Here is a 144,179-nt window from a genome sequence, read left to right as displayed (position 1 = left end):
ATCCATGTGGTATCGGTGGGCCCTCTGCTTCTTCCTCAGTTTCATTTATTGATTTCTGATTTCTTCGCCGATACAAATCGGGCACGCTTTGTTATAAATTTCACAATTCTCAATTCACATGCATGCACTCGCAATATTCTGGTGGAGAAAAGCAAAATAAAGGAAAATACTTTACTTGTTTACAAGATTGCCTGTAAGTCATAGCTAAACCATGGATGACCACAAGATTGGAATCGTAGGCCAGTGGTTAATGCTTTAATGGGTCCACAGTTAGAGAGTTCCCCTACGACCATGGAGAGGATAGCTCCTAACATGCGCTGGGTGGTTAGGACAGCGGAGAGGGCTTGGTTGGAATTTGGCAAGTTTCTATAAGTACCAGACGGAAGCTTGGAAAGTGAGAGTTCATAAAGCAGAGAGAGAGAGAGAGAGAGAGTATTCTATGAATGTACCGGTGAAGTTGCAGGATTTGGAGTTCCGTGTCGGGGGCCGGGGGAGTAGTTGATTTATAGAGGGTTTTGAAGAGGTTTTTCTAAGGTTGGAGGGGGAGACAATTCTTTTCTGCTGCGTTGAAGAGTTCTAGTGATATCATTCTCCATAAGACAGAGATCAGAGAGGGGGAAGATCTTTGGATTTCTTTCTGTCTTATACTAGTAAACAACCAGCAGCCACTCTAGCAGTGCACGAATCTTCAAGAGTTATAATGGGTATGTGACATTTATTCTTCTCGTTTCACGTACTCTCTTTTAATTTGCGATTTTGGTGATGTATTTTCATGAGCCTGTAGTCTGATTCTGGTTTCGGCTAATTGCCTTCGTTTTATCTATCGTGACATATTTTATTCTCAATTCATCTGTCTATTTATGCACAATATTGGGCTTCTGTAGTTTTCTCGTTTCCCTACTTTTCGATTTCAGGTAAAAGGATTGTTCATTTATGTGGTCTCTCTGCATTTAATTCATAGTTTTTTTTGCTGACGAGCCTGTCTGTTTTCTGGTTTGTGTGTTTTTAATTACCGGTTCTCTTCACGGTCTTGAATAGTTCTCTTCCTCTTTTTCACTTTTATTGTCCCCTTCTTTGCTGGGTCTCGAGTCTTGGAAACTGATTGGTTCCGGGAACTGTTCTTCTATGGTGGTTAGGCTCCTTTTGTCGTGTCTTGATTGGCGTTCTTGGTACCGTGCGTTCTATCTTGTATACTTTTCTACTGGTTTTTGAGTTTTTCTATATTGTTTCTGATTGGCGAGTTTTTTGCTTCCAACAAGTCTTTCTATTCGTGGCTGTAGAACTAGAACATTCAACATTTTGTTTCGACTGGTTTGCTTTCTATTCCTTCCTTTTTTTCATTTTATTACAAAATAAAATATATGAATTGGTTACTCATTTGGTGGGAATTCCAGCTCGTTGCTTCTGATTGGTGGTTTTGGGTCATGTGTTTCTATGACTTTTTCTATGTTTTTATTTATCAATTATGACTTTTTTTTCCTTTTTTTTTTCTCTTTTGCTTTTTAATAATTAATAATTAATAATGGGGGGTCTTTTTCATTTTCTCTTATTCATTGGTTCGTTTGCATCTTGGGTTCTGTCTGATTTCCTCAAATTTCTTTCGTTCAGGGGCCGATATGAACTCTTCGTGGGATATGGATGATGAATATGAGAAATTTGTTCGAAGGATGAATCCACCCAGGTAAGTGATTCTAGAAAGCCGCTTCTAACGAACTAAAATAATCCCGGCATTTGCTCATAATTGTTTTCTTTTTCTGTTTCTCCGTTGCAGAGTTGTAATTGATAACGAAACATGCAAAAACGCAACAGTTATACGGGTATGACTTGTTTTCCTTCATTCTTATGGATTTGGCAGGTAACACTTTCCCTGGCTTTTTTTTCTTTTGTTCCTGATAATTTGGTGTTTTCTTGGGTTTCATGATGAAGGTGGACAGTGCGAACAAACATGGAATACTTCTGGAGGTTGTGCAGGTGCTCACAGATCTGAACCTTATTATTACTAAAGCTTATATATCTTCTGATGGAGGATGGTTCATGGATGGTAAGCTTTCTTCTGGTACCACATGCACGTTTTTCCTCTTTTTTTTTTCTTGATTCCTTTCTGTTATTGTTGAAAATAACCTGGTGGAGCTGTCACCAGTTTTTAATGTTACTGATCGAGAAGGGAACAAGCTTAAAGATGAAGGGATTCTGGAATATATTCGTAAAGTGAGTCGTTTTGGCTAATAAGTTTACTTTATCTGTGCTTTATCAAACATACCGATCTAATCTTAGCCTTTCTCTTCAGTCTCTTGGGGCAGATTCCTCCTTTGTACCCACGTTGGGAAGAAATGTGGGGGTTGAGCAATCAACCAACCACACATCAATTGAGTTAACTGGCACCGACAGACCTGGACTGCTGTCTGAAGTGTGTGCTGTTCTCACTGGCCTGAAATGCAATGTAGTAAATGCAGAGGTTTGGACCCACAATACGCGGGCTGCAGCTGTGATGCATGTAACTGATGAGGAGACTGGTTCTGCAATTACTGACCCGGAGAGCCTGTCTAAGATTAAGGCATTGCTCTGTAATGTACTGAAGGGTAACAATAAAACCAGGGGGGCCAAGACTGCAGTTTCTCTTGGGGTGACCCACACTGAGAGAAGGCTTCACCAGATGATGTTTGCCGATCGGGATTATGAACGGTTAGATGATCATGCCTTTGATGAGAAGCAAAGGCCTAATGTCACTGTTGTCAATTGGTATGACAAGGATTATTCAGTTGTCACAATTCGGTGCAAGGATAGGCCAAAGCTTCTCTTTGACACAGTCTGCACCTTGACTGATATGCAATATGTGGTTTTCCATGCAAATGTTGATGCAGAACAACCAGAAGCTTATCAGGTATCTGATACTCTCATAGGGTCATGGTTTTGCCCATATATAGTTACATATCAAGCTGCAAATAGTGTTTGGATGTGCAATGTATTGGAATTTTACAAACATCTAATAATTTATAGTTAGCCTGAAAACATTATCTCTGTTTTCCTTTTCAGGAATTCTATATCAGGCATATTGATGGGTCCCCTGTAAATTCAGAAGCAGAGAGACAAAGAGTAATCCAATGTCTTGAAGCAGCCATTGAAAGAAGAGTATCTGAGGTTAGAGATATTATTTGTTATTATTGTTTGATTTTTTTAGCTGTTTAATCCAAATATATTGGCCAACCAAAACTTGAGGCCTAAACTAGATAAGAATCTGTTCATATTTTTCTGTATTGAAAATATACCATATATCAAAAGCTAGGGTGCCGAGTGCCCAGGCATCTACATTACTGACATACTTGTATAAAATTATACTGGATAAGAAATGGACGAAATATCCAACCGTATGATTAGAAACTCATAAATCCCATCCATTTTAGTTTTGCTCTAGAGAATTTGTAAATATTGTTACCTCAAAGATAGATTTTTATGAACTGCACTGTATTATAGATCACAGATGACAGAACTGGAGTTGATTGTATTTTCGTAGATATCTCTGGCAATAGAGTTTTGGGAAATTAGGGTCTCATTTCCTTATTTTCAATTCCTATATTATGGATCCACCCTCCTAGTGGCTTTATGGGCGTCTTGGATGCTTTTCTGCTTTCATTGGTCTGATTAGGTGGACAAGTATAAGGGAGTGGATGAAAAGATTTTGGCATTTGGATGAAATGATAAGCTAGTATCAGACATTGATTTACATATTAGTTACATATAATGAGTAATTAACCTACGTAAGATTGTCCTTGCTATGAAGGATAGAAACTGAGATTACCTCACAATCAACTGAAAAAGAAAACCATCTAGAGGCAATGTATCAAATTCGTGAGAATGCCAAAATACTTGGAGTTATAGCCCTTTCTATGAAGAAAAAGGCTACAGCTGACGGTTATGCAATGCAGCTACACCTTGGTTTTCAAAATGTCTTTTAGGTAAATGTCCCATGGTTGTTTTCTCTGAATTTTCTTCTCACAGGGATTGAAGCTGGAGCTCTGCACAACTGACAGAGTTGGATTGCTATCAGATGTCACTCGAATCTTCCGAGAGAATGGCTTGGCAGTCACAAGGGCAGAAGTGACAACCAGAGCAGGGAAGGCCATCAATACCTTCTATGTTCGTGATGCAGCAGGAAATCCCGTTGATGCCAAGACAATTGATTCAATCAGACAAGTGATTGGCCAGACAATTCTCCAAGTGAGAGGCTGCTCCGAGAACACGAAATCTTCTTCGCAGGAATCCCCGACCAGGTTCCTCTTTGGTGGTCTCTTCAAGTCCAGGTCTCTCTGCAATTTTGGTCTTGTTAGATCCTATTCTTGAGTTCCAGACTTCCAGTCTTGAGGTTCCCAAGGCTTGCACTCGGGTTTCCTAGTTATAACTTGTAACCATGTACATACATCCCTGCTTCACTGGAAACTCTTCCATGGATTGCTGTTCCCCTGTTATGGAACATGCCATTGGAAGATAGAGATGCAGAAGTCAAGTTTTTGCCAAATAGGGAAAAGAAGAAATACAGTGACATAGTGGAGCACCTGTAAATTCGTTCTACTCAATTCCCATGTTCTGCCCATTTGTTAAGGAGGGAGGGATTCAACCCCCATTTAACCAGGAGAGCATAAGAATTAAAACTAGAACAAAGAAGGAAATGTATAGGAAATACTCAGATATAAATTGAAGAATGATCTCAATGACTAGTGTGTACGAATGTAAAATTTTCCTCCCAACATATGGGTGCAACCTTTGTAAATAATATAGATCCATTTTTTTTTACTATTATTATTGCATTTGCTTGGATCATATTAATATCTTCTGAAGCTTCTACTTAACAATCCTTGGTGGCAGTGACAACTGTCTCTGAGTGTCATGGAGTAAGATGTCTCCTGCCTCCACCCACAGCTGTACTTACTACCACAACCACACTAATTAATAATTGACTATCATTGTCATAATCCAAAATGGTAGTGAGAGGCAGAGAGCAATGGAAGGAGAGGCCATCACAACTTAGGTTGCTCAGATCTTCAACCTGAGTCAGATTATCATAATCATTTAAGCTTCATCCCCACTATATGGGGTCGGCAGTTGACTACAGGAAACCTGCTTCGTGATATCAATTGTTGAATTATGAGCACTTAAATTATTTCTTACTACTTGGACCAAAGGTTGCAAGGTATCAATGTGTTTCAACCAATACATATCGATCTTTGAATGCATGGATATGTCAAATATTAAGAGTTTGGGTAAAGCCCTATTTTCAATCAGTAATCCTCTCCAAGTTTTCTCTCTTTCAAAAGCCTGAAACTTCAAAAGTATAAATAAAAATATCGCCCCCTTTAAATTTGTTGAGTATCAGAAGTATTGACGATACCTAATTTAAACCTTGCTTCAACCGGTCAACCCCATGCCCTTTTAGGTCTGCTTCTAGCCCCTTCAATTCTAGTTGTAATTGTAACTCAAGCTGACTCAGAACCTAACCTAGTATAAATCTAAGCCCAACTTGAATAAGGAATCTTCGACCGTAAGGCTACAAGCTAAGCTGAGAACTAGAAGTTGACCCCTACTGTCATCCGTTGATGGGCGGTTCAATTGCTCCACCGACGACGATAATTTTCTCCCCTTTCCGCCCTTCTTTCCGCAAGGCTTTTAACATCAGTCGTCAGATGGGAGACGGATCCAATAAATAAATAAATAAAAGGATGCGTGTTTGATTGATGCACTTGGGCTTCCCTAACTCAAACTGTTTATGAGCTATGGATGCTTTGATCACGGATGCAGGACAAAGTTGGGAGTTAATGAGTGGGAGCTGAAAAGCTGAAATATATATAATGAGAATTTGAATTCCTCTTTGCCTCCTCTAGTTCCTTTATTTGCATTGGTCCAAACTGGGAAGATCTCTCTAGATTTGGGAGACAGCAAGGGAGTCTCTTGCTCTATCCCTGGGAAAGGCTAGCTAGTTACATCTTGTTGACGTGAAAGAAGGCTTCCGTTGCCCGTTGAAAACCAAAACCAACAAAAAAAAAAAAAAAAACACAGCAAAAATACGAACTTCAAAGCTGGAGACAAAGCAAAGTGCATGCCTTTCAAACATGTCCTTGTTATCTTATCCAGAGGCCAGAGCTAATGAATGGGGTCGGTGAGGTTACCCATCTGATTGATACCATCGTTTTTGGTTGGCGTGTATTTGAGATTGGATTGGTGGGGTTTCACCACATGTATGTCTTTTACTCTCTCTACACATGGACATGGCACCACCACAATCACAATCACAAAGATGTTAAGTTTTGTTAATTAGTCATTAATCAGTTTGGACACCTTCGCCCAGCTATGGGCACAAAACAAAGACATGGGAAGAAACTATATTGAAAAAACCAAGTGGCCTTACATTACTCATAATAAGGCATAAGTTATTTACAAAGTTCATGTATGTAATTGGCTTATTTTACTGAAACTTGTTAAGCTGAAGAAGGGTCCTATCTAATCCACCATAAAGTTTGAGGTAGGAGGAGCAATTTCTGCTTATTATCAAAATATAATGTCATTTCATGACTCCTCAGCAAAATGAACAATTTTAATTTAACAACCCCAAATGATCTACAATCATGGATGGGTAGGTGGTATTTGTAGTTTACCAAAACAAAAAAGATAAAAAGTCCAACAATGACGCAATTATGAGATGGTCATTTGGCACCCCTCCAAATAAGCTAGAGACAAAAATGTATTAAACCCGTGGAACTGCAGAGACTCTTTAAGGCATGCATGGCCAGTGGGCCCCCTGCACCACCCCTAAGGCCCTCATTCCCTTCTAAATGTGTTTGTATGCCAAAAATAAACAAATAAGAGAGGTTCACCTTATTCTATGTGCATTTAGGAATTTCTCCAAATAACCGAACTTATTTCTGCCACATGGAGGGATCTTATGACATCTAGGGGATCCATTGGACTACAGTCCAAAACCTCTAGTCATACTGTCTTCTCTCTCTGCCAACCACAATGTTTCAATATAGTGTTTTGCTACTGAAGCTTCAGCAATAAATCTATATGCTTGGACAGAAAGGATTTTGGGATTCTTTTTGAACTCCAAACTAATTAAGCATTTGTAAGTTTGTTTGGTACTTAGAATACAAATAAATTTGCATTGATGCAAAACTATGGTAATATAAATGATTTGAGTGTAAATTTTGAATTATTTTTGTTCCAAAATTTTGTTTATTTTGTTTCACTGCAATACAAATGAAGTAAATTAAGACATGAAAATAGAATAAAGTAAAACCCAAAACAAAATTAAATAAGAATTTGCATTTTTTCTTTTACAGTTCCATATAATTGTGCTAGTGCAAATAAAATTGTACTTCAACCAAAGGCTGTACTAGCAGACCCAAACACTTAAGATCATGCATTTAAAACATCTTTATACCTATATTTTTTCCATTCATGGAGAGATGCATCAAATACACAGCTGTAGGTGTTGTGAGGACGGTGTGAATACAAATTTTGTGAGGACTGAATCCAAATTTATTCCTGGAGGGATCTTATGGTCAATCCAGATTGTCCATTAGATGAGATCCACTGAATTGGCCATGCATACAATCCTTCAACAAAACACCCTTGCTTGCATTACTGTCAGAGGGACATTACCTAATGACTATTTTGACCGTCCGGGTCTTGGAAGACAGAGGATCACTTGGGAATACCGGCGTGCGGGCCGAGGTAAATAACCAATCACGAGTGAACAAGCCAATGTTCTATACACATGAAACCAGTGGGCCAGAGATTTTACCATTCTACCAAGTTATAGTGGCCTTTGCTCCACCTTACATTGACGTTTTCCCCGGTCAATATCAACAGTTCAGAGTTATAGTTCTTTAATACATTTGTTTTGCCACTCCAATCTCCTACCCACGAACTGTTCCCACATCCATTCCCACCTAAACACCACTGGCTTGTATTGGAAACATTTTTCCATGAATGACAGTGAGATACTTTCAATGTACACCTGTAATGTCCTGATGTCAGAATATTTATACGTAGGGGATCCGAGCTCTTGTTTTGTACATCTGGCAAAGTATTTTGACTGTTGATAGAAATTGTATCCATGAATAGAAGGTGTAGACTGTAGAGAGAAACTATGGCTTATGGGGCTCCTTTAGACTTTGAACTGCAGTAATATATATCCACCATGAAGATATGCTAAAAGGCTGAGTTCAGAAGACAGATGGAAAATGTACTATTAAATGTGATACCCCTTTGGAGGATAATATTGTAAAATAAAGTGAGTATATTAATTAATGAGGTGATATTTAATGTAATCAATAAATGTATTAATAAATTGGATGGGCAAGATTGTCAACAAAATTAAAATTATTTTTTTTTCTCTCTTAGATAATTAGGTAAATATGGTGTAGAGTAAGCTGATACAGGAGAGAGTTTGAACTTTGAACTTCAGAGCTGTCCCTGAGTATATGGAGTGCGGGAAACGTGCTCAGAAATGATGGCATATCAACGTTACAGCTTCGCTTGGACCAGTCAACAGTCAACATCGTGAGATTGAAATTCTAAGCCCTATTTTATTTAGAACCTAGTTTTCTTTAATCCCCCAAGTACTGCCGTCCAATCTCATGTCAGTGTTTTGTTTTTTATGCTGGCTGATAGAGTTTGAAGTTCAAAATATCATGATAGTTTGATAGAGGGTGTATTGTACTGGTATTTGAAGGTATAGGCATGTGACATGGGTGGAAAGGTCCATAATTTGATCCATTATTGATCTAAAAATAATTTATGTCAAAAATGGTTTTTTTTAAGTAAAAAATAAAAATAATTTATTTTATATATTCTAAATTATTTTAATTGGTAAGAGAGAACTATAAGATCAATGATCTATTGATGTATCGACAATTTGATATGTCTTGTAATGAATTTTCAGTAGATTTGGAAGTTCTAACACTGTTTGATGTATTGTTACACAATGAGGTATCCCTTTCCATCTCCCTAACACACTCCAAACCCTACTGGTAGGGTGATTTGAGCTTAGGTCTCTGCTACAACAAGTTAGATACCCTAACTTTAGATTTAGGATCCATTTGGTTAATAGTTGGAATCGGAATCAAAGATGGAATTGAAATCCCTTGAAATTGGAATCAGAATGGTTTATTCATATAGACTATTTGGTTCAGATAGGAATGAGAATGGAAATGGGAATCAAGAGGAATGAGATTTCATTCCTAAGGGAGGGGCAGGGAATGGCCATTCCCTCAAATGGGGGAATGCCATTCCAGCAGGAATGGGATTTCGATTCTGCCCAGCCAAACGGTTGGAATCAAAATAGCCCATTCTGATTTCGATTCCAGACCCCTATTCCTGCGAACCAAACGGGGCCTTAATGTTATGACATATGTATGGATTTAGAGTGTCCTTAATGTATCCAAATGCATTCATATCTTTCTACCATATCCATGCATAACCGGCAAAATAACCAATATCACATCTATATCTAATCTACCCAATATGATATAGAATACTGATATTTTGAACCTTAGGCCGTGTTTGGTTGCAGCGCAATTTTATTTGCACTAGTACAAAGGCATGGAAGTGCAAATGAAAAAAATACAAATTCTCGTTTAATTATATTTTGGGTTTTACTTTATTATACTTCATGTCTTAATTTACTTTATTTGTAGTGCAATCAAACAAAACAAAACAAATTAAAATTTGAAACAAAAATAGATCAAAATTTACATTCAAATCATTTGCATTGTCATTGTTTTGCATCAGTGCAAAGGTCTCACTAACCACACAACCTGGTAAAAGATGTAACCTTTTCAAACTCGGATTCAATGTTAATAAAAAATCCAAGGTTGCAAGTGGCAACCTTGTGTTTTGCAACATCTCATCATACTTGTATATTTTCTTTTATGGAGAAATATCTTCAATGCACAGGTGCATGTAGTCATGAATACAGTATAAGCACCGCTTTATTAGCATTCAAGGTTCAAAATTTGGTTATGATACACCTCAAAGTCTCTCCTTCATTCACAAAACACAAAACCACTCCCCCTGCAGACTGCAACAGTCAGAAAACGAGAGCTGTGACAGGTGAGTTCATATGAAGCCAATATGCAATAACTGTTACTAAACTGAAGCATCGTTTTTCTGTAGGATCTGAATATGGAGGGCTACATGTGCCTCCGAATTTTCTTTGCCCTAAAAAAATTACAATGGTGCCTCCCCCTCTCACATGGGGCATCAACATTGCTTCCCACGATAGCTTCCCCTCACATGCATCACTGACCAGCAGACTTTCATTAAAGGCCAAAATCTGGATTGGAGATTGGACTAAAGCCTATATGCGGGTTCAATTATTCTGGGTCGGGTTGAAAGATGCCCGACACTACATTGCGTTGACCTTCAACCCCTAATGCACTCCAGACTCCAGTGTTGGCTTGGGCCTGGATTGATAAGTCCAACAAACACGTATCCAAACCCAAACCCAAATTGGGTAGTATACTAGAATCACCCAATCCAATTCTCTAGTCATGCACATGTACACAGTGTAACAGTATGGAATATAATTCTTTTCATCTCCTTCACGGAACTTACATAATAAAAGGGAGTCATGAGCCCATGAACAACATCAAAAGGAACGGCAAAGCATGGAGGAGCCTCAAACTGAATTTCCTGGTTTCCATATTTTTGTCCCCAAGGATGAATTTCTATCAAGAAAGCTTCTCAGTCGGCTACAGAGGAAGGCTCCCACCCCTCTGCCGTTGAAGCCTGCCACCCCACTTGAATGCATGGATAGAGCAAAAGCTTTGGGATGGAACTTGGATTGTTCATCATCTTCGTCTTCGTCGTCCTCTGGCTTCTATCATGATAAGACTCCCATTCCTTTGCTTTCGCCTCTTGTGTTGCCTTCATTGCCTGAACCTTCTGCCATTCAAAACGGTTCTACCGCTTCTCAGAGCTCTGCCACTGCGGTTATCAACTGCCAAAGAGTTCAGTAATTGCTCTTTAGAAATAGGGTATCGGAGTGTATTTGTACATTTGTTGCCATACAACAACAGTCAAGGGTATATAGCTGAAGATCCATGCCATCAGTTGCATGGTTTTTTGCTCTGTAGATCTGCATGAATGAATTTCAATGAGATTAGTGAAATACATTGTTTTGGTTTACATGGTCTTGTTTAGTTTTGTATTCTAAACAATGTATCAAGCATCTGGTTTAGCTCACGCCCAGGTTCTCTACCTGTTTGTAGTCAGGATAAACCAACTAAAATTTAAAAGTTAAAATGCTAGAATGAAAAACCTCTCTAAGATAGATCATAGAACAACAACAATTATCTCTTGGGGGGATTTTTTAGACAGTGATTTCTTGGTTGGTTAATTTGAAATGTCCAAACAAAATCAAATACTCTGTTCTGTTGCCATGTTCTAATTGCGGGTGTTCAGAATTTTGGCTAAAATCTTTCAAGAGATAATAGGATATTTCAAACTTATAAGAGATTGAAATTTGATGCAGTTAGAAGGTATTGAGAGATTTTGGAAACAGAATATGAAAGTAATAACTGGATAAGCTTTTGGTTTTGGACTTTGGGATGTGAAAAACAAAAAAATGAGCCAAGAAGGGTCTATTTGGAAGGGGCTGAAGCTTTTCCTTCAGCTGCTTTCCATAATTTTCAGCAAAGATTGCTTATAAGCTGTCCAAATGGGGCTCACCTCACAAGGATCGTTTATAAGCTGCTGCATAATCTAAGGGATGACAGTTTTCCCCCATCCCTACTGAATATCTGATTTCTCCATCAAAACTCAATGGGATCGGAGAGATTGCCTTGGTGGAGGTGGGGACATGGATGGGGATAAATAAGAATCCCTGATTATATATATACTTTAAGTAAATATGTTTTCAACATAAACTTTTGATTAAAAAAATTTAGGGATTTGGGTCCCCAATGAAAAACCCATTTTTGTCGAGAACTGAAGATAGAGGCCAGGTAAAGTTTTGCAAAAATCAAGCCTAAGAACGGGGAGTTGTTTCAAAGTTGGGGTCGAGAATAGAGAGTAGGTTCCCGTCCCATTGCCATACCCATATGAAATCTTCTTAAATTAGGATTTTGTGCTTTTGAGCTTTAAAAGCAAAATCCTTAAGCTACTCCAACATAAAAGAATTTAATGGAAGATTAGTCATGTCGGAGCTATTGACTTGAAAATGCCGACCTATCTTTTTCAAGAGATGTTATATACAGCATTTTTCACGCCTTCACTTGTATTTCCTCTATATTTTTCTTTCATGTGTATTTGTCTACCCTCCATGTCGGTAAGTGGTCAATCTTAGGTAGAAGCATAACTTTCTTTATGTTTAATATGACTTAGTTTTGTAGCATTTTTTTTATTTTTTGCTTAACAAGTGTTATAACATCCAAAGATGCGAGTGAAAAGCGAAAACAGAAAACCCCCACTGGCCACGGGCTAGATTCTAGGCGGCACGATTGGCTTGACGAGGCACGCACCAAAACCTGATCGAGAGACCTTCACAAGCTTTCAAACCATCATTTCTGATGAAAATCAGGTCCGAGTGAAAGGTCTATCTGTGGCTATAATCTGGTTGACAAGCTGTGAAAAGTCTAACTCAACTCTGCTTTAGAAACAAACGGGATTCAGCAGAAAAAAAAAAAAAAAAAGAAGAGTCACATCCAACCCATCTACAAGTACCATCAAAATCAAATGCTATAAAACCAGTCTTTGGTTTATGGAAGAATCCAACAAAAAGATTGAGATGATATTCTTTTTTTTTTTTTTTGGCTTTTTAGTTGAAGAGCTTTTCAATCTCTGATGCAAGCTCAGACATTTCTCAAAATAAAACTTGTTCCTATTCTTCCAAATTTCTGATAGACATGCAGCAATGTTAGCAATAAAAGTCCAAATGGTCCCATAGGCAAATTTGTTTCATATTTAGCATTTGGGATTTGGGGCTTACCAAAATCTGCTTGAGTAAATCGATGAGATTGGCAGATAATTCTCAATTTACTCTTCTGTTATTCTGTAGGTCCTCATGATTTGGCATTTTCACTATTTAGCCAAAAATCCAAATGGGGTAATGAGATTTTGGCCTACTGGAGTCGGGTTGTCAATTCGAAGAATTTCAATTCTATTATGCTTAGGATTGGGCTCGAATCCATTTAAAATTTGATAAATGCTCAATCTAATCTGACCGAAATTACAATCCCAACCCTATATATATGGCTGTAACTTAGGACATGTTGGATTTGAAATAAGAGTGACCATGGGCCGGGTTTAGTGTCACTTTGGTCCTTGAACTTTAAAATGCGATAATTCAGCATTAGAACTTTTTAAGTGTGTCAATCTAATATCATTAATTAGCGATCAGTTCTGTGTATCATATGATGACATGTGCAAATTAAAATTTTTAAAAATATCAAAATTAACCTTTAGAATATTGTTCATCATCTTTTTCCTCAAGAATTAAGATTGACTAAAGAAATGATGAATAACCCCAAACCCATTAGGGTTTAAATACTTGTCACATTTGTTAGTTAGGGATTTGAGGGGAGTTGTTTGGTTTTTGTAGAGCTGAATCATTACCATTCCCTTGCAAAATTGTATCAAAAAACTTATACCTCTATTTCATCTTATTGAGGAAAAAGATGATGAACAATGATTTAGTTTTGAGAAGGGCATTTGGGTGATTGATAAAGAAAATTAGATGACACACAAAGGGCACTTATGTCTTTTTACATGTCATTTAATATTTAGTCAATAGCAGGTACTGGGTTGGCACATTTTGAAAGTTTGAGTATTGAGTTGTAGCGTTTTAAAGTTCAGGGACCAAAGTGGTATTAGGCCCAAAGTACATGATTAGTAATTGTCCAAAAAAAAAAAAGAATTAACTGATTGAAATCAGATCCAAGCTATTCCTATTCCATCTAATGAGACGGAAAATGAATTGTTATTAGAATAAAGAGAATTTTTTCCATTAAATCACCTTATGACTTACTTAAAAAAGAAAATGACGATTTTCAAAATATTAACTTGCATTTGGAGATCATTGTCAAACAAAAAACAAAAAAGAAAAAAAAAATCTTGCATTTGGAGATATGGAAGCTCCTCCAATGCCCACCCAAAGAATAGCTATTCATTTTCCTTTTATTGAAGGAAAGCGCTTGAGGAGAATGAGATTAAAAGGTTGGGTATAAATGTTTTTTGTGGCCAAGAAGGTTAATTTTTATTAAGGCTGTGTTTGGTTGCGGTGCAATTTTATTTGCACTAATACAAATGTATAAGAGTGTAAATGAAAAGAATGCAAATTTTGGTTTGATTTTGTTTTGGGTTTTACTTTTTTCTGCTTCAAGTCTTATTTTACTTCATTTTTTTTACTGAAATCAAACAAAATACAGTAAAATTTGAAACAAAAATAAATCAGAAATTGGAGCCAAATCATTTGCACTATTATAATTTTGCATCAGTGCAAATAAATTTGCATTGCAACCAAACGCAGCCTAAGGCTCAGTTTGCAAGGAGTACAAATACAATTATGTATAGAGTGCAAAATCTTGTATTTGGTATTTATTTTGTATGCATTTGTACTATACACAAAGCTCAGTTTGGAAAGAGTACAAATACAAACTTAGCCTCAATTTGATAAGAATACAAATACAAATATGTATAGTACAAATATAGATTTAGAAATACAAAACACAAGGGCTTTGCATGTATATATTTATATTTGCATTCTTTCCAAGGCTCAATTTGGGAGGACTACAAATACAAATATGTACAGTACTCAGTGTAGGAGGAATATAGACTTAGTTTGGAAGGAGTACAAATAAGAATATGTAGAGTGCAAAACCTTATATTTTGTATTATTTTGTATGTATTTGTACTGTATATATTTGTGCTTGTACTCTTTCCAAACTAAGCCATAAATACAAATATATACAATGCAATGCAATTTTGCACTGTACATATATGTATTTGTACTTTCCCAAACTGAACCTTTGGAAGGACTACAAATACACATACGTACAGTGTAAAACCTTGAATTTTGTATGTATTTATGTTGTACATATTTGTAATTGTACTTTTTCCAAATTTAGCCTAAGTGTCAAATTCCAAGAAAATGTGATTAAGACTCGAGATCTACTACCCACAAACTGTTCCCACTCCAGATCCACCCAATTTCCCATGAGAGGTGATGAATCGATTTTTATTGATGTATCGATTTTTTGGCTAAGTACCTCGTCATTTGGTCTGCTTCCAAGTGGCCGATGACAGGCCAAAGTGAACTTTGGCTGCCGAGCTGAGTCGAGCTGGGCAGGCTAGGTGGTGAGCTGCCTATGAGGTGCCGGGCTGACCAGGTGTCGAGCTGCCTATGAGGTGCAAGGCTGACTAGGTGTCGAGTTGCCTGTGAGGTGCTAGGCTAACCAGGTGCCGAGCTACCTATGAGGTGCCGAGTTGCCTAAGTGCCGAGCTGCCTGTGAGGTGCCGGGCTGACCAGAGAGCCAAGCTGCTTGGTGGCGAGTTGAATTGATGAGCTTCGTTGCTCTTTAGAGACCTGCAAGGAACCAAATGTCAGAGGACCCGGGGTGGCTAACCCGGCGAGGTCGCTCCGATGCTTAAGTCGGTACTCTCATAATAGACTGCAAGCTAAAAATCACAAAGTCTGAGAGCTAGAACTTGCTTACTTGCTTACTTGCTTGTTGGCTTGCCATTGGGGTTGGTGCCTTTATATAGACATTGTTTGGCGTGGGCTTCACGCACCATATCCGAGATTTCTGCGATGTCGTCTAAGTGGTTTGAGATTCCTAGAGGTAACCGCCATGCACGTTGACCACCCTCCGAATCGTTCGGCACGTGGGCCAACTTCCAAGGATCGTGGGAGTATTAGGATATACATGCCGAATTTGTCGGTGAGCATGTCTCCCAGGCCACCAGGTCACGCCTATGCCAAGCTGCCAGCTCGTGCCTGTGCCAGGCTGCCAGCTCGCGCCAGGGCCAAGCCGCCAGGTTACACCTGTGCCAGACCGCCAGGTGGGACACCATCAACTTGGCTAAGACAAGTGGTTGCCAAAGTGATTCCGGGTGTCACCTAGTTGTTCTGAGGTGCCATGTGTCACAATGTCATTGGAGGGCAGAATCCACCCTCATCAAGAGGTATCTAGTGAAGAGAAGAGAAACAAAATTTGAGAGAGAGAAAAAAACACAGTGAGCGAGAGACACAAAAAAGAAACATTAGAAAGGGATGGCCTAGCCAGATATAATAGAAGGCAACCGATACCCATTCTAAAGAATGAAAGCAGTCTCGGGGTGAAGGGAGCGAGACAATTTAGCCAAGAATCGAAAATCATTACAGAGTTGGTGCCTTGGGGATCATCACTTCGAAGACTCCGAGGACCACCAAAGCAAATAGAACAAGCCTTGCAAAAGGAGAGGAGCATAACAAAAAGATGAGTAGCAGATTCAACTTAAAAGACAATTGAAAATTGAGATGATATCTCCATGGCTTAACTCGGTACTACTCATCGTAAGGAGAAAACCTGTAAATTAAAAAAAAAGTCTCCAAAGGAATAATTTAAAAATGCAGCTTCCATTTTTTTTTTTTTTTTGTCAAGGAGAGAAGATACTGACCTAGAAAGCTATTAATTAATTCTAAAGGAATAATTTAAAAAAATATATATTTTTTTTGTTCTGTAGTGTGGATGAGAAATTGGTAGGTGTGGACTAGTCCACACTACACCCTGTGGCAGGAACCAATCCATACCACACCATAGTCTACAATTGTTCTGAATTGCGAACAGATTGTGTAAATTGGACCAATTCACACCCACAATGGCATTTTGTAGGCACGGTGTGGACCAGTCCACACTATACTTTTTGATTCCATATATCTCATATATAGTTTATGGATGATTTACACAGTTAATCATAAACATATAATTTTTGCATTTTATATGACAAATATATTAAAAAAAGGCATCAATAAATTAATATTAATTTAAATAAAATAATTAAAAAAAATATATATATATATATATTTAAACTAAAAAACAAACGATCGATTGTTCATATTTTTTAAACAAAACCAAATAACATGAAGTGAATAATAGACTCCAAACATAAAATGAGCTCCATAATATTCACACAATAGAGAAGGATCTAGCATCTTTCAACAGCTAAGAGGGAAAGCACAATACCAAGGGTTTAAAGAACCAAATTAGAAAGAAATTGAAGGGAAGGATATTAAATTTCAGAGAGAGAGTATACATTGACATCTATAGACTATACCGAGGAGGAAGAAAGATCCTCAACATCATAATAGATAGAGGAAAATGCACAAGAAGAAGAGGGTAAGAATAAGATCTATATTTTCCAACAAAAAATGCAAAAAGAGAAAAAAAAAATCCTAACCAAGAAATTAAGATTGCCGTATCACAAGATCAGGCTTGAGAGAAAACTCGAGTTTTCTACATTAGAGCACAACAAGAAGACACAAGGGTTTTCGGATACATATCTACCATGTGAGAGAGAGAGAGATGATGGTGCACGATTTGGAAGTTCCTAGTTGGAGGGCAGTTTGGACGTCAATCTGCTCTATTGGCCGGTCGAACTGCAAGAAAGGGATGTTCAAAGGACTCGGGTGGCTTACTCGGCGTGGGCGCTCTAATGCTTAAGTTAGTATTCTGTAGTGTGAGCTGAAAGTTTGTAGACTAGTAAGCTAGTGAGCAAATAGTCACACGTACCTTATGTCATTGAGGTAGATGCCTTTATATAGGCGAGTTGTTGTGGTCCTCACGAAACACTTCCGAGATCTCTGGCCCGAATCTAGTTGTTAGGAGTCCATTCCACACCAGGAGGTGGACTTCATGCTAGATGATAAAGCTTATCGTGTCTGTCTGATCCATGTGGGATGAGGACGTGCGGCATGATCCCAAAGAACTCAGAGACAGTTGGCTTTCTTCTAGAAGTCACGTGTCACTTCGATAGGGCGGACCATCACAAGCCACTCGGACCTCGGTCCTGGCTGAGGTACCCGAGGTGACATAGCCTACTAAGGTGGCAGGAAGTGCCTTGTTAATGTCCAGTCAGCAAGTCGCGTCCACGTGTCCGCTCATTCAGAGGTTGGGCCAAATCACCCCTCATCATGAGAGAAAGAAACTTACACTGAGTTTTTTCAAATCAAGCATTGATAGGTGGACCGGTGGAGGAGAGCTGTGGTGGAGGAGAGATTCGGCAGTGGAGAGCCTCGGCGGTGGAGAGCTTCGATGGGCGGTAGAGACCTCCAACAGTAAAATGTGAAGCATAATCAACAAGATTTTAAGGAGAATGTGAAGCAAGGGATCAAAGTAAACTGTGGGCAGACCCTAACCATGAGAATTTACCATTGCCACTAAATTGGGGTGTGGACAGACCAGTCCATGATATAATATGGACCGGTCCTGTCCAAAGCCAGCCGAACAAGGAATTCATCCCATGGACTGGACCAAAGCTAATCCATCCATGAAATAAACATGAAACCGAACACCGCCCAAATCTCTTTAGCTTCCAATTTTTTATTCAAAAGAGTAGGAGGGCCTGTTGGATCTCTAAAAGTGCCCAACTGAAATTAAGTTCTAGACATTTAAGATTAAAATTTGATTTATCATGGACCTTTACTACTCCGATATCTTTAACCAGAACATGAAGAGATTTCGCCAAAGCCTTCCAAATTGAAGCTGCAATTTGAGTGATCAGTGGCCAAACTAATTCCTTGCTACTGTTGGACATTCTTTGCTTATTCATTGGAATCGCTTTCATCAGACTTCTCCTTTTTTTTATTATATTATCGCTGATGAAACATATAAAATGCAATTGCCAATGGCTGATTTTGCTACACTTTTCTTCTATATAATTCCTTTAGGTGTGTGACAACAGAGTAAAGATATTTCACATAGGCGCAAAGGGACACGTGTCAATAGACTAAATGAAAGTGTAGGAGATCCAAATTTCCATGGTTTTTTAAAACGAATCGGTGACTGAACCGGTCAGGGGTCCGGTTACCGGTTTGAATGGTCCGATCGTTCGACTCGAATAGTCGGCCCGTTCTAACAAAAAAATAAAAAAAATTTAAAAATTGGAAAATAGTCAAAATCGTTCGAACGGTTAACCAGCCGTTTCAGCAGTTTGCTGACCAAAATTAACGGTTTTAGAGAAAAACAGGTGACCGGCTCCCAAATTTTCTGGTCCGACCATCCAGACCGGTCCAGTTTTGCAAACAGTGGAAATCTCCTCTTTCACCACCACTACCTCATCCTCCTTAGTTATCTTTACTTTCACCTTCAAATTCTCAAATCTAAACAACGCATGGGGTTGGATTGGTAAATTTGGGTTTAAAAATACTCTGACAATTTGGCCGGCTCGGGTCAACTTTTGGGTTGAATGGGCAAAGGATAGAGACCTTAACGGTTTGACCCATGGATTAGATGAGTCAATAGTTGAACCACCGACATCAGTTGGTCATTGATCAAGTCACCATATTTTTACAAAAAATAGAAAAAACGTGTTTAACCATCTGATTTAAATGGTTAATTCATCTAAGCCAACAAATGTTGGTTTGAAAATAGGTGACCCATGACCTGACCCAATCCAAATTCTTTCGGATCGATTAGCCCACCTCCTTAGTTCAGGTCCTAGATAGGGGACTCTAAATCCTTTTTTTCGGGTCATGATTAGGTTTGTGGGTCTAGTTGGGGTATAGGTCAAAGTCCATGTTTTAGAATGAATGGACGTTTTTACAAATACTAAAAGGGGTTCGATGAGATTTAAGATGAATGGACGTTTTTTTTTGAAGCCAAGATAAGTGCAATTCATTACGAAGTGCTTAATGAGCTATCAGAATAGATACATACTTCTTGGACCTTGGTTCGTAGTACTTGACACCGTACATTTTACACATAGCGGGTTTCATTTTAAGGAGAGGAGGAATGCATCTTGACCGTGAATTGATGCTAAATTCACATGTAGGATGTGGTTTATAGGGGAGGAGAGGACTAGTTGTAAGGGGCTGGAATTCAGAATTCTGCATCGTGTGTTTCTATACTTTTCCCTTCATTTATGGCGGGTCTGATGTACGGGGTAAGATGAGAGAATAAAACATGAAAAATACGGAAAATTTTGTTTGAAGTTTCTCGAAATTAGTTTAAAATGGGTTTTTCATGTTTTTTCGGTGCTCCATTTTTTAGTGGCCAAATCTCCTATAAAACAATTGAGAATAGACCAAATATCAGTCTTTTTGGCTTACAGTCAAAAAACCGCAAAAGACACGTCAAACGAGCTGATCGTTATCTGTATCTGTCTGTCTCATGGGAGTCAGGAGAAATTCTCAGGAGTCGGACTTGTGAGTTGTGACCTTAATTTTTGGTTTAGAGTGGGAGTTCTTAACATTTTGAATGTGTATAGCTCTGCATTGAAAATTAGAAATCTGCATTGGGCCTCTCGGGTCTCCCTACAAATAACAAATCTGCATTGTGCCTGTTCGTATTTCTATTTTTCGTGATTTCGTCCTTTGACTTTCCGAGGAGTGAGATACCGACCAGCAGAGCCTGGCAAAGCAAACGCTTTTCCGAACCGGTAAGCCCCCCTTTCGAAACTCTTGTTGACGTTTCGATTGCCAAACTGCTTAAATACTATTCTTTTGGACCCAAATTCTCGAAATCTCACGCGTTGTTTCCTGTACATTTCATTGTGATCTGGAAAGTTTTCTTCTTTTCGGATTTCTTTTCTTTCTCTGCAAAGCCGTAGTTGTATGGAGGCCTTTTGACCGTTGTCTTGTTTTGGATTACTAGGTGTTGGGGAGGTGCTTAGGTTGGGAAACCTCGGATGATTGATCTATAAAAGAATTTTTTACTTGTTTTCTTTGTTGGGTTTGTGTTTAGAATTTTTTTTCCTTCTCTTTGTAACAGAGAAGCATGAACTAGGCATTTTTGTTATTTCTGCTCCCAGCTTTGTTCTTTGTTGATTCGCTGATGATGTTACATGGTGGTCGAATTTCCAATGGTTAATACTTAATACTCTTTTGTTTTTCCTTGTTTGTGTTTCTGGGGGTAGGTGGACTTAACATAAGCATGTAATTTTTTTTTTTGGGGTAAAATCATAAGCATGAGGAGCACTTCTAGGAAACACTGCATGAGAATGATTCATACAGATAGGGAATTGCAACTAATCTCTAAGTATAAAAACTTTGATATAGGGGAATCTACAGGAACATTCAAAAAGGACATGAGAAATGTCCTTTTCTTCTCTTGGGGAATCTAGAGTTGAATCCTAACCGGTTAATGGAAATATCTTTAATCAGAGGAGAGATGGTTACAGCATCATGATTTTCATCCTCTTGCAAGTATCTTCTGAGCTGGCAGAGTGAGAATATGCTTACTTTTTTAAGCATGAAAACAGAAGTCTTGCACAAATGCATCCCCCCCCCCCCCCTAATAGGGATGTGTTCTAATCATTCACTCTCCCTATGTTTAGAAGGAAAACCTCTTTCCATCTTTTCATTATTTTCTTATTGGTTAGATGAAGTCTTGCACAAATGCATCCCCCCCCCCCCTCCTAATAGGGATGTGTTCTAATCATTCACTCTCCCTATGCTTAGAAGGAAAACCTCTTTCATCTTTTCATTATTTCCTTATTGGTTAGATGATCTGTTTGTTGTTCTCGTACATTTGCAGGAATTTAGCTATTTGAAGTATATGATTCATCTGAACTTTGTCATCAGTTGGATATAAGTGACAACAAGAGAAATAAAGATACAATATATTAAGTGATGTCAAATGTTGCAAATTGTGTTTGATTGGAATATGGTAGAAGTGAAGTAGAATCTTGCTTAATTGACGCTGGCCCATAATATTCTCATCTCTTATGAATTTACTTAGGCTACAGAAGCAAACAAATAGAAAGAAGAATGTCTAGGGGTCAATCGCGTCCAAGAACTCAGCCTAGCAGGAGAACCCTAGAAAGGTGCAAGAAGAAAGACAGAAGTGATTCGGTTGTCTTGATTGATGTTGATGCTGCTAATGTTATCATCCTTGATATTCCTGAGTCTTCTCAACACACACTTCAGGACTCTCTGTTATCTAGGAAAGACAAAACGTTTCCTTCTGGTAGTGTTATTTGCATTGATGATGATGATAATGATAGTCCTGGACATGGTGTTGAAAGTGGTGGGGTTAGGGATAGTGATACCACCTCAAGCAAGGCATCTGATCCTGCTTCTTGCCAGTTTCAAAATTCTGAAAAATCAGATGGTGGCGAGTGTCAGTTCATTTGGGAACGGAAATTCCCTGTGAAATTATCAAAATGTAAGAGGACATACTCTGGAAAAACAGTTTTCTAGAGGTCATTGTACTTTAAATCCTATCTCTGACAGTTGTTCTGAAGGTGACAATTCTGACTGAGCTCATGGAGGGTTCTTTTGGAAACATACGTGAACAGTGGGAACAAGCATCTCTAAAGAGAAAAACCATTGAAGGTTTCTGGGGTGCTCAATCTGGTTTAATAGATCAGGATGTGGCTTTTAAATCTCATGCTGATACTCAAAAGAATGTTGGAGTAGAAAACAGGGCTGACCATCTGGAAAATTCACCAGTTCATTCTACTTCAAGCACTGATGATGTTGAAAAAGAAAATTTTTCTTTCTCATCTGCTAATAATGTTAATGGAGATACTTCTCTCAAATCTGAGAGGGAAACTCTTATTGCAGATTTGGATAGAGTGGTGGAGCAGGAAACAGAGTTTGCTGAGAAAAAATATGGTTCTCAGGACAGTGAAGAACCACTGGAGAAGGATTCATCTTCTTGTGATGGTTGTCATCAATGTGATGCATGTGCTTACTATGATGGATCTAATCTCCAAGGAAAAGACAAAAATGTTTCTGGAGGACATTCATCATGCAAGGAACAGGCTGAAAGATCTAATTATGTAAGAGTTTGTCCTGAGCATGGAGAAGCAAATAATGTCCAGGTACCTTGTGGGTTCAATGCCCAGTCAGTGTATCAGGCGAACTTTAGTGGCAGCAATGTCACTTTCAAGGATAAAGAGGCTTATTTTAGGAATATCCAGCAGTTAGAACAGGTTAATAATGACAGTATCGTCTGGGAGGAGAGAGATGAAGGTATTTATGAAGGACCTCCTTTATGCAACACACATTCATCAAATGAGGCAAAAAAATGTAGTGCTTACTTTGGGGACATGGTGGAACCGGTTTCAGAAGTACCATCTTTCCACAATGTGCAACCATGTTATGAGACAGAGGTTAATTGTGATGTGGCTTCTTCTGGGGAAGAAGATGGATCAGCTCCTTGGATTTTTTCCTGTAACATTCAAATGAGGGATGACTTAGAAGTCAATCATGATGGAGCAAGATATCTGAACAAAGATAAACTTTTTATTAAGGATTCATCTATTTGCAACACTCAACAAAACAAAACACAGGATAAACATATGGAAGATTGTTTTAAGGATGAAAGAAAACTGGTTTGTGAATCACTCTCTAACTCTCAGCCACAGGATGAGAAGAATCCTTCATTACATGCTCAGGATGAGAATGATACACTGAATGTTCAGAATAATCTTGTGAGAGAGAAGTTGAAGGAGACTGATGAGTACAAGCATGCTGCAGAAGAAGAATGGGCAGCCAGACAATGAGAGTTACAGGATCAGGTTTGGAATATCTACATTTTTTTTATTTAGTATTAGGTTTCATGGAATATTTCTAGACTTTGATAGAATATGTAATCAAAACCAGGGCTGGATCTCTAAAATAAAGTAGGTAGGAAGATTTGAGAGAACACTTTGTATTAGAATAATTTTCCCTCCCTTGGATAAGTAATTCTTTTTCCAGCTGGTTAGTTTGGCCCTTATTTATCAATCACTGGGTCCTGGGTTTCCTTTGATTTACAATGGGCACCCAATGGTAGACCCACAAATTTTGAAGAGAGGGAATCCACCTTACAACAAAGCTGTAGCAAGATCATCAATGCCTGGGACCTCCCCAACCGGAACAATAGCACTTTTCTGCAAATTTATCTTTAAACCAGAAACTGCTTGAAAGCAAATTAGTAGACATCAGAGAAAGAGCAGATCTTGGCTAGGTCTAAAGAAAATCAGTGAGTCATTCGCACACTGGAGCAGTGTATTTTGAATTTGATATGTAGGTCATCGGAAATAAGTTGTAGCGACTGCTCAGAATGTGTTTTTTTATGCCAATGTAATCTGCTAGGCCTTCCCAATGTGATCACTGTTTGTTTTAATAAACTCATGGCATATCTTTTGGGAAGACAAAAACTTCAAGCTGGGGGTTATAGGTAGTTAGATGGTTGGCTTTAATTGTCTTTTTTTCCACAACATACTGAAACTATTAAAAGCAGCTTTTACAGTGTTGAAGGAAGTTAATTAAAATTTAAAAAATAGAAGAGTAACCATTAGAATTCAAGCTTAAATCCTCTTTCAATTAGTATTGATGCTTTTTCCTTCAAATATAACTGCAATATACATGGTTATTGGAGATACTTTGATATTCAATATTTGTAAATCAATCATATTTTGGGATTTTTTTTGTTGGCTTTCGGTATCGTCAATATAAATTAGAAAAAAAAATGATGTTAGTTCTCTAAAGGCTGTGCCTGTTCTTTTGCAGGCTGAAGAAGCACAGCAGCTACGGAAGAGAAAAAAGGCTGAAGCTCTGCATTTATTGGACATAGAAAGAAGACAAAAACAAAGGGTGGAAGAAATGCGAGAAATACAAAAGAAGGTTGGTTTAAACATCTTTTTGCTTGCTTTCATTGCTTAGGGCAAGATTTTGGTTAACTGCTTTTCCTTCTTTATATGTTGAATAATGCCAATTCAGGATAAGGAAACTGTAAACTTGAAAGAGCAGCTTCGTGTAGAAGTAAGAAGGGATCTTGATAAATTGGAAGTGCAGTGTACTGATATGGCTTCATTGCTTCGTGGCTTAGGAATCCATGTCAGAGGTGGTTTCTTTCCCATGCCACATGAGGTGAGTTACATGTTTTTCATGTTATTACTTGAAATACTAAATAAATTGGTAAACTGCGGCATCCACAAGTAACCTGACAGGCCTCTTGTATCACTTAAACATCTCATGGACCAAAAGGTTTTAAGTGTTTGGAACTAAGATTGCCAGTCATGATATCTCACATGTTGCACTTGAAAGAATGGTAGGATCCATCCAATGGACGCCATGAAGGTTGCGGAATGGGTGGGCGAATTTCAAAAATTTTCCTACCTTCTCCCAACTGGGAATCATATTCCCTAAATTTAGAATACAATATTCAAGGATCCTACTTGAACCATAATCAAACCAGATCTTTACCAAAAGACAAATGGGAGGAATATACCTAATCCGGAGAAGCACTATCTCCCAAAGTTGGTGTTCACGCCCAAAGAATGCTCAAAGATCCGTTCCTACTGAAGATGACACAGTTGTCGATGGAACAGAACCAGCAGGGTGCGTCCTACACACTGGATCCTTCACAAGAATCCTTTGGAAGTACTAAACACTGAATCTTTTTTAGTCTTTCTTGCAAGACTGACGTCAAGAACAAATTTCTTGACTTTATTTTCTGCAAAGATCTAATCTTGCAATGGCAGATGGCGGCGGTAGGAGGAGATCTCCAAAAACGAAAAGGGTTGAACTACTTTTCTCTTTTTCTGGAGAGTATGAGATTTGATCTCAATTCGCAGGAACCTTTCTTGCGATTTTTCTTGGTTCGAAATCTGTTGTTTTTCTCTCTCAATTGGTTAGGGTTTCTCCTCCCTTCTTCTTGATTAAGAAACCTCCTAAATCAGGAGTCATCCCAATCCAAATCAGTATTTGGATAGGGGATTATCTTAATCCTATCTGCAGATAGAGTTAGGTTACTCCTGATCTTATCAGGAGGTTACCAGATTCAAATCTAACTTCAATCTCAAATTCGCCCCATGGATGGGTGATCATATCAGCCCACCTCGAAATGGGCTTTTGGCCCATTAAGTGTTCAGTGTCTAATTACTTTCCAATCTGCTACCCAGTTGGGCTTCTTTGTATGGCGTGGGACCCAAGCATTGATCTACACACCAGCCACATGGGTTCGGCCCAGCCTTTAATACAAGGCCCAGCCGAATTCACTGAAAAACTCAATGAACCCCTTGAGTCCATCATATGGACCCTATGGGCCCAACACTTACATTAAGTGGTCCCTGGGCCAAGCCATCTTATAAAAACCCAGGGACTGTGGGCAAGTGCAAGATTAGCCCATCAGGTATTATCCTAAATGGTCTTACACTTAACCTCTCAGCCCTTAATGATCAAGCACTGCCCGACAAGAGAGGACCTCTCCCTCGGCTGCAAGGAATAGTGCCGCACTCCCCTCTCACATGGATCCCGGGAATTAAAACCATTTGCAAACATTTTGAAACCGTACATATAAATATAAGTACATTCCCATCAGAGAGAGTGCATTCCCAATTTTGCAAAACAAAATTCCAACGATTGAAATCAACTGCCGGCAGTTTGGTTTCCATCAGAGAGAGTGCATTCCCAATCATTACCCTTTGTCCGACAAAGTGGCTGATTCTGTCACTATGATCACCCACTCAGATGAATTCTCAAACTGCCCCAACATACCCAAGTTTTGATCCCTGCTAAGGATCTCACTGATTGGCATATCAAAGGCAGCCTGATCCAGCACCTAGTGAAGTGTCATAATCGAGTCTAGGGGTCAGGTGTAACTTTCCAGTTTTTCCCATCTATCTCCAAGGTCCAGGGCAAGACTGGAAATCTGGTCCGGTTCAAGGATTCAAGTAATCCCATACTGCATGTGCCTCGGGTCTTACCCTGGTGGCTGAGACAGGCCATCCCAACACTTGGTGGCACACCAGCATCAGCCTTGGCAGGATAAATCTCCCCAGACTTATCCAACGGCTGTGAACATTTAAAACTAATATGAATCTCTATAAATGTTCAGTTTTAGGGTTTTACACAGAATTAAACCAAACAACATGAATCAAACATGCACTTTATTTATTTCCACTAAATAACAAAAGTACATCAAATCAGATTGAAGCTAAGGGCATACATAAACTGTCTAACAGCACTTTCTTAGATACAAAATATGGGTTTATTTAGGACACTGATATTGTCTTGTTTCACTTAAGTTTTTACAATTTCCGCTTCATAGCCTTCAAATTATAATGGAACTTCTAATATTTGCAAGATATCTGTTGATACCATTTGTTGAAATACATTACTTGCATGTTTCTGATTGTTACGAAATTATAGGCTGTAAATATGTAGTATTAGCCCAATTAGGAATAGCTTGATTATAGGAATTATTCTTTCTTTGATTTTCTTTCTATTTAGTATCTACAAGGCTGTATGATTTTCTTCCTTTTTTGTATCTGCAAGGCTGTATGATTTTCTTCTTTTTTTGTATCTGCAAGGCTGTATGATTTTCTTCCTTTTTAGTATCTACAAGGTTGTATATATATGTACTACTTTCTCAATAGAAAGACATCAATTTCTTCTAATTCTTGTTCTATCACATGGTATCAGAGTTGGAGACACCAATTCCAGTCTGAAACTAATTTCTGGTTTTCTTCCCTCTGCTGCCCAAGTGAGCAGCTTTGAATTCTTTATGTTGCCCAAGTGAGCAGCAGCTACGATCTCTAGGTCACCCATTCCGAGTGACATCTGCATCTCACCGCCCCTACCAGTGGAAGCGGAATCTCAGATCGGCCTGCCCACCTTCACCCATCTCTTCTTCACTTCAATCGGGAGAGGGCTTTCAAGTCTGCAACAGGTCAGAGAGTAGCACAACAGCCTCGGTGTTACTCCTGGGGTGTTTGTTTGCCCATCAGGAAAGTCTTTCTTCTATGTTCTTTTTATACAGTTGATATTTCGGTGCTGCCAGTTGTGGTTTCTTGCTGTTTGGGTGTTGCATCTGCTGCCGATTCTGTTTTATTGGCTTTGCTGGTTGTTAAAAGTTTATTTTCATGTGTTTATGATGGCGGTTGAACAAAAGAACTTGGCTATGCCTAGTGTTATCCCCATTCTGTCTAAGATCACTGAACAAAAACTAAATGAAACTAATTATTTAGACTGGAGTAAGACTGTTCGTTTGTATTTACGGAGTATCTCTAAGGACAACCATCTGACTAAGGACCCTTCTACTGATGAGACCCGCACTGAATGGCTAAGGATTTGACGCTCAATTGTTTTTGCAAATCCGCAATTCTATTGAGAATGAGTACGTCAGTCATGTCTCTCACTGTGAGTTTGTAAAAGAACTAATGAAATATTTGGCTTTTTTGTTCTCTGGTAAAGAAAATATTTCCCGTATTTTTTTATGTTTGCAAGACATTTTATCGGGCTGAACAACAGGATCAGTCTCTTCAGACCTATTTTATGAATTTCAAGCGCACTTATGAAGAATTGAACGCCTTGTTACCTTTCAGTACTGATATCAAAGTTCAGCAGACTCAACGTGAACAGATGGCTATTATGAGTTTTCTGGCTGGCCTTAATCCTCAATTTGATGGTGCTAAGTCACAGATTGTCTAATCCTGAGATTACCTCTTTAAAAGAGGTCTTTACTAGGGTCCTTCGTACAGATACTGGTTTCCATACCTCACCTGTACAACAACCTAGTGCACTTGTCAGTCAGAATAATGGATCAACTGGTCAGTCTCGTTCTCAGAATAGTAGCAGAGGTGGCAGTAATAGTGGTTGGAATGTTGGAACTCAGGCCACAGGGGGAGTAGTTTGCTACTATTGTCATGAACCAGGACACACTAAAAGGACTTGCCAGAAATTGCTAAAGAAAAACCAGAAGTCTTCTGGGTCTCAGTCAGCTCATGTTGTAACTACGAGTGATGTTTCTCATCCATCGTCAAATCAGACCATTACAATTTCTGCAGATGAGTATGCGAAATTTACCCAGTATCAAGAGGCATTAAAGAACTCCTCTCAGTCCCTCGCTACCCTTGCTGAGTCAGGTAAAACCAATACATGTCTTCTTTCTTCTTCCTCTCAGTGGGTCATTGATTCTGGTGCAACAGATCATATGACAGGTAATCCTAGTCTCTTTTCCACTTTCCAATCACACACTTTTCCTTCTTCAGTCACCTTAGCAAATGGTTCTATTTCTTCTGTCATTGGTTTTGGCACTATCAATCCCACACCAACACTTTCTTTGTCATCTGTATTGAGTTTACCAAAATTTTCACTCGTACTCTTAACTGTTGTATCTCATTCTTTCCTGATCATTGTCTGTTTCAGGATCTTATGACGAAGAGGATTATTGGTAAATGACGAGAATCAGGAGGTCTGTACATTTTGGATACCCAGGAACCTTAGACCATTGCCTGTTCCAGTACTTTATCTCCTTTTGAAGCTCATTGTCGGTTGGGGAATCCATCTTTACCTTTGTTAAAGAAGTTATCTCCTCAGTTTCATGATGCATCTTCTTTAGATTGTGAGTCTTGTCAGTTTGCAAAACATCATCGTCTATCGTCTGTTTCTCGAGTTAATAAAAGGGTTAGTCATGCTTTTTAGTTAGTACATTCAGATGTTTGGGGACCTTGTTCTATTATGTCTAAGACTGGATTTCGATATTTTGTTACCTTTGTGGATGATTTTTCTCGTATGACTTGGCTTTATTTAATGAAATCTCGTTCTGAGTTGCTTTCACATTTTAAAACCTTTTGTACTGAAATAAAAACCCAGTTTGATGTGTCTGTACAAACATTGCGAAGTGATAATGCTAAAGAATATTTCTCTGATTCCTTCCAGACTTACATGACTTAGAATGGAATTCTCCATCAATCATCTTGTGTTGATACTCCATCTCAAAATGGAGTGGCTGAGAGAAAAAATAGACATCTTCTTGAAACTGCCAGGGCTCTTTTATTTCAAATACATGTTCCTAAACAGTTTTGGGCTGATGCTGTTTCTACAACGTGTTTTTTGATTAATCGCATGCCTTCCACTGTTCTAAATGATCAGATCCCTTATAAGATTCTGTTTCCTAATAAATCTGTGTTTCCTGTTGAACCTCGTATCTTTGGATGTTCTTGTTTTGTTCGTGATGTTCGTCTGCAAGTTTCCAAATTGGACCCCAAGTCATTAAAATGCGTCTTTCTGGGATAGTCTCGTCTCCAAAAATGGTACAGGTGTTTTTCTACTCTCTTGAACAGGTACCTTGTGTCAGCTGATGTTACATTCCATGAACATCTTCCTTTCTTTACTGCTCCATCTACACTTGTGTGTCCACAAGAGGATGATGATCTACTAGTGTATCATGTCACCAGTCCAGACGCTAGTGTTGTTCCAATACCCCCCCACCACCTTCTCAACCAAATTTACCTATTACTCAAGTCTATTCTCGACGACCTAATCCTCCTGTGACAAGTCCGGCACCGGTCTCTTCTTCGTCATCAGATCCAATGCCCAATGATATTGATCTACCTATTGCTCTTCGGAAAGGTAAACGCCAATGTACTTATCCAATTTCCTCTTATGTTACCTATGATCGTTTGTCCTCTACTTCTTGTTCGTTTGTTGCCTCTCTTGATTCTGTAGGGATTCCCAAAACTGTTCACCAGGCTTTATCCCATCCTGGGTGGCGTGATGCCATGCTTGAGGAAATGAATGCCTTGACTGAGAATGGTACTTGGGATCTGGTCGATTTACCTGTTGGTAAGAAAGCGGTTGGATGCAAGTGGGTCTTTGCAGTCAAATTTAATTCTGATGGATCAATGGCTCGCCTGGTGGCCAAAGGCTATGCACAAACATATGGAGTGGACTATTCTGATACTTTCTCCCCTGTGGCAAAATTGACTTCAGTTCGATTATTTATTTCTCTGGCAGCTACATATGATTGGCCACTTTACCAGCTTGATATTAAAAATGCTTTCCTGCATGGAGTTCTTCAGGAGGAGGTTTATATGGAGCAACCACCTGGGTTTGTTGCTCAGGGGGAGTCTGGGAAAGTTTGTCGTCTTCAAAAATTGCTGTATGGACTAAAACAGAGTCCTCGAGCTTGGTTTGGAAAATTCAGTCAGGCAGTAGAGAGGTTTGGGATGAGGAAGTGCAAATCTGACCATACTACTTTCTATAAGCAGTCCACATTTGGCATCATTCTACTTGTATATGTAGACGATATTGTTATCACTAGGAGTGACACGAAGAGTATCTCATCCTTGAAATCCTTCTTGCAAAGCCAGTTCAATACTAAAGATTTGGGGCACCTAAAATACTTCTTGGGGATTGAGGTGGCAAGGAGTAAAAGAGGCATTTTCCTGTCTCAGAGGAAGTATGTTTTGGACCTGTTAACAGAAACTGGGAAACTGGGAGTCAAACCATATATTACTCCAATGCTTCCTAACCAGCAACTCACAAAGGATGGAGATGCTTTTGATGATCCTGAACGATATAGAAGATTAGTTGGAAAGTTGAACTATCTCACAGTGACTCGTCCAGACATCGTTTACTCAGTTAGTATTGTAAGTCAATTTATGTCCTCTCCTACAGTGCACCATTGGGCAACCTTAGAACAAATCTTGTGTTACTTGAAAGGAGCTCCTGGACGGGGGATACTGTATCGGAATCATGGTCACAGTAACATTGAGTGTTTTTCTGATGCGGACTGGGCAAGTTCTAAGATTGATCGAAGGTCCACTACTGGCTATTGTGTTTTCGTTGGTGGTAATCTGGTTTCGTGGAAGAGTAAGAAGCAAAATGTGGTGTCGCGATCTAGTGCAGAATCTGAGTATAGAGCAATGGCACAAACTTCGTGTGAGGTTATGTGGGTTTTTCAACTCTTAACTGAGGTCAGTCTTAAAGTCTTAGTTCCAGCGAAGCTATGGTGCGATAATCAAGCTGCGATTCATATTGCTTCGAATCCAGTTTTTCATGAACGAACTAAACATATCGAGATAGACTGTCATTTTGTTCGTGAGAAAATTCAACAAAACTTGATCTCTACAGCATATGTGAAGACTGGAGAGCAGTTAGGAGATATCTTTACAAAAGCTCTTAATGGAGCTCGGATTTCTTATATTTGTAACAAGCTGGGCATGATTGACATCTATGCTCCATCTTGAGGGGGAGTGTTACGAAATTATAGGCTGTAAATATGTAGTATTAGCCCAATTAGAAATAACTTGATTATAGGAATTATTCTTTCTTTGATTTTCTTCCTATTTAGTATCTACAAGGCTATATGATTTTTTTCCTTTTTTGTATCTGCAAGGCTGTATGATTTTCTTCCTTTTTTATATCTGCAAGGCTGTATGATTTTCTTCCTTTTTAGTATCTACAATGTTGTATATATATGTACTGCTTTCTCAATAGAAAGACATCAATTTCTTCTAATTCTTGTTCTATCACACTGATATATTAGGGACTTGAAGAGAACAACATTCGAACATGATAAACATGTACCCAAGAAGTACCTGTGTTCCATGCAATGTATAGTGTCCAGTATTTATTTGTCAAGATGGTCATGTATCCTGGTATTTCAATCCACCTTCCATTGGTTCTATGATACCCAATGTTTTCAACCCGCCGTTGACCCGGCTGGTCGAACCGTCACCCAACCAGGATTCTGGGTCCGATTCAGTCAAGACCCGCCAGACAGTAAAAAACCACTGACTTGGTCAGGAACCGTTTGACCCGACCGGTTTGACTGTTGACCCATTCGACTCAGTGACCAGGTCACAGGTTGTACACTCAAATTGCAATATTTAATAATTTTTATAAATAAAAAAATTAAAAAAAATGTATTAAATATAAAATAATACATATAACATATTTATACATTAGTTATTGCTAAAATATATGGCACGGTCTGAACCATTCGACCCGGCCAGTTGAACCGGTGACCCGGAGGCAAAAATGGTTCGGCCTCCGGGTTGGTTTTTAAAACATTGATGATACCATTTGAAGTTATAATTACAAACTTGCAATTTAGACAACTTTGAAACATAAAAAAGCAATTATTGTTACAATGCTGGTATTTATCAATTTACAAACTCCTTGATCTTCCATGAACTTATGTTAAGCATTGTTGAGATTTCATCCAGATAGAGCATCGAGAACTGACATCCGTCAGCAGGTTGAGGCAGAGGAGAAGTTTAAGCTCATTTCCCGCTTGAAAGAGAAATTTTTACTGACAGCATAAAGATGGGACTCCCAGATGCAACTGCAAGTTTTCTCATACAAAAAGGATGTTAATTAGCTTAGCTGACCCTATGGAGGCAAACAAGCATTTCTTGTATAGGAGCTTTCTTTTCTTTTTTTTTTTTGGGTACTATGGAGAATAGAGCCAAATAAATAGATGTTAGCAATGCTGCTTCTTGAGAGGGTTTTGTGTACTGGAGTAGCTTTTGCTTGTACAACCATTATAGACTTGTAGAACCACTTTCCATCACATTACCTTGTTATGTAAAACAATAATCACCAAACAGAGGTTGGTTTCCTTTTTCAGTAGCTAATAATCATATAAGCCAATCAGTGGAGCTTAAGTAAGGTGGAAGGGATTAAAAATCTTAAAGTTATTAGGATTTCATTACTTGGAGGACGAGGAAATTGAATCTGCTTTAATACTGTCAGAGCATTTCTTCGAGCCACATCCTTGGTATTCATTCTTTTCTCTTTACCATTGATACGTTCTCCACTTTTTTCTCCGGGCAAGTATTAGGCAGAAAAAGAAAACTATTTTTAACACAATCATTGCAATCTGCTGAAATTACAATAAATTTATATTTCTTCTCCGTCCCACATGCATGATCACAAAGACCCAACAAGCCTGCTCTGACAGTAACCCTTGCTTAAGTATCTAATGCATGAAACCAAAAGAAGAAAATGAAAGAGGAAGAGCTATATATATATATACCAAGGGACTATTATTCTTAGTAATACGTTGACTCTGTTTTGAATAGGTAATCAAGGAGAGCTTCTTTGTGAAGAAGAAGCTGGAGGAATGCCAGGGAATCTGGGTGGGAATGGAAATGGAGGGAAAGGAAAACGGAAGGTCGGTGGTGGTGGTGGTGGAGTTAGAAACGGTATTGGTGGAAAACTAAACGAAGGTGGTGTTGGCTGGAATGGGTTTGGAGGCAGCAGCGAAGGTGGTGTTGGCTGCAATGGGTTTGGAGGCAGTAACGGAGGTGGCTGGAATGGGTTTGGCGGCAGCGGAAGGCCAAAGGGAGGTGACGGTGATGGAAGAAAAGGTAATGAGGGAGGGGAAAAGAAGGATATTGTCTTCTCAGATTTTAGACCTGACAGGGAATTTGTGTCCGAAAGTTTATAGGCTTTTGTCTGAGTTGGTTTTCTCATCAAAGGCGGTAAATTTGGTACCCCTGGGAGTCGTGGTAGAAAAGGAAGAGGTGACAAAATTGGCAATGGTGGAAGCTGGGGGAGATGAGGAATAGGTGACAGAGTCGGCAATGGTGGAAGCTGGGGAAGTTGGGGAAGAGGAGGTAGTTGTGGCAATGCTGGATTTTGAGTTGCGGGTGGGGAACTTGGCACTGTTGGGTCTTGAGTCACGGGTGGAAACAGCGGAAGGCTTGGAGAAGAAAGGCCAGTCTTCTTGGGACTGAATTCCTTTGAAGTTTCAAGCTTTGGTTTCTGGTTACACAAGTCTGGCTGTTTCAGGGGCTTGAAAGAGAAAAACCCAGCTGAGAAAATGTGGACTCCTTGTTTTCTTGACTTGAGATGGAGAGATGATGAAGTTGCTGTGGAGGCCACTGCACAGAACGGCTCGCTGCTGCTGATTAACTTCACCGAACACCCTTTAATGCTCTTGACGTGCTTGCTAACTGCAAATGGTAGGTGAACTTTGAATTGTCCATGTTCATCTGTCTGTACCTCCTGGTGGAAACTAGGTTCCGAGCCTCCATCTCCACATTCCACTGAAACAGAAGCACCTGAACATAACAGAGTTGAGTGAATTCTTGATCCATCAATCAAATATATAAATGACAGAAAAGGTTTCAAACGTCAATTTTACGAGAAATGAACCTGATATGAAGTGGCTGGTCCTTGAGAAATCTTGCTGAAAACATGTGTCACAGTAAACAGTGCCCACAACAACTGCAGATGGAAGCTTCTTCTCATGTTTAGCCTCTGAAAGATTATTGAAGAGTAAACCGAAACTAAATATAAGCAGCCAAAACATTCTGGTACTGCCCATTCTCTGGAGCTCTCTGACTCTGAATGAAATGGACACTTGATGGGTGTGCTTTAAATAAACAGAGCTATGAGCTTTCTTGTATAATTTATTCGGCCTTTATTGCAAATACTCCTTTTGGCATGAAGCTTCCTCCATGGGAATTGGGTAGAGAGGTTAAATGCTTTCCATCTTTTCTTGCATTCAAGATCAGGAGACTCCAAGCTTCTTTATATCGTTCATGCAAAAACCAGTCAACCGTAAACTATAACCAATGAATATGTGGTGTAAATCCTTCTGCACTAAACACCCAAAAAGGAAGACGAAATAGTTGAAAAGAGGCTCCTGAGCTCCTCTCCTGCAGGGTCATGTACTCTTATTTGTTCCTTTCTATATCTTGGTGTCGAAAGGCCAATAAGGACAGTAGGGGTCTCCGTCTGATACGCTGCATGAATGCAACGTGCAGTGTCACAAATTTGACACCCATTTGCAGACAAATATGAAGAAGGCCGAGTCTCTTTACACTTAGGACACACGAGCATCTTGGTGAGAATGTATGTACACTGCTACTCGTGATTCAATCCAAACCCGACCCACGATGTTTCGGGTTCGACCAACTTGGATCAAATGGAATGATCAATGTAGATCATTGAATAAGAATCTGTCATGGGAGAATATGGGTCCACAAGTGGGTTGGGCATTGGTTTCCATTTGGTGAGAAGAAATGTGAACGATACTATTTTTCATTAGATTCCCTAAGCAGCATGTGATGGGTAGGAATTAAATCTGTTATTTAATGTGAGAAGGTATGGGTAAGCCCATAATAAGTATTTGATTTAATTATTCAGGGAACCGGTTCACGGGTGCTACAGAGACAGGTTCCAAGATCTTCACGAGAGAAACCAGTGGAAGTATTTGATGAAAAAGGCTCTTCCTTTGTCAACATCTGCTTGTGGATTGTGAGTTTATCTTTCTCTGCTGTATGTGTATGGTATTTCTTGCTAATGGAAGCCGTTCCATTGGACATTAGTGTAATCACTGTGGACCATTCAATAATTAACGGATGATCGTGCTCCATATATATCTCAGTCCTTCATGGAATTCTTATCTCATGTCGTATGTCAAAACTTCTTGAAGAAGAACTTAAAGATTAAGTTCATTCCTCGGTACATTTTCGACCTTTCACTTGGAACAATTTCCGTGGTTGATTTGCATATGAAAATTGGTTTTCACTGCTAGAGTGTGGGTTAAAGTCAAAAATCAAAATACCCACTAAAATCCCATTATTTATATGTTTGGTTTCGTGGGAGTTTCTTGAGAGGCATTTTTTTGGATGAACATTTATCTGAAAAATACTATTTTAAATGTTTTTTTGCCTTTTTTTTATATGGTTTGATGTTTTATGGGCATTTCAACACCCCATAAAATTGTTTTCTACCTCAGATAAAGTATGCCACATCAGCATTTTATTTCAAGAAATGCCCAGTCATTGGGAGAAACATGAATTTGGTATTTCCCCAAATGCCCCATGCACATAAATCAAAGCATTTCAGTTTTTTAGTGTTTATTTGATAAACGGTGAAACCAAACATTGGTTTAATATGCAATAAATACTAATGCTTATGTGGCGCTGATGTGTTGGCATTTTTTCAATAACGCCCACGAAACCAAACATATACTATATCGGTTTTAGAACAGACTAAAAGGTTTTGAGGAATTGGAGAGAGGTTTTACTGGCTTATCTTTCCCATTTGCATTTTACTTCTTTATCCTTTTTAGGTAGATAAGATAAATCAATATTTGCTTCTCTGGATGCATTTTTTTCAGATCTCTAACCCAAAAGGAATCTCCAAATTTCAGGATTTTAGCCAAGTCTTAATTCCCTGACCACAAGAGCCATTAACCATTTCGCTGTCTCCTCACATCCCATGTCAATGCAAAGCCTGAGTAAGTTGTAATCGAATTCTAATGATCACATTTCTCTCAGCAATTCCAGAGAATTTATTGAATAATATGAGCTTATGGAATATCCCTACTTGGCCATTTGATAACAGTTGAATTGGCTTATTTCTTATTGGTTCGTCTTTTTGTTTGAAGAAGTAATGGAGTGCGACAGGATTCCCTACACGCAAAAACTCTGCACAGACACTCTACAAGTATGAGAATACAACTGCACATTGGAAACATCTCCTCATGAATTTAACATATATGTAAGTTCCCAATGCTTTTGCTTGCAGAAGATCTAGGCTTCAATCAAATAGGTTGCAAGTTCCTTAAGAGCCTGAATTCCCCCTTCCCCAAGAGATGTTCTCAAGTGTGACTGGGTTCCCCATGCTTATAGAGTGTGTGCAGAGCTTTTGCTTGGAGGGAATCCTGTCACATTCCTTAATTGTTGAATGGCATGTCCAAGTGACTACTTTGCCCCCAGATGTTTCACTAAAAAGAACTATTTTATGCAGTAAAAGCCTTTCAAAAAGCAAAAAACCACTAAAAGACAGATCGATAAACAAATCAATTCGGTCATTTCTACTTGTTATCAAACGTCTCTGGTTCTAGAACACAATGACACCCAAGAGGGAATGTTTCAACTTTCGAAAGCATCTCTGACAAACCTATTAAAGAATAAAATCCTATTCACAGATCTCACCTAACAGCTTAAGCTTTTAGGTTGAACAGTTCCTTGAGATGGTATTATAGTTTATTTGACCAAGTTGTCTGATGCTTGATCTTCATTATCAGCCCAATTAGCTTTCGTGTGGGGGTGTGTTAGAGCATAAAATCTTATTCAGTACCTCAGCTACAGCTTTTAGGTTGAGCGGTTCCTTGAGATTTTTTTTTTTTTTTTTGTAAAAGAAAGCATCATTAACCAGAACAAAGAAACTGGTGAACAGGAAATACCTATACACCAGAGGCTGTCGGTGTGGTGGACTAGTAGGTTTCTAATTCCAACCGGGCCGGGCCTGTCAAGAGAGAATCCTCTATTCGCCCAATAACATTTTTCCAACTCCGACAAAATTGATTCTTCTAGTGGTCAAGAACTGAACGGTAATATCAATAATTAATAAATTAGAAATTAATTAATTAAAAAGATAAAAGACGAAATGTTCTCTTTTTGTGTTTCATCATACCATCTCCATTGATAATGGAGGACTTGGGGCTTTGATCCTCTCAATCTTTAGATAAGTATAAAAGATTCAGAAGCATGGTTAGAAAATGGGATTATCTTATATTGATTCTTCTATGCTTCCCAATGCTCTTAAGAGGTTGGTGTTCATGAAAGGATGGGAGGGGAACATAAAAGTATTTAATGGTAGGTGATAAGGTGATGGCTTCATTTTGGACTTCAGGTCTATTTGTTCTTGCTGATTAAAGAATATATTCTGCCGAAGCTATCAAAACGGTTAGTGCAATCAGACTAGTTATCTTATCCTCCTATATTTGTTCAGTTGTTCTTGCAAAACCTGGTGTATAGTTTCTGAACCTTCACGACGGGCCAATGCTTCAGCTTATAACTCTACTTGAAATGCCACAAGAGAAAAACGACCAAACCTATGTAGGGGATTATTTGTTCGAATGGCTGGATAAAGAAGGTATAGTAAGAGATTTGCATAATGACGATGATGATAATAAAGGCATTCGAGCCATAATCTCACTATGAAATCACTATCAGGATGCCCTTGTGTGATGCCGAATTCAAAGTCCACATTCTTATGTCATCTTATATTGCATCAGCATCATCATTCAAAAAATAAAAATGTTCTGGATAACAGTGTGCATTGAGCATTCAAGCAATGAAGTGGATAACAGTGTGCATTGATCATTGAGCCATTGAGTCCCTGGTTCATTTTCTGTAATTTTTCAAAAGCCGGTGACTTGTACTCGAGCAGTCGCATGCTGAGACAAGCTAGCTTCCAATTGCTAAGATAATAAATGGGCTATGCACTACAAAAATCTTGTTTTCTTTTCTCATAAAATGCTCCCCAATAGCAGGGCCATGTAAAAATTGTTTTACACTGTCTCCAGCTCATCTGGTTGAATTACAAAAATTTTGGTTCCAAATACATTCTAAATTCTAATCCAAAAGAGCAGATAAATTATTACAAAATTTGATATTGAATAAATTATCCTAGAACCCCCCGAGAGGGCCCTATAAACCAAGAAAGAATTCCCCCATACCCCTAGATCTAGTGATTCATGATTTCTGATGTATGAGATTTTTTTGCCTTTCCAAACAAAACATAAAAAGAAAAGCTTCTATGAAGGGAAAACTTTTGATTTTGACTCTACAAGAATGACCATTTCTTGAGAAGCCCAAGATATCTACTATTGCATCAAATTGACCAAGAAACAAAACTACCACATTCTCAACTTATGAAGCAATCTTGGAGAAATGGGTGTGTATGGTTTACATACCGTTCCCATAGAGGCTTGTACCTGCTGATACCCAACTTCAGCCATGGCTTCATATTCCCATTAAAGTGAATGACGGCTGCACTCTCAATCAGACGGTTGTCAATGTTCAAGGCATACCCCAACCCTAGTACATGCCATCTCCTATCAAGCGGCTCTGTCAATCCATAAAATGCCAAAAGGCCAGGAGGAAGAGTTCCCATCTTCCAGAGTGACCGATCAGAATTTTGTTCCTGCCAGTAGTGATACCTTGCAGTCACATTTGTCTTCTTCCATGCAATCAGATCAAAAACATTCATTCCAAATGCCCATCCACAGGCCTGTGGATCAAACTTTGAGCTGATGACTGGATTGGAGAAGTTGAGATATTTGTAATAGCGATGGAATGTCTCAAGGCAAGTCTCTATGGCTCCATTCACATTTCCGTGCAAATCCAGTGAAAATAGAGGGGTCAGATCCTTCTGTACAACAACATCATCATCCAAAAATACCACCTTCTCCAGTAAGGGATATATTTCTGGAATGTAAAACCTTAGGTGGTTAAGCAAAGATAGATATTTTGGATTCCGAAATTTTGCTTCACCTTCTTGAAATCCCCCAAAGTAGTAAGTTTGTGTTTCTGCATCAAGAAGCTGTTTCATAACAGGAGAATAGGTGACATTCAACCATGAGAACTCTTCAATGTTCTCAACTTCTATGGTGGACCCTTTGAAGTCATTACTGAGAAACCATACTTGCATTGCCCCATAGCTGATCGCATTTGTGACAATGTGAAAGACGAGCTGCTTTGGATGGTCAGCATTGGAGACGGTTGAGTTAACGACTACTGAGGTTGCTAGCACATTATCTGAAAATATGCAAAAATGGTAGAGATTATTATCCACAAGGCGGGGGGAGTTATTATTCTCATTGGCAAGCTCCCGAATGGTTGAACTTCTAAGCCAATCAATCGTTAGCTTGATATTCAGGCAGTGGAGGTTCTTGGGTAGAGACTCTGCAGCCAACTGCCCAAAAACTGCACTCTGTACAGTAGCTGCATTTGCACGCTCCTCAAGAGCTTGCACGTGGGACTTCATTGTCATTATTGTAGTGGCAATATCATAATGAGCATCTTGTGCCTTGTAGATCAGTGCTGTCAGGCTTTCAATTATTTGTTGTGCTTCATCCAATATGCTAGGTTCTCCTTCCATGGCAGTTTTTGAAAGCAAAAGTTGGCAACTCCTTATTTTTGAGCTCAGCTCCCAAGCAAGCTGAAGGTTATTGTGCTCTTTTGCAATTATTACATAAGCCTTGGCAAGTGTCATCTGATCACTTAACTGCCTGGCAAATGATGTCACACTTGATAGTTCTTCTGTAAAATTTAAACCCTCACTTGAAACAAGTTTAGCCTTTGTATTCTCCTGGGAGAGGAAATGTCAATTCCAAGTAATTAGAATACCACATAAATAAGCAACTAAGTCAATTCATAATTCAACTACAGTATTCTGCAATAGCAGTCATTTATTCATGAAGGAAATACAGAAGTTTCGTAAGACATAATAGATGAGAGCCTTTTTTCTTGAAGAAGGTAAAGTATTGTATTCATTTAAATTGTATCACTACAAGTGTAAACATGTACTGAGTCACTAAAGAAAACACGAGATCTTTTTGGCCTGAACGCTTTCTCAAGAAAACAACATTTCAGAATTAGGATATGCATGGTGTATGTCTCCTAACTTCTCCTGTATTGATAGCGAAGAAAGAAATGCCTTCATCACTCTTCTAATCAGTTCATCAACTGAGCAGCTCCTGCCTTCAAAAAGCTAAGATCTCTCCTTCCAAATGCACCAAGATGGGAGCCTTTTCTTCCTTTTCAGTAAAGAGAAGATGAAAGTTGTCACAATGACATCTCAACTTTTTTTTTTGTCTACAATTTCTTGCCAGCAAAATATCAGTTTGTCACCTTACTAGTTGTAACGATTTTCTTTTTCTTCTAATATTTAAAAGTGTTTGATCACCTTGATTTTGGTGCTTTTTGAAAGATGATTTGATACCAACCCAACAAACCCAAGATCATACAATTAGTATGTAATTGGAGAGTGCTATATCTGCAAAACAGATGGCATGCAAGCTTGTGATGGAAAGAAACCACTCATTCTGGGTATTTGATTTTATATTTGTATTCAAAGTTGCCATCCAAAGAATTAAAGCAGTATGGGAAAAATGGAGCGGTGCATCTGGACTTCTATGTGATAGGCGAATACCACTTAGATTAAAAGGAAAATTCTATAAAACAATTGTAAGTCAAGCCAGCTATGCTGAATGAAGCTTAGTGTTGGGCAGTCAAGAAACAAAACATGTCCAGAAAATGAATGTGACAGAAATGCAAATGCTAAGATGGATGAGTGGAAAAACTAGAAAGGATAGGATTAGGAATGAAGTTATCCGTAGGAACCTAGGAGTAGCTCCAATAGGTGATAGAACGAGAGAGAGAGAGAGTAGACTAAGATGGTTTGGGCACATGCAAAGAAGACCACCAACTGCACCAGTTAGAAGAAGTGATTTGTTACACACTGAAGGCGCTAGAAGAGCTGGGGTAGACCAAAAAGGACATGGGTAGAAGTAGTAAGAAATGATTTAAGAACTAATAATTTAACAATGGATATGGCTTTAAATAGAACGGATTGGCGAAACAGGATACATGTTGCCAACCCCATATAGTTGGGATAAGGCATATTTAAGTATATGACCTCTTGCTAGCTTCTCCTTCATTTGGTCCTCTATCCTTGAGGAACTTAGTGGCTTCAAATTTTTTTAATTTCTCCAATGTGCATCCCCTCATGTACATTTTGTCTTTCTTATTATTATGTTAATACAGCTATCTTTTTTTATCAAAAAAAAGCTTCAATGGTCGGCAGAGAATTATTTATATTCATAATTCTTACTCTTTGTACCTCCTTGCATAACAGCCATGACCTCCGCTCTTAAAGAATCTCCTACTAGGTGCTGAAAATAGTGCCACTATAATCCTTCTCTTATCCCTAAAAATGCTTCCAATCCCTGAATGTCCTGGATTTCTCCTACATATTTTAAAAGTGTTAATACCATAAAATATAGTCTACAAGTGGTATTGCATCCAATACCAGAATGCTAGGCATGAAAAGGCAGCCAATTATCACGCTAGTCTTTTGAATTGTTACCATTTGATTCAGCATCAATTGGGTATGGGGCCATTCTTTCATATTTTCTAGTCTCTTGGAATCCAGAGACTTCTAGAGATGGCAATGCCTTGAGGGATCAGTATGGGGGCATTCTTTCATATTTTCTAGTCCTACCTTTCAAGGAAATTTCATTCATGATGGCATTTTGGAATTTCTGTAGGGCCTAAAGCAGATGTGTATAACAGTTTTGCACATGTGTAGGTGAACAGAAGTTCTCAAGTAGTTATCAGTTGAACCAGGAGAAATGAAGGACCATGAATAGCAGGATGCCGCATCACCTTATCAGAAAAGCTAAAGCTTCAGAATCTAGCATGAACATCTTATTCAGACGGATCCAAAGATAAATAAATTCTTCAGCAGAAAACTTACCTAGGAAGAGGAGGGAAGATCTGAGCTTTACTGGGCCAGGAAAAAAGTTTTTCATTTCCAATAAAAAAGAAAGTTTTGCTTCAGCATTAAAAGTCTGAGAGGATGATATGAGTTGTTTAGTAGGTATTCTGCTGGGCCTCCATCCTTAAGGACATTTCAAGTATGAGATTCTACAATTTTGTCTTAAGATGGGATTTCTTCTTTGTAAGACCATCTTGATTATAACTTCTTTGTGCATTCTTAGACAACATTATCTTTATTTATTTAACAAAGAGGGTAAGATTTACCAGTGATCTCAAAAATGACATATTTATCTGCAAAAATGCTAGTCTCCTTATCTCCTGCATAACCCAACAAAGCACAGATGGATTTACAATCTCCACAAGACCATGCCTCTTCTCCTAAAATGACCATGATAGAACCAGTAAGAAAAAGAAATGCTCCATGATTTTGTCAGTCAAGTTCATGGTAAGCTAGATTTTTCATACTGGACACCAAATCTAGATTCCCTTTCTTTTATCAATAGAGGAAATATCAGACCAAGAATGCACCTCCCAATCTTAACAGTATATGCTTGTCTTCTATAGAAGGAACTACCCCACCTTCTAATTGAGCCAAAGGCCAATTAAGTTATCTACATTTCAAAGACTGAGCCACCTCCTAGACTTTAGCACCAGATGGTCTGGGTTGCTACCATTTCAAAGAAATCTCATGCCAGGGCTTCTTGCTAACTAGACATCTGATGAATGCCCAGAATGTTCACCTTAAGCATATCAACCAAACCATATGGCAACACAAAATTTCACTCTATCTCCTTGCCACATATAGGTTGCAAAATTCAATTCAACAAAGCCTTTAAAGATATAGCATGTGAAAACCTTTAAATACATTCATTATTCCACCCCACTTACCCCCATTACAGTCTCTATACACTAATTTTGTGTTTTATTTACCCCCCCCCCCCCCCCCCTATTAGATGAATGGACAATGACCCAGTTGATTGCACTGTTTTACAATCAGAGACAATTCTCACTGTCTCAATTCCTAACAAAATTATAATTCTCAAGCAAGATTTAGGGTATTCTATCTTCAGTTTATTCCAAAGCATCCAAGAGATGTATTCGTAGAATCAAGTTTCTTGTTTTTTTTTTTCTTTTTTGATAGATAACAGAGTATGAATTACCAGTCAAAAAAATAGTATGAATTGTATTGATTTTCTTACCGTTATGAATTGTATTGATTGTATTAATGTTCAAAAAGGTGTACATGAGAGGATATGTACATGGTTCACAAGAAAAGAAAGCCCTGCCTAAAAACTTACAAAGACCTTTCACTATAAATTCATAAGAAATGTACATTAGTTACACCATTTAAATGCAAAGAACTTCATGGCTGCAAAAGCATCAGAATAGTTAATCCAAGTGCACCCAGTAATCGTTAGACATATTTCCAATATAGCAAATACTTTTTTTGACTGATTTGCCCATATAATAAATATCAATAGAACAGATTGACGCCCCCAATAACCACAACCAAACTGGACACAATCTGCCCAGAATAGCTAGCTAGAGATAAGGAAGTTGGATCACAAAACCACACCTTAAGGATATATAGTGCTGATAAAACATTTCCTCTGTTTTAGTAGCAAGTGAGACTGATCTAACTTGTACAAGGGAGTGAATTGCCAACCCAAGACAATAACAACTTGGAAAAAGATTAAAAACTTTCAACAAGCATATAGGATTAAATCACCAACCATTTCTATATTACAAATATGATTTTATGGATTATAGACCCAATGAAAAAAGGAACTAGCATCTAAGTTACAGATCACAGAAGAGGCAACTTAAAAAACGAACTTCTACGCAGATCAGTTAAAAATCATATTTCCCAGATATTACAGCTCATGGGTCCCAAATTAAAAATACTCATACAAAAGATCATTTTAGAAGGTTCCTACTCCCGAAACATAAAGCATCCAATCAAAATAACAAGGATGAAACCAGAAATAATGAATTGAATAAAGAAAACTTATGGGACGCCCAACAACGGATGGTTTTGGCCGGAAAAATACTATTTTCTTTGTCAAACAAAGAAAAAATAATTTTGCAACTTTGTTATACCACCATCAAAATAAGGAGATACAGCACTGAAATTTGCAATCGGAAATTCTCTAAACTCACCTCTACCGGCTGTTCAACCCGGTAGTCATGATGATGATGAACAACAAACAGCACCAGAGCTGCAACTAAGAACAAACCAAGAAGCCCCCAGATCCAACTAGAAAACCTCCTTCGGACTGGGCGCCGGTAGTCGGTCGCCCTTCGCCGCATCTTGTAAAGATATATTCCACGATTCACAATCAAATCCAGAATTCAGAACAACCCATCTCTCAGATTGGATAGAGAAATCACCCAAATGGGTCTTGTCGCCATCTAAACTTCTTTCGAATTATTGCGCGCTTCTCTTCTGAAGCCTAGCCGCGCTGTCCCCAGTCCTCACACCATCCTTATAACCTTATAAGAAGAAAGACTGAAGCAAAGACGGCAATATCTCGTTTTTATCTATATTTTAGACGATTCGAAAATCTGCATCTCTGTAGAACAAGAGCAGGGAGAGTATTACAGCTTTGAGTGGGAGGAGCTCTTCATATGACGTATTATTTTTGCTTTGCTAAACATATTAAAATAACAGGCTTGGAATTGGAGAAAACATTGGGGGCTGTATTTGTAATTACGACTCAAAGAAAAGAATGAAATTACAAAGGAGAGGAATCGGGGCCGGCACATGAAATCATGTGACAACGCTCACTGGTCTCCCTCTCTAGTCCTTCTGAGTTTTGACAACCGATTTTGCTCATATAGATTTGAGTTCAGTCAAAAGGAAAAAGTGAAGGGTCTCATCAATCTTCACCATTTGGGCTTCTATGATTCCTATCTTCCTCATCAAAAGAGAATGATTTGGTTTAGATTTGGGAGTTATTTATTTCCTTGCTAAGAACTCAGGTAGATATCATAAGTGGATTAGAAAGTGTTTAGTTTTAGGGTAAAATATAAAAACCTTCCGAGTTTTTTTGACAATCTTATAAACCTTCCCTATGTTTTGATTTTAACAGAATCCTCCCTTATAGTTTTGAAAAAAGCTATAAATACCTCCCTTTCATTAAAGTTCCATTAAATTAAAAGAAGAATTTATTAAAATACCCTTAAATACTATCAAGTATCATCCTCCTCTTTATGAGATGTATACTTCTACATCTTCAACAAGAACAGAGCAAACTTCTCTTTGAAACAAAAACATCTCAACAAATTCACTAGCAACATTCTTGTAGGTTTCAGCAAGATTTCAACAGGCAGTTGATAATCTTAATTTAGATTTCATGTTTGATTTCTCTAGTTTGTTAAGATTTTTGCTCTTGGGGATCAATCTGTGTGGAAGGCAATGTCTTTGACTTTGTTCATGATAAATTTAATAAAACAATCCAGGTAAGGTTGAGAGAAATAGGTTGGCGCTTAATACTTAATAGAACTTTGAATTTTTTTTTCTGTTTTATGATTTGAGATCGTGTTAGGAATTTCTTCAAACACTTGGAGTACTATCACGCACATCATATGAATGCATTATAAAGATGAGTTCAGTACGGTTGAAGCCTTTTGGGTAGATTAAATAGTTCTGAAAAATAACTGTTAAATTACTTAAATAGTAAAAGGAGTCACTTAGAATCATTTAATAGGCATCTCCACGAAGCCTCTAGACTGTGGTTCCTATTTGCCTATCACCTGAAAAAAAAAAAAAAAAACTAGAAAATGAAAAGAAAAAAATAGGAAAGAAATAGAATGAAGAAGAAAGAGAGAGAAGAAGAATAAAAGAGACGGAAAATTAAGAAAATGTGAAAAATAAATAAAATAGAGCAAAAGGATAAAAAAATGAGTGATGATTGGTTAGCTCAATTGAGACAGAGAACTAGAAAAAACAAGGGTAGGAGATTGGTTTGCTTCAGTTACCACTTTAAGGGTAAATGTGGTATTTTAAGAAAATTAATGTATTACGTTAAGGTTTTCAGCCAGAAAAACTAATAAGAGGGAGGTATATGCACCATTTATTAAAACTATAAGGGAGGATTCTGTTCATATCAAAACACAGGGGAGACTTATAAGATTGTCAGAAAACTTAGGGGAGGTTTTTGTATTTTACCCTTAGTTTTAAGATGAATTCATATCTGTCCTTCTGACAAGTTTCAATGCTAGACCCCGTATCCCTCTGCAGATATTGGCAAATCCTAGCTGAATTGGACCCTTCTATTTCCATGCTTATCACCCATTGCCATTGGCTCCAAAAGTCATACAATAGAAAGAAGAGTAAAATACAAAAACCTCTCCTGACGTTTCTGACAGTCATAAAAACTTCTCCTTTAGTTTCATTTTAATAAAAACCTTCCTAAAACTTTTAAAAAATTCAACAAAAAAACTCCCTTATATCATTCATTAGACGGAAAACGTATAAAATTATAAAACTATCCCTAATTAATCGTCAGGGCATCTTACGTACGAAAAGAATTCAAGAAAAGGGGATGGCGTTCTTTTGTTGATGATACACTTCCAAACCCAGAAAGAAGAAAGAAGAACAATAGCCAATAAATATCAACAACCATAGACCATTAAACAAGGAAAAAAGTAGCAAATTAAAGAGAACTGATGTCATATATGCCAGTACTAAACTGATGGAATCGAACCTCATCCAATCTTTGTCTTCAAAAGAGAAATTGTTATCAGTAAGGCAAAGCTTGAAGTAATAGTGATCCCCAGAAATAGAAGCAACACCAAGCCAATAAAGATTGGGCCTTTCACATACACAGCCATTGGTTCTTTGTCTACTAGTCTATCTGTTGTCTCTCGTTTGCTCATTCGCTCGTAAACTCAGAAAGAATCGCATGGGAGTCCATCTTAAGCTTCAGTCGGCCCCAAGTGAATGGAAAACTACAGATTACAGACTAGTGGTGCAATTAAAGAGACAAAGAGAGAGAGGAGAAGGAGCTTCTATTGAGGAAGTGAATTTAAAAATGGCATGTATACTGTAATGGACAAGCCCTGAATTGAGAAAGAATTTTGGCCCAGTCGATACTCAATACGTGTGTTTAAAAGAGCACTTTCGTTACTTTCAGGAAGACTGACAAATGGTAAGGGGCATTTTTTCAATTTATCATCCAAAATGCAGCGTTGGTCGGACTCTTCCTCTTTGGCTTTTCAAAACCTCCCAACGTAAAGTTTATGAGAATAGAGAACAAATGAAAGAGCTTCAAAGACACTGACTGCTTCCATTTAACAGAACAAAATTCTACCAGTGGCCGACCGATGGAGGGAGATAAAGAGAGCGGGGGAGAGAGAAAGAGATGATCGAACCCATTCACATTTGCCATAACCATAGTCGCAGCTATTCATTGACACGATCCTGTTTGCTTTATATTGAAACACCTACCTAGCAATCTGTTTTATCTTAATCATTTGCGTGTCTGTTTTAAATTTTAGCAATTCTTGGTATTCCCAGCAATGGCGCCGCTGCAAATGTTTAGTGGTGTTAATTTTCTTTTGCTCTGAAAAAGAATGGTAACCAATTGTGCAAGTGTTGTCGCTCAAATGAGGGCAATTTGGGATTTTAAAAAACTTTAAATGACGCCGAGCAGATTAGTCAAGGGTAATTTCATAAGTTTATACGTTTCTGGTCTGGGTCAACGAGAGAAAGAAAGTTTTTGTTGAGCTTTTTAAAAATTTAGAGGAGGTTTTTATTAAAATGAAACTAAAAGGGATGTTTCTATGATAATCAGAAAATTCAGGGGAGGTTTTTGTATTTTACCATAGAAAGAAAAACATTGTGGGTTTTTTTAATGTTATCACCTTACGATTATGACTCTGTTATTTATAGCCAAATTGAAGGTGCAACATCAGGGGTGGACTTTGTGGTTGACATGGACAGGGTACATGTGGGTAATTAATCAACTTGGGTCTTCTATCAAACCCACCTGGGATTTACCAAAGCAGCCCTACAGAAAGGCAGAAATTCCTTCTCTGCAGGTTTCAATTTGTTGGAGAACCTGAACCAGAAGACCCTCTGCAATAGTCTCCAAATCCCAGTATCTCAAGAAGTGGAGAAAGAACAAGGAAAAGTGGGAACGGTTCATTTCTACTATGACTCATGAAGAAGCTATATTCCATGCTTTGATTTTTTTTTTTTTTTGTTGGCATTTCATTCTAGTCACTGGTTACAATACATCGTTGGGCTTTTTCCTCTTTATTATTGAACAATGACCAGAAAAAGACACAATTAAATAAGATGATGCCATTAGATTCTTCCTACTCTGAAAACCATTGAAGGAAGATGGATGGGCCTTTTCTTTAATTTGTCTACGGGAGAATGTCATTTTCATGAATGAGGATGAAATTCTTTTTTGGATTTAATAACTAGTAGGGGTGAACTGATATCATATCTAACAGACATTAAATTTCATTCCAATAAATTACGTGTTGTGGGGATTCTACTCGGGTCTCACTCTGCAGGACTAAACTACCTTCTTGGAGGCTTTGTCCATGGAGCTTTATACTTTGACAGGACAAGAAACTAGAACATGCAATTAAAACAGGATGCTGCATAGTGCATACTTCTACTTCTTCATTATTATTTATGTGACAGAAATCAATAACCATGTTCCTTTTTACTAAAGGGAGGGAGAGAGAAAGAGAGAAGAAGAAAAAGAAAAAGAAGGAGGAAATGTTCTACTTTGAAGTTGGGAAAAAGTACTAATATCAGAATAACTTAAAGCTCTTTCTTGAGTTCAGCCACCACCACCACCAGTGTTCAATCCTTTATTCACTTGTACCTGATTTTTATCCAAGTGTAATGTACTTGCTTATCCAAGACAAGTCCCCTACTTGATTTGGCCTCATTCACCTCAAGTCCTCAACGGCAGTCCATTTACTTAATAAGTGGGCCCGCTGATAAATTGGTGTCGGCTAGCCCATTGGGCTGGGTAAAAATAAAGGGTATCCGTGCCCTGCCGATGGGGCCTAAGTTTAGGATGGCAAATGAATTGGTTGGCCCATTCCTGGACTGAGCTGGATTTTTTTTCTACTTCATCTTCTTTTGTTAATTTTATTGCTCTTATTCCTTGTTTCAGTTACTTCTGGGTTCGGATTGGCCCAGTAAATCAGCCAGTTTCATGGCCAACTATGGCCAAATAAAAGTTAGGTGCTGGACCTGGGCCACCCGATTCATGAATTGAAGCAGCATTTTATGGGTTTTTAGTGGATTCAGCTATCCAAAAAAGAGCATTCATCTGAGAATGTTTTGATTTCAGACTCGTACTCCAAGTCAGAGCTTGGATCTGTTGGATCTCACTGGTAGTAGTTTGGTGTACAAGCTTCAACATGTACAAGAAGAAAAAGGGGTCTAACTTAAGCCTGACGGAGAACTTTAACATCTACTGGGCCACTATGAGCATTTCCCAACTAATAGAGCCCATAATACAATGGATCTCAATACCTGACATGCAAGAGCTTGGAATATTTAATTTGATGGCTGGGCTTCAATCGAGTATAGAGGAATCATAGGATTCATCGCTATACGGCTCATCTTATTAGTAGGGAACCTGAATTTGACAAAGCTAATAGGATATTGAACTACATGCATCAGGCATGATCGTAATTGGGTCCATTTTGGATCCACAAAATTAAAGCCCATTATCAATCGTGAATATTTGAAATTCAGATTTTAGTGGCTTGTAAGAAAATTTGTTATAGCCAAACAGTCTCTAGAGTACCACTGGATGGCCATGAACCGAGGTTTTCACGAGTTATTTGAGTTCGATACGTGAAAAGTTTGATTTGGCTTGATATAAACTAATCTTTGAGCCGAGCTTGAACCTGATATATAGGCTCGTTTGTTAATCAAGCCGAGCTCGGCTCAAGAGGCTCATGAGCCTAATCAAGCTATTACATGCATACATATATACATACACATATATATAATAGTATTTTTAGTTTTTATATAATAATAACTATTTTTTATATGTATTTTTTTATTTTTATAAAATATTTGACTAACAATCGAGCTTGAACCGAGCCGAACTCGAACTTACGAGCTTTTGCTCAAGCTGAATTCGAGCTCAAGTCTCTAGTACAAATTGAACTCGAGAACTTTATGGTTTATTGGCGAGCCGAGATTTAATAACTATATATTTGGCCCATCTCAGCTTGAATCCACCCCTAAGCACCATATATATGTAGTAAGACGGTCCACATCAGCATTGCCTCTCTTTGCTCTATTACACCCACCCTACATTCTCCTTGACTCTCACTCATCTCCCCTTCCCACCACTCCCATTAAGTCATGTCACTATTCTCAATCCATCTACCTAAAAATATTATGTTACCCCATTCCCCAATCAATTCTTAAAATCTCTCCCCCAATCTATACTCTCTCATTTAAAATATTCATATTAATTAAAAAATAGTTAAATACGGTTAATATTTAATCCAACATGTATTCAATGAGTATTAAATAGTATTATTACCAAACTGATGAAGGAAGATTTGGCCCGACCTCGCAAATCACGGCACGTGGAAAAAAAAAGGCAAGCAGCTCGGAACTCAAGACCGTACCGAGGGTACAAACGCCAAAGGGAAGGGACCAGCAGGCCCGAGCTCCCTACTTAGAGCTCGAACTCCCTAGCAAGAGGCCCGAGGCCCGAGCTCCCTACTTAGAGCTCGGACTCCCTAGCAAGAGGTCCGAGCTCCCTACTTAGGGCTCGAACTCCCTAACAAGAGGCCCGAGCACCCTACCTAGAGTTCGAACTCCCTAGCAAGAGGCCCGAACTCCCTACTTAGTGATCGGACTCCCTGCGAGGAGCCCGAACTCTCCCCTTTTGATCCCGTCATACAAAGCAGAGACCCGAACGGGCCCATCTTATGACAATTCGGGGCCTCCCCTTCTCCAAACTCGAGAGTTCGCCTTACGCATCACTCTAGGCACGTCACTTCCGGAGCATTGAACTGGACGAACCACGCCGTACCTGACACCGAGGGAGTCCGTATCCAGGGGCGGCGCACTGACTGACTTGGGATCTGACGCTTGACAGCCGCATTCCCAACGGCCACCTGCCACCGTCACCTGTCACCACTGCCTCCAGTTACAGAGACGGCTCCGACAAAAGGAGCAGCGACGGTTCTGTCTCAGTAGAGGCGATGGCGCCCGGACTGGCAGAAGCATGGAAATACTCATTCCCGACCTGACAGGAGTCTAGGAGTGAGTGCGTGAGGTGGTTATAAAAGGCGCTCCACCCCCAAAGAGGAGGTATGCAAAACCTTGTGCTATCTGGTTTATCTTTCCTTTGAAAGATCCTAACTTAAGCTTCGGAGCCTTTACATCGGGTTCTCCCCGGAGCTTCTTCATCTCCTACGTTTCAGGTCCCCGCCACTCGATTCAGAGGCAAGGTCATTGACAGCTAAGACCGGCCGGATTGCGCATCATCAATTGGCGCCGTCTGTGGGAACGCTTCAAAAAGCCTCCCTCCAAATTCTCATACCCCCTTTTTTCCTTCAAAAAACCCAACACTCATGGCCTCTTCCAACAACGCCGGACGCGGCACAGAGACAAACACCACCGGGGAACAGCTTCAAGTTCCCGTGGTGTGCGTTGGACAGTTCACCATCACCCTTTCGGTGGATGGAATCCACAGTTTGAACACGCCACAAGCGGTGGCGCCCGTAAACCTTCCTGTCACAAGCCCTTCCCTCCCCCTATTGAGACAACCTTCACTAACCGACTGCCGCCCCCCTGGCAGCCAGCCAAAACCGGTTGGACGACCTGATGCAGTGCATGCAGGCAATGCAAGCCCAAATGCAACAGTTCCAACAACACCAGCTTCACCAGCACCAAGTGCTGCACATCTCCCAATACCATTATCAACAGCAGTTCCCCCAACTGCCACTGAACCAATCAGTACTTCCACCTTGCCACCCTGCTCCGAGACCGGTCAAGGCCTCCCCACAGGATGGGCGCCCCCACAAAGGAAAGGCCTCCGGGCCCCAGAACCCCCCTAACAGCCAGGCCTTGTCCCCTGGCCGAAGAGAGAAAAAAGTCATCCCCGCTTCGCAGCTCGCAGGCGGGTCGGGAACCTCGCCCGCGAGGTCGGCACCTCGGCGCTCCAAGCCCGAGTTCCCCCTTACGGAAAACCGATTCGGCGCACTGGAAGCAGTAGACTATCAGCATTCCGGGCCCATCGAGCTCGGCAACACGGAGGCCAGCAGCGCCAGTACAAGGCCCACTCAACAGCGGAGGCACCGGCGAAGTCGCCGAACCGCCACCCATGTCCTGTCAGAGCTCAGAGGCAAAGAAGAAACGAGCTCGGACGAGATAGGAGTTGCCCCGATTCTCTCAGTTCCTTCCCCCCTCGCATCAGAACTCTTAGCGGTCCCCTTGCCCAAAGATTTCAAGCTCCCACCTCTGGACAAGTATGACGGGTCCTTCGACCCCAACGACCACGTTGACGCCTTCCAATCCCAAATGCACCTCGCCAGAGCTAGCGAATCGTGCATGTGCGTGGCCTTCACCACCACCCTCCGGGGGGTAGCCCGCACTTGGTAGAGGAACCTGGCCCCCGGGTCGATAAAGTGCTGGGCTCAGTTCGTGCAGGTCTTCACCGCACACTTTGTCACCAGCAAACGATGCCCCAGAGTAGAGGAAAAAATCTTCGGAGTAGTCCAAAGGGAAGGAGAATCCATACGGGGCTACATCAAGCGATTCAACGAAGCATGCTTGCAGATACCGTGGTTAGACCCCGCGGTGCAGCTCGCGGCGGCAAAAAGAGGGGTAACGCACAAAGAATTCAAATGGCACATGGTAGCTAACTAGCCTACAACTGTGGCCGAATTCCTCAAGCTTGCGGACAAGTTCATGAGGACGGAGGAAGAAATCAACCAACGAACCGAGGGCAGAAACGAGAAAAGAAAGAGGGAAGGCGAGCCCTCTAACCCAGTCGACCGGAAAAACCCGGCCCGAGAGCCGAAGTCGAACCAGTCGTTCCGAGCTCCCCTAGCAGTTCGGACGGATTACACGCCACTGAACACAAGGCGGACCGAGATCTTAATGACGATCAAGGACTTCCCATACGTGAAGTGGCCACCTCGCCTGAAGGGAAATCCGAACGAAAGAAATAAGAATTTGTACTGTAGTTTCCATAGAGACCATGGTCACAGTACCGAGCAGTGTAATAATCTCCGAGACGAGATAGAGGGGCTCATCCGTCGCGGATACTTGAGAAACTTTGTATAGCACAACAATAATAGCAATAAGGCAGACCGGCCAAGGGAGCACGAAAAGGATGCCCCTGAATCTAGCAGCAGGCCTGCCGAACCGTTACAGCGACAGCCTCCGGTGGAGAGGCCAGTTCGGGGAACCATCCATGTAATTGTGGGAGGTTCGGTGGTAGCAGGGTGTACCTCGGCAGCAGCCCGAACTTCAGTTTGCAAAGCGACCCTCGAGGAGCGGAACCCTCCAAAGAGACCAAAGACCGAAGAACCAATCTTCTTCACGGAGGACAACGCGTGAGGAGTCCGCTACCCCCACGATGGCGCGCTTGTCATTAAACTAAGGATCAGCGACTTCGAGGTCAGACGTGTACTCGTAGATTCGGGCAGCTCGGCGGACATCCTCTTCAAATCAGCGTTTGACCAGCTACAGCTACGTAGGAGCGAACTAAAGCCCGCAAACACTCCCCTGGTGGGTTTCAGCGGAGAGGAAGTCAGGCCCCTCGGAAAAATAACAGTACCTGTGGAAGTCGGCACATGGCCTTGTGCGGTCAGACTCAACCATGACTTCCTGGTGGTCGCGACCCCCTCCCCATACAATGCCATAATAGGACGGCCGATCACGCATATCCTACGGGCGGTGGTCTCCACCTACTATTTGGCCATGAAGTTCCCTACGGACTTCGGTGTGGGGGTAGCGCGGGACAACCAGCTCAAGTCCCACAAGTGTTATGTTGCCGCCCTGAAGGGAAAAACCAAGGCAGCCGGCAACCTCGATCTGGAGCGGCCTGCGGAGCAAGGTGAGGAACGAGCTTCGCCCACAGAAGAAACAGTCGCAATCCCGACTTCGCTTGCGGACTCGGCTCGCACACTCTAGATCGATGCTTCCGTCGAAGAACCCCTATGGACCGAACTGGTGAGTTTTTTACTTCAAAATTTAGATATTTTTGCATGGTCTGCGGCCGATATGCTCGGTATTGACCCTGGCCTTATAACTCACAAACTTAACACTGACCCTGTAGTCAGACCAGTTAAACAGAAGAAACGCAACTTAGTCCCAAAATGCTGGAGGGCGGTCGACAAGGAGGTCGAGAAGCTCCTCGCAGCAGACTTCATAAGGGAAGTCCATTACCTGAGCTGGGTGGCCAACCCTGTGCTAGTAAAAAAGGCGAACGGCAAGTGGCGCATGTGCGTCGACTACACCGACTTGAACCGAGCTTGCCCGAAAGATTGCTTCCCCCTCCCCAGAATTGACTGCCTAGTGGACGCGACCTCGGGACATGAGTGGCTGAGCTTCCTAGACGCTTACTCAGGCTACAACCGAATCCGGATGGACCAGTCCGATGAGGAAATAGGCTGTTTCGACCCCTAATTGGCACGAAGATAGAGTGTTATGTAGACGACATGGTCGTCAAGACGCAGTTTTCACAAGAATTAATACAAGACTTAGATTCTGTCTTCAAAACCCTGCGTCAGTTTAGCATGAAATTGAACCCCAACAAATGTGTCTTTGGCGTCACCTCGGGCAATTTCCTAGGCTACATTGTCAATTGGCACGGTATTGAGGCCAACCCGGACAAGATAAAAGCCATCATAGATATGAGACCACCTCGGAAAGTAAAAGAAGTTTAGAGGCTAAACGGCCGCATAGCCGCCCTAAGCCGCTTCATGTCCAAGTCGGCAGACCGCTACCTACCTTTCTTCAAAGCAATCAAAGGCAAAGGGTTCGAATGGACCCAAGACTGCCAGCTCGCATTTGACGAGCTAAAAGGTTACCTCGCCAGTGTGCCAACCTTAGCTCGGCCCGAGGAGGGCGAGGTCTTAGAACTGTACCTCTTGGCAAACGACGAGGTGGTCAGTTTGGTACTAAAAAAGGAAACAGACCGGGTCTAGCGATTCATGCTAGTAAAATTTTGCAGGGAGCAGAGACAAGGTACCCGCAGATGGAAAAGCTAGCCTATGCACTGGTGATAGCAGCTCGTAAACTTCGCTCATACTTCCAGGCTCACACCGTCATTGTCCTGACCGACAAACCTCTGAGACAAGTTTTACTCAAACCCGAGGTTTCCGGTCGACTGACGAAATGGGCCATCGAACTCAACGAGTACGATCTCCAGTACAAGCCAAGAACTGCCATTAAGGCCCAAGCCTTGGTAGATTTTATCGCAGAATGCACGTTTAGCCTCGAAGCCCCCGAGCCGGTCGAGCCCGAGATCCCCAGTTCGGGCGAGCTCGGAGCTCCCAATCCAATCGAGTCTGAACCCCGTGAAGTAGCAGCCAGTGTAGCATCCCTCCTGGTTAGACCAAGCACGAACTGGGATGAGGAGCCCTGGATCCTTCATGTAGATGGCTCCTCGAATCAGCAAGGCAGTGGGGCTGGAATAATGCTACGCGGCCCGAGCGGAACAAAGTTGGAATACGCACTACGCTTTGAGTTCGCGGCATCCAACAACGAGGCTGAGTATGAGGCACTGATAGCCGGGCTGAACCTAGCGCACAAGGTTGGAGCAAAGCACGTAGTTATCTGCAGTGATTCCCAGCTCGTGGTCAACCAAGTTACAGGCGAATACGAAGCGTGCGAGCTCACAATGATTGCATACTTGGCAAAGGTAAAGGAGGCTCTGCTCAACTTCCAGTCACACTTCATCAAGAAAATCCCGAGGTCGGAGAACACTAAGGCCGACGCCCTATCCCGACTAGCCAGCACGAGCCACAACGCCATGAGGACCGTGTATGTAGAGGACTTACCTCAGCCCAGCATTCTCGGTGGGGCAGAAGAGGTCGCTCCCGTCACTGAAGCAGAGCCGAGCTGGATCGACCCACTCGCGAGCTTCCTGTTAGACGAAACCCTCCCCGCGGACCGCAACGTAGCCAAGAGGGTGCAGTGCCAGGCAGCCAAATACGTCATGATAGACGAACGGTTGTACCGACGATCCTACACGCTCCCCTACAATGCGATGCTTGCGCCCAGCCGAAGCCAAGCTGGTACTCCGTGACACTCATGGAGGCTTGTGCGGCGGACACCTGGGGGGCAGAGCCCTCACCCAAAAAGCACTTCGACAAGGATACTACTGGCCAACGATGAAGATAGAGGCCATCGAGCTCGTCAGAAAATTCGACAAGTGTCAGAAGCATGCCAATATCCACCACCAGCCCGCTGCCGACCTCAAATACCTCACCAGTCCATGGCCCTTCGCCCAATGGGGCATCGACCTTCTGGGACCATTCCCACCAGCAACAGGCGGGAGAAAATTCCTAGTGGTGGCAGTAGATTACTTCACAAAGTGGATAGAAGCTGAACCTCTGGCAATGGTCACAGCCCGAAACATACAGAACTTCTTTTGGAAGAACATAGTATGTCGCTTCGGGCTACCTCGGGTACTGATCTCCGACAACGGCAAACAGTTCGAGGATATCAAGTTCCAAGAATGGTGCCAAAATATGGGAATTCATCAGAACTTCACGTCGGTCGCACACCCGGCTGCAAACGGTCAGACAGAAGTAATGAACAGAGCCATCCTCCGCGGACTGAAAGCACGACTAGACCGAGCTAAAGGGTTGTGGGCAAACGAGCTACAAAGTGTTCTATGGGCTCACCGAACCACAGAAAAAACCGCCACAGGAGAGACTCCCTTTAACCTCACCTACGGCACCGAGGCGGTAATCCGGGCGGAAATCGAAGTACCTACGCTGCGACTAGAAGCATACGACGAATAGACAAACAAAGGCGAGTTACGCACCAACCTCGACCTACTGGATGAGGTGAGAGACCTCGCGCACATCCGAGCTGCGACCTACCAGCAAAAGGTAGCTCAATATTATAGCGCGCGAGTAAAGAAGAGGAACTTCCGCGTCGGCGACCTGGTTCTCTGTAAGGTCATGTTGCCCGAACCCGGCGTAGGGAAACTTGGACCAAATTGGGAAGGACCCTACAGAGTAAAGAAAGCACTCGGGGGGGCATATGAGCTCGAAACCCTAGAGGGAAAACAAGTACCCCGAGCATGGAACATTGTCAACCTAAGGCGATACTACCTATAGAACGCCAAGCGAAATGGGTAAAATCACCACCAAAGCCTACGGGCTAGGATGCCGAGCTAACGAAGGATCTCGGAACAAGCAAAGAAAACAGACCGGACGTATAGTCAGTTCGGAAAATACATTCAATTCGGCAAATATGCTCAGTTCGGGAGAGAACAACAAGCACTTAAACAAATCATTCTATTCCAAAAGTAGGGTAATACAAAAAAAAAAAATTTACAAGCCAGGAGCTATTTCATCATCGTCTGAAGGCACTTCGACAAAACCCGAAGGCCCCGCCTCACCCTCGGAGTCTGGCTCGGCATCAGCAGCATTAGCCATCTCCTAAGTTATGCGCGAAGTGGATATGGCGCTAACATCGAGCTCGGGGTATGTGTTCCGGATCATCCACTGGCTTAGCTTAAAACCCCTCCTATATGAATCCACCATCAGATCGTCAAAACCCGGCGAAGCGATGTACTCTTTGACGACCTTCTTCTTGGCATCTTCGATACCTTGGGAGAAGATCTACGTCCTCTCCCTGATGTCCTCCTGAAGATACTCAACCTGATGCTGCAAATCCAACCTCAAGTCCGCTATGTGCTTCACCCCCACTCCCATGGCCTCGGCATCTCTCTGAGACCTCGCCTGCCTAATCCGGGAAAAACGAGCAGTCTCTTCGGCAGCACGTGCAGTCTCTTCGACAGCACGTGCAGTCTCTTCAGCAGCACGAGCAGTAGCTTCAGCAGCACGAGCGGCTTCCTCGGCCGCACGACGAGCCTCTTCGGCAACTCGCACCTGCCTCGAGCTCCTCTCCACCTGAGCCGCCAAGGCGTGAATGGAAGAATTTACCTGCCAAAAGAGAAACCGAATGATCAAAAGAACCAACAAAACAAAAGCCAAAGAGCTAAAAAAGGAGAACACTTACCACCATAGCATGGGTAACGGCACGGCAGGCCACTTGGTATAGAGGGAGATTAGTCCATGCCGCGACCTCCTTGGGGAAGATGGCCTCTTTACTCTTTTGAAGAGCGTAGGTTGGCGTCAGCACGCTCCTGAAATCCCCCGGGGCCCCCGAGCCCGAAGGACCAGCTCGCGTATGAGCAGACCCGGAGTAAGCAGGAGCACCAGAGTATGTAAGAGCCCCTGTGTATGTAGTCTCAGCATAAGGGCCCCCCGCTGGCTCCTGCATCGGAGGGACCATCTCGGGCCCCCTGTGCGGATCTTCTGGCTGGTAGCTCGGCACCTCGGGCTCCGCATCCTGAGGCACCTCGGCGCGAGTTCGCTTAGCAACCCACTTTCTCTTCTTCATAGCTTGAAACAAGTGTCCACCTAGGGTCCCTCGCGAATCCATCACACCTGCGAAAAGAGGTTCACCATCAGTAAAAAGCAAGAAAGACAGCAAGATAAGAGTCTCTAAGTGAAGGACCTACCCGAGCTCAGGCCGGCCGCAATAAGCTTGGCCTCCGTCATATACTGTTCATACTTCAGCCCAAGCCGCGCCCATTGCCGAAGGCCCTTCGCCGTCTCCTTGTCAAGCGTAACCCCGGAGTCGGGAGCGGCCATTCCCCACCCGGTCTGAAAAGGCCACCCCAGCACACTTCGCACCCCGAAATAGTCCCGCTTCCATGCTGGGACCTTGTTGGGGAGCTCGTGTAAAAGCTTAAAACCCGGGCGAGGAGACAGGTAGTAAGCCCACCTGCGCCCGGGGAGAGGACCCGCTTGCTTCTTGAGCATCAAGATTGAAGAAAAAATCTCCAAGTCCAACGGAAAGCTCTCGTCACAGAAAAGGGAGATTGTCCCCACCAAGTTCCGAATAGAGTTCGGGTGAAGCTGGCCGACTGTCACACCGAAGTGGTTCAAGACTTCGACGAAGAGGGGGTGGAAAGGCAATCGCAGCCCCGCGGCGAGCTGCTCCCAGAATATTATGATCTCATCAGGACCATGTTTCCAAGGAAAGCTACCCGATGGTATGAAATAAGCATACTCCTCGGGCAAGTTATAGTAAGTAATGAGGAATTGGAGCCCCTCGGGCGTCATGGTCGAAGGACCGAACTTGTCTAACATCCGACCCCGACGAGAGGTGGACGCCAAACTACCCAAAGCACCACGGCCTACAGGCTCAAACTCTTCCTCGAGCTCTACCTCTGGCTCGCTAAGGCTATCGGGGGATGCAACTTGGTTCGTAGAACCTGCATCAGACCCACTGAAATGACTAACTGAGCCATCGGAGCTAGACATTGGGAGTAGACCAGGAAAGTACTCACCCGGACGAAAGCTGTAGACCACAAGAGCTCGGACGAACGGAAGACCTTGAGCGCGAACTAAAAAAACTTGGACGCGAACTGGATGCGAGCTGAAACTCAGACGCGAGCTCGAGAGATACAAAAGCGACAACAAAACGGGGTCCCCCCCCCCCACTATTTATGCACACAGTGACCAAAAGTCAACGGCTCAGATCAAAGCCAATCCGACGGCCTACGACCGCCCTGACCGCACGTCGCCTGAAATCGAGACGTGATTGGCGCATGTCTTTCTGAAATTGACAGTGACGGCACGCACCTTTTCGAAACTGACGGAACATCAGCGCACGTCTCAGAAAAGACGGCAGCGGCACATCTTTTTCAAATTTGAAAAAGCGCCCGCTTCCGTGCCCCCAAGTGGCGCGCCCCCCCTTTTTTTTCAAAATTCAAAGCAAAGCGCGCGCACCGCCACATCTAGCAACATTCAGGCAGGCCAACACGCTTCCCACATAAATGGACGCTCGAAGAAACCCAAAAAACCTTGACAAACGCACCTCGCGCCAGCAGAACCAAGGTTCAGAGTGCAGAACAAATCTACCTGACACCTTGCGAACTCCCCGCGCCAGGGCAAGACCTTAGCACGAGGAGTGGGGGGCAATTGATGAAGGAAGATTTGGCCCGACCTCGCAAATCACGGCACGTGGCAAAAAAAAGGCAAGTAGCTCGGAACTCAAGACCGTACCGAGGGTACAAACGCCAAAGGGAAGGGACTAGTAGGCCCGAGCACCCTACTTAGAGCTCGAACTCCCTAGCGAGAGGCCCGAGGCCCGAGCTCCCTACTTAGAGCTCGGACTCCCTAGCAAGAGGCCCGAGCTCCCTACTTAGAGCCCGGACTCCCTAGCAAGAGGCCCGAGCTCCCTACTTAGGGCTCGAACTCCCTAGCAAGTGGCCCGAGCTCCCTACTTAGTGCCCGAGTTCCCTACCTAGAGTTCGAACTCCCTAGCAAGAGGCCCAAACTCCCTACTTAGTGATCGGACTCCCTGCGAGGAGCCCGAACTCTCCCCTTTTGACCCCGTCACACAAAGCAGAGACCCGAACGGGCCCGTCTTATGACAATTCGGGGCCTCCCCTTCTCCAAACTCGAGAGTTCGCCTTACGCATCACTCCAGGCACGTCGCTTCCGGAGCATTGAACTGGACGAACCACGCCGTACCTGATACCGAGGGAGTCCGTATCCAGGGGCGGCGCACTGACTGACTTGGGATCTGACGCTTGACGGCCGCATTCCCAACGGCCACCTGCCACCGTCACCTGTCACCACTGCCTCCAGTTACAGAGACGGCTCCGACAAAAGGAGAAGCGACGGTTCTGTCTCAGCCGAGGTGATGGCGCCCGGACTGGCAGAAGCACGGAAATACTCATTCCTGACCTGACAGGAGTCTAGGAGTGAGTGCGCGAGGTGGTTATAAAAGGTGCTCCACCCCTAAAGAGGAGGTATGCAAAACCTTGTGCTATCTGGTTTATCTTGCCTTTGAAAGATCCTAACTTAAGCTTCAGAGCCTTTACATCGGGTTCTCCCCGGAGCTTCTTCATCTCCTACGTTTCAGGTCCCCGCCACTCGATTCAGAGGCAAGGTCATTGACAGCTAAGACCGGCCGGATTGCGCATCATCACAAACGTTTATAAATACAGTTAGTAAATCACCAAAAATTAAATACTTATTAGTACAATTGGTAAATTACCAAAAATTAATAAATATTATTATTAATTAACTTATCCGATAGGAGTTATTAATTAACTCATCATGACTTTTTAAAGTATTTTGGGTAAATACTGTCATATTCATGTTAATTAACAACATTTTGTAGAAATTAAAAACTCTTTAACTAATTTCTATAAAATTGAGAATTATATTTGACAATTATCAATAAGTATAAAATTTTAGTTATTGCTATTATTATAGTTAATAACCAAATGAAGATGGGGGAATAAAATATTGTAACATTGGAAAATGAAATTATTAATTAATTTATATTGGAAAATAAAAGATAAATAGTGTATTTTTGTTAGTAAACTACTTAATAAAAATAATTTTTAATAAATCTCTATAATTACACAAATGTAATAAATTTTTCAAAAGTTTTCATAAAACTACATTTTTTGTAAAATAAAATTTTGGAAATTAAACGATATAATATTGTACTTTTTGAAAAGAAAAATAAAGTTTATTTAAAATGTATTAAACGATTATTCAAAATTACTGGATTATTTTGGAAATTTTAGGAAAATTTATTACATTTGATAGATTTTGTAAAACTATTGAAAATTTATGTAGTTTTCATTGTAAATTATTGAAAATTATTAAAGATAAATGAATATGGGAAAGGGAAAACTGTAATTTGAACCAATAATTACACAAATTATTAAGATAAATTAGTATAATACTAGAAAAAGGAGATTATTGATTAGTTTATATTAGAAAATATAAGATAAATTAGTGTACTGTAAGTAAACCATTTAAAAAATAAATTATTTAATAACAATTTAAAAATAAGTTTTCCAATTTTTTCATAAAATTATATTTTTGAAAATTAAAGACAATTTAGTGTAGTTTTAGAAATTTACCATGTGGTTGATACTTAGTATATCCTTTTGGTCATTTTTGTCATCAAATCCGATATTAGATTAACGGGGAATGGGTGCCTTGCCTTGAACCAGCTCGATGCTAGGGACGGGGTGGGGAAAATTCGAGGATTCCCCATCCTTGATGACGAGTTGGTGCCTTGCCCTTAACTCACCCAACACTGAGGACAAGGCAGAGAAATTCGAGGATTCCCCATCCCTAATGAGGAGTGGGTGCCTTGCCCTGAACCCGCCTGACACTAGGGATAGGGTGGGGACAAGGATGGGGTGCCCCACCTCGAACCCACCCCATTGCCATTCCAATATAATTGCTAATTATTAGTGAAATTAATAAAAATGTTAACTTTTGTAATTATTTTTATTTATTTAAAGGCAACCTAAATTTTATTTAAAAATAATGAAAATAATAACAATTATTAAAATTACTATAAATGATTAATAAAATTAAATTTATTAAAAATATTTATTTATATTAAATTAACAATAATTATTTTCTATGAATCAACATAAATGAAAAATACAATTATTAAAATTTTAAATATTAACAATAAATTTGAATATTTTTAGTTAATTAACAACAAATTTTGATTATTAATTAATTAATAATAAATAAAATTATTCAATATTTCAGATTTTCTCATACATTGCAACGCCCCTACTAGTATAGGATAAACTTGGCATATATAACCATGGTTTTAAAAATGACTCGAAAATGGAACCGTTCTAGCCACCGGTTTTCGGATCGATGGTTCAATCGCCTGATTTGAATAAATGGCCCATTCTAACAACAAAAAGTAAAAAAATAATAAAAAATAAAAAATGACCAAAACCGTTAAACGAGTCAACGGATCGACAATTCGACCGCCCGAACCAATGAATCATGATCAATTCAACAGTTTGTATCCAAGGACCGGATTTGAGATAAAACAGAACCGATTGCTTGGATGATTCCCAATCCGAATGGTCCGACCATCCAAGTCAACAACAGTTTGAAAACCATGTTATAACAATGTGGGATTTGACTGCTCAAAGAATATCGGATCCGAACAAGAACCAATGAATTAAAAAGGCATATAATAAGGTTTAGATCTGGTATACATGAGCCCAGATTGGACTTTGGAGTAGGGTTGTTCACGGGTCGGGTTGGGTCGGTTTACTGAGGTTTTTCCAACCTATTATATTTATCCTAATTATTGTATCAATTATTTTCTGTTTTATTATTTTTTCTTTTTAACATTAACAAAAAGGTTAACCTATAAATTAAATTATCATTTAATGATTTATAAAAATATATAATTTTTACTAAAAATATACCAAATCTATTAACTTTTATAAGATATATATCATATGCAAATTCATAATTTTTAATTACTAAAATAATTATTTCATTATTAAAATTTGAACTTCTATAAAATTCTTGAATATTTTGTAAGCAATTTTTTATTTTTTCGTAAATGATAAATATAGTGTTATTTAATATAGATTAAAATATTAACTAATAATTATAAAAATATATAAAAATTGTAAGATATATATCATGCACAAATTTATAAATTTTAAGTACTAAGATAATTATTCTATTATTAATATTTTATTTGTATAAATTTCTTGGGATTAAAATCATCATTTGATGTAACTTTGGATTTGAGAGATTATTTATTTCATTTTGTTATAAAATGCTAATTTTAAATATTATTTCTTTTAATTTTTAGTTGGAATTGTTAATCATAAATATGTATTATTTGTTTGGGTGAACACAAAAGTTAATAAAACTTATTTTATTTCACTAAATAACATAAAAAGGTGAGATAGCTTATTGGCTTAAAGTAGTATTAATGCCCCATTCGCTTTTCGGTAAGTCACTTACTCGGGTAAATGCACTTACCCGGGTAAGTCTTTCCTAGGAAACACTAGGTAAGTGCATTTACCCATGTTCTTTTATTTCCCATGTAAATAAGACAATGACCATCTTAGCCATAAAAATTCCATTATTGAAAGGGGCATTTTTGTCCCATCCAAGTATTGTCAACATTTCCCTAGATGGGAAAATTAATTTGCCCACCTAGGAGATGGGTATAAGTGATACCCAAATAAACTTTCACTGGTCCCCACATAAATCTGAAAAATGAGCATGGGTTTCTTGGATCCCATCGACCAACTTTCCCCCCTCTCAAAGTCTAAAAAAAGAATGCCCCCTAAGAGTTTCGATGCTATCATTAAACTAATCCAGGTTCAAGTCATGCTTTAAGCATTAATAAACTTTTTTTTACTAGAAAGCATTAATTAACATTTCAAATCGGGTGGGATAGGTCGGGACGGGACAGGTTTGAAAAATTGAGAGGAAAAGTTAGATGGATTTAGGACAGATTTGAGATCAGGGATACATAGACGGGTTCAAGAATTGGTAGGACAATTTGCACGATTACCCTATCCATTGCCATTCCTAGAGGAGGGAACTAATCATTTAATCGAAAAGAAAAATCACCAAAATATCTCTGCATAATAACAATTGTAGCTCAAACATTTATTTTGCATAAGTGAGTTTGGAAATGGGTAGGGCAATTTGCAGACGTACCCTACCCATTGCCATTCCTTAGAGGAGGGAGCTGATCATTTAACCAAAAACAAAAATCACACCCTTATTCCTTAGAGAATGGATTTTCATTTTCAGACCCTTATTCCCGCAAATCAAACACACCCTTATGCTGACGTAAAAATGACTTACGTAATAAAAGATTCCAATCCAACATGCTTGACCACCACGCTTTGAGAAGACTTCACCGATCACCAATGTCTTCTTCTCTCTCCTCTCTCTAAGCTCCCACTTCAAATTTTTAAGGGTCTCACGGAATATATCAGGCACACTCTTTTAGCTTCCACTCCATGAAGGCACAGAAGGTCGCTTCCATCTACTTCCCTTCCACCTTTCCGTCCTTAGTATTGCTGGCAGTTAGTGGTTCACCTTATGTCCCCTCCGATCATATTGCCCACAACTGCGGCGACAACCGCCGGGCTTCCTAGCATTTGATGATGGCCGGAACTGGACCGGCGATGTCCACTCCAACTTCTTGCCCGGAGAACAACTGAACAAATCAGCTACTTCCACGGCCTCCGTTCAAAGCCCTTCTGTACCCCAAGTTCCTTACATGACTGCCCGGATCTTTCGCTACCCTTCCACCTATAGCTTCCCTCTCAACTCTTCTGGACCAAAATTTGTCCGACTCTTCTTCTACCCAGCTTCATATCTTGGTTTAAATAAATCCCATGCATCCTTCTCTGTTACCACCGGCCGCTACACTCTCTTGCGAAACTTCAAACCCTCCCTTACTGCAGATGCTCTCGAATTACCTTACCTCATCATGGAATTCTGCATCAACGAGGTGGAGAATTTATTAACCATAACTTTCACTCCATCAACTCAAGTTTCGTCAGATGCGTATGCATTCGTGAATGGAATTGAGATTTGTTCAATGCCAAACCATTTCTACACTCACGACGGACATGTTCCTACGCCTTTGGTCGGCCAGAAGTCTATTTTCTATACTGATAACAGTACTGCTCTTCAGATGCTTTTCCGGCTGAACGTCGGCGGCAACAATATCTCTCCCCAAGATGACACCGGCATGTTCAGGGATTGGTTTGCAGACAAGTCCTACATATTCGGCGCGGCGTATGGTGTAACAGTCTTCAATCCTAACATCACAATCAAGTACACTCGGCAATTACCCAGCTACGCTGCTCCGGCGAGCATCTACAGCACAGCTCGGTCCATGGGTCCAAGTAAACTTGTCAACAGGAATTACAACCTGTCATGGTTACTCCCTGTCGATTCCAGATTCCATTACCTCGTCAGGCTCCATTTCTGCGAGTTCCAACCAGAGATAAGAAAGCCTAACCAAAAGGTGTTTCATATCTTCATAAACAATCAGACGGCTGAGAGCCACGCAGATGTCATCGCTTGGAGTGGTGGCAACGGGATTCCAGTTTATAAAGACTACATCGTGTATATGGAACATAAAGATCTATGGATCAAGCTGCAGCCCACCATAGAATCAAATTCGATGTACGAAGATGCAATTCTAAATGGGATGGAGGTCTTCAAATTATCCGACAGCAAAAATAATCTTGCAGGACCCACTCCAACTGTGCAGACAGGTTTGGCTGAACCATCTTCCGAACATTCTCCTCCTGAATCATCTTCTAGGCGATCGGAAATTGCGGTTGTTCTCGGTGGGGCTGCCGTGGTCTTTATTTTACTGGGTTTACTTATATCTTCTACCTCTGGTTTAAGAGAGGCAAGTGTGGATGGGTTAACGTTTTGCACTCTGTACCCGTAGAACGCGAAAAAGAGCAACTGTCTTCAAAACCCACAGATGTTATATGCCGGCATTTCTCGTTTGCCGAGATCGAAGCGGCAACCAGAGGTTTTGATGAGTCTCTACTCCTTGTCACCGGTGGGTTTGGCAAGGTCTACAAGGGTTACATTGATAACGGTGCTACGGTGGTGGCAATCAAGCGTGCAAATCCAATGTCAAAACAAGGACGCCATGAGTTTCGAACGGAGATTGAAATGCTGTCTAAGCTGCGCCAAGATTTGCATCGGCACCCTACGTGACCACCTGTACGGTACCGAAAAGCCACCTCTCCCATGGAAGCAGCGGCTCAAGATTTGCATCGGACCCGCTCGTGGCTTACACTACCTGCATACAGGAGCCAAGTACACAATAATTCACAGGGACATAAAGACCACCAACATACTACTGGGAGAGATGTTGGAGGCAAAGGTGGCAGATTTTGGGTTGTCAAAGGTGGGACCTACAAGTGGCTCACGTAGCCACGTCAGCACTAGAGTAAAGGGTACCTTCGGGTATTTGGACCCTGAATACTACCGGCTTCGGAGACTGACGGAGAAATCCGATGTGTACTCCTTTGGGATAGTGTTGTTTGAGGTTCTTTGCGCAAGGGGTGCAGTTGATATAAAGGCGGAGGAGGAGAGTGAGGTAGGGTTGGCTGGATGGGCAGTGCGTTGCCTTGAGAGAGGGACACTGCATGAGATGGTAGATCCATATCTGAAAGGAACAATCTCGCCTGAGTGCTTCCTCAAGTTCACACAAGTTGCCAAGAATTGCTTGGCAGCTGCGGGAATTAATCCACCACCAATGGTTGATGTGCTGCAGAACCTGGAGCTAGCGTTGCAGCTACAAGAAAGCAGCTGCAGTGATCGATAATCAGTGGACTACTACTACGTGATCTCACCCATGAAAACGCTAGTGCATCAGACTTCAGAGTTCAGACTTGACGCAAGGCATTGAGTTCTCTGAGCTCGATCATGTTTCCAATGGCGGCAATGGGGCGTTAATTAAGCTCGATCAGAGGTAGGCTGATCCGATCAAGCTGCTTCCTGCTGATACATGGAAATAATAATTGTATCAGAGAGAGAGAGAGACAGAGTATATATATATATATATATATATATATATATATATATATATATATATATATATATATATATATAGCACCCTTTATATTAGTGAGTGAAGTTTGGAATATATATGTTGAAGACAGGTTTCCTATAGCCGACCCCTTTTGTAATTTTAAGGCTTGGTTTGGTTGAGTTGAGTATATATAGCTCACACACTAGACCTGCAATTTCATAATTAATAATTTATATTATTATATATGAGAATCAACCATTCAGGGCCTGCAGGTGTCATATATAGTCATAAGATTCATAACCATAATTCCCATAAAATTTCAAAAGCATTTTGGTTCATTTTATTAATAATATATAAAAGACATTCTGATCCATCCGTGAATTGATAAAGTTCATCATAATTATATTAGACCGTGATCAAATCATTAATTAAATTCCTATTGTTTGCCACATGAACCAGACGTATATTCTAGATACATGTGAAGTCTGGGTGTCATCATGTGGATCACACATTAGCCTGAGTGTGGGGCAAAACAGTAATTGCAATTAATCAATATTTAGATAAAGAAAATAAAGCTAGACAGCCGACTTTGTTTCTTCCCCAAACAGCCAAGAGCTTTCATCAGTTGCTATTCGGATTGTACATGGTGGTAGGGCATGGGGATGACAAAGGACAAGAGCATTCATTATTAAAAATACATAAAATAGATATCAGGATGCAATATTTGTTAGAAATTATAATTGGCTGCAATATAATCTAAAGGTCAATAAGATTGTGATTATCAGCTAACTAAATTGGAACCCATATATACAACCATGACAATGGTCATACAAATTCTTGTGACCACCAATAATAAAATACATAAATAACCATAGTTTATTTATTTAGTTTTTTAATTCAAAACACTAGATGATTTGTTTTAAATTTTGATTGGATTGGTACTGTTTTCATGATTTGTGCTCTTCTTTTCAACCCTCTTGATCAAGAAGATTGCAACCATTGTATGTGTGTTAGAATGAAGGTGGTTTGTAAACCACTAACCTTTCAGTGATTTGTTTTTACAAAACTCCCAGTTGAGCAGGAGATTAACTAGAAAGGGGTGTAGTTTATATATCTAGAATTCTTCACATTCCTTGATGGGTAGGCCGTCGTTTCTTCCTCGCCTTCTACCTTCTCTTGTTCCAAATACTCGATTAATTTGTATGATCCTCGAGGGATTTTTTTTATAGATTTCTTTTATTTCAATAGATTTTTTTTAATTGTTTGATCATTTGGATCACCTGTAATTTCATCGAATAAAAATTTTAAATAGTTCGTTTGATTTTCTGAATCAATTATTCCCTTTTTCTTCAAATAATGAAAGTCTTTTCACTTTCAAATTGATTTTCTGAATCAATTATTCCTTTTATAAAGAGGCCTATATAAAGCAATATAAATTGACCCCTCTTGCTATTATTCTTTTGGAGCATGAGATCCCAACAATTCCCTCCATATATTATAGAGTGAAGTTGACCATTCTTATATAGCTTGCAGGTTTTAGTCCAAGCTATAAATGTGAGACAACCCAAGCAGGACACTTACTAGTATGCTATTATTTTGATTTCTTATAAGTCAATACTACTGTGGTTAATGGAACAAATGTGTGCATAATGCCAATTGACTAGTTGCTAGTTATAGTGGAGACTTGGGATTAAATCGGGGTTGGGAGGGTTATGGCCGGGTTTGGAGGATGGGCTAATTGTAGCCCGTTTCAGATACTTAAAATGGATTTACGCTGTGAGTCTTTTGGGGGTACTCCACCCTGTTTTTTAATTTCTACACCTAACTCCAATTTGATCCAATGTTTTCAAACCATCGTTTGATACGGCTGGTTGAACCATTCAACCCGTCACCTGGAGTCTTCGACCCAAAACCTAAGGGGTGTTTTATAACATTAATCTTATTTATTTTTATTTGTTTTTTAAATTGCAACATTAGCATTAGCAAAACTACATAAATAAAGAAAGCATACACATTCTTTGAACTACGCTTTGATTTTGAAACTATCAAACTAATGATTTTTAAAACAATAACAAATTTCGTAGGCATAAAAAATGAAACACGATATTTAATAATCATATGAAAACAGATATATTATCAAACAAAAACAAATTTTGTTTTAAGAATCAATTTGTTTTCAAACAGGTATTATAATTATAATCAAAGCTCATTCGGCTTTGACGTTCAAATCATTAAACTGTTCAACCTGCTTTATTGGGTCATAATTCATGCCATTTTATAATATCAAGCTTTACATTATAATTTATATTTTTAATAACTTAAAAAAAAAATAAGAGAGAGAGAGAGAAAGAGGGAGGTTGGAGGGAAAACAATGATAAAAGGACCGAGCTGAACATATAAATGGAATAATCGAAGGCTCTGAGGAGAACGAAAAAAATCTGCAGCGACCCTCGTCACATGCAAGTCCCAGTGACAGGTGTGCAAATGGATGATCTGATCCGGTTCTATTTTGTTGAATTTGAATCTCGGGTCTTTCAATCGGATTCGGATCAACCCCCTATATATATTATTTATTTATTTATTAATTTATATTATATTTTTATAAATTTATTATATTATTTACTTTTTAATAAGAAAACATGTATATATATATGATCAAAATAATTGAAAATATATTTGTAGATTTTTTTGTGTTTTTTTATTTAAATTGTTCTATTTTATTTTTATGAGATCTGATCGGATCAGATCTCTCCTTAATCGGATTCAGATATACCTTGATTCGAATCCGATCCAATTTGTTTGCATCCCTACCAACAAAATGCTGGTATGTTTGAATTTCATTGGAGGTCACAGGTAGTGAGCTGGACCTGTTCATGGGCTGGGCGTTGGGCTTGGCCCGTGAATTTTTTATACTACTTCAAGCTTGGGCTTCGAGCTGGGTCCATTCAAATTTTGGTAAAAGCTCAAATCAAGCCTAGCCCATGAACAGGTCTAATTGCAGCAGATGTGAGTTCGGCTATGAACATTCACTGTGACGACTCCAACCCATATACCTTTTAGTAAAAATTGATCAAGCAAAAATTAGTTGGTTGAGCCATTTTGAACTCAATCTTAATAAAATTGCCACATGGAGATTCCTAGATAACTTAAGCTCCATTACCACACCCATGATCCATCTCCAGTGTGAGCTTCTGTTCTCTTCGTAGAGGAACAACCCATAATTTGATTGTACATTAATCCATTTAGTCCTTTTTTTTTGTAAAACACGAATTCATTCTAAAGGACTAACAGCCCGAGTCCTACAAGAGTTAAAAAGGAGAACTAATACAAGAAGCCAAGAAGGAGCGCAAACACTCGGGAAAGGTGTAAAACCATTCACCTTTCGGACTATAGTCTATCACTAAAAATCAAACTATGATAGGTATTAAAAATTGGTGGTGGTCTAATCAGGAAAATTTGGCTTGAGAGGAGAATTCTAAATAAAAAAGGATAATCTTTGGGTTCAAGTGGTGAATCAAAAATACTTAAGGAATACAAATTTCTTGGTTATGGCCAGCCAGAAAGGGTATTCTTGGGCTTGGAAAGGCATTCTTTCCTCTAGGGAGTTAATTAAGAGAGGGACTAGAGTTGTTATTGGTAATGGCAACTCTATTAGGTTTTGACTGGATAATTGGGTGGATGGTAAGGCCCTTATCAGTTCAGTTGATGAAAACTTGATCTCAAATATTGATCTAAAAGTGAGTGAGGTGATTGACAAAGAACAACTCACTTGGGATGCACCAAAAATTAGAAACCTTGTTCCCTCTTCAGTATGGAACAAGATTAAGCCCATCTTTATCCCCTTGGGTGATGCAGAAGATAAATGAATCTGGAGGCCCAATCCAAGTGGGAAATACTACATTAAAACTGCATATAAAGAGGCATGTTTAATGCATGGTCATGACTTGAGATCTATTGATGGAACAAATACAATATGGGGCATGAAAACCCCTCCAAAATACAAATATTTCATTTACCTACTTCTCAAAAACAAACTTCCCACTAAGAAATTGCTAATCACAAAAGGGGTGGATATTGATAGATCCTGTGAGATTTGTGAGGATGAAGAAGACACAAACCTCAATGGTTGGGTAATAGAGACTCAGTTAAGGTTCCTAGCGACCTAAATGGTTCTGTTCATGATTGGTGGAGCCTCGTTTCTAGTAATGAAGGTGGGGTTCAATTAGTTGTCCTTATAGAAAGGAAAAATTTATGTTGCTTCTCTGACAACTTTGGAAAAACCGTAATGATAGGGATTTTGATAAAAGAAACGTGGCTCCTCCCATTATTATTGAGAGAGAGTGAAATTCCTAGGCTAAGATCCAAGTTAGTGAGGAAAGGGATGTGATTGATCAAATGAAAAGAGAAATTATTCCTATTAGATGGTAAAGTCCTGGATTAGAGGTCATTAAAGTCAATTTTGATGCTTCTTGTATTAATGGTAGCTGTGTGATAGCTTGAATAGCTAGAGACCATACGGGCCGAATATTGGACTTCAAGGCTTATAAACTAAGCATTTCTACTGTCAATGTGGCAAAGGCATGAGCCGCGTGGAAAGCCCACAATGTTGCTCTTAATTTTCTTAATAGGTTCATTATCATTGAGGGTGATTCTAAGCTGGTGATCGATTGTCTGAAGAGTGCTACCAACCCCCCGTGGAGAGTGAAGCCGATTATTGAAAGCTGCAGGGCACTGTTTGAGAGGCTTGGTGGAATGGTGGATTACCATCAAGTCTTCAGAGAGGGGAACATGGCTTTTAGATTGGCTTTCTAATCATGCACATTCTAATGAAGTTTGCAATAGTTCCACTCCTAGGGGTTTAATTGCTATTTTCTATGTTAACTTTTGGGGACGTGCTACCCCCCCTTCTATGTAGTCCCTTCCGGTTCCATCAAAAAAATAATAATAACATCGCTGCTGGGCTTAACCCCATCAAGTTTGCTGCAAACAACAAGGCGTGTATATGGGCTATGAAACCCAATCAACAATAAACACATCAAGAATCTATCTAGTAATGGTATAGGAAAAATCTATGATGCGGAAAAGACATGGTATCCAAATAGTTTTGACCAATCAAATCCATCTATGAATTTTGATAAATAACACTTGATTGACTACCACATTTATGATTCCAGTTGATTGGTCAAACATTTTTCGGATATCTATCTTTCTCATATCATAATCAAACCAGAAAATTTTGACTGATTCGTTATGATGGGATCGATCCCACTACCAATTGCCAAACTTGTAGACTTAATATCATTTAATAAGCCTAAAATCCAAGGAATGGAATGAATGAAGTCCACTTTCTTGTATCAATCCTCAACAGATTCGGGGTAAAGGGACTCCTGTTCCCACCTCCCAAATTTTGTTGGTCATGGGGCACCTTCAATTAAGTTTCAAGTTGGAACCCTCTCCTTGTGGCCAGTTGGTCTCCCAAAAAAATGGGAAAGAAAAAAATCAAGTCGGTGATTTAACAAAACAAACATTGATACGTATGACACGAAACGTAACGATTACCTTGGAAGAATTTGTATCCATGACTGTCACTCTCTTGGATTGCGTGACAGGCAAAAATTTATATCCATGGATTCGAGTATTCGACTACACCGGGAGAAGGGGCATTCTATCGAAGCAGAGAGGTGAGCAAGCCCGAGCCCCCAGCTTCATGGGTTCCGGCCTCCGGGAGTGAATCGCCCAGATCAGACAATATGCGCAATGTCAACACAAAGCCATATAGGGTATTTTGATCAGTTGGAATCGAATTAGGGTATCCAAGATTGTTGTAACAATTGATTTGAAGTAATGAAACTTCGCAGAGAGGGTTCATCCCTGGGCATCTACCCAATACAGAGAACCACATAAATCTGTGTGTTTCTTCTCTTCATCTTATTTTCTTTGCAATTGCTCTATTCTCTTCTTCACACAAGACCCAACCCCAAATACAAACATGTTAGACTCAAATTGCAGTCTTGCAGACCTGCAGCTCGTTTGATGGCCAAGATTTCATCCAAAGATACAACGGGAAATTTAAAAATACTGAAACTATGAAAGTTAAATTTGGAAAAACGATTTGAGTCACTACCTAACCATGTGTTGCACAATAATTGTCAATTTTGGCAAATAAAATAAAAAAAAAAGGCTTAGCAGGTTTTGGTTGATATACCAACCTCTAAGTTGAATCCAAATTTTACAGGTAAACAAAAGCCATATTAAGGCCCATTCTTTCTTTTTTTTTTTATTTTGAGAGGGGAGAAAGTTGGTCAATAGGATTTTGTTTTTCATTGACCAAGATAATTATCTTCTTTTTTCAGATTTACCTGAGGTCTAGAGAATTTATTTTCCCTGGATATCATTTACTTGGATAAGTGAAACCCATCTCCCAGGTGAATAATATTCCCACTTAGGAAAAAGTTACCAACACTTGAATGGAACAAAATTGTCCCTTTTAATAATGGCTTTTATGTCAAATGATCACTTTCTTATTTAACTAGGAAATTAAAAAGCATGGGCAAATGAACTTACCCAAGTCAGTTATTTCTCAAAAAGCGAACAGAGCCTTAAGATCCATTTGGTTCCTAGGAATAAAGGTATAGAACCGGAATGGGATTCCAATTCCCATTCCTAGTGGAATGGCATCCCCCCATTTGAAGGGATGGTCATTCTGGCTTCCACCCTATGAATGGAAATCTCATTCCAGCCAGCCAAAAATAGAAAAGACTAGTAACTTAAAAAACCCCGAAAGCCCAAACCTTATCTCTTTTACTTACCAATCCTCAAACAAGCAGGGGAATAGACAATTCCGATTCCCATCACAAATCACACAGACCCTTAGAGAACTAGCTTCAAATGTTTGGTTTTGACTTTTGTTCATCTACCACGACCATCAATTCAGTCAACATTTCAGCTGGCAACCCGTGTGTGTGAGAGAGTTGTGGAAAAGCATGTACTTGTATTAGCATTATGCAAATACAACCCATTTTTTTACCAGGGCTATTCACAGAGAATTTACAGTTTCTTTTGTATTTTCCCCTTATTTCAGTTTGCCTTCGGTCATTGTTCACAATACGAACTTTAGGGTAAGATCAAGTCGTTTCATCAAATTCCATTACCTAGAAAAGGGAGCAGATAAAAGAAAAGTCAAATGAATAATAAAATAATGGTAAAAATTCAAATTGAAAGCATGATGAGTACAGGAAAATAAGTTTTAAGCTGTCACTACTATTTGTTCATCATCATCAAATTTATTCCTTCCCATTTTTTAGAACCTAATTGGCCATGAACTTTGGAACTGCAAACAGTTTATTAAGCATGAAAAACAATTTAGTACCTGGTAGATTTCTAGCTGGATAATTTTGAAAACTAGCAGGAGTTTTAGCTCTTTGTTCATTTGCAGAATTATAAATATCTTTTATAAATGTAGACCTCGAGAAAAAAACAGAAAAGAAATAGGCAAACAAACACGCAATCTGAATCCAATATTAATGGAACAAAAAAGGAAAGGAACTTGTTAGGATTTGTGTAGAACCTATAAGTAACAGTGTAACACCAGTAACTGCTATTTGAAGCATTTAAAAACAAGAACGAACTATCTATGGAAGTAGCATTAGTAGAGGCTCATTTCTATGTAATCATCTTAGTTGAGGCAATATGTAGGTGAATGGATTGAGTTGCATTGGTTTGTAAAATACCTAGTATCAAAGCACATGTTGCTCATGACTACTAAAATCTCTTGAATCAAAGAATCCCCTGCATCAGACAAGTTGCCAATTTGGACAGATTCCAGCAACTGATGAGGACTACACTGTACTATATTTCAGCTCCCTACTGGAACTAGCACTACATAAAATAACGAAATTCAAAATTCAAGTACTGAAGAAAAGATGCCACTGAAGCTGTACAGTATTTAACACCTTGAATTCTTCATACCCAGTGAGGTAAAAGGATTTCATAATGACAATACAAATACCAGAGTTGAACAATCTATTCGTGATCATTGCCTTCCCTGCTACCTCCCACCTAAACAATATAATGCCGTACATCAAGAAAGGGGGTGCTTATACCACCTACAGCCTACAAAGAGAAACAAAAATTTTCATTTGTTTCTTGCCCAGTCCTAACCAACCCCAATCCTATGATCTCCCATTTCTGCTTTCTACCATAGAAACTACTCCATATCCTGTTGTCAGTACTATTCCCATCTTTGGCCTTTCCCACATAAAAATGGTTTTTCTAGTCCTGAAAAAAACACTTTCAGATCACTTGGAACTCCATTCTCCAATTCATTTTATAACATTTCTAATGGTCACCATCATGGTGAGCATCCCATCTTCTACCAGTATTTGACTTGCTTACCAGTTTTAACTTTTAAAAGACCACTTTGGTCGCTGTTACATAATGTGTATGCAGACATTATAGGGACCGAATTAGGTGGCAAGCGACCCAGAAATGCTAGACAGACCAAATATCAGGTTTTTGTTGACTATTTGATTAATAAATCTTTAATATGAAAGAAAAATAATAAATATACATACCACTATACCAGCCAGATTGTTATTCTTGTAATGTTGGTGAATAACCTCAAGCTAACTGGCTTTTAAAGCTGTGACATTGATTCATTGAATGCATAAATTTTATTTTCACGAAATTGGGATGGTCAAGAGAGAGAGAGAGAGAGAGAGTCCCATGATTTCTTAATGAAATGGGTCCTTACAGACATGCGTTCTTGGAGGAATCTGACAAATTAGTTCAGAGTAGAGTGTATTAGGCAATCTTGCTTTTTTATCCTCTATTTTAACTGAAATCGATCAATTTTGAGAAAATGTTTGGCTAGACATAGTAATTACTCAAGTCACTCTTTCAAACCAATGTCTTTTAGAACTAAAAAATGACCAAGAGAGAAAACATGCACCCGCATATAGGAACACAGACAACTGACCTGGATGAACCTTCCGATGATGCTTCAAGGACTACTGTTCCATACTCAACTCAGCAAAGTCTTATCCAACTATATGAGATAGGTTGCATGAATCTTTTCTGCCACTCTACTACATTCGGGTGTCACATCCACTGTTAAATATAGGCCCTCGGACCATTTCTCACTACTTCTAGTTATGTTCTTCTTGGCTTGCCCCTAGCTCTTCTAGATCCTTCAACTTGCAACAGGCCTCATTTTCTTACCAGTGTTGTAGATGGTCTTCTCTGCACATGACCAAACCATCTTAGGTTACCTCCTTTTTAACTTATCAAGGCTACTCCAAGATTTATAGGAACATGATCATTTTCTTATCCTATTCTTTCTTGTCTCTCTATTCATCCACTTCAACATTCACATCTTTAGTATACTCCTTTTTTTGGATTTGTTTCTTAACTACCCAACACTCTGCTCCATGAAATATTGCTGGTCTATAACCACTTTATAAAATTTTCCTTTTACCCCAAGTGGTATTCTCCTATCATAATTCATACAAGAGTCTATATGCGTCTATCCATTTCATTCATCCCACTCTAATTCTATGGGTGGCATCTTCCTCAATCTCTTTCTTAGGGATTATTAAACAAAGCAAGTGAAAGAGGTCACACTTAGGCACCTCTTGGTCTGCAATCCTAATCATACCCCAATTCACAATCCTATAGTTATTAAATTTACAACAATATATTTTATTTCGGCCCTACTTTCTTGAAGTTCCTTTTTCTAGAGCACCTCTCTATAGGTCTAACTTAACATTTAATCCCTCTCTAACTTCATCAATTAGTACCATTTTATTAGCAAGCAGGATACACCATGGGACCTCCTCCTTAATATGCTTAGGCTAAGTTTGGGAGTGCTTAAAAATAAGTGCTTATTCAAATAAGCACTTATTTTGGGCTGGGACCACACCAATAAGAACTTATTTGCATTTGAGAAGCCTGAATTTTGGGCTTATTTTTAAGTGCTTATTTTTAAGTGCTTATTCAATAAGTTCTTATTTCCTTTATGGCCTATCTTGGCCTGCCACATCATTTAAAAATACCCATATTACCCCTATTTAAAATAAGTGCCTTTTCACCAAATACTCATAAATGCTTATTAGAATAAGCACTTGTTTTTAAGCACTTACTAAATTTATTTTTCAAATAAGCACTCCCAAACTTAGCATTAGTCAATTCATCCATGACTAGTGGTAACGAATAAGGGCCAAGTGCTAGTCTTGGTGAAGTGCCATTTTAACCAGAAACTGCAATGTCTCTCCATCTTGTGTTTAAATACCAGTTATTGCACCACATTCATGTCCTTAATTAGGTCTAGATAACTATTTGGTACTCTTCCATTTGAATATCGCTTTTCCTATTCCAAAACTTTTCTATTAGTCGCTCGATAAAATGATAGCTTTCATAGTTGATCTCTTTGGCATAAAACCAAATCGGTTATTTGACATAATTAGTTCATGTCATAACCCGTGTTCAACTTCTCTTGCCCAAAGTTTCATTATGTGTCTCATAAAAACACAATTTCCATATTGATCTTCCTGGCAATGTTAAGCTTTTTTACAATAACAGTCACAGGTCCTAATAAGGAAGGACGGTTATCTCTGGTTAACAGCCAGCATTAAAACTTTTGCCAAACCATTTATTAACAACTACCATCCCAAGTTCTTTTAAGAAATGTGTCCTTATGGAAAAGTGATGCTGTGATGCATATCTGCTTTCTTGTGGATAAGATGGTTAGGAGAGTGAAAACATCTGTTTCCTTGTAGAGCAAACAGGCCCAATAAAATAGAAGGGGGCTGTACTGTCATTACATAGACAAGCTGGGGGTCTAATAGTCAAGAATCAAAATGAACTTAAAATTAGCATCATATTATTGATCTTGCTTCTAAAATCAAATTGCCACTGTTTAATGAAGGGGAAGTGTTTCTCTTTTCAAAAGCTGCAAAAGCACTCACTAGAACAAAATCCGGGCAAAGGCCTTATCTTCTTGAAAAGGGCCATTTCAGATTTTGTTTTTTCCTTTCTAGCATATTCTTCCATATACCCAGATACCCAGAACAGAGAATCTATGCTAACCTATTGTAGAAGAAATGAAACTATTGATAGGAGACAATAATGAAAAGCTGTAGGGTTTTGTATGTTTGGGCATGAGAGAAAGAGTCATGAGGTAAACTTCTCATGCATGGCTCTGCCAGCAACACCACAAAAAAAAAAAAAAACTCTGTATGTACTTTTTGTTTTATATGCAAAATCTCTTCTAAGAAGAAGGTTAGAACAGAAGGCTACAAGCCAAACCATACAAGGGTGTGAGCATGTGGAGCTTATAGACTATGATACCTACAGCTAACCCATAAGAGATGCACTATCCATCTCTTATATTTGTTGGATACGCATTTCTAGGGCGTTATATTCATTCTATATCAAATCTGAGAGGGTAGTTGTCTCCAAAAGAGATTGTTTCCAAATAATTGTTGCTCCTGAAATAGTGAAATTCTTATGTCCAAAAGTTAATGTAGTTTAAATTTTACATGAATGACTTGTTCGGACCTTTTAAACACATTAAATATTGTCCGAGCTTGAATATAAGCAGCTACCTCAATCTTCTTCTGGACGCTGACTTTTTGAGTGAATCAATAATTCAGTATTCTCAAATAGCCCATATCAACACCTCGGTAACATAAAAGAAGTATATTTATTATTTAATCTGTATTACTTAGTGAGTGATCAAAATAACCACATTTAGAATTTCTATTTTCCTGAAATGATTAAGAAAATAACTCCTTACACTAGTCAATTTGTGCCACTAACACCAACAAATGTAAGTGCAACTACTAACTCTTCCAAAAGGATAGAGGTCTTTTAAAGATCATCCAGTTAGTATTATCCTTTATACATCACATATCTAGGCTCAACGTTTTGGACACGATGTAGCAACATTTAGAATCACAGTACTAGGGGTGCAACTTGAATGGTTTGGGTTGGACTTTTGTCAAAATTTGAATGGGCCTGGCCCAAAGGCTGAGCCAAAAGCAGTGTAAAATGCAAAACTTGGGCCAACCTGAATTGCACCCCTACACAGTACCAGAGTTCAATTCATGCAACATAACATACAACAATTACATTATGCCTCCCTGCAGACTCATGGTAAAATGACTTGCTAAAATTTCCCCAGCTAAGAAACCAGCTAAAACAAGACTGGACTAGAACATAAGCTTATAGCAGTCACTTCTAATACTAGAAAGCTTTGCTATTGCTCACAAAGTGACCAGGCCAAAATTTTTAGTTTGAACATAGCATTATTTTAATTTGTCAAAAAAAAAAAACATAGCATTATTTTGGCAAATATAAATACAAAGAAAGCCACATGAAACTTCAGGTGATAAGAGTCATTGTGCAGAAATGAAAAAAGAAGTTCATAAGAAGTAAACATGTTACCTTGCCACAGACTGGACAATTTTCGCTTCTCTCCATCCACTCATATATACAACCAAGGTGAAAATGGTGAGAGCAGTGGGTAATTATCTTGGGGTTTTCTGGAGTGTATTCTGCAAATCAAAACACAAGTAAATAACCAAGGGGAACAAAAATTTAACCTAAAGAACATTAATGTTGTCTTCCATGGGCAAACATGGATATGATGTAAAATTAGCAAATGAATTATGTCTGAGTCACCCCATCCTTATAAAAGGAAAGCGGGAGAAAAAAAAAAGGAAAGAAAGAACAGGAGATCTTAGCAGTTGTACCCTCAAGACACGTTGGGCAGACATCCTCCTCTTCTGATGACGAATAAACATATCCAGTTCCACTTGTCAATTTTACCAATGGGTGCTTCACTGAGGACTCTGAACTACATTCCTTTGATACCCTTTCATAACCAGAGACATTCCATTTGTCTGCAATTGCTGGTGTTTCTAGACCTGCATGAACATCACTTCTTCTAAGTTGTTCAGATTCCTCGTGCAAATGACTCGATCCCTTCTCATGTCTGGAGACCAATCCATCTCGCTGTGAACGGAAGCATCTTGGATCCGCATCATAAGGCAAGGGCCTTGGAGGAGAACGGTATATATCAGATAGAGAACTGTCAAGGGATGCTGGAGATGTCAGAGATGCAGCTTCTTGAATTGATGAAGGCAGCGCATGCACTTCCCCTCTTCGGAATAATGCTGTGTACTGCATAGAGATGGCAAGACAAAGAAGTTAAATTTGAGTGGATATCTAAGCATTCTAGCATTCCTCATAACTGGATTGGCAAATATTAATTTCATGGTAGAATTATTACATGAAAACAAGTTTCATTAGGATTATAGAGGCTTGACCCTACAAACTAGGATTAGCATTTTTTTTCCTCGGAAAACCTTGGCTAAGCTAACTTGATCATCCAACCTCGTATGTTCTACATAATTTATCCAGAGCTGCAAGACAATTCTAAACCATTGAATGTCATGTAAAAGGTTGGTTTCTTCCAGGTTCCCTACATTCTAGGAACAATAACTCTGGGTCCTTAAAAGATGAATTAGAATTCTTCTGTTCTGAAATGATATTTAATGTCAAAGCACTCTGATAGAACCAAAATGGAACAGAGAGAACTGGAACTGTTTCGAGGGAGCTCACCCTCCTGAATTGAGAAGATAGGAGAAGAGAGATTTAGAAAAGACGTTTATTCTATTATGTTCTGTTGCTCTCAAGAGCTCATACAGATATTTATCATGGAGCACGTCCTCTGAATAACTAACAACCCACTCATTCCTCCTGACGTGGACGACGTGAATACACGAACCGCAGAGGAGGCGTGGTGCGCGTGAACTCTGGAGAGGCCTGCCTAAGTTGGGCTTCGAGTGTAGTGGGCCTGGATCCTTCCTTCTGGGTCTGCTGCTACTTGGGTCTTAACACATTCAAACTCAAAAACAATAGGATTTCCAGCACTTTTGGCGTATTTCAACCACTAGTTCAAATGATTCTTATGAAAATTGTGTAAGATATTTTGGCATTTCCTCATTTTGGGACAATGGGATTTTATAAGTAAGAAAAGGAGGCAGCACGTGTACCTTAGGTGATTCTTTTCCCTTATAAAAGTTATTTCATATATCTATTCTTTCTTATTTCTTATTCCTTATGCCTTATGTCTTATTCTTACTTCCACTTCAAATCTAAACACAAAACAACTTCTTTCACCCACTTCATGAAGACAAGCATAAACGATGATAAAAATAAAATTTAGAAAAGGAAATCATGGAATCCATACATGACACTGAAGTATATTTCAGGAGAAATAAAAGCATGAAAGAAGGATACATTTTAAGCCTTGTTTTTTGAGTGTATAATATGAAGAAAGTCTAAAACTTTAATATTGTAAGTGTCCATGTCAAGATCAATCCAAGACTCGCCCATAATCAGGTTTTTAATTGAACAAAGCCAAAATAGTAGTTCCACCAATGATAAAAAAAAAAACAAAAATAGTTCCACAAGAAAATCTGTTCCCCCTTTATCTGTAATTCTGAAAAGACCATAGTAGATGCAGTAAAGCTTCCTTTTGTTTTCATAAAAATGCCAAATTTGTAATTAGGGTAATGTTCCAACACCTTTATCCACTCCTTGGCAATCATTTCCTCCCTCTCCATCTATAACTTCCATGGATTACAAATGATCACAGAGGTTATAATGCAATTTATATTTTAGAAGGCATAAAAGCCCATAAATTATCAATACCTCCAATCAGGCCAAGAACAGCTAGAGGGTTCCCCTAATTTCCAACTAACCTAAAACAGAATCTGTAGGCTCTGAATCCCCAAAATATCCAAAAATTAAGAATTCAGGATACAAAGTTATATATTCCCAGGCAGTAGAATATCTTAGCACTCATTCATTATTGAGTTACATATGAGATTCTCTCTTTCTTGCTTCTTATGATAATCTCCATCCTATCTAAATGTGCAACTCTGAAGCTAGCATACATTTAGAGATTTTTTCTTTTTTTCTTTTGAAGGGCTACACAACCGGGGGTTGATCCCCAACCCAGGTGCAGGTGGGATTTGATCCCAAGTCTCCTTTACGAGACCTTACCAACCCGCTGGTTGACACCAACAGCATACATTTAGAGATTAAGTTATTCGTGAAAACAATTTAAAAAAAAAAAAGTAAGAGTATTGACCAATAAGATGAAAAGAAAAATAGAAAACTAAAATCTGCAAAGCATACCGCATTTAAGATGTTCTGAACAAAGCATCTGACGCAGATACAATTTCTATAAATTGAACTGTTCGGATTTACATATTCTTCAAAATCATCGACACGCAAGCAGCAACATACAGCACCCATGATGCAGTTTCAATTTCTTATTCACCTCATAACCTCCAAGATAACTCTCCAATCTCATTCACAAAACTCCCATCAAAGAAAAAACTTCTTTGAAACAAGAGTATTACGATAATGTAGTGTGAGAGAGGACGCCAAGCTCGCAGAAAATGAGTTCTCCACGAGCCAGTACCCTCTCTCCTCTAACAAGAAAGAAAGCGAGCAGAATCCCTTTGGAAAATCAGTAACTCTTGGAAGCCAAATACCGATAACAAATCGAAGATTTTTCTTCACCTGTCAGTGAGAGAAAATCCCAGAAGAATAGATATTAGAGACAGAGAAGGTTGGTCTTACTGAAGAATGCTGCTGCTTTAGCTCATTGAACTAATGTATTTGTAGAAAACTAATTCGAAAATAACAACTCAAATTTTCAATATCAAAATCTATGAAAAACAGTCATCTGCAATTATCAATCTTCAAAAGAAAGGGAGGAGGGGGAAGTTATTTTGTGCATAAAATAAACAATTTCTATAACTCAAAAATAAATATTTTAAGTGCTTACAACAATATAGATATGTAAATCATCAAAAATAAAAATAAGAATTCAGAAGTGTAAAATAATCTCCGTATTTCTTAGATTTGTTGAAATCTCAGGAGATACCCTTCTTACTTCAGAATGAAATCTTCTCCATAAATCAAAATATTTACATATAGACAAATAAACATGACAAAATCTATTGATGACTCCCACACGATTAGCTAAGGGAGATGAAGAAGTATTGGATTGGAAGAACAAAATAGAATAAAATGAAAACCATGTAAACTACAGAAAAAACATCCATAAATCAATGAAATAAAAGAAACCCATTTCAGACTTTTGAGCTTAAAGCTCGTAAGAATCTTCTGTAGACGAAAACAAAACGAAATCAAAATCAAAACAAAAGCAGAGAACAAGAGCACATGGAAAAAGAGAGACAGAAGGAGAAGGTGAAAGGTACCTTGATTGAGAGAGAGACAGAGAGAGACACAGCCGATCACCCTCTCAAAGGAAACCGAAAATTCTTAATTTTGTTTGAAGGCTTCGATTCTTTCTTGGTCGTTGGATTTTTCGCCGAAAAGAAGCGCGGAATTTAAGGGTCGTGTTGGGTAGAAATAGAATTCATTTTATACGTCGACACTCAAGTAATGTTCTTGCTTTTTAAAATAAATGTTTATCGAAAAAATTAAAAAAAAAAAAAAACTCTTTTAAAATTTATAATATAAAATTAACATTGTAAAAAAGACAAGATAAGGATAACATCATATGATTCGTATCCCTCCATCCATTTACCGAATACCCAACTAATAGCATCTTGACACCTTTGAACTTAAATCAACGACGTAGAAGACATTAATTTAACCTACAAACTTGAGCCGTCAGCTTCGTAACATGATTAGACCCTCTGACAATGACATTATCCCAACTAGGTATCCATTAGATTCTCCCCGGATCGCGTTTAGATTCAGATAATCTTAGCCGTCTATTAACAAAGATGTATCTTGTCAGACGGGTAGGACTTTTTTAGGATGATCCGAAGATTAGGATGAGATAGCAGATAGGGAGTAGGGAGTAGGGAGATGAGGGTGCAATTGGAATCCATGTGGATCCTACACACTACAAAACTTCCCTGATTAAACACTCCAAAATGCAAATAGCCCCTAGAATCAATTAATACTTTTGGCGAGATCGTCTTAATTGAGAATTTAAATGGTCAACCTGAGAGACATTTGGCAGACTTAAGATTGGAATAAAATAATAATCCGGTAGATCATGCCACTTGTCCTGACAGAGCCGATGGGACAGGGAGACCTCCCTCTTTAAATCACGACTCTTTCAGACGAGTCTTTGATCGGACGGCGTAGGATAGCTATGATGAATTTTCGGACTGCCCTTTTCCTTTTGCACAGATAGAATTATAGAAAGTGCTACAAACTTTGGCTGTTTTAAAAGCCTGCGCTGCGCTGTTTTGGCACCCTGACATCTCATAATGATGAGTGTGGGTAAAAATAATATTTTTTAGTTAAAATAAATAAATAAGAACCTAAATTAGCTAAAATGTCATGTCCTCCAGACTCCAGAGGCTCCCAAAAACAGCCCAGGCTGGACTGTTTTTCCCCAACAGCCAAAGTGACGAGCTTCGTAGGTTCGTCGGATTGGAATGTTTTGGTTGGTTTGTTGAATTTTGAACAGAGAAGGGAGAAGAAACGCATCATTCAATCGTGTGGTTTCTTAGGAGGGTCTTACGTCGAAGGTGTACAACACCCTTGGACCTGGATCTGTTTTAAATAGCCAAGTAGCCAACTTACTTTTCTATTCGCCGTTTTTTTTTTTTTTTTGGTATTTAACTTGCTTTTCTTTCTATTCACACACCAATAAGGCAATAAAAATAAGTTCGGGATTCTTCTTCTCCTGTGATTATGCAGGTTTCTTGACACTTCATCAACCTCCTCTTCCCAATGGCAGATGATATTGTTCTTGCCGAACTCTCTCCATTGCTCCTCCCATCTACGTCCAATCCTGTAGAGGCCCATAGAGAGGATAAAATAGTTACTTCTGAGTGGACTCGTACTTTGATATGTCGTGTTTTTACTGATAGACCAGTCAAATTTGCAGGTTTTAAAGAAATGATTTCCAAAGTTTGGAAGATTGATGGGAATCGTATTTCTGAGTTTACAACTACTTCTTATCTGATCAAATTACCCAGTAGCTATGAACGGGATAAAGTATGGGATAATGGTCCCTGATTTTTTGAGGAGGATTTAATCCTCATGCAGAAAGGTGAGGCGGACAAACAACCTGATGAGTACACTTTCGATTATGCAGATCTTTGGGTTCATCTTTTGGGACTACCTTTGGCGTATTTGAATGTCACCGCTGCCAAACACATTGCCGCAGCACTTGGAAAGCCGTTTGAACCGGCAGCAAATGAAGTTGAAAAATGGAGTAAGTTTGTACGTATAAAGGGAACTTGTCGATTAAAACATCGAGTTGAGACTGCTATTCAAGACTGTTCTCACGAAGAGATTTTCCAGAAACTTGAAGCTTTATCGGTGGCAAATATTACAAAGGACATACGACCTTCACTGCCTGCAAAACTTGCGCATAGGCATGCAAGATCTCATGTTGATCAGCCTGTACATCGATCGCCAACATCCGACTGAGTTGCAAAAGAAAGGATGAGTCAATCAACTTTCCTGCTTCAAAACACATAGCATTCAGTATGCCTGATGATTTATCACGACCAGTTCGTTTGAAGACTTGTAAACATCTTGCTCGAGGAAGTAGTGAATCTACCACAACACAAGTACCAATCGACCAATCTCTCAATTGTTGCACTGTTATTGCCTGAGCAGAAAGGGCAAACTGATGGGCTGAGGGTGGCGAGCCCACAATCGCCCCCATTGTCATCATAAATGTTTTATGTTGGAATTGTCCTACAGTTCCTTATTTGAAAAAACTTGTCAGCTCAAAGAAGCCAAAGTTTTTCTGTTTATCTGAAACCAAATGTCAGGAGAAAAAGGCCCGACGACTTCTTGGCTTCACTTATTATTATGAGAAACTCGTAATCCTTTCTATTGGTCGTTCTGGTGGTCTCATCTTAGGCTGGGATAAGCAAATCAAGTTGCAAATTGTTGATTCCTCATCCCAGTGTATATGTGTCAAAGTGTTAAATTATCCAAGTTTCTCAGAGTGGAATTTATGTACATCCATCCAAGTGTTGAGGGCCGTACTGCTTTTTTCACTTACCTACAAGACAACATTGCTCATTTGGATGGCCCTACCTGTGCGTTGGGGGATTTTAATTACAACCTTGATCGGACTGAAAAGTCAGGTGGTCGATTGCCATCACTCAGTGATATCACTCGTTTCCTGGATATGTTATCTGTTTGTCGATTGATGGACCTGGGCTTCCATGGTCCTCACTTTACTTGGTGCAATAATCGGCCCGGAGACTTGATTCGAATGCGTTTAGACAGAGTGGTTGCTAATGCCGAATGGATTTCTTTATTTCCAGCTGCAAAGGTTCACCATCTTACTTCGGTTGCAAGTGACCACTCACCCCTCATGCTGCAAATGTTCATCTTACCCCACCAGTCCGTCCAGAATACGATTTGAAGCCTATTGATTTGAAGATCAAAATTTCAAGAGACACTTTCATGATATTTGGGGTTCTACAGAGGGGTCAATTGCTTTGAAAAGTGCTGCTGTTCTGAAATTTTTTAACAACATGGGTGGGAGTGGCACTGCTTTCCGAAAAACGATTACTGATCTGGAGAAACAATTAGCCGCCTTACAAGAGACAGTTTTGTCATCAGATCAGGTTTTTCTTGAACATCAAATTCGTCATGAATTAGAAGAATGGTTGACTAGAGAGGAGTCTTATTGGATGCAACGGGCTAGAGTGAATTGGCAAAAAGACGAAGATCGCAACACGAAATGTTTTCATGTCTTAGCCTCAAATCGTCGAAGGAGAAATTCTGTAAATTGGATGAAAAATTCCGATGGTGTTTGGACTTCCCTTGCAATAGAAATATCTCAAATTATAACTTGTTACTTTCAACAGTTGTTTACTTGTACCAATCCAGACCTTCATGATTTTCATGGTTTTCCTTCAGTTCTTACCCAAGCAAAGACTTAATCGTTGTGCAAGCTACCTGAGGCCCTAGAAATCAAAAATGTTTTATTAAGTATGGGTGCTTATAAAGCACCTAGACCGGATGGTATTCCTGCTGCAGCCTTTCAAAGGTGTTGGGATATATAGTAGGAAGTGATACTGTGAATTTGGTTCAGAATTGTTTCTCCAATCCAGAAGCAATTGCTTCTATAAATCAAACACTCGTATGTCAGATTCCTAAAACTGACCATGTGGAGTTTCCTTCAGATTTTCGACCCATTGGGCTGAGTAATGTGTCGTACAAGGTCATTGCCAAAATCATGGTTAATAGACTGAAACCTCTCTTGCAGAAAGGTGTTGGCCCTTGCCAAAATGCCTTCTCTCCAGGAAGGCAAATTATTGATAATATGGTGATTGCAAAAGAAGCAGTCCATACAATGAGGAAGCAAAGAGGAAAGACTTGTTACTTTATGCTGAAATTGGACCTTTCCAAGGCTTATGATCGTGTTGAATGGCCGTTTTTTATTGAAAATTCTATCTTCTTTGGGGTTTCCTCCTAAGTTTTGTGACATATTTCGGTGCAGTTCATCGACGAATCTGACTGTTTTGGTGAATGGTGTTCCGGGAACTTATTTTCAACCATCTAGAGGGATTCGTCAAGGCTGTACATTTTATCTCCGTACCTTTATGTACTGAAGTCTTATCTCGTATGCTTAATATGAAGATGCAGGAAGGAGGTTTAAGGGGAATTCATTTTGGGAGGACAAGGATACGATTAAATGATTTATTTTTTGCAGATGATATGCTTCAGTTTGGAAGGAAATTAATTGATTGTCTGAAACAGCAATTAGATGTTATCTGTCAATGGTCGGGACAAGTCATAAATTTTCAAAAATCAACAATCTACTTCCGTTGTAATACAGAACGCAGAGTAAGAAATCTTATTTCAAATGCTTTGAATGTAGGACACATGGATAAGGATGAGAATGAGATGTACCTAGGGGGTTCCCCTTGTAAAAGGAGGGAGGACTATTGGTGGATGGTCTTATGCTTTGGAACGAATGAAAGCTAGATTGGCAGGATGGAAGATCCCTTTATTATCTCAGGCGGGTACGACTGTTTTAATCAAATCTATTTTAAAGGCTATCTCCCCTTGTACCAGATGCAATCTCAGCTCATACCTAAAGAAATATTTGTCATCATCTTGAAGTGTTATGTAGAAATTTTTGGTGGGGTGATTTGGAAGGGGTAAAAAAAGAGGAAGTCGTGTATGGGAGCGCATGTTTAGTGGCATCGGAGCATAGAAATAAAGCTTTACTATCTAAGCTAGGGTGTCTCTCTCTGTGGGCCCAGATTTTGGGAGCAAAATACTTACATGGTAAGCATTTCTGGAAAGAGAAGGTTTCTTCTATAGGGGGGTTTCTCACACATCACACATGGCGAAGCTTCAACTCATTCTTAAACAAGGGATTTTATGGAGAATTGGTGATGGGTGGTGAGTTGATTTTCTCCATGATCCTTGGTGTGGGCCAAATATCTTTCATCATGATTATGCACACACGTCACCTGACACTTGAAGAAAAGTTGCAGATTTCATTAATCAGGCTTGGAAAGAAAGAATGGGATGTTAATAGGTTGCATCATCATCATCATCTGCCAGTAGAGATTGTCTCATTAATTCAATCAGTTCCCCTCCCCTTGATACACACACACATATGGGTGATAAGTAAAACACCCCATGGAAAATTTACTGTTTCATCTGCTTTGAAGATAATTGTCGCATCCATGCCTAGCTCCTCCTCTCCCACTACTATTGTACATGATGATTTGCAGTGGAATCTTCTTTGGTCACACAACTACTTACCGCCGCCATCAGTCAAACTATTTTTATGGCGTTGTGCCCACGACTGATATATTACAGAAGCACAATATCCATATTGATGATACAAGTTGCCCGTTCTGTAATCATTCACAAGACACAGTATTGTGCACGTACTCCTTATTGTCATGTTCAGCGGTTAAACCAATTTGGCTCGGGTCATGCTTGAATCTCAGAATTGATGATTTGCAAATTATAGATATACCGGCGATTCTGTATTGTTGGTGGCAGCGAGATTGTCAACTCAATTCCATGATCTATGAAACAAATCTGGTATGCATGCCCAAAATGCTCATTTATTTGATGCTCTTCAATTCGACCCTACTGTTGTTATACACAAGGGCTCATGCTGAAATTGGTTATGCCTTGTGCAACTTCGACAATCATGGCCCATGGATTGGTGCAAGTGTGGTCAAAACCTGCTGCCTGCAAACTCTTTGAAAGTGAACGTTGATGATGCTTTTAAACATGGTGTGGGTTCTGTTGGACGACTGGTCATTCGGGATCGTAATGGTAATAATTTTCTTCTTGCAAGAGCTCTCTCTGCCTATTAACTGTAACAGTTCTCTTATGGCTGAAGCTTTGGCTCTTTATCATGGTCTACTTTTAGTCCAAGAGCTTCATTTATCCTCTGTGTTATTATTGAAGGTGATAGTATTTTCAAACTCATGTTGGTGGATGATCTCCATCCGCCGTGGCAGTTGATCCACATCATTACTGGCTGCAAAAAGAGCATTTTAGCTACCCTTCATTCTTGCTCGGTGAATTGTGTGTGATGGACGGCAAATGGTGCTGCTGCTGCCTGTTCATGTAATTGCCAGACGAGGATTATCTTTGTCTCGGTCTACCGTTCCAGATTTTTTATGTAATACTGTTGAAAGGGACCCTTCATTGAGCTAATACAATTCTGCCTAAGGGCTTCTTTCAAAAAAAAACACACACACACAATAAATAAATAAATAATAGTCCACAATGAACAAGTGATGCTTGGTATTGGTGATTATTCGTAGAATCATAGATGCGAGCCTAGTTTTGTTTGCTCTCTAACTCCGTATTCCATTAAAAAAAGGTCTAATCCGTGTCTTTTTTGTTGGTCGTGGGTCGGGTTTGACACAGTTTATTGACTTAATTCACCAGTACACCCATTTAACGGCCGGGCTTCAGGCTGGGTTTATTCAAATTTCATTAATAATTAAATCTGATCCCGGCGGCTCATCAACAGGTATAATCACCTAAAATAATCAACAGTGGGCCAAGGGTGTAAATAATGTTCACAAATTTGAATTGGAAATTTGACACCATAAAATCAAATTTGAATAATTCAAATATTATAATACTCAAATTCAGACATCATTTTTATACCATTTAACTTATTCCGTGCAAATTAAAATATAACATGATTGATATATATATATATATATATATGTGATTATATTATATAAATAAAATATTTATACCATATATATTGAGTTTAACTCTGAATGATGCAAAAAGAGACAGGATACATAACCGATCAACCAGTACCCAATAGGTAGGTTTTCATCAAAATTCACCAACGGTTTTGATTGGTCAAATCCATATATATATATATATATATATATATATAACCTAAAATAATTAATTGGTTGAGTCCAATATATTCATATTCAGTAATTATAGATTTCAATAATTAATTTTCAAAATTTTGTGAAATTAAATTTTCAATTTACCAAAATTATGGAAAATTATAGTTTAAGTGTTGATATTTACTGAATAATATTCAATAGTATCAGTAATTATGGAAAATATCAAAAATATATCACAAATGAATTTAACTATTTAATAAATTAAAAATTTTAACTAATTTAATAATTACCAAAATTATTTAATCGTCCAACCAAAATATTCATTAACTCGACCCGACCTGACAACAATATAATACTAAGATTTTAGTATCATAACTAAATTGTTTTCCTTAATATTTTTTTTAATAGTTAATATAAACTAATAACGGTTCGATAGGCCACTTCTGTCTTCTCTACCCAACAAATAACCCATTATAGAACAACTGCTAGAATTCACAATCAAAAAATAAATAAAGATGATGAAACAAAGCATTCCATTCAACTCAACAACGTCTGAGGATCAATGGGATGGCTTTGGTTGCTATCTAAGCATTCCATTCAACTTGCATTTGTTGAAAGAGAAACGCAAGAACGATGACGCATGCCTATCGCAATGAACGTATTCTAGCCAAATGAAAGAACATCAATCGATTAACTCCTTCCCCCCTTCACTTCGTCTGCATTGGCATTCCATTTAATTGTCTACAATAGAGGATAAATTTAATTTAAACAACTGCATTTTGTCTGATTTATTAAATTCTGACCCCGATTGGCATCTACAGTAATAACACTAAATAGTGATTACTGTAGATGCGAAAGTGTGGAAATCAAGTAACACTGGAATATGCTGATAATCTCTTAAAACTCAGTTAATAGGTCACGATTAACATACATTCACTTTGTTAAGTTAACTTCAAACTTCAAAATGGATGGGAGGGGTGGGAAGGGGGAGGGAGAGAGAATTAAGGAGAGACCCTCTAACGTTGACCACCTTGTTTTACATATATATACAATAGATGCCATATTTATTATTAAATTTCCAGTGTCTAAATTATTTCTTACTGCTTTGACCCATGTCTTTTATTGTTTGGCCCTAGTTAGTTTAACTTACACCTGGCAATTGGGTTGGGTGGGTCGGGTTGGGTCAACACATTTCTGGTTGCTTTTTGGGTCGATTTGAATTTTGCATTGGGTTATCAAATGCTAGACCCTAACCCTAAATGTTCGGGTTAGGATTGACCAATGGGTCAATTCGGATCATCCCAAAAGATAAAGAAAAACTATATGAAAAATACCAAAATTAAAGGAATGAACCTTACTTGAACATTTAATAATTTAAAGAATAAACAATAAAGAATAAACACTAAATAGAAAAAATTAAAGAGTTGAAACTACTAACAATGCATAAATAGTCCCAATTAGACTTGACAATCGGGTCAGCGGGTTGATCCAACCCAATTTTTTTGGGTTGGGTCGAGTCAAGTCATTCTCACATTCAGGTAGCTAAATAAGACCCTAACCATGTTTTTTTAAGTTGGGTTTGGTCGGATTTGTGGGTTGAGTTAACCTTTTGCTAGGTTAGTTCTTGTGCACATGATAAAATTGCCCTACTTTACTTTTTCTTATTTTATACTATTCCTAAGTTCTTTTTTTTTTTAAGTTTGGCAATGAACTAGTATGTTATTTCAAAAACATTAATAGATTTTTAAAACAAAAGCAAACTTTCTTCTCAAAAGATAATAACAAATGGAAAAAGACATTTGTATCGTAGGAAACCACCTAAGTTTTCTATTGCATGTAATTCCCAATGGATCTTAAACCTTTGGTCTCAAGCTAGACCCAGTTATGCCTAGGTCCACATCTACTAGATGGAGTTGAGTATGTCAAGTATTTGATTAAATATTGCCATCCAAGTTGTATATGGGTAGGGGTGATTATGGGCGAGCCAAGGCTGGGCTAATCACCTATCATAAGGGTTAAAGCCCAAATCTGGGATAGATCACAAGAAAAACCATGCCCAAGCCAGCTGGACTGGGGTAGAAATGATCACCCCTATAGGTAAGTAGAGGCCACAGTCTAGTTTGATGATTATGATATACATGTTTACTTAACTCATCAATAAAATTAAGGTTTAAAATTTCAACACAATACATGCGATATGGGGTGTATTGTGTTGTATCTTTGAAAACTCGATTCGGGATGTAGAGAAAATAGGTGGTATCATCTTTTTTCCATCACATTGTACAAGTATTGGACCGCATCGAGCATGTATTAGGGTGTATTGGTAATGTATATGTGGCATATCGAGCGTATCAATAGTGTATTAGTTGATATGCTATGAAAAAAATATAGATAGAAAACAAAAAAAGGGGTAAAGAAGGATTCTTTTTTTCCCTTAAAATAAGCCTTCTTTCACCCTCATACAATTATAAAACTTCAAACCTCTTGCTTAGAGTCATAGATCTGCAAAAAAAAAAACACAAGAAAAACATGGTTTTAAAAGATTTCTCAAGTTTTGAAAAATATTGTGAAAATAGATACTTTTTCAAATTTTTCATAATATCTTGTGATTTTTTTTGCTTGAATTTTTAAAAATGTTTAAATCTATGTTGATATACATTGTTTGTGTTGAAAATTACATTTTTTTTCTGTTATGAGTAGATTTATGGAAACTTTATAAAGAGATTGGGGAAAATTTAAATAACAAAAAATTAAAAATATATTTTTTATATGCCTATAAAGACTTAATATGTTTTAGATTTATAGATGATCTATCATATCCATATAGAGATTGAAATTTCTTCTGATTTTTTTATATTTTTAGAATTAAAAATAAATAATAATTAATTATATTTTTAGGATCTAATTATAGGGATCGGATATATTGTAGATCAATGGATGATATATCATATCTACAAAGCATTTGAAATTTCTTCTTTAATAATTATTTTTTGAATATATTGTACAATGTTTATTTTTTTTGTAATTATTGGAATTAAAAAATAGATAGAAATAATTATTAATTATATTTTCGGGTAGAAGTTGTGCCAACGCATATTTTATGGTTGGATAGGATAGCTGGACTTCTTTCTAGTCCTTATATCTTAAGAATTATAGGCCTTGTTTAGTAGTACTTTATACTTTGTACTTTCAATAACACTAAAGTACAAATTACATGGTATACTTTTGGTTTCGTGCTTTTGTTTCAAAAATTGTTTGGATGAAAATTTTTCAAAGTAAAAGTAAATTATGGTGTTTAGATACAAAAAAAAAAGTTTTATATGTATACATGCCACATGACATCATATATGAATGCCATGTGGCACTTAAATGCAAGTCAATAATATAGGAGCCATGTGGCATTTGAATGTAAGTAAATGAAAAGACATGTCACATGACGGCATGGATGAATGCTACGCGGCATATAATTGTTATGAATTATGTTCAAATGACATGTAACGTCCATATGTGCCACATGGATGCTATGATGCCACATGGCATCTAAATATTACACCAATGGCATCTAAATGCCATGTGGCAACATAGATGAGTGTCACGTGGCACCTTACATAAAACATGTTAGAAAAAGCATGAAATATCAAAAGTTGGTTTCATACTTTTCGTGTTTTTTATACTTTTACATTGTATTTTTTAAAAGTAAAAAATGTCCCAAACAAGCGCATTCAAGTACTTTTCGTACTTTCATACATTTGAAAAGTACTTCCAAAGTACCTCCAAATAGGGCCATAATTTATATATTATAGTTAAGCATAGAGTTTTTTAATGAAATTTATAATTGACTATAATGTATTCCTTCATAAAATCCATTAAAATATTTTAATTTAATGTATATATACCTCATTAAGACCTTATATTTAGTGTTATTGATTTAATATTATGATTTATTGAAGTATTTATAGTATTTCCATGCATATCTATGTGTAGGGGTGGATTCGAGCTGAGTCGAGCCAAATATTTGGCTATTTGAGCTTGGCTTGCCAAAAGAATATTACGCTCGAGCTCAAGCTTGAATTCGGCTCAGCTCAAAAACTTGTAAAGTTCGACCTCAACTCGGCCCGAGCTCAATTGTGAGCTAAGCTTCCTACAAAAAATAAAAATTATTTATTAGAATGCATACAAAAAACAAGAATTATAATGATTAGTTATTATTTTACATAAAATAAAAATATTATTTTACATATAATAAAAAATTATTAATGTATGTATGTATGTATGTATGTATGTATGTATGTATGTATGTATGTATGTATGTATGTATGTATGTATGTATGTATGTATGTATGTATGTATGTATGTATGTATGTATGTATGTATGTATGTATGTATTAGGCTCGATTAGGCTTTCGAATCTCACGAGCCAAGCTTCATTGGGTTTGAGCTCGGCTCGAAGCTCGGTTTAAACCAAGCCGCATCAAGCTTTTCACGAGCCCAACTTGAATAGCTTAGGAAAATCTCGATTAGTTTCTACCACCATCCAGGTATATTTTATTTTTTCTTTGATACACATGCATATCTAAGGCGTATCCCAATACATCTCTTAAAATTGCCTTTCCAATACACTTGATGTTTCCAATACTTTAGACCTTGGATAAAATCCAAAGCAAAACTTCTCTTTTCTTTTTTGTAGTTGAGAGTAATTAGTAAACATAAAATTGATTAGGAGAAATAAATATTGAATATGGATCATTCAACAATAAATGCTCTAACACCCTTATCTCTATGATAATAAGACTTCAAATCATCACATGTGGGTCTCATGTGTATGTAATATTGATGTGTTCACGTGTGAATGGTTATGCATCTCATTTTACATGTACATGTTTGTGGTAGATCCCAACTGCATCCATACAATCTAATGCACCCTTTTTTTAATCTATTACTATATTCTAAATGAAGTTGTCCACATTAGCCTACTCTCTCTTGCTTACTTATCCTCTTAGAATTTTGTGGGTTTTATAATTTAAAAATTAGAAAATAAAATGGGGGCTATTCATATTTGGTTTAGTTTCCTTTTTATTAGAAAACTTGAAATCAAGTATCGAATATCGTATCAATCAACTTAAAAACATATATGGATGTGGATATGCTTTGGAAATACAAGTATAGAGATGAAAGGTATGAAAACGTTTGGAGACGCTAGGAAAATGCATACAAATCACATTAATAACATTAAATCTATGAATAAGGTTTAAACAAATGAGAAATGCACACTTTAATAGGTTATATGAAGAGAAACATTACGATCAACGATGCCCAAGACTCTAAAACATGTACACATCATACAATAATTATCACTCTATTTCAAATTTTATAATTATAATTTTCAATTTTTATTAGTTTTTAAGAAAATGTATTCATTTAGTTTTTTTATATAAACAATAACATTATTATTTTTTAAATAATAAATATGTTTTCATTTTTAACATATAATTTATACGTAAAATAAAACATATAAATCATTTAGGGTAGATAGTATAAATTATTTTTATAATTCTCAATTTTTATGAAAATTTTGGACAACATTAAATCTTAAATTTATTTCAATTTTTACAATTATAAGTTTATTTTAGTTTTCATAATTATAATTTTCAATTTTTATTAAACTTCAAAAGCAATTCCAAAGGCATATCATTAAGGTGACAGATGACCCAATACAGCAGCATATCATTGCCGATATGCACGACTTATAGGATGTGTATCTGATCATATAGGGGTGTCCATGAAAAACCGAAAAATCGAACCAAACCACAAAATGTGGTAAACCAAATGAATCGATTTGGAATTTTTGAAAAACCAAAGGACTGATTCGGTTTTCGGTTAACCTACAAAAATACCGATGATTAACCGAACTGACCAGTATATATATTTGTGTATATTTTATATATTTTTTTAATATGTCACATATTTTCTATGTATTATATATAAATATATATTCATTATATATATATATATATATATATATATATATATATATTTATATTATATATACGATCTATTTATAAATATATTATATATCATTTATTATTTATAATATAATATTATATATATTTATATAATATATATTATAAATATAAAAAACTGAAACGGACGAATTGATTAAGCAGTGGTACTGGTTCGATTTCGATTGGGCAAAATAAAAAATCAGTACCAACCGTGGACACCCCTACGATCCTAACGTATGTTGTATTAGGGGTATGGTATTGATACTTAAAACCTGGGTATAGTATGGTATTGAATTATTGATACGTTTAAAGCATGCTTGAAATCAGATGGTTTGATCGCAGGGGGCTCATCTAGCTTGTCCTATTTAGAGTCCTTTCCTACAACCTAGATTTCAATAGCCAAAAGCACGTGGAAAGTCAATATTCAAGAGCATTAAAGGATCACCATTTGTACTTGATGATGGGCTTGTATAAGATTGTCGAATTTCTGCTTGAGTCGGGTCACCACTCACCACTCGTGTTCGAGTTGGGTCGCCATGCATTCAATATCAAAAGCTGTCAAAAGAGTTAATGAGAAGATTGGCATTTTGTCACGGGGGTAATCGTTGGGGCCCCGTGTGACATTTGAAATGGGCGAGTAAGCTTACGAAATAAAGCAAATACATACACAAAGGCAACAAGAAGGCACATGAATTAGCAAAAGGCTACTTGTATTGCGTTAATCAATGGTAAGCACAAACACAGTACAATGTCGAGGGGATCTCGTGCTTAACCATTACACGCTTATGAGCTCACTCGACTACCTACCTCCCCTCAAAGAGTACGTTAAGCTTTTGAGGGAGTGAAAATAAGAAACGTCAAAAAGATGAAAAAGCATACTATAATATTACAATATTGCCATTGGCAGTCCCCCATACAAAAGTACATGCTTAGCCCACCCATGGCACACACTTGGACGTTGGAGTTGCGGCTGTAGGCACAGTGGATGGCACTTGATGGCGCGTCGAAGAGAACACTTGTTACAGTCTCCCCCACTCAATTCAGTCTTCGTCCTCGAAGACTAATTTCTGCTTGAGGCTTCAACTTGTTGTTGGTGAAAGAAGGTTCTTCGACTGCTCCACGAACCGGGTTTCTTCCAAGGCCCAGATAGTAGGTTGGGTAGATTGCCAGTGGATGTTCTCGATGGTGGGAAAACCTATGGCTAGTCCCTAAGTTATGTCCCTGCTTGGCTGCTTCAAGGTAGGATTTTGACTTGTTCTTGATGGTGGTAGGAAAGTTGGTGGCCAAGGCTAGGTCAAAATGGTATTTTGGATTGTTTGGGTGTTGGTTCCCATGCATTTTTCCCCAAGGGTGACTCGCAAGGCTACTACGGGATTTATCTTGAGGGATAATGTGAATGTGGCCCCTAAATGGCTCGGGTGGCACTCACTCTCCCCGGTGGTTGTGGCAGTAGGTGTGGGCAAAGTTTGACACGGCCTTGGGTCTTCTGCTTCTCTTGATGGTTGTCGACACGCATGAACCCTATTGCTGGAGAGGTGTAGACGGCTGGATGGCCTGGTGCTGTTGTAGTTGTTGGCTTGAGGGGCGGCTTCTTCCACCAGTGGAGTGGGGAACTTCTCTGCTTCCTTCATGTTGGTGTTGAACAAGGCTTCTTCGTGAAAAAGTTGTAGTGCAGAAACTTGCTTCCCATGAACCTTAGTAGAAGTCGTAACTGGTACCATGCAAGGGGAGCGCTCGTCCAAGATACATAAAGAGTTGATGTGAGGCAGGAGTGCTGCTTCTGCTTGTCTCATGAAGTCCATTCCCAAGACAACTCGAAAGTCATCTAGGGGTACCACTGAAGGATTAATCTTGCTTGTCCACGGCCCAACTTGGAGGTCAACCCCACGAGCCATGCCTTCAATCGCCTTTGCCCCGGAGTTCACGGCCTTGATCCACCCTGTCTCTTTCACAGTGTTCAGATTGAGTCGCTTGGCCTCGGCAACTAAAATGAAGTTGTGGGAGGCTCCTGTATCAACAAGGGCTTGAGTCAGCTTCCCGCCGAGGAGGATGTCTACATACTTCAGCCCCCTTTGGGCTTTCTTTGGCCTTCCATGATTGGCCTCTTTCTTCACCATGGCGTTGAAGAGTTGAAGGGCGCCCACTCTAGGCGCCTGTACAGACTTTTCCTCATCACTTTGCTCGTCATCACTGAGCTTGGCGACAAGGGCATTGATCTTCTTCTTGGTTGGGCAGTTGCGAACCAAGTGATTTCCCCCACAAAGGAAGCAAGAAATTGGGGACCCAGCGGTTTTGGGCTTGTAACGGTGCTGAGGGCCTTGCTCTCCTTGTGGCTTCTTCCCATAGTCTTGTCTTGCTGGCTTGTTGAAGCTGGAGTTGTCGTACGGAGGGCGTGAGGGACTTGCTCCCCCACTCAATTTAGGGGAACGTGGGTTTTCTGGCTTAGGGGTTTCTTCATCTGACAAGCTGGTCTCATTGAGTTGCTCCGCCACTGCCATTGCTGTGGCGAGGTCCTGTACGTTGCGGCGTTGGAGTTCTAGTTCGGCCCATGGCTTCAGTCCGTCCATGAAGTTGAACAGTAGATCCTTGTCGGACATGTCCGTGATCTCCAAGGTAAGGGCTAAAAACTCTTTAACATAATCGTGGAGTGAGTCCTCATGCTTGAGTGATTTCAACTTCTTCCGCGCCAGGTACTCCACGTTTTCTGGGTAGAATTGTTGCTTTAGTTCTTGCTTGAAATCAGCCCATGTCTCGATGGTGCACGTACCCCGTTCAATGTCTTGGCATCGCCTGCGCCACCATAGCATAGCAATGTCAGTCAAATACATAATCACTGTATGAATTTGTGTTAGGTCATCCTCAATGCCAGCGACATGGAAATATTGTTCCATTTGCCACAAGAAGTTGTCAAGTTCTCTAGCATCTCGGGAGCCGGCATAAGGTGTGGGCTCCCGAATCTTCACACGAGCAGGGGCCAGCGTTGTGGAGGGGCTTGGAGTGCTGGCCACTAATCTCTTGAGGAGCGTCATGTCTCATCTTAGATCATCCAATTGAGTCTGGAGGTCGGAGGGAGAGGCCATGGCCACTTTCATTGCCACCCATTCAGCTCTCATCTCATCCACCTGGTCTTGGATGTCGGATCGAGATGAGCTCCCTTCTTGTCGGGATTTTGTTCCAAGGACTTCCTTGAGGGTTCTATTTAGGACGTCTTGGACCTCGTTCATAATGCCATTTAAGCGGGCTTTTAGCTCCACCACGGAGCTCTCAATTGTTTCCACATTCAAGTGGATTTCTTCTACTCGGTCACGCATCTCCCCAACAGTCACTTCACAGCGAAGGATGCGTGTGTCGAAGGCAGCAAGCGTGTCAACTGACTTGTCAGGCTTGCTTGTCTTGGATGTGCGACCCCTTGGGGCCTTCTCTACCGTGGCTTCATCGCCTAGAGACTCATCAGTCTCCCTCGCATGGGCAAGGCCATGCCTAATCTCGTCGGTGAGTTCCTTGTTGTGCTTCATTGCGCCACCATTAGTGTTGCTATGCAACGATCACGAGCGTTGAGGAGCAACCTGCTCTGATACCAACTGTCACGGGGATAATCGTTGAGGCCCCGTGCGGTACTTGAAATGGGCGAGTAAGCCTACGAAACAAAGCAAACACACACACAAAGGCAACAAGAAGGCACACAAATTAGCAAAAGGCTACTTGTATTGCGTTAATCAGTGGTAAGCACAAACACACAGTACAGTGTCGAGGGGATCTCGTGCTTAACCTTTACACGCTTATGAGCTCATTCGACTACCTACCTCCCCTCAAAGAGTACGTTAAGCTTTTGGGGGAGTGACAATAAGAAACGTCAAAAAGATGAAAAAGCATACTATAATATTATAATATTGCCATTGACAGTCCCCCATACAAAAATATATGCTTAGCCCACCCATGGCACACACTTGGACATTGGAGTTGCGGCTATAGGCATAGTGGATGGCACTTGATGGCGCGTCGAAGAGAACACTTGTTACAATTTGGCAGTGAGGGTGTGAAGCATGCGGGGATGAGTAGAAAGATGATGGTTGTAGTCAATTGGAACACATTTGATCAGAACCAAGACACAATAGTAGAAGTAGTAGTGTAGTACTTACTACTTCTCCATGTGGTCAAGCCCTCCAATTCCAAACAAGGTACGTACGTAAGTTGTCTTGTTAATTATTCAGTGGGTTGTTAGAAAAACTAGTTAAGGGAACCAAAATTAGTTGATATTAAAATAAGGTTGTTAATTATATAGATTAGTACCGGTGAGGAGTCCAATCCAGAGATCAGTCCAAGGGTTTAATGAGCTTCTTTGCTCTGCTCCATATATGAAGAATTCATCATTACCCTTTTCAATATTTACGCTGTTAGGAAAGTTTAATTTGTGCCTAGATTAAGAGGATAAGGCTAGCTCAGAAACCCATGAACAATGAGTGATCCACCATTCCAAAGGATCTAAAATGACAGACTACTAGCTAGTCATATAAATTTTCTTATAATTAGTGCATTTGCCACTCAAAGAAAATTAATTAAGGTCAGGTCCACCAAAGCTTTTTCTAAAATAAAATGACAGACTACTTTGTTTTGACTTTTGATGATGCAATGGCCGGGGTTTTATTGGGAGGTGCAAGTGCAAATAGTGGTAGCCTTAGTCACCATTTACAAACCATGGAACAACTCTGTGAGTTCCTTAATAATGCTTGAAGCTGAATTTGGCTTCATTACCATCCTTCAAATATTTTATGATATTTAATCATTTTGTCTAAAATTGATTAAGTAATAAGTCATTCAATTCAGTTACTTCTGCCGTTATCAACATTTAAGCCGTCAACGCATGCATTTTATCTACAACAACACAACATATGTATTTCCTTATTAGGTAACGATTTGAGTTTGAAGTAATTTATCAACAATTATTCCCTAGCAGGCCGGCAATCACCCAAATAGATATTCTGTTCCTAAATTAATGAATCAGATTAACATTTAACAGGGTGCAACCGTGCAAGTCGGGCAACATGGGCCAGGTTTATACTCAACCCAGGCCCAACCCTAAACATTCTTAAAGCCCTAAGCCTGAACCCAAGTCCGATTTGTCTAACCCAGGCTAACATTGGGTCTAGCCCAATGTATTCAAAAGTTACATATTCCTATCCCAATTTTAAACCTATCAATACAATTTACAATGATTTATTCCAGTCGGTGCAAGACCCGTTCTAACAGTCTTTATGGCTTTGGCCCTGCACTGACTGAAACCCATCTCCTTAATTTGATCCACTTTGTCACGTGTTGAGTGACCGGCTTCAGTCAGTGCAAAGGCCAGTTCCAACTGTGTTTACAGCTTTGCATGAAAAACATTTCTGTATTTCTGTTTTTTATTTCATGGGGAGGAGATATTCCCAATGCAATGCAAGGCTATAACTATAATAATTGTTCGAATGGACTTTGCACCGACTACCATGCATCGACAATATCTTCTCATAAATGACAACATCGAATACAGGGAGTCCACACTCTGTGCACCCATGGGTGCGGTGCACACCGGACGAGTAAACCCGCCAATCACAAACGCCCAAATTTATTAACTTAACGGACGTTTATTAAAGAATCCGGTTGAACCGGACACAAAAAGATAAAAAAAATACACGCCAACCCCTATACCAAAAGCATGCACCTGCGACCGGCGATATCACTGAACGCAGAAGCCACTGGCGGTGGGTGTGGATGGGTCTGAGATCTCATCCTTTTTGCCTTTTACCTTTCATAACGCTGGGACCACGAAGCCAAAGCTCACCCATGCGATTCATTGGTAACGCCTCTCCAATTCCACTGGTGTCAGGAACGCGTAAGCAAGTTCCAGTTTCAATTCCACAGTGGGGGAAGTGAAGCGCTGAATCAGCCAAACCAAACAACCGGAGGCAGTTTCCTTGTTTTCTGCAAACCCGGGTGCACTGCAAATTGCAAACTGCCGCATTTTCATCCAGATCCACTCCACATCAAAGCTTCGTCGTCAATTTGTCTGTCAGTCTCCTCTCTCTCTTATCCAATCTCCATCCACAACAGTAACAGCTCTCTTTCTATCTCTCTATCTCCCTCTCTCCAGAGTCCAGACATGAATTTTCAAATACAAAAGCAAACGAATTATATAAACCCAAGCCAAGACCCGAAGATCCTTTTTCATGTTGTCTGGAACCAGCCACTCACCCTCTTTGCCTCAATCAGTCCCAACTCTAACCCTGCAAGGGGAAGAGAAACAATCAATTAACCTGCAAATTTCTTCCCCCCTTTTCATTATAATACAGCAGATGAAGGACGAAGCGGGGGAAGTGGTGGACGGGGTTTACTTACATACCTTAACAGCAGAGTAGAAGATTCACATCCCATATCCTCTTCCCCGCTCGAAACTATGGTCTTGTTAGCAGAATATTCATTCCTTCTATTGGATTCAAGAGTCTTGCGGCATTTTAAAATGGTCACCTGTCCCATAACCAAACCCTTCGACAACGAGGACGACGGTCTCGAATCACCAGAGCTTGCGGTCTATTTCTTCAAGGGCTCTGCTTGAGGGAAGCGTTTTCTAGGTTCAGGCTGGATAGGCAGATCTGGAGTTATCGGCGTAAGGCTTTACGGCGAGGCAAGGCCACCGGACATACTCTCATGCGTTCGATTAAACAGTCTTGAGGGCGTAAAACTCCGTCCCCATCTGTGCTCGTAATTAAGAAAGGAAACAAAAAGAGATGTTCGGCTCTGCATCGTATACACTGGCCTTATAGAAGAATCCGGATTTTTTAATAAACGCCCATGAAGTTAGTAAATTTTAAGCACGCCAACGTGGGCATTTGTGATTGGCGGGTGTACTCGTCCAGGTGCACAGAACGTGGACTCGAATACAGGATATGTCGTCAATGCACATCTGAAAATACAGTGAGATTGGTGAGAGTTAGGTGTATTCTGTGAGGAACAAATACAGATTTGCAAATTAGAGAACAAATTCCTCATACCAATCTCACAGCACATTAGTAACATCTCCATTATTCATAGAAAAATGTTTCTCAATACACCGGGAGATGTGTTATGAGGTTGGCGTGAAGAGAGTTTTGTGATGAGCATATCCTTCTGCTTCATCAAACTGATAACTTGACCCCAATCTTCGAAATGGTTATTAGGAATTTTGAAAAAGTTTAATGTAACCTTTATTAGTATATTACCATGAAGTCCGTATTATTAGAACAATTACTGAAAATGTACCATTGAGGCTTGAGCTGCTCCTTTGTACGATTTTTTTTTTTTTTTCGATAAACAACATCTAGCTGTTCATTACTGCAGGTGTTATGTCCCAGTGGCCAGTGGCTGGGTATTGCTGATGGCCATGACCATGAGTTGAGCATACTGCAGCTGTTCCATCAGATGGTACATCAGAGGCCGTACTTATAAAATATGAAAACCTCCCCTTAGTTATCTGACAAGTATATATACCTCCTCCTTCCCTAAAAAAATGGTACAAATGTATATAGAGATTAGAGAGTTCTTGCTGTTAGGAATTGTATCTAAAGAATATGTTTGCAGTTGGTCCAATTCAGACGCTGTTAAAGCTAGATTAAATCTTGAACCACAACTTTACCTAAGAATCTGAGTGTGGGCAATGACTAAACATGAATTAGTGATATACTTTTTGCTTCAAATAATCTAAAACAATTGTAAATTGTCTCAACTTGGAACTGTATTAATTTCCTTTTCCTGGTTTAATTTCCATTCTTGATTATCCCATGGTACAGAGGTTTCCTGTGCAGTGGTTTATATGGTGGCTTTATCAGAGAATGGCCTATTGAAGGCATGCATGGTTTTGTGGAAAATCCAAGAAAAATAGATTTGAATGTCATCTAAAGTGAAACAAAAATAGAAATAAAGAGAAGCAAGCAAAGAGAATATACAGATTTATGTGATTCAACTTATAGCCTATCTTTATGGGTGAATGGAGAGCAAAAATCCACTTTGTAGTTAGCAATGGAGTAGAGATACAAAGTTATGTATTCACAACCTCACTCATAGATAAAAACTCTAAACCTCGATACATCCAATGTCTCACGTTTCTCTCATAAGACAATGACTAAGTATATAAGAGAGAAAAACCCCTGAAATGCATAATTCTTCGTATTTAGTTCAAACTCATAAGCTGATTATGGATCGAACCCGTACTGGCCTAAGTCCTATGCTTCCACCTACACCAGTATGAAATTTTAACTTTGGGTTTTTGTCAAATTAATTCAAAGCGGATTCATAAAATGAATGGCCACAAGAAATTGAAGACACATGAGTCGTTAAACTATTCTCCCTTTTCATGCCTTTGACTTTGATTATTCTTGGCCTCGGGATGCAGCACAATGTGATTATACTCTGATACTTCTGTCTCTGTTATGTTGGAGGAACGGTGGGAACTATTTCTTAAAGACATTATTGATGAAGGATATAGCTACAGGGATCAATATTATTGGGTAATGGTCGTTTCATTCATGGAGCATTTTTATGGCACTATTCAGCAATCAAAGTTCAAACTGATTGAGTTTACGTTTGTATGCGTCACAGAAGGTTTTCCTCCATAAAATGAAAGATCTATGAGAAAATACCTAAAACTATCTATCGTACATGGTTTTCAATTAACTATTAATTAGAGTTCTACGTAATCCTAAGGATCTTCCATAGCTGGACATAATTAAGTTCTACATAACATATATAGATGAGAAATGAGGTTTTCCACACGATTCAAGTGAAACTTCTTGAAAGTTTTATCTTCTATAAGATTGGGGGATGCAATGAAAACAGATAGGATTTCGACTCATCAATGTCTTTATTCCTGGGTACACAGGTCGACTGATAACTTATAATTTGTTTTTGACCAAGGGGGGAATCAATTTTATGCTTTGTTGTACTACTTAGGTCCTATTTGCTGTTTGGTAAGTTACTTATTTGGATAAATGCAATTAATTGGATAAGTTTTTTCTGTAAAATACTTACCCAAGTAAGCATATTTAACCATTTTCTTTTATTTCCCAAGTAAAATAGGAAATGACAATTTTAACCATAAAAAATCATTATTAAAAGGGGCACTTTTGTCCCATTCAAGTATTAGAAACTTTCCCCCCAAGTGGGAAAATTATTTACACACCTAGGAAATGGTATCACTTGGATAAATGATATCGAAAAAAATAAACTTTCTTTGATCCCTATATTAATCTGAAAAAAGAACATGAGATTCTTAGTCAACAGGAACCAAAATCCCATCGACCAACTTTCTCCCTCTCAAAATCTAAAAAATAATGCCCCCTTAATTATGCATTGCCTAGGAAACTATTAACTGATGTAGAAGCCAGTATTTTTGGCCCTTGAAGAAAGGGCAATAAAAAGTTCAGCAAGTGGTGTCTGAAATCACCCACCAACTCCCAAAGGACCTGTTATTATTCTTGGTCTTGGACTAGCTATTGCTCTTCTTATTTAGGAGTAACATTTTAATATGTATTTATATCAGACTTTAGCCGATTTCAACACAAATGGTTTCCTATGAAGTGGCTGTTCTATCTAAATACAAGGGCTTTGACGTGGATCGAAACACAGCATGTTCTTTTTCAAAGCCGAACCTAGGGTGCCATCCACAGCAAGAGCTATCTCTACATTTCTGAATTTCTATAGGAGTACTAGCTATTGGGGGCATTGGGATATCCAGGATTTTGGAAGCAGAGGATTTGCTTGGAAATAGGAATGGCCAGGGACTTTGACCAGATACATGCAATAGAAACAAAATTAAAATCAACGCAGTTGTAACAACTTCATCCATGGATAAAAGCCGAAGGCTTTATGGTTTGTATGGGGAGGAGAGATTGGCTGCGAGCAGAAACCAGTAGCTAGCCATGCACCATGACCATGAGTTATTGAAATAAAATGTTTGAGAAGGATGAGACTTATAGGCCCAGCCCATTATACCCTTATATCTGGTTCTGGAGTCTGGACTGACGTGTTTACTCCTTACGCTTTTATATGTAAATAGCAGAAGCAAAACCACAAATCGGAGCAGCTGGGGGCAACTTCTGGGAATGAGAAAATTGACAGTGAGGGGTTGTGCGGTCAGTGGTCACAGTTCATTCTCGTTCCATAAATGTCCACTTCCGAACTCGGTACTACATGACTGACAGATTCGTTTTCTGAAGGTTTATATAGACTGGATCTGTCCATCAGCCGCGCTCGATCCTTCGCCTCCACTTTTTTGTCCTGACCAGTCAAATCGCTTCCCTACCCATCAAAGCCTAACAAAACTATAGGACTGAAGGTGAACGATCTTACTACCATAGGGAAGAAAGAAAATAGTCAATACCTATGAAACAAATTAGACTACAACTGGATTTTCTTTTATAGGAAAGAAAATACAAAAAAAAAAAGGAACTGGAATTCTTTACAGCTGGTTGTATTTTTTTAATACATTTTCTGGTGGAAGAAAAATAGATATTCAGAAGCTCGTTTTCGTGGTCTGGGGTTCCAGGAAACAATTGGGTTGCTGATCTGCGGATAAAAAGTGAAGCAGGCTGGTCAAAAGTTTGATACAAAACTGTTTCATTCTACCACGGTAGATGGCTAAAATAACAGTTATCTCATGGAGTCAATCCTTTGCTGGACAAGCAAGAGGGAAGGTTATTTTACTTATTGTTATTTATTTATTTGGTTGGTCTGTGCTAACATATATTAGACCTCTGAGGCGGGGATGATGAAGAATATGAGAGAATAGAAAAAACCGCTGCCAGAAATAGCTTTGGAAGGAAAAAGAAAAAAAAAAAAAAAAAACTCTGGTGTCTCCGAGTTCCGACCTTTTCTTTTTAGAACCGTTCAACAGTTCTCGACGGCCACTACACTTTAGCTTTCAATGCGAAATCGTTATAAGCTTAGGGATCCTACGTGCAAAAGGTTTGTCCCTCAGGTTCGTTGTGTCTCAATCTAAAAAGCACGTAGCTGTCTTTATCCAGAACAACCATGTTTAGTTCCACTTCTGATCATCTCAGCTACTGCCAGCAATAGTGGCAGTTGTGGATTGCTTGGAGACATGAGGCCTCTGTTTATCTTTTCCCTCACAAATTTTTTCTACCGAATCCCTCATTTCATCGATCCAGAATAGGTTTTGTTTAATCTTCTTCTGTGGGGAACTTTGTACTTTTCACTCTTCTGCTGGGTTTCAAGGTTTTCCTCGTCGTTAAAGCAAAATTTTTCCTCTAGCTAGATAATAAGAGAGCTGGTATATATTTATTTTGTATTGTTTGCTTTTCTAAACAGCATCAACATGGGCTAATACTGTTTCAGTTTGGACAATGAAGGGAAAAGATAAAACAGAGTTTAGATATTTATATACACAACCAGAGACAGAAATCCAATGAAATCCAAGTTCATCCATCCTCGTTCTTGTGCTAGATATATAACTTTCTAGAACTAGAGAGTAGTATAATTTAGAAAAACCCAAAGTTCAAAATACACTCAAACCTGACGATTCTTTGGTGGATGCTAGTCCCTATATATGATAGAGATTATACATTGTCACATAATTGATGTACAGAAAGTAATGAGATTGAGATGACACCTCTCCCGCCATGAAGGCAATTTCCATCAAGCTAGCATAATGATCGAAAACTGCTGATCAGACAGAAGACTGTAGTTGGTTCTTCTATTCATTCAAATGGCGGAGCATCCAAGGCGGCATAAGTGAGTTGGTCCGAGCATGCGAGCGAGCTTCTTCATCATCGCATGCGGCGCCCCTTCCCTGGTAAGTACCACTGAATCATATGTATAGAAAGTTTTAGCCTTAGCAAGTGGGCAATGGTTGGTTGAGAGAAAGAGAGAGAGATAATGACCTTATAGCAAGTGAGGGAAGTGGCTGTGATAGCAGGAAGGACGGTGAGCTTTGTCCTTGGTTTTGTTGGTCCCAGTGAGCCTGCTGGGCCAGAGCCTTTTCCTTTTCCTTCTCCTTCTCCTTCTCCTTGAGCTATTTAAGAGGAATATACGGTTGACATATGTAATGAGTCGGAATGTGGTAGGATTTTGTCATGTGAGCCCATGCAAGTAATAAAAAACTTACCTTTTTAGTCAGTATGTTGTTTTGCTCCTGCAACGCTTTCTCCTGTAAGAAAGAAAGCACAATCAGTGTAGATAATGTGAGATGGTGCACCTTAGAATATTGGGTTGCTAAAACATTTTTACTTATTTTGTGTGTCGCCATTTTTACTTACTGGGAGGGATGAGAAATTTTGTCTTAGTTTTACAAGGAAAATCTACTACTCTTTATCAACCTAGAAACAATTAGCAACCCTTATTCCTAGAAACGCTGAGAGTTGAAATAACTGCATTTCACATTGTTTCCACATGAGGGTTATCAGAACAATCAATATGTTTTTGTGTTCTATTTACTTCTCCATTTAAATTGTTAATCGTAATAATCCCTGAGGCATGGGCTTACCTTTTTCTGAAGTTCTGAAATAGAGTCGTAAATGAGTTGGTTCTGCAAGGGAAAGAATTATTAAAGTAATTAGCCAATTGTTGAAATTGCCTAATAATTTGAGGAACAAGGTTAACAAACCTTTCTTGTTCGTATTTGTTTGAGAGCAGTGTCAAGCTGTTGCTCTAAATTCTGGAGCTCCTTCAGACTCAAGGACTCGAGGTCTTCTCCAACATAATGCCTGGAAACATCAGGGACAAAGTCAGCTTAATTTCCTGCCCACTTTTATCATTGTTGCTTTGACATCAGGCTCTACCTTTGGTTCCGCTGTAAAATCTCAATTTTATTCTTAAGCTTTGTGTACTCTAGAGACCAATTTCCCTGCACAGTATTAATCAAAAGAGTGAGCCATCTACATGATAGCACTGAATCACAATAACAACAGTTTCTTTAAACTTGGTTTAGAAGTTGACAGTAATTTTTTTTTTTTTTTTTTTTTTTTTGTATTTTGGAGTGGTTCCAATGTCGTACCTGTGATTCGGAATCAGCAGCAATAAGCTCTCGCTCTGCATAAGAATATCTTTCATAACGTTCAAGGATCCTTTCCATGCTGTAATAATTTTTGGGGGTGGGGGATAAGGAAAATCTACCGAGTTAGTTTATCTGCAACAGACTAAACCATATCAAGGAACCTTCCCTTCCCACAAACAGCAATAGCACTACTTTCGTCATGCAAAGTTCACTTTTTCAGAAAATGTGAGTAAATAGAGAGATACAAATCTACATGATTAGCTTTATTTCATGGTGATTTACTACTGCCCAAGGGGAATGATATCATTCTTCACATCCTTATATATCATTTTTTTTGGTAAAATCATCTTTTGTATATCACTTACCTGTATCGTGCATGAAGACTGGTTCTGGTTATATAAAATATTGAAAATGTTATTCATCCCCGGGTTTCCATGGGATTAATACCAAACAAAATTTGAAATGATGCATTTTCTCGTCAACTGTCAACATGCTGTTCAGAATTTTGTCCACCAAAATTCTTGAGCTGGAACTATTTAGTGGTTCGCTTCAGCAATAATTGCAGATTATCACACACTGCACATGGCTTGGCCAAAGCTTGGGTAATCCGTAAAGTGGCAGCATTCTACCTATAGAAGAGATCCATGAGTAAGGCTGTCATGGGAGTATGAATGTCCGAGAACTGATTATTTCCGAATCATTCGACCAGCTATCCAAGCCCCATTATAAATTATTTATGAATAATAAATGTATTCGTTTTTTATTTATATAAACTTAAACTATATATATAAGCAAAAGATTGGTTATTATATTTGTAAAATTTTAATTTTTTTTCTTCATTAATGAAATGGACTCAGATTAAATATGAAATTCCAAGAACCAATAAGATCTAAACCTGAATCTAAGACCCGTAACTGATTGAATTTAAATTCAATCTTTTAATAAAAAAATTCACTGCAAAAAAAGCTATTTTTTGAACTATTCTTCATTGTTTTTGCCCCTTTTTCACAAGCTTTGTTTATATAACAACTCAGCTGCTGCAGCATTGTGTAATGACTATACTTTGGGATTCCTATTGATGAATTCCATCGATTCTCGATACTCTTCAACTCAATGGTAATGCTACTTTCCACATCTTTTCATGTTGTTTCTCTGCCTTCCCACACTTCTAAGCTATGAATTTGTGATAATTGTAGGTATTGTGCTTGGGCACTTCTCACAAGTGATTCTTGAACTTAATGCATTCTCGAGGAAGTGAAGGAACCATTACTTTGCAATCTGCTTTTTCTTTTTCACCAAAATTTCTGTTCATATCAGCTATGTAAAAGCCAGAATTGTGTTCTTCCCTATTCATGATTAGTCTCTCCCTTCTTGAGTGTTGATCAAAATCCAAGAATATCCTTCAAAATAATTACTAAAGCTAAATCCAAATTTTGTTAAATACCTGGTTCCAATTCAACCAAATATACAGCCACTGACTGGTACCCTGTTAGAAGTTTGTAGGTCTCCTCAGGAGCAAATTGGTGTATCCAGAACAACAGCGTAAGGAGTTGATTATGCTGAAGCAACAAGAATACAAATCAAAGGGAGGAATTGGAGAAGACTGGTAAGTTATTTGCAAGCTATGCCTGGCGCAATGGCTGTACTCCAGACATCCATGCCTACAGCTTGGAGTGAAGGTAAAGATAGCTAAATAGCCAAACTAAGAAGTCCAGGACTACTTGAAAAGAGTACATACAAGAGATTGAGAACATCTACATTAGTTTTTAGCGGGAAAACGAAAGGGATGTCAATCTTAGTTCTCCATGCCTGTTTTACTTGGCTAGTAGTAACTATTAGGGATCTTCTAGGGATGCTTCGTGGCCTTCGCCCAATGTATGCATTTATTTGATAGGGCATATTTATAATTATCTGTGGTTACCCAGCCTTGGGTTTCTCATTCTTATCAAAGGATGAAAGAAAAACACTTGGTTCTGTCATCTACCACATGCTAATCATCATCTTCATATGATCTGCTTAGCTCAATCTTCCTTCGCAATCCCCCTCTAGTGAAACAAATCAATCCTAACAGTTTGAAATCTCCTTTGTAAACATTGTCCAGGGAATGGGAATCCTCCTGAAGCAATCATGCTATACATGCTGCGCTTTATCTACATTGAACATCTAAAAACGAAGGTTTTCGGCACATTGCTGACTAGCTTAGCTGCTTGAAAGAGCCAACCTGTCACCAGCCCAGGAATCTGGGTCTGTTGAGTTCCCAGCATGATTGGTTTTTTTTTTTTTTTGTAAAAAAAAATAATAATAAATAAATAAAATACAGTTCAGTCCACCCCCAGAAATTTAGAGCTCCACTCTAGGGGTGGACTGAATCCTGACCATGGATTGATGCCAAATCCACGGGCAGGATGCGGTTTAGGGGGGCTACAAGTAGACTAGGAAGGGGCTTCAAATCAGATTTCTGTGGGGAATTGCAGTCCACAAATCCCACTAAAATAAAAGATGTTGATTGAGTTGATTTGGTGTCCTAACCGGTAAAACTGTGAACCATTTGACCCAGTCAACAGGCCATTGGTTAACCAAAACAAAAAAAAAAAAAAAAATCTCTAGGATTCTCAATTTACTTAGAGATTACCCGGCTTATATAGCAAACAAAAACAATCATTAGAGCATTTAATGTAAAACTAATTGATGTAGCATTTAATAAAATTAACCTTCAAAATCCAATAATATACTATAAAGGTTTTTTAATACGTTTGCAGTTAAAAACCCATTAGTGAGTTTAAATGTGGGTCCACTTGTCTTCTTTTAAAACCAATTGGTGCTTTTTGGGGCTTCATCTTGAACTGATAACAACCTAACTATCTAAAAGAATTTGAATAGCCATTGAAAGCCCATTAGTGAGTTTAAATGTGAGCCCATTTGTCTTCTTTTAAAATGAATTGGTGCATTTTTGGGGCGTCATATTGAACTGCATCAGTTAATGGATGATCTATTTGTAAATAACAAATTAACACCCTACCTTATCTAAAAGAATTCGGACCCATAAAGCCATAACAATATAATGTATAAAGCATTTCTTTTGGGTCCTTTATTTGATGTTCAGTCGATGGATGTTTCAAAATTAATAGAAATATCAAATAACAAAATCCCAGATGCTCATTGTTTGAGAGTGGAGGGAACTATATGCGAAGAAAATGCTCTTAGAATGACTTTTTTTTTCTTTTCCTTAAGAGGAAAGGTGACCATGATGTCTCATGAGGGTCAGAGTACTGATAGAATGGGATTCATATTTAAGTAATCAGTAATGTGGATTTTGTTGTATCTTCTCTACCGAGTGAAATATGTATTGGGGGAATGGCTTCTAGTTGATTTAAGAGTATAGACTTGCGCCTTGTTCTTTGGTAGAGAAAACTAGGTAATTTACATGGAAGACTAATGCCTAAATAACGAACTATTAACTGCAAACTGAAGGACCTAAGAGAAGTAGGGAAAACTAAGGTGGTGTCCGATTCATGGTTCTAAAAAAAAGGTGGTATGGTTCAGAATCATACCAAACTTTTCTTGAAAATGACAATTTTCTTTTTTTACTGCAATGCAAATATGGAGTTACTAGCCAGTGGGACGGCAACATAAGAGTTTTGTGCCCCCCCCCCCCCCATTCACAATGACTAAAATACAAGAATGCGCGACTATTTCTTGCAATATAGCATGTGTGAAAAACTGATACGAGATTTTATGGAGAAGATCAAAATCGTGAAGCAAGATTTAGCTCTGAAAAGAAAGAAAAATGAGAAACATGTGTCGTGATGTGCCTAACATTGTATGTTCCTAGTATATAGCTCGAGTATAATAATACATTCAAATGCACATGTGCACGAGAGAGAGACGTTAACACTTTATATATATTTTGACAACTGTTAAAGTTATCTTTAATCGTTTTCAAGGTTAGATTGAGGGTATTTCACGGGGCAAGTATCAAAAAGATTTGAACGTGCTTACAATACTGTACCTATTTGATCCCGACTCTCCTAGAACACCTTTTGGCTATTTATACATGCAACTCGTAGAAACGCTTGAATATGGATTTTAACCTTTAAAACAACTTCTATGAGTATTTTTTTCAGGATATATATTTGAGTGATTTTAGTTCTGATAAGTTTAATAAAGTTGTAATGAGATTAAAAAAAGAAGCTCTGATGGAGATGAAAATACAAAGACTTGAATTTTCTCACATGTTGACACCCTATCAATAAAACAACTATAACTCACTCGAGGTATAAAATTTACAAGATCTTGGTTTGATAGGGAAGATAATAACCTAATTTAGAGACACCATAATTATAACTTTTAATTAGCAAAGGTAAGATTTATTAAATTAACTTGAAAAATGAGTGATAAATACTACTTGATAGACCAAAGTGACACACCCCTCTTACAAGCCCAAGTTACAAGGATACCCAAAGCAACCACTGCCTCATAACCCCTTGTTTGGTAAGGAGTCAGTTAGCTGTGAGATTGGGGTGAGTCCGAATCTATTCCTGATAGAGTGCTTCTCACAACTCACAGCATGTAACAGGAAAGTCTCTCAAACTTATATGTGATTATTCATGAGAAATATTCTCAATACATTGGAATGTGCCTGTGAGATTGGGGTGAGGAAAGTTCTATGAGGAACATATCCCAATTCCCAAGGAATATGCTTATTGGATTTTTCCAATGTATAACTACCCATGAGGAAAGTTCTGTGAACTTGCAATAGAACCAACAGTTCAGGAGTTTCCCCAACCAATTGTCCTTGAAAATATTGTCACAATACTCTTGTTTGAATCACTGAAAATCCCTCTTATTCCATCTATTCTCGGGTTTTGGAGGGAGCTCCCAATGAAATTTAATTTTACTCTATTACCTGTTGGGAGTTCCCATTCCAACCTAAGTCTTGTCTTTTACTCTTGAATAGTGTTATTTCAACCCAAGTCCAATCAGACATTGAAAAGGAATTGAAGATGTCTAAGGTATTTACCCAAAAAGCAACCTCTGTTCTGCCCTTCTCCAATAATATTCTATTATTTCTCTCTTCCCACACCACCCAACAAACTAGTACTTTGTGTCTTTTCACATCACTACCCCCCTTTTCTTTTGATTGCCTCAAGAAATTAGTGACATCATAATTATGTGATAAATCATCTCTATAAAATAGGTTAAAAAGTTGTTGAATATACCTTTTCCTTGAAGAATCCTTAAATACAGAATATTTTTTTTCTTGGAATCAATCTGCTTTTCTGATTATAGTTTGTACGTTAATGATGAGATGTTTACTCATCTAGACAATGATACTTCTTTTTTCACCCCTTGGAAATTCTTTTGTGTAGGTTTATCCCAAGCAATCCCTTCCACTTACATTTGATGCAAAACATGCCCTATTAATTAGTCACCTCAACTACCTATTTTGATGTTGACAAATCTATCTTCCTTTAGTACTCTTATTATTACTTTTTGTTAAGGTACTCATTTTACAAACTTTCCACAGCAAAGGAGTTTGCTGTATTTGATTCATATGAGTCGATTCATATAAGGTGTATCAGTTTCTCGTTTTGTACTTTTTTTTGTGCTTTTTTGGATTCCTTTTAAACCTCCAGGATTTGTCTCATCTATTTGAATGAGAGTGATAGGTGATGTAGCTGAGATGGTCAGTCTTCATACACTAAAATATACCTTCGAGAAAGGTTGGTAATTATGAATAGTTCATTTTTCTTTTTGTATCACATATTACAAATTACAGAGGAATTAAGGGGTGGATACAAAGAAGGAAGCACGTGAGGTGCACTCACCTTACCTTCTCTACTAGGTCAATCTGTTCCTTTTTCTTAAAAGATGCTTAGAACTTTTTTTGGTTTGCTTCCAGTGGTTGTACGATAAAACATCCTATTTTCCAATGAATAGAAAGGAACAAGCCAGAGGTTTCAGTGAAGAAAACTTGTAAAAGACCCAGCTGGTTATGTAAGGTTATGCATCCGTCTTCTTGCACCTGGGCATAACATGCCCCATCAAAATCTTGTATCAAATAGATTTTAAAGTTGCCTTTCACACGATGGTTTGTCTGGGTAATACATGAAACAACCATATATATATATATATATATATATATATATATATATATATATATATATATATATAATTGGGAAAGCTAATGCTAGTTAAATTCAATCTGTTGAATTGGATAATTTTAGTTTTTATTACATCTTGTGTTACAAAATTATTCTATATGATATACATAGTTGGACACAAGCAATGAATTCGCCCTTTAAACCTATTTTCATTAATTTGAGATTTGTGGGTCTTTGCACAATAATGAAACGAGTGCAACATCATCAATTTGCATTGCTCTCCAACATCCGAGGAGCAACAAGTTGACATTGATTTTAGAAATTTTGGTTATACATGTTTCTTAAGAAGGATATGCAATCCTTCATAGAATGATGCCTAATTTTTCTTTCTTTTTTTCCTATTTTCAGCTTGCATTTTCCTTCTTGTGTTAATATAACACTTCATCTTGCTATTTTTATTAATTTCGCTTTTTAACATCCATTTAACTAATATAAAGACTCTAATGATTGATAATGTTCTATATCATGTTCTTATCACGTTATATATTTGTTTTAGAACTTTTACTTTATGTTAGTTTATTTCATGGACAGTTTATTTCTTTCTATTTTCCTCGGGGTAACTGTAAGAAGAGGGCTATCGGGTTCTTGTCACTTTCTAAGAAAATTTAGTACATTGCTGGTGATATCAATTCTTCCACTTTTCAAGTCTATTTTCGTTAATGAACGAGATAAAAGGTACTTGTTTTATGTTTACTCACTATCATGTTTGAAGTCAAAGTTGGTTGAATCATCACTTTACATAATGCAGAAATTGTAAAAAAAAATAATACTAGTAATTAATTGTACGATACTGATCCAAGGGCATTAATATCACTCGACTTCTTGAGATGTTTTCCATTTTTTAGTGTTCTTGAAAATTTCAGAAAATAACACCCTATGATGATAACTCCACTACAATTTATGGTATGAGCACGAGTTTCAAAACGTTGGTGAAGAACATGAGAATAGGCCATCCATGAAGGTCAAAACACCAGTAAAGAGTATTCAGGAAGCTAATGCTGACAATGTTATGATATCAAACATTGTATTAAAGACTTAAATTTACCTATTAACACTTCATTTATTTAAGTTGCAAAGATGTTATGATATATTAAACATCGGAGGCTCTCCACTAGAGAAGATATCTCTGATAAACAAAAATATTTGGCTGCCTTGGCGTATTAGACTAAAAGATGGATTCCAAGGATTCAAATAACTAGGAACATTTATCTACTGTTTCTCGAAAGCGTTGCAAGTTGATAGAAAACCTAAAGCCTAAATATCTAGCGAAAACCAGATATAATACTAAGTCAATTACCATAGGGACCTCAAGTTCTTCACAGGTAAACTCTAATTCGTATATTGAGAATTTGAGATACCTCATTGGAGCTCGTGAACCTACATCTTGCTACAAATCTATTGAGCATGCCTATCAACGAGTGTAATGATGATAATGGAGTAGGTTCTCGTTTCTGGTAGAGGCCCGTTAAGTAGGTTGGGTGGTAACTTAAGGCAAGCTAGAAACTACGTACAAGCCTATTTCTATATAATACGAATTGATTTGCCTGATTTCCATCATGTGATAAAAACCAATGGTTGAATAATGTGACTTGGGGACTGGAGACTGGAGAGGTAACCTGTTAGCGGAGTTGAGTGACAGTTACTGACCAGATACCAACACAACGGAAGAATTAAGAGCTCGTTTGGATGGTCTGAATACTAGAGAAACTTCAACTTAATTACGTCAACGGCAGTTACTATAGAATGATTTCACCGTTGAAGCCAACAAACTATCTTGTGGGGGACGAATTTTAACTTTAATTAGAGAGCTTCTTGAAGAGATAAATAATGAGATCCACCAAATTTTTTAGATCAGGAAATTATCTACCATCTTACAGTAGAGATAGCCAAGCATCTCGCTGAGCATGATGCAAGGTTTAAGTTTCTAGTTTTGTGCTGGTTTCTATATTTAGCTCAATACACCTAGGGGTTATGGGCAATGCTCTAGTCTCCCGCTCATTAGGTATAAGCTTCCATTCAATTTTAGGATGTATCATAACACACTTAGGAAATGGATGTGGGCGAATGATTAAGATATGCATGACTATGTTAGGAAACTGGTGCAAGTCTCACAACTGAGTCAATAACACTAAATCTGAGGCACTATGGTTATAAATAAGGTAAGTGTGAGCAAGTGGGATACACTTGTGATTCATTAAATGCTGGGGAATACAAAAAGAATTAAAATATGCGTGTGCATATACCGTGAAAAAGCAATATAAATTTCATTAATACCTAAAATATTAATTTTAAATTTCATAAGTTGGGCTAAAGGTTGGAGCTCATGTAATTTTAACAATTTGTTGCAGTGTATCCTATTGGTTAAGTTCATGCTTGTGATGTGGGTGACTTCGGTTTAGTCCCTAATTTTGGCACTGTAATATATAATTTTTTAACATTAAATAGTCAATACAAAAGTAGAGAGTTGATGAATCTTTTATCTAGAATTAGAAAATAATGCATCTTTAAAGTGGGTGAGAGAATTTCTTAAGAAAAAAAAAAAAAGAATGGCAACTTTAACAAAAAAAGTGCATTAGAGAGTTACTAGGTTATGCATTAGCTGATACATTGCTAATATCAGTTGGGGTGTCAATGGGCTGGTTTTAGATTGGATCCCATTCAGACCAGCATCAAGTTGGACGGACCAACAAGAAATATTGAATTGGATCAGTCCAGACTTAATGGTCCAAAGTATTTATTGGATTGGATTGGACCTGTTCCATCCATAATGAATTTATATTGGATTGAGCCAATATCTGGTCCATTGATAGAAGATAAAAATATAAGTGTCAATGGACCAAGTTTTGGAATAGAACTAATCTAAATTAAAATAAATTTGAACAGATTAGATGGTCCAAACATTGAATTGGACTGGTCCAAAATGGTTCAAAATATCCGTTAGATTGGATAGGACCTGATCCATTTGTAATGGACTTGCATTGGACTGGACCAGATTGGATCAAATCCATTCCAGTTGACACCCCTAGATATTGGCCAATACAATGGATATGGGTGGAATGGCATGTATTGGGGTCCTATCAATATCTTCACCTTTCTTAATACTCAACATTGATGTCAATTTTGTAGACCAACTTTGGGATAAACTCCCAAGTACAAAACTCGTATTAGATAGAAATTTCAAAAAGGACAACAAATTGGGCTAACAAGATGAAAATTTGATTTTGAAAATAATTTTAACATAACCTCTTACACTTGTGCAAGCTTTGAGGAGATGGGCTGAGTTTGAACTTGAGTGAAATCTAGGGGTAGAGCTATAAATCCCTTGGACAGATTTCAAGACATTAAAAATGTTCAATAAACAGTGCTTTCAACGAAGGTTCAAATTTTTAATACATATCAGACCATATCAGTCAATACATATCATATCGGGGGCTTCCCGATACACTCCTACAGGAATGTTTCGGGGTCTCAACCAGTTCAGGGGACGGATGGGCCTTAAACCAACCCTTCTGAATCAGATTTAAAAAAAAATTAAAAAATTAAAAAGAAAAAGCTATTGATACTGTCTGATTATCTTGAACCTTTCTTTCAAACTTTGGTTCTACACTAGAAATTAACTTTATTATGCTAATCAGTGAATTACATTGTCAAATTATCTTGAATTATTGATACTATTCTATCAAATTAAATTGAACATCATGAACTAAATGTAGATATTTGAATGTAAAGATTGCTCCCCTATTGAATTTCAAACATTCAAATCCCCTAAAAATTATATTTCTCTCTTCTATTTCTTATTCCATATATTCTTTAATTTTTCTCTTGATCTGTCACATCGTTTGAGTTTAAACTTGGATACGACAAAGCTGTACAAGACAAACTATGAAAATGTTGTCCACAGGAAAGCAAAAGGACAGTTTTTAGATATTCAAGTAAATAAGAATAATTTATATCTACTATCCTTTTTTAAGCCAAACTTACATCATTATCAAAATTAACTTTATCACTGGCCACTTTCATTTTCTAAGTTAGTCTTTAAACATACTTTTAGATTACTAGTTGAATCTAGGGGTTATCCCTACAATGTCTGCCATTTTCTGCAATGTTGGGGCTTGAAATGCTCAATCTGATTTGTCTACTAATTAGGGGACCTTTTGGATTTGCCACCTACTCAACTCCCAGTCCTCATTATAACCCTGTATCCCCACCTTTTATTAGTACGTACTTCCCACAAATAACAGCCAATATTCTTTGGTAGAAAAATAAAAAGAAAATAAATTAAAAGAAATGTGGCTAGGATTTTGGAACTCAAAATCTGGTCCATCAATAGGTCATTTTGGATCTCAAACTAATTTTTCACGTGGAGATGTCTTTTAAATTATCATTACGATTTTTAATCATTTATCCATTTGGATTTCTAACAACATGAATCTAGAGAAATACAAAAAGGAACATCTTGTTTTCTTCTTAAACTGAACTGATAAAAATTTGAAGTGTCACAAAAAGGGGCTTGCGATAGCTTTAGGACCAGTGGTCAAAACTTTAAAAATAAAGAAAAACGGTACAAGTAATTCCCTACATTAGACTTAGAACAGATGCCATTAAGTTCTTGGAAAGAACCAGCACGAGAACTAATAATTAGAAAAAGATTTAGTTTCCCTTTTGATTAGCATGGAATATTCTTGTTGTAACTTGTCGAAGTTTAAGTTGACCTTAAAAATTTGGATATCAGTTGGTTGGTGCCTGACTCATCCCATCCCCAGTATATTATTTTGGGCAGAGTTCTAGACATATTAGGTAAGACCGAGACACCAAGACATGTAACCTCACTCATTGTCTGGTCGAACACAATGTTCACTTTACTTACTATAGTTGCTGAAGTCAAACTCGAGACTGTTGGACGACTTTCCCACAGTTGATTGCAATTCATCACCTTCCGAAGGTGGCAAGGTGAGGTTTCTACAATTCCAATGCATCGTTTTCTTTCCTTTTTTTTGTCTTGTTCTTCTTCTTATTTGCATGTTGTCCTACGCATGCATCTATTAATACTGATTACTGTATTCCTTTTTTTAGGTTTCTCTGTTCAAGTAGTGTCTATATCTTCTTATCCATAATAACTAATAAGAACGTGAATAACATTTATCCATACGTTTCATCCTTAATCTCTTAAAGATTAAGCTTCACAACAAGAGCTTTACTTATCTCGAAAGTAGTTGTTCATGCAAATCAAAACAAACAGTCATGTAAAACAACAGACTACCAATCTGGGACAATGGTGTAGAATCAGACCTACAACACCCACATACGTTCAATTTCGTCTCACCAAGCGAGACAATCAGTTCACCAAATGAGAAAACATAAAACAAAAGTTCAACCAACATGTAAAAACAAAGCTCGTAAGCTTGCCAAAGATCTATACTTCCAAAAGAAGCTACAAGCCTACAACAATGTATGGTCAGAAGAAAGAGCACCCACCAAACTACGAGAGTTCTTGATAAGTTTCAAATGCTAAAGCTAAACGGATCTTATACATATATGAGATTCAAGCGCACATAACCTCGTCTTTCACTCTGAGTTTTATTTAAAATATGACTGATTAAAATTATATGTTTAGTCTTATTATTTGATAAAGAATATAATAAGCCATAAAGTAGATTATGAACCATTTCAGTATTTTTCTTATGGATGAGCCAGTCTAGTCCCCTCAAACTCAGCTTATATGTCTTCTATCGGTCCATCTCAGCGAGAAATGACTCTACCTGCCAGAAAAAAAAAAAAAAGAAAAAAAAGTAGTATGTAACAATCTTAAAAGAATCCCTCCGTACCATAACGTGGCAACCTCAAGGGATTGTACACAATGAGCACGCTCTCATTGAATACCCCCAGCTTGTTTGGATCAGAATTTGAGAAAGTTGGATAATTTTCAGTAGTCTGCAATTTTGCGCCCATGACTGATGGGCGCTCATGACTTAAATGAAAACGGGCTCAGAGAATCATCACTGCATCTCGAGACGAGAATGCACAGCAAACCAACACGTATGCACTTCTAACGTGCACACCATGCCTTCCTCGCTTAACCTGCGCACCTTCTTCTCACCCAGTCACCCTTCTTTTTCTCTCTTTTAAGTTTTTAGCTACCTTTTAATTTGTTAATAATTTCTTTGATTCTTTCTAGAATTTTCCGTTTTCTAGCAATCTGACTACGAGAGGAAACTCGGAAAGCAAATTTTCCCTTTCTATATTCTCTACATTTTAAAGCCAGAAAGTTGCACCTACGAGTCTAGAACTAGGTTAGGATAATAGACATCAACGAAGTTAGCAAGGAGCTGCAAACTCGCACGAGTTCAAGGCTCAATGAGTGGAGAGATCGATGTTCAACATTCACCAGCATCAACGATACCAGTCTCCGGTTTGATCGGAATCCGAGATTCCGGTCGAAAAAAATAATAAAAAGAGACAAACAGATAAACGGCTTTTTTTGCATGAATTTTTTTCCGGTACGAAGGACAGGAAATATATTGCAATACAACAAAGCACAACCCATACAAAGTCCGATATGGTTTAAAAATACAAAAAACAAATATGTAGAAATAAATTAAATTATGCATATAAATATTGTTGGCTTGGATTCTTTTTGTGCAGGTTTCTCGAGAAAAAATATATTATTTATAATTTTTTATTTATATATATTCTTCTTGGAAACATACTGGAATTGATGTGTATAAATTCAGACAAGCTAAGTTTCATCATCTTTATCTTTTTTTCTTCCTGTTCTTCTGATTTAGAAGTTGTATCTTCGAGTATATCTAGGTTTACGAATCGATTTTCACGAATCGGCAAGAGAGCAAAGAGGCAATCGTTTTTGGGGAAATGCGAAGCATGAACAACGTGATAATGAAGAATCAGACCATAGAGACGCAACAGAAAAAAGAGAAAACCTAGAAAGTTTAGGAGACAAGCAAAATACGGTACCCGGAATCAGTGGCGTACTCGAAGAGCTTTCCCTTGGTGGAGAAGACGATCACAGCGACCTCAGCATCGCAGAGAACTGAGATCTCGTGAGCTTTCTTGAGCAATCCGTTCCTCCGCTTGGAGAAAGTCACCTGGCGATTGATCTTGTTCTCGATCCGCTTCAGCTGAACCCTACCTCTCCCCATTTCTACTTTTCCTTCTTCTTTTCCAGGAATCTCAAGTAACAAAGAAGGAGATAAAACTAGAACGGAAATTCTTAGATTTGAAGCAAACGATAAGCAGAAAAAAGTAGAAAGAGAGAGAGAGAGAGAGAGAGAGAGAGAGAGAGAGAAGAGCTTAGGTAGCTACATATAGATATTAACAGAATACGAAAATTTCCATTTTTTCCCTCGCCCTCTCTTTCCCACTCTCTCTCTCTCTCTGAGTGAGAGCCTCGGCAGCACAGGTTTGGTTTAATTGTATGGAAGTGTGATGAGGCAAAAGCTTTGTTTGTGTGCAAGGATGAATATATAGAGAAGTGGAAAACCGGGGAGAAGGAGGAAAGCGGGTGGGATGGGGCGGTATGGGAAAATCAGGGTGGTATTTCATGGATGTGCTGTCGAGTTGCGATTGGCTCGAGTACTGCACAGTCGTTATTGTCTCGTTTGGGAACCACAGACTTTAGACAGTCCGTACGAGTTGTACGGGCAGAGGGTATAGCTCGCTAAGAGCTGGAGCTTGGAGGGAGCAGGGAGGGAAGGAGGGGGGGTTCCATTATTTTTTTGTTTGTTCCGTTGACGGCGCCTTACTTTCTTTATAAATCCAGCATTAAAAATCCCGGGGGAGTGGTGGAAACTGGAAACTCTGGCAGGTTTCCGCCAGGCGCCAGCGTTTCTACTTGTGCAGAATCATGATCAGCTTGCAACCGGAGTTGCACTGATTTTCAGTTTTGCCAAAATATCCTTTTATTTTGCTTCTCTTCTCCGTTTTTTAAACTTTCCCTTCTTTGGCTTTGCTTTTTAGGATCTACCACTCCTACTACTATTACTATCTACCTCTCACTACACAACATACACTCATCAGCCATGACCTCATGGGTGTAAGCATTGTACTCATCCACCAGTAAGAATTGCTTGTCTTTGGTAAAATGATGATGATAATAGTGGGTCATGGTTAAAACTTAAAAGACTTCATCATTATGGCTGCTTTATGAGAGAATGGAAGTCCGAACCGGTTTGGACCATGCATGGCTTGGTCGGTTTCAGATTGTTTGGTACAGGGAAGAGAAGAGGTGGTTTTGCTAATCACTCTCAATGAACATTAAACTGTTAGGTGAGGTACCCGAATAGTTTGTCCTCTCATGCAAAAGTGGATAGGCCCATCTATACTTTCTGCTGAAATTTAATTAATTATAACAGGGATGGCGAGAATCAAACTTTAAACCACTTGGTCAAATACGTTCTAAACTATCCAACTTGAAAGCTTAACCTCCTTGAATAGGTTTATTGTGAAGTGAGCTTTCCCAATTTTCCAAAAACCCTATGAGAAACTATACTATAGGTAGAATCCTTACAGAATTTGGTAGTTAAGGATATAGCAATATCACTTATGTTGAAGGGAGTTAACAAATCCACTTTGATATAGATGCCAAAGGATTGCTAGGGCTAAAGGACATGGATGATAATAAGACAATTAGTGTTAAAAGGTATTTAACTATTTAATAAAAACAAATAAAATGGCATAATAGATTTCATGTAGCTAATCCGTATAGTTGGGACAAGGTTTAGATGATGATACGAAAACAATTAAAATGAAGGGAAAAATATATTCTTGTTATGGCAACCTCTATAATAATTAATATCCAAAGAAATAATGATCAAGGCATGGTTTGAAACTTTTGTATGGGTTTCATATTCCACCCTCACAAAAAAGTTCCCCGTATATAAGGCCAATACTCCATTTTAAGATGGTACTATGGTTGAAATAAAGTGAAGTGTTAGTGTGTTACTGGAGGTCACTTAGAGGCCATGTTTGGAATCAATGCCGATTTTTAAGAGGTGTTTTTAAGAAAGCGATGCTATATTGGTATGCCATTTTCTGAAAAAAAAAAGGAAAAAAGGAAACACATTTTTTGCATCATTGCTGGTATCTGTCACAGTTTTTTTCGTTTTTTTGTTTTTTTTTCTTTTTTCAACGCAGCATCAGCATGTTGCTGCTAGCAACATTAAAAAAAAAAATGAGAAAACACTAAAAAGGGTGTTTTTTAGACTACATTTTCTGATTTCTAAGGCATGGTCGGAGAAAATGTGAAACAAAACAACCGATGTGGTATGAAAAAACAGATTTCAAACATGGCACTAATGTGGTACCGTTTTTCCAAACACTGTCATAGTCACTAAGAGAGTGTTCTTTCTTTTCCTTATTCAAAGGAATTGTAACATCATTAACAAGAGTCCGGCTTCAGTCAGGGCAAAGCCCGTTCCAACAGCTTTTACAGCCTTGCATTGGGAATATCTCTGTACTTTGTGTGATTTATTTCATGGGAGATATTCACAATGCAAGGTTGCAAAAGGGGCTACTCGAATGGTGCGACTTGCCCCTGACAGAAGCTGAACTCCATCAGCAAGGAAGATGAAAATGATAACCCATTTTTGGGTGTGTATTTTCTCAAGATAAATTGAAAATGTGTTTCCATTTCACTCAGGAAAAAAAAAATAAAAGAAATTTGTGTTGTTTTGAAAACCAATAAGAAATTTCCTTTCAAAACCAAAAAGGCATTTTCAGTTACCCACAAGACTGATGGGTGCTAGTGCTACTATTCGGTGTGGCATATTCCTAATCCAAAATCTCTTGCAGAGTTTTGAAAAGTTTATCCTTAAAAGCTCCTATAGATCGTATCACGCCATTTCAACTGGACTTTGGCTCAAATTATAAGTAAAAAATAAAAATAGAAAAGATGAATTGATGCTTACTAAGGCTGTGTTTGGCACTACGGGTGAGAGATATGTGGTGTCACATCACACAAGAGAATCACTTTAGCTAAAATTAATGATTAGACTTCACCCCACCCCAGAGCCTATTCACACATGCAGGTTTTTAAAGGGATGCATGTTTCAACTATAAACAGCTTCAAATAATGACGGTTGTTGGCACTGACTTGTTTCACCCAGTGTTCCATTTCAGATTGCCACTCTCTTCACAATGCTCTTTAAATTTAATCACATTTTGGCAAGTAGGATTTTGGAAAACCAATATTAAAGCTGCAGTGATTAGTCTTGATACTAGGAGGAGGAGGAGGGGTGCAATGAAATTTGAATAGAAATATGTGAAATGGAACGATTGTGAAACACATTTGTGCCAACCACAATGGATGGTTGTATGCCATTTTGTATTAATCAACACAAAATGTTTTTAGATAGAATATCAATTGTACCAAATACAACCTAAGCCTGAATCTTCATCTAAATTTTGTAGAAATGTAACATCAAATCACTAAAGCTAAGTTTGGTTTGAAGGAAAATGTAGGGTAAGGAAGAGAAAGGTAGGGAGACCTTTACAGATCTTGCATTGGTTACCTTGTCTTTCCCTTCTTTTCCCTACCTTTTCCTTAAAATCAAACATAGTCTAAAACTTGCATTTGGCGCTCCTTATTAAAGATTTATATCCTTATTGCTCTTAAAATGCCCCTATGAATACTGAGTTTTTAACTACAAAAAGGAGATAAGTCCTTAAAATAATAAAGAATGCCAAATTTAACATTTTTATCAGTCAAATTTACCATTTCAAGCTTAAAGTACAATAAAATTATAAGAAAATTAAGAAAATATTATATATATATATATATATATATATATATATTGAATAAAATAATTGATTTTGGGTCTAAATACGCAAATCGGTTCAAAACAGGCAATAATCCAAATCGACTCAATTAATTATTGAGACAAAATCATAGAGCAAAAACCGTTATATTCAATTCACTCAGTTTGGATAGACCCAACTCACTTCCCTAAAAATCACAAAAAAAAAGGTAAATAACTCACATTGTCAAATCTCTCTATCTCTCACCTCCCACGCCAGCTGAAGCTCTTGGTCCCAAACAGCATATTGTACATTCACAGGTGTACAAGTTAAATGTATGTCATGGTTGGATGAAGAGAAATTATTTTCAACTATCATATACATAAACAGATGATTAGATATGTGACAATATCTTATTTACAGAATCCAAATATGTCAGGCGATTAGAGTGACCGTTAGACATAAACAAACAAAAAACATTTTGCAGAGCCCTACTTTAATAAATAACTAATACCATTACTCAATCCTGGTCCCAAGCATACAGAGTCATGAAAGGTATACCGGATACGGACTTAACCTTTGGTATTTGTAAAAATGTCGCTCAAGCTTGAACCCGCATTTTCACACTTGTCAGTATAAAAAAATAAATAAATGAAAGAAATAAAAATTGTGGGAGTATAAGTATAAATACGTAGAGTACAAAACATTGTATTTTGTATGAATTTGTATTCTCCATATTTATATTTATAATTTTTTTAAATTAAGCCTTAGGCTGTGTTTGGTTGCAATGCAAATAAGTTTATATTGATGCAAAACCTTAGTAGTGCAAATGATTTGAGTGTAAATTATAATTTATTTTTGTTTCAAATTTTAGCTTATTTTGATTAATTACAATACAACTGAAGTAAATTAAGACATGAAGCAGAATAAAATAAAATCCAAAACAAAATTAAACAAGAATCTACATTGTTTACATACATTTGTACTAATGCAAATAAATTTACACTGCAACCAAATTCAGCCTTACTAAAATTTATTTATGCATATGTACCACCAGTTTTGCATTTGCCTTGTGCCGTGGTGTTGGGTGACCCTATTTGGTGTGGTGATTTTTAAACCCATATGTTTCTGATGTAACCAAACATCGCCTAGAAAGAGAAGGAATCGGTTATGCCATAGGCTGCTTGAAATTGTCTAGTTTTTTATTGCTAGAAACGTGGTTATCTCTTGAGATTCTTGCTGGGAGAGAAGCAGAAGCCCATGTGGGAGTCGTTTTCCTTCGAATAGAATTTCCAGTACGAGATATACGATTCACTCAAAAAATAAATAAGTAATCATAGTGATCCAAACACTTCCTCCACTATAAAGGCATGGAAAATTTACTATGTATCTGAATTCTTGAGCTATCGTGTTTGTGACTTATTGGCTACAAAGAAATTTCATCATTGCATGAGCTACAGAACCAATGAATGATGGACACGAAGAAACAGTAGTCTTAAATCAAAAGAGAGCGATTCCATGGAGAAGACCCATGTGAGTGCTTCCTGTTTATCACTGATTGGACTGAAAATTCTACAATAAAAGACAACTGTTTATCTTCTCAGGTTTCGAACCGAATGAGTGGTGAGCTCGAGTGACTCACATGGCATTTCCCATGGGAGTAGTCCTATCTGATCATCACTGGTCCCTGAAAACAACTCTTGATGGAGATTGGGTAACCACCTGTCTGGGGATAAAATGCTTTCTAACGACCAACCATTAACTAAAGAGTTATTGCCATTCAAAAGAGAAGGAGAATCTGCAACTATTCGAAAGAATACTCACATTGTAATTGTATCCACATGCATTAGTAACTACCACAAAAATAATAATAATAAAATAAAAGAAAGAAACAATTCCAAAATTCCGATTGGGTGCAAAAAAATCAGTACTCTTTCGTTCAAATTCAAATAGGAATTCGAATATGACCCAATTAATATGAACTGAATGAGTCCATTTATCCATCTGTACTATCCAAATAGAACAATTAATGTATAGATTTAAACTATTATGTGTCTTTTCAATAATATTATTATAATTTGCTAAAGATTTAACTCATTTTATTTATGGTATAATATATAATATCGAGCAAGGTTATCTTAATTAATTCATTTTTATTGATATCCATAAAGATTATTTATTTAAATATCTAGTTGCAACTCAACGTGGTCCCATAGGCTGGCCTATTTTGTAATCAAGAAATTATTTTGAGTAACTATTTTATTCAGTTTGTTTATTTTATTTTATTTTTATTAGATTCTTAATCTCTTATGTAGTTGTTAACTGGTTACGCGTGCCTTTGATCTAGTGTGGAGAGGAAACTACATATATTTTAATTCTTTTAACGAAAAATAGAAGTTGTCAAATCTAGGGAAGGCAATGAGTCAAGTTTTTTATGAGCTGCTCGAGCTCGAGTTCGAGCACAGTTCAATGGCTCGATTATTAAACGAGCCGAGCTCGAGCCTAGTAGAACTCGGATTGTGAGGCTCGTGAGACTCGCGAGCCGACTCAAATATATATATATATATATATATATATATAATAAAAGTAAACAAAATAATATATATAATAAAAATATTATAATTATTAATTATTTTAATTCTTAATTTTTAAAATATAAAACAAAAAAAGTATATATAATTTTTATTTTTATAAAATATTTTTTCTCAAAATTGAGATTGAGCCGAACCGAGCTCTAGCTTATGCATTTTTTACTTGAGCTAAACTCGAACTCAAAGTTTTGGCTCAAACTGAGTTTGAGCCTTATAGAATAGTCTTGAGCCAAACTCAAACCTTATACTATTTGGCTCGGCTCGAATCCACCCCTATCCAAATCATCTAAGGAAAAATGAAGGAACCAGAGCTAACTTTGAGGTCAATTATACGAATAATATAATATTTGATAAGAAAGGGAACCAGAGCTAACATTGAACGATTTAGTGAAATTTAACATCATCATTTTCATTTAAGCCTTATCCCAATTATACGGGGTCGACGGCATGAAAGCTGTTTTGTCATTTCATTCTATTTGGTGCTATATTTATCATTAAATTACGGGTACTTATAGTATTTCGTATTATTTTCATCTAAGTCCTTTTTTGTTATGAACTTAACTCTTTTAACCCATTAACTTGAAAAAAAAACAAAAAAACCTTACTTTTTCTAACAATATATACACCATTTAAACACTCGAGGTAAAATTATCTTTTAAAATATTAATTTTTACTTTTATCATATAAATCTAATTATATACTTCTATTAATATTTATTACATGTTAAATCAAAATTTCAACCAATCCACATCACATAATTTACTTATTTTTCATTGATTAATATTTTACAAAATATTCTTACCATCTAAACTTTAACAATTAATTTTAAAGAAATTAGTTGTGCCGTACCATTTATCACTGTTTCACATTTGTTGCTTTATGGTGCAGCCGATGCACCATAAATTTTGCATCATCATCAAATATATGTTATTGGGGGGTATGGGAAAAAAGTTCAAGAAACAAAATAAAAGAAAAAGTGATGATCCCATAAGCGCGCTCACATTGGATACCCCCTACTTATAGGTGGGGCTCACCATGGGCTAATGGTCCAAGGGACCCGCCTGGCATATTGCCCATAAAAGAAAAAAGGAAATTGCGTTTGAATCCAATTCATCTGAGCATTGGTTCCTCATTTTGGATACAAAAGGTCTTAAATGGGATCAATAATGTCTGAAAAACCAGTTAAATAATTTAAAAAAAAAAAAAAAAAACCATGCAATCGTACCCCCACCTGCCGGTTACCGGTACATGACTGATCATCAGTCATCACCCCCACTACCAGCTTGTCCTCCTCGGTAAGCACATAAAGATCAAACAAACGTCCATTCACACCATACGGCCATTATTTTTTACCTTGATTAGACAAGTTTGGCCCAAGACGACTGAAGCACCCCTCACAATTGGGACTCTCTTTACCCATTTTCCATCTGTGCTTCACATGGGTCGTGGGCCAACCACCTAATTGAGCGAAAAGTGTGGGTACAAAAGAGGCCTTGATTGTTTCTGATGGGCTAAATTGGGCATGACAAAGAAAATCAAAACTTATCTAAATATGGCAGCTGTTGTCTTCCTTCATATGTAGTGTGTGAATATATAGCTCTTCTATAATTATACCCTAACAAAAAAATTCAAAAAATATATAATAAATAATTATGGGCCCAGGGTTGTAGTGATTGAATGAATGAATAAAAGAAAAGGGCCTGGCTATTCATTTCATGTTGGTTCTCTTTCACAGACTGTGACCTGCAGCACTCCATCTATTGATTTTTTTTTAATCCTTTAACCCCATAACATCCTTGATCCTTGTTTTCTTTCTCTTTTGGACCGTGCTAAGTTAAGGCCGGATAACTCCTACGCCACTCACAATTGGAATGCTAGAAATCCTCAACCCTGTAAAAAATTAAAAGAAAAAAATCTCATAGTAGAATTAGATTTTACTATTGCTCTTTTTTTTTTTAAAAAAAAAAAAGGAAGAAAAGCTCCTTCTCAATTTTCACATATATTCAGTTTGAGATTCTCTCAAATATTGGCGACGTGGGGGCCTTTATATCCACAGTACGAGAGAGTGTTCCCTCCATATTAAAAGGAGTTTTTTTTTTTTTTTGAAAGAAATAGGAATTTTCAAGGTGTGTCACTTTTAAAATAGAAATTTCACTATAAATTACACTTGGAATAGTATAGACATTCTGTTTTGGATAGAGTTTTCCTAAAGATCTCAGGTGGAGGGAGGATATCAAAAGGAAGGAACAATAATGCAGAACACATATCCCGCCTTGCTAGAAACTCAATATTTTGATTTAACAATAAAATCAATTAAAATTGGGATTTATGAGACAAATTTATAAACCCACTTTGTTAAAAAAACATAATGCGTGAATGAAATGCGAATTAGAATGTGGTGTGAATGGCTTTCTATACTTAGGTGATCATGTGAATGGAACATAACGCATGATAATCATGCTATGCACAAAAATGACAACCGTAAATAACGGGAAACAGAAGAGCGTGTGGTCAGTGGCGGGTCCCAGACCTTTATTATTGGGCACATCTGATGCATCACTTTTTAGGCCTTTTAAAATTATGAAAAAAAAAAAATCTCAGGGTCCGTTTGTTTTGTAATTGGAATTGAAATCAGAATAGAAACTTTTAGGAATTGAAATCGGAATGGCTTATTTCTATAGTTTGTTTGATTCAGATAAGAATAGGAGTGGGAATTGAAATCAGCAGGATTGATATTTATTCCCGAGGGAGGGGCAGGGAATGCCATTCCAACAGGAATAGGAATGAGATTCCGATTCTGCCCAATAAAACAGCTGGAATCGGAATAGCCCATTCTGATTCTAATTCCAAACCCCTATTCCTAGGTATCAAATAGGGTTTATAATTAAGGGGTTTAGAATTGGAATTGAAATGGACTAATTCAATTCCAACTGTTTGGTTGGGCGGAATCGAATATTTCATTCCCATTCTTGCTGGAATGGCATTCCTCCGTTTGAGTGAATGGCCATTCCCTGCCCCTCACTTGAGAATGAAATTTCATTCCTTCTGATTATAATTCTCATTCCAATTCTGCTGGAACCAAATCAACTATTCCGATTCCAAAGATTTTCAAGTCTGATTCCAATTATGACTATGAACCAAACAGACCCTACCTTCAAATCTGAGTGGGAGCAATTGCCCTATCGATGCTAGCTTCCACATAGATTCGCCATTGGATGTGATGTGGTGTTTGGGAAAGACGCATGGTTAAGTACCAGCAGCTCAATTTCATGTTCCGTCATAATAACCTTATGCTAAGCTGGCATAATTACTCAACGCCTTGCTCGATAAAATGGATTTCCTATATCAGAAAAAATGGCCAAAGATGAGACATGATTTCCTCGTCTGAATCTTGCGTCTTGCGTACGTGCACTATACAAAAACCACCATGTTGGTAATTCCAAATTTGGCCTTAGATAGAAAATTACAATTTTACCCATTGTTAACGCTTCCAGCTGCCCATCCGTACGTAGATGATGAATTGGAATATGGAATGTGCAGATACATTTCGCTTTTAACAAGGTGGTTCCTGACTTCCTGGTTTGGTGCCTTCAAGCGATAGATTAGCATGCATCAGGATTGCCATCAAGGTCATCTACTGCATACTTTTATCCATTATGTTTCTTAAGTTTCTAGGTAGACGCATTTTTTGATGACATTCCTTCCATAAACGTTCTAATTCTTCTCTTGTTTTACTGTTTCCTCTTTCAGCATTTCCACACGACCTGCAACTTTTTCGCACTCGGCTTGCTTACTGCGTGGATGTCAAAATTAGGAATAAAATCATTACCTAAAGACTGGTAGGCATCCCAATAAGATACAGAAGCATTCAACGCATAGAGGAAGAGCCTAGAAGTCTGAAGATTGACGGATTGGACCAGATGAATTCCTTGGAATATGTATCAATATTGAGTGGATGTATCGAGAAGCGGAGGTCGCTTGAAGCATTAATTGGACAAGATTCCGGAGAACATCAAAGTTCAAACTCAAAGCACCAGCGAGAATTCTTTCTGGGATACAACCGCCCATGCAAAACGAGTGATGAGCTAGAGTAAAAAGGAAGAAGATGGAGCAGAGGAGGGACATTGAGAGGTCTAGGGTTTCACAGAACTCTCCAACTGCAGTCTGCAACTTTGCATTTTCATTATTTTCTTTCGATTGGCAAGCAGGCACTAGAAATTTGAGTTTGACACTTTGAATTGGCCAATTGGGTATCAATCCCCCAAGTTGATTTACAGGGCTACAAGCCCACAAGTTCATGTATGGATGAACTTGTGAGCTGGATGCAACAGAAGAAGGGAAAAAACCAGGTGGAGGAGTCAGAGGGAATAAGAAGAAGAAGAAGTTACCGTCACTCGGTAGAAAATTTACAAACTGTTTACAGATGTGCGTAGATGAATATTTTTAACAAGGTTGACTTGACTCGCCATTTAGGGGCAATTATAGATAAACTTCTTTGAATCAGTATTAGCGGTGCTCTAAAGGACGATGAGTTACGTTTTAGAAAACAAAACTCTCACTCACATGGGATTTTTGGACGTTTTAAAAATTATAATGAGTTTAAGATAAATGCTGAAAAGTCATGACGAATTTTTTATGTTCTGTACACATGTGGTCAGCATCTCTCCTCTACATCAGAGTCACCGGATGTCCGGCTCCACCTTTGCTATTTGACTAACCTAGAATAGGTTTTTCCAATCAGATTGGATTGACCTATAATTATATTTCATAGATTAACATATAATAGATACCCAAATCAGGCTGATCAAACTGTGTCACTATTTTTTTTTGATAGATGCTGTGTCACTACTCTACCTCTTCTCCAAATGCCTTTGTAAATTTAAGTTCTCTTTATCTCAAAATATTGAGGATAGAAGATCATCCAAGGTCCACGGATGAAATAGGCCAGGTCCTCCATCAATAAAATCTCATAAATTTTGTGTCTTCTTAAAAACACAATAAGGAAAAAAAAAAAAACAAAAAACAAGAACAGCAATACCTACAAATAGGAGGTGATTAGGGTACATCCCATTTTTGATAAACTGAACATATCAGATATAAAAAGTACCCCAGCTAAAATATTATTTATTTTTTGTCTTTTCCAAGAAAGAAGAAACACTGTAGCCTACTCACTAGGGAATTAATTGACAAATGTATCAAAAATGGCCAGGTCCTCCATCAATAAAATCTCATAAATTTTTTGTATAAGATCCTGACTCCATTTGGAATGGAGATAATTTTAGGATAATATTATGGTTTTTTTCCCTTTTCAATTAATTTATTAAATTTCATTAATTGTAGGTGGAAATGAAAGCGAGAGACAATGCAAACCACAAGAGTGGCAGGACTACTTCTTCAGCTGCAAGGGAAATGACCACTGTTTTAGAAAAAAAAAAAAGCAATTTTACCATGTTTGGTAATAGATAAATGGTTGTAGAGAAATGTTTTCTGAAATATGCTTATGATTAGTAGTTGTGAGATGATGGCATTGCTTTCAATCTCCCATAAGTCAATTTCTGAAAAGATGGCAACCTACCATGCATGCTCAAACTTTGCCACGTTAATATATTTTTCAATCATTGAGGTTTGTTTTCTAAGTTAAGCCAAACCCTAACAAAAAATTTTCTATTCAAACATCTTCTTGTAAAGAAACCCTTTCTTATGTATATATGTGTGTGTCTGTGTGTATGACTTTTGATTTAAACAAGTGATTCTTTATCTTTTTAAGATGAAACATCAAGTTAGAAAGTGATTTTCTACACTTTCAAATTATCAAATAAAAGTTTTAAGGGTAAAATGCTGAAAATTCCCCTGAAGTTTGGTAATTGCAATCACCTCGTTTGACGGCTTAAACTTTCTGGCTTGGTTGCAAGTAGACCCCCTTAATTAAAATCTTCTAACAAGAGGTATGAAAATGTCCAAAACACCCATACACTTACTATTGAGGTTGTTTTTACTCAGAAAAAAAAAACAATTAAACTTTATGAACAACAAAAAAAGAGAGTTTAAAATTGCAGTTTTACCTTTGAGTGGTTGATATGAAGAAAAAATGGAAAATAAATCAATTTTGGAAAAGAGATTGGAAGGTTTTGGGGTAGCAATTGATATAAAGAGAATTTGAAATATAAACATTTCAGTCAAAAATATTTATATGGGTATTTTGGACATTTTCATACCTCTTATTAGAAGATTCAAATAGAGGATATCTACTTGCAACTGTGTTAGAGAGTTCAGGGGAGGTGATTGCAATTATCAAACTTCAGGGAAGGTTTTAGCAATTCACCCAAGTTTTTATTATAAAGTGAATACTTGCCTTGATTTTGATGTAGAAAATAAAAAATTAAATTTAATTATACACATCAACTTATATCTTTACCTTTTACTTGGACATGTGTTATAAATTAATATCGTATAATAAGTAATGATAAATTATAATAATTTGAACCATTGACACCTGTTATTCGAAAAAAAAAAGGCAGGAGTTTCGATTCTTGGAAATTAATCACTTCAAATGATTATAGACCATTACCCATATTAATAATGACCAACCTTTCACATTGAATTTTATTAAGGCTGAGTGTGGAAAGAATATGAACACAAATGTGTAAAGTGCAAAATGTTGTATTGTATTATAAACTTTGTATTTGCATTGTACACATTTGTATTTATACTCTTGAGACTAAAACACAAATATTTATAAATAAAAATAATTTAATCTATTCAATAAAATAAAAAAATCTAACTTGAAGTTACCATATAGATTAGTGCCAAACAGAATACTTGGGGTAGTAATTATCTAATTTACTTTTAAATTGAAAACACAAATGATCTGTTTTTCAATTGGGCGGTCACAAAAGATGTGAATTTCTTATTTATTTGATCTCAATCAAATAGTAAAGTGTAATAATAGAACCAATTCTGTAGTCACGTTACCCACTTGAAGGCATGATAATATACAATGAATTAGGTCACAAGTCTTGGAAGAATAAAACTAGGGTGAGTTGATGTTCAACTGCTAGCCAATGTCCTAAGGTGCATACAACTTTCCATTTGGAGGGGTCCAACCATTGGATCAAACAGTCTTCGCTCTGTACCTTTGCCCATGTCAAATAGCAGGGTATATGATCCATTTCCCTGTGCCATACCTCCTTCAACAGTGACTTTAATGTCCTTTGTCTCCAGCACTGTTTTCTCTCATTTTTCTGGAAAAATCCCCTCCTAGGGTATATGATCCATTTTTCTGGAAAAATCCCCTTTTAGCTTTGATAAAAGATATAAAACAAATTTTCTATGGAATAATCTGTCTGATCGAGCTCAATTTCTCTAGTTTTTTATTCTTTCCAAGGAAGGATGAATTAAAACCCAGCTCGACCTGGAATATTGACGTGTTATATCATAATCATATCAAAGGCAGGTAGGAAGGGACATCTCAGGTTGGGCTCGAATCAAGTCAGTTTCTACTCTTAGATTTGGGCAGGAGCTGGCAGGCCTAATCCTATTCGATCCTAGAGACTAGAGCTAAGCTTTAGGCTGTCTACAAGCCGAAATGGGCCCATGTAACTCTGGTACGGAACCAATCTACACACGCCAAGCAATCAGCCACTGGAGAGAGAGAGAGAGGACATCTTTTTATTTTTCATTGTCAATTTCATAGGGTGGTCACCCATGACCCATTCCAGGTTTCAATCTAAGCGAAGTTTCATTTTGTTTATTCATTAAATGTAGCATGGTTGTACCATGGCGTTGTTCCAGCGTTCTAAAGTCTGACTACAGTGACCATCCACCCGACAAAACAAGAAAATAAAAAAATACGTCCTTGAGTCCTTCCTTCGTCACGTTACTCGTCGTCCTGAAAAGCTAGACAATGGTGGGTCGATGGTTAAGCAGGCCCATGACCATTAAAAAATAAATTGAAAAAGGCCCAGAAACCGTACAAAATCAATACTGTCTTATCTAGTATCTTGTTTATCAATAGGGCGGTTTCATTTTCTATTCCCTCCCCGCTTTAAGAACCGCGATTGGAGCGTTTGTGCCCATTCCATAAAGCCTATCCCCACCCATCCTATGTCCTAAGTCCTAACCAACGGGTGGAAGTGCGACCTTTCCCACTTCAGAGTTTCAGCTTCAATATAAACATTTCAGCGTCGAAAGGAAACCAAAATTTGCTAAATCCGATAAGAATTCAGGCCTTGAGAATTGAGAGTTGATAATATAATCCTTTATATATATATATATTCTATTTTTGTTTTTGGACCCTTCTATAAAGAAAATATAGGTCAAATTATAGCTTGGTTAGTGTTGACATAGTAATTGCATTGCAAGGTTTAAAATAGTGGAATAAAAATCTTGGCACAGTGATCCGTTAATTTGTTTTTCTTGGTAAAAAAAAAAATGAGGATTTAACGGAACGAAAGTAATATCTCTGTAGTGGGGTTGGGCCACAAAGACGTAAGAAGGTACCATGAAATAAAGCGAAGCTTAGTCCTATTCTTGTTCTAGGCCCACATTTTTAGAACCTACAGAGTACCATGGACCACTCAGGCCGTGCCCACTTCCAGCAACCATCTAATAAAGTTAATTAAGGTGATGATGTTGACACACAGAATTATTTAAATATTGGGCTTAATCAGGGATTATAAATTTGAATAAATTATAAATTAGTGTAGCTTATGTTGGTAGGTTGGGATGAGAGGGTAAGGTTGTATGTTTTGTTGTTGGGTTTTGGGCCTCCCCTGTTTTGATTTACCTCCTTTTATAATGGTTAATAGAATTTTTATGTGGTCACCTCTTCACCTAAAGTATATTTAGGGAAACAAAAAAATGTAGCTTATATAGTTATTTTTAATTTATTAAAAGGTTTGTGAGAAATTAATATAGCTTATGTAATTCACCTAACCTGGAGGTAGGCTGATAAATGACCATATACCATCAGCTTTTGTGGTTTTGTCATAGTTTTTTTCTTCTTCAGCATCAAGCAGGGTATTTAACATGAGGGATAAATGTCACCCCTGTAGTCATAGAGTTCAAATCTTTGGTGGGAAGTTCATTTTGACTAGGGTTAGATGAAATAATGCATTAAGAAAACAATTGATTCTTTTAATTTTGAACCTACATCATGGTGAAACAGGTTCATGTAAGATGATGATGATGATGAATTATGTTTATGTTCTTAGCGAAACAGTATTCATGCGACCCCGTACATATAATTGAGACAAGTCTTAGATGACGACTGTCTTGATTTATGGTGAAATAGAATTCATGTAACCAATCTAATATATACAATTCTGATAAGGCTTAAATAACTTTTGTTCTCTTTTTATGGAGGGAAGGGGTTAAAAGATTAAAAAAAAAATCCATCAAGCTGAACCACAAAAACAAAGAGAAAAAATCACAAGATTCCAACAAAACAATACGACACAACAATAACACAGACTAGCTGGGACTGATTGACTCAAACAGACACAAGCACTTAACCTAGGACTATCAGGCGCTACTTACTGGACCAACAGAAAAAGAGGCCAACAAGGAATTCTCCTTCACTAAACCAACGAAATGACATAGTATGGACCACAACAGTACCAGCCGTGTGTGTGTACCAGCTTGAAGTCTACAGCATACTTTTCCTATGTGAAAAATAACTCGAAACTGCATTCATAGCGATCCTATATAATTGGGATAAGGTTTGAATGACGATGATGATTAGGTTCATCGTGAAACAGGATTGGTGTAGCCAAGGCCGTATAATAGATAATGATGAAGATGATAAGTTAGACACAAAATCTTCCAAAGAATTTTTAACTGGGTTGGTCCATAGGGTGGTTAGGTTTGGTTGAAGATCAGATTAAGGTTGAAATTTTGTCAATCAAATCCAATCAGAAACCTACATACATGTAGACCTGTTTATGGGTCAGGTAGTCCAATGGCCCGGCCTGGCCCAATTCATTATTTTTCGGGTTTGAACAAAACTTTAAGTATGTGGATTTGGGCTTGGGCTTTAAATATCAGGCTCAGTCATTTTTTGGGTCGGGTTCGGTCTTTCTCAAATAAGCCTAGCCTGATATTATTATATATAATAAAAAGCATTTATATTATATATAATATATATTTGTTTCTTAAATTATTAATCAATATTAATTTACTATTAAAAAATATAAATTAGTTTATTAATTTATTAAATTATCACTAAATTAATATAATATTAATTTATAAAAGTATACTGAAAATAAGACATTTTATGTATAGATCAGGCTCCATACTTTATATAAGGTCCAGGTTCGGATTCAAGATCTAGGCCCAATGTTCGGACCAGCACATTTTTTATTGAAAGAGGCAAAGTCCAACTTGACCCGGCCCATGAATATATATATATATATATATATATATATATATATATATATATATATACCAACAATTCCAAAGTATTTTAGTGTAGCATCACCACTCCTAGTGTACAAGAACTTTGTCCTTATACATATATTAACGTTAAAACTAATTGACCTTGATTAGTTAATTTTAAGTCTAAAAGGTAATAGTAACCACTTTTATGAATGAAAAGAAATAAAATTAGGCCAACAGAAGCACAGCCCCAACTGATGTTATAGGGTTGGACTAGGTTTGGGGTTCAACAACTCCGATTGGATTAAAGTTGACCCATTAAAGTGGATTGGTATAATAAGGGAAATTATCTAAAACCTTCCATTTATTCACAATATCTGAAACTTCCCCAAACGTTTATACCTTCAGGGAGCCCAGCTTTAGGACGCCGGATGAATTGGGAACATCTGTCCCAGCCCTGTTCTCCATGTATGGCTGTGATTAACGTGGGCAGACTTCTCGTGGACTGGAGATCCGGACTCCGACTTTAGATCGATATATTCACAAAATCATTGCTCTAGCTCTACCCATCATACAGTGTACTGTTCCAAGTCCTCCGACATGTATTTTATAATATGACCAAAATACCCTTAAAATGAATATTTTACAAATGGAAAAGAACGGCACTAGCTTACCTACAGGGACAATTAAAGGGCCCTAATTAAGTAACAAACTGTTGACCAGGACGCCCATATCAATGTTAGGTACTGGTGCTTTAAAAGGACAGTCAAGAGCAAGCAGTTGGCTGTTTGTAACTTGTTAATTGTAAAACTTAGTTTAGTTTAGCCTTTCGATTTGGACATACAAAAGCGAAAGAAATCAATGTGTTTTCTTATTCTGTACAACTTTTTGTTTGGGTAGAGACAGAAAGAGAGAGAGCATTGCTACTTTGCTGGAAGGATGGTTTTCGAAGCATCCTTGCTCTGTATGGTCGAAATATTTGACTTAGAAATCAATCAAGCAACCGGTCGTTTCATGACTTTCATCCCTGAATCATTCTTTTGCCAAAACCGTTGATTTAGTCAGTGACCTGTTGATACAGGCATTCAATCCGTGAATCCGCTCGACTCGAAAACAGATTTTGGCTATTTTTAATTTTTTATACTGCAATGTGTCAATCAATTCAGACCATATGATCAAACCACCTAGAAATCAGCGGCTAACGGTTCTGGTTTCACATCGGTTCTAAAACATTGGCCAGAGGTATTTCAGTCACACTAATCAAACATCATTTACTACAACACTCCTATAGTTTTATAAATTTATTTAAACCAATCTATAATTTTTATTTTACTAGAATATATTTTTTCTATAGTCTGCAACGTATTTAGTATTTACTTAATCGTGGTGTTTGTTACTTTATTTTGCCATCTAAAAATAGTAATATTATCACCTAAACTGAGTGGAAATATTGTTCTCTTAAACACGGGCCCATGTTTGTTTATTCCAAAAACACTCATAACTCTTTTTCATATTAGGAATGGCAATGGGGCGGGGCGGGGCGGGGCAGGGAGGAGAGCCTTTCCCCTTCCCCGTCCCTGTCCCCACCCCCGCTAATGGGGACAAGTTTATCCCCATCCCCATCCCCACGGGGATCCCCATACCTCATGATTTCTTATAATGTTAACCATTTTGTTTTAGATTTTTATTTCATTTAAAAAAAATAAAATAATTAAAACTGACAAAGATTCAAATATATTCAACTATATTTTTAAAAATATTAATTTATAGATATATGTGTACATGTATACATATATAACGTATGCATACATATATACATATATCTTACTGGGGATCCCACGAGGCGGGGAGTGCTCTCCCCGTCCCAGCTAACGGGGATGATAATTTCCCCATCCCCATCCCCACAGGGGGAAAATCATCCCCATTCCCACATCATTTGAGGTGGATCCCCACGAGGATCAGGGAAATGGGGAAAATTGCCATCCCTAGTTCAATCAAGGTTCAAAATATCGTTATTGGTGATATGTATCGTATCGGGCCTTCTCAATACACCCTTGCACGGGCTGTATCGGGTCAGGCAATAGTTCAGAGGATAGCTAGGACTTAAACTGATCCCTCTAAATTGGTTTTGAAAAAATAAATAAAACATAAAAAAGCACCAATACGCCTGGCGTATCGACCTGTATCGATATTTAGAACCTTGCTTCATACATAAAAAAAAAATGACCAAAGAGAGCCATTTTGATTGAAATTGTATTTTCTATTTTATCTATTTTGATTGAAACAATTATTTTTGGTCAAAGTTGTCAATTTCTACTATCACCAAATGTAAAGTCAATTTAATAAATTGATTGCAAACTATAGGATATCTTTTAATAAATTCATGAAATTATAAGGGGTGTTTTAATAAATTATCCATAAAAAAAATGATGAAAAGTTAGATCAGATAAGGGTTATTTTTGTCACTTAAGAATTATATTTTGGGACAATAAGAAAACGTGACACAGACAAAAGTCGGAGGAAGTTTTTTGACAACATAAATAAGGTGAAGAGAGGTTTTAGATAAGTTCTCTATAACTGTCGATTGAAAAGAACAAAAGTTAAAAGGATCAGAGCACAAAGAATACAAGACAACAAGAAATTTGGAGAATAGAGAAGGAATACAAGAATTTGAAGACAAAAAATATTAAATAAAAAAAAAAGGATCAGAGCACAACATCACTTTTTTGAAAAAGGGAGCACACTCATTCTTGGTAATTGGAAGGTAGTTCCCATTGACTTGGGATGATTAGATCCCACCTAATGCCACTTAAAAAAGCAGATGTGGATTGAGAGAAATTGTTTTTTAATAAGCTTGGATTGCAGATATTCAGAAACAATCAAGTATGAGTTTGGTTTTTCAATACAAAAAACAATTGCTACATCAGCTTATACTGTAGTCGAAAAAAAAATAGGATTTCATAAAGGTGGGGTTTGAGACTTCAAGCTCTTTATCCAAAATAAGAGACTTCAAAGTCAAGGGGAATTCAAAGCCGCAACC

At 38.3% G+C, this 144,179-nt stretch overlaps 5 protein-coding genes and 1 pseudogene across 8 annotated transcripts; 2 read left to right on the top strand and 4 right to left on the bottom strand.

Moving 5' to 3' along the window:
* Nucleotides 1-396: 396 nt before the first annotated feature.
* LOC104599871 (ACT domain-containing protein ACR4-like) lies at nt 397-4,786 on the top strand. The gene is made up of 8 exons (XM_010262618.3): nt 397-704; nt 1,609-1,681; nt 1,772-1,817; nt 1,927-2,041; nt 2,141-2,208; nt 2,288-2,881; nt 3,034-3,138; nt 3,997-4,786. The coding sequence occupies exons 1-8, from the start codon at nt 701-703 to the stop codon at nt 4,336-4,338; spliced, it is 1,347 nt and encodes a 448-aa protein (XP_010260920.1). The 5' UTR covers nt 397-700; the 3' UTR covers nt 4,339-4,786.
* Nucleotides 4,787-33,751: 28,965 nt separating this feature from the next.
* Nucleotides 33,752-36,014, bottom strand: LOC104599864 (uncharacterized). Its single transcript, XM_010262606.3, has 2 exons — nt 35,075-36,014; nt 33,752-34,980 (listed from the first exon to the last, which is right to left on the bottom strand). The coding sequence occupies exons 1-2, from the start codon at nt 35,244-35,246 to the stop codon at nt 34,001-34,003; spliced, it is 1,152 nt and encodes a 383-aa protein (XP_010260908.1). The 5' UTR covers nt 35,247-36,014; the 3' UTR covers nt 33,752-34,000.
* Nucleotides 36,015-39,165: 3,151 nt separating this feature from the next.
* LOC104599829 (hexosyltransferase GAUT11-like) lies at nt 39,166-46,116 on the bottom strand. Of its 2 annotated transcripts, none has more exons than XM_010262573.3 (2): nt 45,385-46,116; nt 39,166-41,032 (listed from the first exon to the last, which is right to left on the bottom strand). In XM_010262573.3, exons 1-2 carry the CDS (start codon nt 45,532-45,534, stop codon nt 39,587-39,589), a joined length of 1,596 nt encoding a protein of 531 aa, XP_010260875.1. In that variant the 5' UTR covers nt 45,535-46,116; the 3' UTR covers nt 39,166-39,586. The 2 variants fall into 2 exon arrangements, with proteins under 2 accessions (XP_010260875.1, XP_088756402.1); XM_088900276.1 differs by lacking the exon at nt 45,385-46,116 and adding an exon at nt 41,251-41,458.
* Nucleotides 46,117-66,117: 20,001 nt separating this feature from the next.
* LOC104603175 (receptor-like protein kinase FERONIA pseudogene) lies at nt 66,118-68,904 on the top strand (annotated as a pseudogene).
* A 6,430-nt stretch (nt 68,905-75,334) lies between these two features.
* On the bottom strand, nt 75,335-85,334 carry LOC104599823 (E3 ubiquitin-protein ligase At3g02290). 2 transcript variants are annotated; one of them, XM_010262561.3, is made up of 5 exons: nt 85,138-85,334; nt 84,044-84,433; nt 81,589-82,018; nt 81,281-81,390; nt 75,335-75,987 (listed from the first exon to the last, which is right to left on the bottom strand). In XM_010262561.3, the coding sequence occupies exons 2-5, from the start codon at nt 84,161-84,163 to the stop codon at nt 75,961-75,963; spliced, it is 687 nt and encodes a 228-aa protein (XP_010260863.1). In that variant the 5' UTR covers nt 84,164-84,433; nt 85,138-85,334; the 3' UTR covers nt 75,335-75,960. The 2 variants fall into 2 exon arrangements, with proteins under 2 accessions (XP_010260863.1, XP_088757617.1); XM_088901491.1 differs by lacking the exon at nt 85,138-85,334 and adding an exon at nt 84,801-84,966.
* A 24,282-nt stretch (nt 85,335-109,616) lies between these two features.
* LOC104599808 (agamous-like MADS-box protein AP1) lies at nt 109,617-124,871 on the bottom strand. Of its 2 annotated transcripts, none has more exons than XM_010262542.2 (8): nt 124,395-124,871; nt 111,259-111,337; nt 111,044-111,108; nt 110,869-110,968; nt 110,749-110,790; nt 110,371-110,412; nt 110,147-110,277; nt 109,617-110,068 (listed from the first exon to the last, which is right to left on the bottom strand). In XM_010262542.2, the coding sequence occupies exons 1-8, from the start codon at nt 124,577-124,579 to the stop codon at nt 109,960-109,962; spliced, it is 753 nt and encodes a 250-aa protein (XP_010260844.1). In that variant the 5' UTR covers nt 124,580-124,871; the 3' UTR covers nt 109,617-109,959. The 2 variants fall into 2 exon arrangements, with proteins under 2 accessions (XP_010260844.1, XP_088757124.1); XM_088900998.1 differs by having other exon boundaries at nt 110,147-110,271; nt 124,395-124,723.
* Between the last annotated feature and the right edge of the window lie 19,308 nt (nt 124,872-144,179).

This window comes from Nelumbo nucifera, chromosome 3, assembly GCF_055504915.1.
Source record: "Nelumbo nucifera cultivar China Antique chromosome 3, China Antique-T2T, whole genome shotgun sequence".
Lineage (NCBI taxonomy): Eukaryota > Viridiplantae > Streptophyta > Magnoliopsida > Proteales > Nelumbonaceae > Nelumbo > Nelumbo nucifera.
Note: the sequence above shows the minus strand (reverse complement) of the source record. Positions and strands in the feature narration are given on the sequence as shown.

What these genes read in the sequence shown, in the direction of transcription:
- LOC104599871 (XM_010262618.3), top strand. An exon ending in TGGAGGATGGTTCATGGATG is followed by an intron (nt 2,042 to 2,140) that starts GTAAGCTTTCTT and finishes AGCTGTCACCAG; the next exon opens with TTTTTAATGTTACTGATCGA. An exon ending in TTCTGGAATATATTCGTAAA is followed by an intron (nt 2,209 to 2,287) that starts GTGAGTCGTTTT and finishes CTTTCTCTTCAG; the next exon opens with TCTCTTGGGGCAGATTCCTC.
- LOC104599864 (XM_010262606.3), bottom strand. Translation starts at nt 35,246, where the DNA reads ATGGGCAGTACCAGAATGTTTTGGCTGCTTATATTTAGTTTCGGTTTA. An exon ending in GACCAGCCACTTCATATCAG is followed by an intron (nt 34,981 to 35,074) that starts GTTCATTTCTCG and finishes TGTTATGTTCAG; the next exon opens with GTGCTTCTGTTTCAGTGGAA.
- LOC104599829 (XM_010262573.3), bottom strand. Translation starts at nt 45,534, where the DNA reads ATGCGGCGAAGGGCGACCGACTACCGGCGCCCAGTCCGAAGGAGGTTT. An exon ending in GGGTTGAACAGCCGGTAGAG is followed by an intron (nt 41,033 to 45,384) that starts GTGAGTTTAGAG and finishes TTCCTCTCCCAG; the next exon opens with GAGAATACAAAGGCTAAACT.
- LOC104599823 (XM_010262561.3), bottom strand. Translation starts at nt 84,163, where the DNA reads ATGGGTGCTGTATGTTGCTGCTTGCGTGTCGATGATTTTGAAGAATAT. An exon ending in CTGCCCAACGTGTCTTGAGG is followed by an intron (nt 81,391 to 81,588) that starts GTACAACTGCTA and finishes TTTGATTTGCAG; the next exon opens with AATACACTCCAGAAAACCCC. An exon ending in ATTGTCCAGTCTGTGGCAAG is followed by an intron (nt 75,988 to 81,280) that starts GTAACATGTTTA and finishes TCCCTTTTCTAG; the next exon opens with GTAATGGAATTTGATGAAAC.
- LOC104599808 (XM_010262542.2), bottom strand. Translation starts at nt 124,579, where the DNA reads ATGGGGAGAGGTAGGGTTCAGCTGAAGCGGATCGAGAACAAGATCAAT. An exon ending in CTGCTGATTCCGAATCACAG is followed by an intron (nt 111,109 to 111,258) that starts GTACGACATTGG and finishes AATACTGTGCAG; the next exon opens with GGAAATTGGTCTCTAGAGTA. An exon ending in AACAAATACGAACAAGAAAG is followed by an intron (nt 110,791 to 110,868) that starts GTTTGTTAACCT and finishes TTTCCCTTGCAG; the next exon opens with AACCAACTCATTTACGACTC.